This window comes from Ranitomeya variabilis, chromosome 1 (genome assembly GCF_051348905.1).
Source record: "Ranitomeya variabilis isolate aRanVar5 chromosome 1, aRanVar5.hap1, whole genome shotgun sequence".
NCBI lineage: Eukaryota > Metazoa > Chordata > Amphibia > Anura > Dendrobatidae > Ranitomeya > Ranitomeya variabilis.
The window spans coordinates 704,428,776-704,572,954 of NC_135232.1; the positions used below are offsets into that span (position 1 = coordinate 704,428,776).

At 45.0% G+C, this 144,179-nt stretch overlaps 1 protein-coding gene across 1 annotated transcript; it reads left to right on the plus strand.

Annotated features, from left to right (window-relative positions):
* The first annotated feature begins 4,841 nt into the window (after positions 1–4,841).
* On the plus strand, positions 4,842–116,127 carry MAP4K5 (mitogen-activated protein kinase kinase kinase kinase 5). The gene is made up of 31 exons (XM_077267322.1): positions 4,842–5,141; positions 42,445–42,502; positions 54,590–54,680; positions 56,131–56,195; positions 57,741–57,796; positions 59,592–59,639; positions 59,721–59,763; positions 59,844–59,916; positions 59,990–60,121; positions 60,398–60,460; positions 60,741–60,822; positions 62,610–62,726; positions 64,475–64,547; positions 65,155–65,210; positions 66,046–66,086; positions 66,278–66,320; positions 66,599–66,716; positions 68,912–69,003; positions 69,367–69,408; positions 69,694–69,778; positions 80,328–80,407; positions 80,497–80,557; positions 84,886–85,000; positions 93,832–93,890; positions 109,204–109,307; positions 109,792–109,969; positions 110,252–110,323; positions 111,346–111,438; positions 111,526–111,596; positions 112,037–112,092; positions 112,978–116,127. The coding sequence occupies exons 1-31, from the start codon at positions 5,031–5,033 to the stop codon at positions 113,063–113,065; spliced, it is 2,466 nt and encodes an 821-aa protein (XP_077123437.1). The 5' UTR covers positions 4,842–5,030; the 3' UTR covers positions 113,066–116,127.
* Positions 116,128–144,179: the final 28,052 nt, after the last annotated feature.

A 144,179-nucleotide genomic window follows, 5' to 3' on the forward strand; every position in this document is an offset into this window, starting at 1 on the left:
GTTAGGTGCCACAGGTAAGTTACAGGTGCTGTTAATTACACAATTTAGAGAAGCATCACATGATTTTTCCAACAGTGCCAATACTTTTGTCCACCCCCTTTTTTATGTTTGGTGTGGAATTATATCCAATTTGGCTTTAGGACAATTCTTGTTGTGTTTTTTCATTTAAGACAAATTAAATGAAGATAATAATACCAAAGAATTTGTGTTTGCAATCATTTTCAGGAAGAAACTGAGTATTATCTGACAGAATTGCAGGGGTGTCAATACTTTTGGCCACAACTGTAAAGTAATGTGAAGTACCTACCTCCCAGGGGGAATCAGAGACAATATTATGCACACCATAGCTCAAGGTACCTAAATAAAGCAGCATATAATAAACAGGATAAGAGCCAGGAGCCAATGTAAATACCCAATGTGCAGTCACGGCCAGCGTACCCCTTGACACGCATTTCAATATTAGATTTTCCCCAGAAGGGGTGCATATTTTAGTGGCTAAAGAAAATTCTGAACTTTGAAGAACAAACAAACAAAAGCAGTAATTTTGGCATTATTTTTTGTCTTTATGACATTTACAGTACAGGTTACATTTATATTCTCACGGATCAGACTTACAAATATGGCAATACTGGATATGCTAATTTTATACATTTCAATTTTTTGTCAACTGAAAAAAGTAAGAAGGAATGGGTGCGGTAATTGCTGGCTGCAGAACATATAAATTAATGGGTCTGAAAAAGCTTAGAAGAATATTTTTTTTCTAAATAAATAAGAAAAAAAAAAAAAGATATAACTGATAGCAAAGAATTGGACAGGAACACAAAATAGATGGAAATGGATCCAGTTAGATGAGGAAAGGAAAAACAAGAAAAAAAAAAAAAAAGTCCACGTCTCAATGTGGGTTTACTGCAGTGAAGTAAAAAGGTGTTTGAGGCAGCGGGCAGAAAGATCTGTACAGACGTGTGAATGGGGCCTTATATAGCAACGCAGCTTTTTTTTTTTTCAGTTTTAGGCCCCTTTCAGACGTTTTTTGCCGTCAGTCACAATCCGTTGGCTCAACAGATCCGTCACAGATTGTTAAAAACTGATGCGACGGATCCATTTTATCGATGGATCCGACTAGGGGGGCTGGCTAAAGGATCCTTAAAAAATAAATAAAAAAAAAAAAAAAATCGGAGCATCCTCCGTTCAAAGAAAATGGAATTCGTCGCCGGATTCCGTCATTTGACGGATCCGGCGCCCATAGTCTTCCATTCTAGCAAACGACGGATGGCGGCGGATCCGTCGCTGACCATTTTTTTGACGTACACAAAAAACGTTACTTTGTCCGTTGTCTCCGACTGCCGGACAATTTTCGACGGATGAAACGTGAGGCCATCCATCGCAATCCGTCACTAATACAAATCAATGAGAAAAAAAACAGATCCGGAGTTATCAGTCGCTGGATCCGTTTTTTTTTTCAAAATTCGACGGATTGCGACTGATAGCAAAAAACTGAAAGGGGCCTATAAGCCAAACAGCAATGCAGATATTTACCCCTACAAAAACTTGAGAATGAGGACCAGCAATCTGCACACAATGCCACCACAGGGCTCATTTCTAAAACTGGAAAACTGGTCAGCAGATGTAGAAGCTGGGACTTGTAGTTCAGCTTGCAATACACTATGACACCTCAAACTGGAGGGCTCCAGTGGAGCTCCCACCTCATCCTACATTTGGGGCAGAACTCCTCCTTATTAGTAACAACGCTGTACTACCACAGCTCGGCCACCAGATGGCGACATGACCATTACATTATAAACCGCTATAAGGAACTGAAGCAATTACCCTATTAAAATGAAAAATGCCCGCTCCGGTCAGGACCGTCTACAGCGACCGTCCCTTCACAGCCCCTCATACCTAACATTTAACGAGCAGCGCACATTATAACGAGTGGAACAACTGTGACAAACGAGTTAATTTTTCCCAGCTTTATTGTTTTTATACAAGAGAACAAAACTCGTGACAGCCAGTGGGCGGAAACCCGCATCACATGACTAGCTTAGTCATCGAAACTACGAGCCGACTGCGTAATGACGTCACCAGTCCTCGTGACTTTCCGCGCTGTTTTGCGGCCATAACATTGGTGGGCAGGGAACTTAAAAACTTCCTTGTGTGACGTCACTGTCTTAGAGCCAGTAACAATAGAAAGCTATGCCTTGAGCTTCTTCAGCGTTGATGTGTTCGTTTTCCCTGCAGCGCCTTCACTGGAGACATTGGGCATTACTCTTTGCCCTATTCATAGCAATTAAGATGTCCATGTAATGCAGGACAGGTCGGGTCCTCCAGAGCAAGAGACTGACAGAAATAATGATCCTGAGAGGGATCCCTGAAATTGATGTTCCAATGGTATGAAAACAGGAGGCCCATGAGGCGTGAATGTTTCCATCCATTAAAGGGCATTGTTATTTTAGTGAGTAGGATGAATGGCAGGGTCAGGTCACCAATGTGGGGGCGTGCAGACACTATGGCCTCATCGATTGCGCTGCTCGTCGGGCGTCATGGAGGGCATACAGTCACACACACCACATACAGTCACACACCACCACACAGTCACACACACCACATACAGTCACACACACCACATACAGTCACACACCACCACACAGTCACACACACCGCATACAGTCACACACCACCACACAGTCACACACACCACATACAGTCACACACCACCACACAGTCACACACACCACATACAGTCACACACCACACAGTCACACACACACCACATACAGTCACACACCACACAGTCACACAACCACCACATACAGTCACACACACCACATACACAGTCACACACACCACAGTCACACAACCACTACATAAAGTCACACACAGTCACACAACCACCACATACAGTCACACACCACACATAGTCACACACACCACATAGTCACACCACACATAGTCACACCACATAGTTACACACCACCAGTCACACACACCATAGTTACACACCACCACATAGTCACACACCAGTCACACAATTGCACAGTCATAAACAATTGAGCACACTCCACAGTCACACACAATCGCGTGCACACCACATAGTCACACACAATCGCGCACACACACCACATACAATCACACACAATCGTGCACACACCACATACAGTCACACACCACATAGTCACACACAATCGCGCACACCAGTCACACAATTGTGCACACATCACAGTCACACACAATCGTGCACACACACCACATACAGTCACACACACCACATAGTCACACAATCACGCACACCAGTCACACAATTGAGCACACATCACAGTCACACACAATCACACACACACCACATACAGTCACACACCAGTCACACAAAATTGTGCACACACCACATAAGTCACAATCGTGCACACACCAGTCACACACAATCGCCCACACACCCACAAGTCACACACAACAGTCACAAACCATAGTCACACACCATCGCACACACCACATACAATCACATACACAACAGTCACACACAATCGCACATACACCATAAAGTCACACACACCACAGTCACGCACACCACATACAGTAACACACACCACAGTCACACACCACAGTCACACACACCACATAGTCACATACCATATAGTCACACACACCTGTCACACACCACATACATTCATACACACCACACATAGTCACACACCACATACAGTCACACACCACATACAGTCACTCACCACATACAGATATAGGAAAAAAAGACCGGTCTCAGGAGCGCAGGATGAAGGACACAGACACCAGTTTAGGTAGAACCACAACGCGCTTCAACGGCATACGCCATCTTCTTCAGGTGTATGAATATATCCACCTGAAGTAGACGGAGTATGCCGTTGAAATGCGTTGTGGTTCTACCTAAACTGGTGTCTGTGTCCTTCATCCTGCGCTCCTGAGACCGGTCTTTTTTTCCTATATCTGCAAGCAATATCCTCCATCGGGGGTATCCGGCTGGAGCTGCGGGGACTCGGGTGCCTACCTCCCCCTTCTTGGGACTGCCGCTAGCGCTCCATGCACAAACCGCTAATCACTGTTCTATACTCACCACATACAGTCACACACCACACATAGTCACACACCAGTCACACACCATAGTCACACACCAGTTACACACAATCGCACAGTAACACAGTTGAGCACACACCAGTCACACACACCAGTCACAATTGCGCGCACACCAGTCACAGACAATCGCGCACACACCAGTCGCACACAATTGCGCACACACCACAGTCACACACACTACATATAGTAACACACACCACCAGTCACACACCAGTCACACACACTACATAGTCACACACAACATAGTCACACACCCCACATAGTCACACACCACAGTCACACACACTACATATAGTAACACACACCACCAGTCACACACCACAGTCACACACCACATAGTCACACACACTACATATAGTCACACACAACATAGTCACACACCCCAGTCACACACCCCACAGTCACACACCACATACAGTCACACACACCAGTCACACACCACATACAGTCACACACACCAGTCACACACCACATACAGTCACACACACTACATACAGTCACACACCACATACAGTCACACACACTACATATAGTCACACACAACATACAGTCACACACACTACATATAGTCACACACACCACATGCTGTCACTAGTGGTTTATCATAAAGTTGTTTGTTTTTTATATATATATTGCACTGACAAAAGTAACAAAGAGCGGAAAATCCAGAGTGCGGCGCTGGGGCCCGAGGCCTGGTGTGACTTGAGAGTGCAGCAGCAGCACGGTGCTGAGAGGAGGTGGCGGCGGCCCGGGGTGGAGGCGGGCTCTCGTCTCTCCTCCTCCGCTGTATATCGGCCGCTCAGCCTCCGTCTCTCCGCCTCATTGTCAGGACATGGCACGGTGCTTGGCCTGCCGCTGTGGCCGGCTCTACGGTGCAGCCCCGGAGCACTGAGCCCCCCGGTGAGCACCGCGTACTGTTCCGGAGCATGGAGCCCTCCCTGTGCCGGGCTAGCGCCGACATCCTCCGCAAGAACCCGCAGCAGGACTTCGAGCTCATCCAGAGGGTCGGCAGCGGCACCTACGGGGACGTGTACAAGGTAGGAGCCCGGCACCGCCATCCTTGTGAGGAGACATCCTCTGAGGCACTACAACTCCCAGCGTCGCCTGACAGTTGCTGGGAGTTACGGTTGTAAAGGCCAGGTGCAGTGCAGTAATGGGGCCCCTCACTGGTCACTATGTTGGGGCCACATCTGACCCCGGCCATCAGTATTTTCCGTCGTTCTGTGACCTGAAGATTGCAATGGTGATAAGTGATGGTGATGGGGGTGTCGCATTGTCAGTGCGAAACCCCCAACCAAATGAAGGCAAGTATCACAATTTTTCTTTTTTTTCCCCCAGCATTTAAATAATTTTGTATTTTGATTGGATTTATCAAGATTTACTTTAGTTATTTTTTTTTTTATTTTAGAGGGAGGTGATTTAAACTAGTCAATGGCATTGCTGTCGGAGATTGAGAGCAGGAATTAAATAGTTAAAATGAAGCAATTGGGAGTTCCGCTGCAGATGTCGGTGTATTTGGCCCTGCGGCTCCGCAGCAGTTTTCCATGCGGTGTACAGTACCATGTAAACCTATGGAAAACCAAATCCGCAGTGCACATGCAGAAAATTCCGTGCTGAAACACTGCGGTTTATTTTCCGCAGCATGTCAATTCTTTGTGCAGATTCCGCAGTGGTTTACCCCTGTTCCATAATTGGAATCCGCAGGCGAAATCGCAGGTAAAACGCCCTGCAGATTTCTCAGAATCTGTGCCGAAAAATCCACAGTGGAATCCGCAATGTGTGCACATACCCTAACACAGCCGGCTTCTGCCCAGTACGGTGCGGGATCGGCTCCTGAGCCGGCTTCATTCTCTAATAACATGATGAAGATGTACAATGTGGGTCATTAAGGAGTTAATTGACCTGTCTGGCATGGCACGCTAAAGATCGCACTGTGCCACTGTGAGTGGTCTCGTGCTGCCGTTACACACTGAGCTGCGATGTATAGCGCAATTTTAGCTCATGTCCTATAGAACTGAGATGTTTGCACGGTCGCCAGATTGGAGACATCGCAATAGAATTTGACCACAAACATTTGTTGCAATCGTGGTGCGACGCTTAGGGAATTGTGAAGTGATGTTATTGACGCAGTCTCGCCACAAATCCAGCCGGACTGCTCCTCCCCACAGATGATCAGTCAGGAGGTCCCCATGTGATATTCCGTGGCCTGCCTAAGTTGGTGAATTGGGTCATCTTTTATTTAGTGTGTATGGGGGTCTTAATCCACCTGAAGAGGTGCTGCTGCAAGAAACCAGTACAATCCGTGTGGATATGTTGGGGTTAACGTGTGCCTGTTTTGGGTGCCATATAACTACCATTCTCTGGCAGGACGCCCTAAGGCTTCTTGCTGCACAGACGACTCCCTAATGATTAAGAAGGTATGTCCGAAACGCGTAGGTTGTAATGTGAAGATGGCTTTGGGAACACTAAAGCGACCAATGTTACTGATCCAGGTGGAGCGCTACTTTTCCTTGGATTTATTTGGCATCCACATCTCATCAGGAACTAGTGTGGTGAGCTGGCGATTTAGCCATTACAATGCCCAGTGGTATCGTCCCAGAGGCGCTGCACACCCTATGTTAGTGTCTCTTCCAGGTGAGTTGGAATGCCCAGGCCTCAGACACATGCACATTCCCAACAACCAAAGAGTTAAAAACTTGTTTGACGTGTCTGGGAGAAATTCTGTACACCGTGCACTTACTTACTGCATAACCTGACCAGTGAAGGTAGAAGATGCCATCTCTTAACATGGGAAGTAGTGAAAGGCCTACAACTCCAATGGCGCCCCTGTATATAATATCTTGGGTAGCTAGCATGTTATTTCAAAAGCGGTGATGAGCGTCAAATACAACTTCTCTCCATGTGAACCGTATTCCCGGGGATGAGTGTCATTGGACTCCATAGGTGTCTGTAGCTTCTCCTGTCCAGCGTATAACCTCATGGTTTGTTATAAACGTTGCTGGTTTTCTTGGTGCAAATTGATATGCAGGACCTTGTAATTCGGTCATGACGGTAATCTGCGGCCGCTGGATGGGGCCCTGAGAACCGTCTGTTCTGGAATCCGCAGCTCTTTGACTAATCAAGAGACATCGGTCCTGTAAGACCACCTTCAGTATTTGGTCAGTATTTTGCATCAGTATCTGTAAGCCAAAACCAGGAGTGGAACAAATAGAGGAAAAGTATAATAGAAACATATGCACCACGTCTGCATTTATCACCCACTCCTGGTTTTGGCTTACAGATACTGATGTAAAATACTTACAGTATGAACCAGGCCCAAGAAGTGGTCTGCTGTCAGAAATGATTGAGCTTTGCAGGTCCTGGGAATCGCTTCACACCAACCATAACTGCATCATGATGTTATAATGCCGGTATGGAAAATGCGCCTGTTACGTTCGAGCCAATGTGTATGAGCGATGTCCTTCGCTTCCTCCAAGAACCTAGTACGGTAGTTTGCCTCCTGAAGCCATGTAAGGTCATTGGTTTGTGCAAGTTTAGAGTTGACTGGTTGCATTCTAGATGATCTCAACCTTTAAAGGGAATGGTCAAGGCTTTAAGAAGTTAGAAGTAGCAGCAGGAAATGTAAAAATAAAATCTAATATTACTCACCTGTTATCCTCTTCTCATTTTCCATGCTTCAATGTCCCTGTGGTGACAAGGATGGATGGCACCATAACCAATGGTTGTCTTGAACGGTGATGCTAGCATATATGGGATGATTGGCTGCAGTGGTCACGTGTGATCGGTGTGTCATTGCTGCAGGAAAATAAAGTATGCTTTGGAGGGACCACTGGAGCATTGGTGGTGAAGTAGTAGGGATTTCATGGGTACGTCTACCCACCCTTCCGATGCACATGTTCACACGTGTGCTCTGTATGGGGGACATTAAAGTAAGCCAAAAGGATAAGGCATTAAAATTCAGCCTGTTGGGGGACCCCCAAACAGGTTACGGTATATGGCTGACCGCAACCACTGCAATCACTGGGTCTGGCCGACTTTAATTTAATATGTATGGGAGACTTCAAACTCCCAAAAACCCCTTTAAGCGTACAGCAAGCTTCACTCGTAGGTTTTGTGAGTCTCCCAGCCCCCCCCCCCCCTTTTTTGCTTCTGTAGCCCCCAACCCCAGTGATGTTCAGCTGCAAATCTACAAGTCCTTGCGTGCTGAATAGTTAAAGGCTGCCTGGACTTGCTGGGAGTTGTAGTTTTGCATATGCTGTACCACAGGATAGATTCTACAATACTTCATACCATGTTCATATAAGATCCTTTGTGTAAAGGAATATTTACAACTTCACAGGATATGCCAGAAATGTCTGCAGGTCCAACTTTTGGAACGTGGACCTGTGTGAAGAATGGGATTCCCCCCGACTCTCATGGTGAGAGGGCTGCTGCTTCCAGGTAGTGGATGGAAAAGTGGCCAAACGTTTCATTGCTAAGGGAGGTACATGTTCTCCCATATCTCTGAATGGAGAGAGGTGTTCGCTTCTCCATACCTTCTCTGCTTGGAGGCTGCAGCAAGTCAGGAGACCCTCCTTCTGCACGTCTCTGCTGGGAATACCCCTTTACAGCCCTTGTGGGTCTGTCTATAAGGCCAGTTTCTTACTTGGAATTTCACTGTTCTTTTTCTGCCCTTTTTTGTATTGTAGTGGAAAAACTGCAGCATCCAGATGTTCGACACATGGAAGGGTTTTATAGACACGAGGCACCCCCTTTAATAATAATAATGGCCGTGATTCAGGTTTTCTAGTGTAAAATTGCTTGAAATGGCAACACATTTTTGTGAAACTCATAGTTGCTTAAAAATGTAGCAACTTTTGCCGATTTCACACCAGTCCCGTTCAACGCCGAAAAGTAGGTGGAGCTTGGCCTGAAAGGGTGCCAAAAAAGTGATGTAAATCATAACAAATGTTGTCCAGTCGCCAACGGGAGCTGGAATATATGGTCGAACCCCTCTTATTCCAGAGCACCCTTCATCATAACTTGCATTTCTTGGAGAATCGGGGCCTTTTGTGTTTTTCTTGCTATTTCAAAGATCTCTGATACATTGTTTCAAGCGATCAAGATGGGAAAGAGGTTGGTGCTGCTGTGCCGAGTTTAGAGGATTGCTAGCTGTGAAACACCTCTGGCTGGAAACTGAATTCTTCCATTCATTGACATCAAATCGTTCTTGAATTTGGTAAAAGTTGAAGGGTTTGTCCACTTTCAGGAAAAATTGAGACCAATGCTTTAAAATGGCAAAGAAGAGCTTCCTCTCCGCTGATCTTGACTTAAAGGGCTGCAGTGATGACGTCCGGACTGCAACAGGTGACTGCTGAAGGAAATCTCTGGGCTCAGTGGTGGAGCCGAGGTAGATGGTACAGGAGCGCTCTGATTGGCTGCAGCAGTCACATGTTGTAGAGGAGACATCACAGCAGCAGCCATGTAAATTGTGGAGAAAGTGGTGCTGAAGATTAAGGCTACTTTCACACTAGCGTCGGGAACAACCCGTCGCTGTGCGTCGGGCCGAGGTTCCCGACGCTAGCGTGGTCTCCGCCGCACAACGGGGGCAGCGGATGCATTTTTCCAGCGCATCCGCTGCCCCATTGTGAGGTGCGGGGAAGTGCGGGGAGGTGGGGGCGGAGTTCCGGCCGCACATGCGCGGTCGGAAAAAGCGGACCGTCGGGAGCAAAAAACGTTACATGTAACGTTTTTTTCTCCCGACGGTCCGCTACCACACGCCCAAGCGTCGCAAAACAGACGCGACGTTTGGCAATGCGTCGCAAATGCGTCGCTAATGTTAGTCTATGACGAAAAAACGTATCCAGCAAGAACTTTTGCTGGATGCGTATTTTCGGCAAAACGACGCATTTGCGACGTATTGCAGTTAACGCTAGTGTGAAAGTAGCCTAAGCTTCAACAGGTAATTGGTGCCTATTGTGCTTGTATGCTTTTGTTGTATTTTTTGTTTTAAAGCATTAATAGGCTTTGCTTCAATTTTCTTTAAAATGGACAATTCCTTTAAATCCGTGTTATGTAGCTGACAAAGACTCAGCTGAAGCAAAGGGTCAGTATTCTGTCTGTGTGTGCATTCACTGACTACAAACTGTGGTATTGAAAAGTCTGTGCATATATCAGAAGAGGAAAGAAGCCCACCCGTTAAGTTTTCAGTGAAAAAAGTTCACACAAAGAATGAGAAGATGTTATGTTTTTTTTTTCTCTCTGGATTTGTACTAACCCTGGTCCTTTAGCGGACATCAGGATGAGCTTTTAGGATACGCGTTTGCCATTTTGTAAAATTTGTGAAAGGGGTTATCTGCTTTAAAATGCAGAATAGGTGATAAGTTGCTGATTGGTGGGTTTGTGACCGCTGGGACTGGTACCGATTGGCTGATTGGGGGACCTGTACGCCATTCACTCCTCATTGCTGCTGAGGTCTGCAATCTGCTTTTTCCAGCAGCACCATGGAGAATGAATGGAGCAGCAGTTGGGTGTCTGACCTGCTGCGCCATCTTTTTAAAGGGTTGGAAACCGATCAACCCGATATCTATCCTGTGGAGAGGTGATAACTTGTCTTAAGCGGTCAACCCTTTAAAGAATCTGAAAAAAGGGTGAAAACTGCAGTTTGTCAGAATCCATTGTAATTCAGAAAGGAAGTTTTTTTTTGTGTGTGTTTTTTCCCCTCTTCCACACCAAATAATTTCTTAAAGAATCACAGTTCCTGCTGACTTCCTCTCCAGTGCAGCACAGCCGGTGGAGGATTCCTGCTATGTGCAATGCCGAGTACAGTGGAGGGGATGTTATAGGAAGCTGATCTGAAAGGAACACGTTTCGTACTAAATGCAAAAAAGTATTCACTTATCGAATACAGACAATATCCAGCCATTCTTAAAGGGGTTGTCCAGTGAAGGAGAGTTATTTCTAAATAGGCTCAGACTGGTGTACAAAAATGCGTAACACTCTTGTTCTGAAGTTGTGGATGAGATTTTATGATATCTCGCCCACAAGCTTGCGAGAAAATCCTGACTTATCTCCCATGAGTGTCAATGGATTGGACATATTTAAATCTAACTTTTTTTTTCACTTCTGCCATTGCCATTGGGGAGCGCTATGATACCCCTAAACATACCCAAGTGGTTCAGTCAACTTTCACCTGGTGTGCACGGCCACCTCCATTGCTAGGTCAGTCCTGCGTCTGTGCGTTTCTGCTTTGTGTCTGCTCTGCTCCATGAGAGGAAGGTTCACCGGCCAATAAACAAATACTTTCCGGCAGCGAGTACCTTCTTCTAAAATGAAAATGCAGAAAGCAGATGTGAAGAAGCCTTGGAAAAGTGCACAGCGACTGACAAGTTTCTTGGCACCTCGATCCCACTTATTATTTTTGGCGTTGTCAAACAAGTTTGGTTTGATAATTACACAGGGGAAAAGGAGCCGTGCCCAACCGCCCTCCCTTTAACCCATTCACATTTCAGATCCATCCACGAGTGCCCCTCTGCCAGGGATACCACAGCTGGCTTCTGTCAGGAGGGGTTTTTTAAATTGAAGGTGAATCCTTATTTTTCCAGGCTTTGAATATGTTGTACCACATTCCTGCAGAGAAACGAACTGGTTGGGGGTGAAATGATCTTGGGTGGAAACCTTTCCTGTAGCCGAGGTAATTTCACCCCAGAGGCAGATGCTTGTACCGACATAAGGTGCTTGGTGTTATACAGAGGGCTGAATACAGATGGTCATGTGAAGTATCGCCCAGATAGTGTTTGCACCGATCAACAGTGCGCCTGGTGTTGTCATACTTGGCAAAGTTCAATCCATTCGCCTCTCCACGGTGCATGCCTTCATCTTATTTTTTCCCCCCAACAGGATCCACGTGGCATAGCCTCAAATGGGTTGTGTCTGTGACTGCTGCAGATCCGTGTCCACTCCGTTGTGGACCAGGACCGCACACTAGTCATCTGTATAAGCCTTAAGTTGATGTTCCAATCACAGCAAGGTAACTGCTAGGTCAGTGAGACTCTGACTACTAAATCCCAGCAATTACCAGAATGGGGGCTTCTGGTGCTTGTCTGCATGGAGTGGTGGTTGTGCGTTGCTGTTTCATCCTTTCACTATGGAATGTATGGAGATATCCAGATATATCACTGTTTTCTGCAGCCCCATGCAAAATGACTAGAGTTAACATGCTTGACTGCTGCGCAACTTAAACATGGAGCAAAAGTCCCCTATTTTTGCAATCAGTGGGAGTCTTGGCAGTCTTAGATTTTTATCAGTCTAGCAGTTATCACTTATTTTGTGCACATGTGGTTGTGTTATTGCTGGAATACCTTGTCTGGGACCTAAAGTTGAATGACCTATTCATAGACCATCACTTTAAAGAAACACTCCTCCCATCAAATGTATTAGCCTCTTAATATATTAGTCATCATAGTATATAGCACTGTATAATTACAATTGCTCATTTTGTCTTTCTACCCAGTTAATTCTTCTTTTACATTAGACCTATGACATCACATGATTTAAAACAGATGAGCTGAATCCTTCTAAGCTCTATGTAGAAACAGGAGGTATGGTAAATGTTTCCTGTACGAGTCTCCAATCATTGCAAACGCCCCTTGCAGGGGGAAGGAGCGGAGCAGCTGGATCAAGAGTTGGAGAGGAATTATAAACACAGGGACAAGAGACTTCCTTTTTCTACAAAGAGCAGAGAAAAGATAACTGGATAGAAAGGCAAAATGAGTACCGTAATTGTAAGTGCACAGTGCTGTATAATATGGTGACTGTAATCTATTAAAGGGAACCTGTCACCTCCCCAGGCGTTTGTAACTAAAAGAGCCACCTTGTGCAGCACTAATGCTGCATTCTGACAAGGTGGCTCTTTTAGTTCCTGTTCCTGGTACTGCTGAAATAATCGCTTTTGAAATTTGTCCCTCATGCCTTGAAATAGTCTTGGGGGCAGGTCTTTCCCCCCTAACACAGACTCCTCACAGCCGTCACTCATGGCCTCTGCGCGCCCGGCGGCGCCTCCTTTTCCTTCATTAGCTTTCCCGGCGCCTGTGTAGATATTTTTTTTTTCGGTCATGCGCCGTTGCGCTGCCTTTCGAACTTAAAGCGCAGGCGCCGGGGACGCTAATGAAGGAAGAGGAGGCGGCGCGCAGAGGCCATGAGTGATGGCTGTGGTGCATCTGTATTAGGGGGGGAAAGACCTGCCCCCCGTGGTGATTTCAAGGTATGAGAGTCAAATTTCAAAAGCGATTATTTCAGCAGTGCTAGGAACAAGAAGTAAAAGAGCCACCTTGTCAGAATGCAGCATTAGTGCTGCACAAGGTGGTTCTTTTAGTTACAGACGCCTGGGGGGGGGGGGTGACAGGTTCCCTTTAAGAGTATAATACATTTTGATAGGAGGAGTGCTGCTTTATTGGGAGATAAATTGTAGAACTCTATAGCTGCTGCTGAGAGGTGTACAAGCTGCTGTTTTCACCCCGTCCATCTCATAAGGTACCCATATACATAAGACAAAAATGGGCCCGTGAACAATCAGTCATCAGTCGAACAAATGGGTCATTCATCTGCAGGAATATATATATATATATATATATATATATATATATATATATATATATATATATATATATATATATATACAGTTAAGTCCATATATATTTGGACAGAGACAACATTTTTCTCATTTTGGTTATAGACATTACCACAATCAATTTTAAACAAAACAATTCAGATGCAGTTGAAGTTCAGATTTTCAGCTTTCATTTGAGGGTATCCACATTAAAATTGGATGAAGGGTTTAGGAGTTTCAGATCCTTAACATGTACCACCCTGTTTTTAAAGGGACCAAAAGTAATTGGACAATTGACTCCAAGGGTATTTCATGGACAGGTGTGGGCAATCCCTTCGTTATGTCATTCTCAATTAAAGGGAATCTGTCAAAACCCCCCCCCCCAGTCGTTTCAAACTAAAAGAGCCACCTTGTGCAGCAGTAATGCTGCATTCTGACAAGGTGGCTCTTTTAGTTCTGGGTGCTGTCATTTGAGAAATAATCAGTTTTATAATTTGTCTGAAATACCTGCTCCTCAGTCAAGTGGGCCGGCGTTTCCCCCCCCCCTGCTTCAGACAGCACACAGCTGTCACTCACATCTTCTTGGCACCGGGCGCCGCCGACTCCTCACCGCTGTTTTCAAAGGTAGCCGGCGCCTGCACTCTTTTCCCCTGCCTGGTGCAGGCGCAGTGAGCGCTGCCCGTCTTTCCTCATATGCAGCCCAGCTGACTGTGCCTGCGCGGCCGCCCTTCCTGTGATTCCCAGCCCCGCAGTGACTTATGATTTATTCACATTTCCGGGCTGGGATTCACAGGCAGGGCGGCCGCGCAGTCAGCTGGGCTGCATATGAGGACAGACCCTATGACAGACCATATGAGAAAGGCCCTCAAACAAACAGCAACTGAAAACCACCGCAGTGAAGGCCTGGCAGAGCATCAAAAAGGAGGAAACACCGCGTCTGGTGATGTCCATGAGTTCAAGACTTCAGGCAGTCATTGCCAACAAAGGGTTTTCAACCAAGTACTAAAAATGAACATTTTACTTAAAATTATTGAATCTGTCCAATTACTTTTGGTCCCTTTAAACAGGGTGGCACATATTAAGGAGCTGAAACTCCTAAACCCTTCATCCAATTTTAATGTGGATACCCTCAAATGAAAGCTGAAAGTCTGAACTTCAACTGCATCTGAATTGTTTTGTTTAAAATTAATTGTGGTAATATAACCAAAATTAGAAAAATGTTGCCTCTGTCCAAATATATATGGGCTTAACTGTATATCAGGCCGCATCGTGTTGGGTTTCTTTTTCGACCAATAATGCAGCCAGTGTTTATCACCGTCGAAAAAAAGATGCAACCTGTCCAATTGTTTTGAATGATGATGATGATCGTTCTTGTTCTTTTTGCCTGAATCGCTACTGACAATCCAGGGCTGAAACTACTGATATTTGTTTGCTCTGGTTTAAACCGAGCATTTTTTTTTTTTTTTATTAGTGATGTGGCCTGTATGAAATATATTGTGACCAGACATCTAATATAGGGGTGCTATGGTGTGCACAACACTACCAAAGCCCACAGAAATAATAAAAAAAGATACAATTGTGGAAACTTAATTTATATTCTGTACAGAAGATCTGCACAGTAGTGTTTATTGGGTGCCAAAGATTTTTGCAATCTTTCTTTTTGGCAAGGCATCATTTCTTCTGCGCAGATTGTTTGTGTTCCGGTGACCTACTTGGCTGTCCACCAGTAGGTGAAGTTTTCTGGCAAGGGTTAAGTTTTCTTTGTTTTTAACAGCTTTAGCAGTATTTTTGACTTTGAAAGTTCTTATTCCTGGTCCACTAAGATTTCTCTGACAAAGGGATGAGTTCCTAAACAGAGGACTCTGATCGGAGAGCAGTTATGAAGAGGAGGACCTGTCAACAGTGTGCGTGTGGATGGGCAGCGTGTAATACTTAGATTCCCCAGTGGTGGCACTGCAGGAGAATTGAACATGTAACCAATGATTAGCAGCAGCGGAAGGCTGTAATCTCCAGGCATTGGGGACTCTGTCAGCCATTGGTGGCAGATCCCATTTAAAAAAAAAAAAAAAAAGTCAAGTCATCCTCTACTGCCAACTCATTGATTCATTATAAGGCTATGTGCACACGTTCAGGTTTTTTCAAGTTTTTTTCGCTATAAAAACTCAGAATGCATAATGTATGCGTTTTTAATATCATTTAGAATGCATTCTGCATGTTTTGTGCACATGGTGCGTTTTTTTCCGCGAAAAAAACGCATCGCGGAAAAAAAAAAGCAGCATGTTCATTAATTTTGCGGATTTCCCGCGATTTTATGCATTTGGAAAAAAACACACAAACGCGTCAAAAACGCGGTAAAATCACTGTAAAAACACTGTAAAATCGCGGTAAAAACGCATGCGGATTTCTGGCAGAAATGTCCGGTTTTTGTCAGGAAAATTTCTGCCAGAAATCCTGACGTGTGCACATTGCCTAAGGGTATGTGCACACGTCAGGATTTCTTGCAGAAAATTCCTGAAGAAAACCAGACATTTTCTGCAAGAAATCCGCATGCGTTTTTGTGCGTTTTCGCGTTTTTTCCCCAATGCATTAAATAGCGGGAAAAATGCGAAAAATCTGCAAAATTAATAAACTTTTTTTTTTTTTGCCGCGATGCCTTTTATTCGTGGAATTAATGCATCATGTGCACAAAAATTGCGGAATGCATTCTAATTGAAGTTATGCATATGCGTTTTTTATGAGTTTTTATAGCCAAAAAAACGCAACGTGTGCACACAGCATAAAGGAGAAGCAACTTTTTATCAAAATATTTGCTAAATGTTCTGTTAAAAAATACAGGGCTGTGGAGTCGGTAAGCCACAGTTGCCACTCCGACTCCTGGATTTTATCAGGTTCCGACTCCGACTCCTTCATAAATGGCCAATTCGTAACAATAAATTTACTGTTGTAAAATATTAACATCGTGCTTATTCAGTTTCTCACCATCATATAAGTAATCAGACCACTTAGAGCAAAAACTATATTAGAATACAATTAGAATATAGCAAATAACTTTCATAAACTTTTCTAAAATCTTGTAAGTAAATATGCAATAAACACTGTTATGCAGTTAATAAGAAGAAATCTATAAATATGTTCTCAAAAAAAGTATTGCCTCTGTCAGATCCTCCTTCATGGATGCCCTCAAATCTGATCTAATTATTTTGAGAGCAGAGAACAACCTCTCTACACTAACTTGGGTTGGTGGCAAAGCAGTAACCACTCGGGCAACATCTCTGACACTGTCAGGATACAGAGGAATCGCTTGTTGCACTGTTATTTTTGATGAACGGTCAAATTTCTTAATTTCTTTTAGTGCACATGAAAAATTCTGCTGAAATGTACGGGTTGTGTTCTTTGATGGGGATGATTCTTCTATGCGGGAACGCTTTGCTCAGTCCTTGTGATCCAAATATTTTTCGAAATTAAATTCTTCATCAGTTGATGAGGGTGAAGATGTGGCAGGACGGTCAAATTCTTGTTGTTCCTCCTGACTGTTCTGCAACCCTTTCATCCTTACTGCTATTTCAAACAGAGCTTCTTTTCCTTTAGTTAGCTGTTGATCGTCTAGTAAAATCTGATGCATTGGGTCTACATAAACAGCTGCCAAAATAATGTTATTTTGTAATAGTAGCTCCTCTCTCCGTTTCATTGATGTAGCAATGCCACTTGCAATTAACCCTCCTCTTTGGGACAGGCGAAACATCAGGTTCTTCCACTCCTTTAAGAAAATACCTGGAGTTAAGTCCTCTGCTTGTAATTTTTTAGTCACTGTAAATGGGTGCTCTAGCAATTTTTCCAGCTCAGTCACCTGATTCCTCTGACTTTCACTTAGTGTCAGTTGAGGGTTAGCCATGTCTACAAGAAAGGTTTTCAGTTCAACCAAGCGCTGAATCATTAAGTAAGTACTGCCCCATCTTGTGGCTTGATCAATAATTGTCCCTTTTCCAGCACGTCTCTTCAAAACTGAGTCAATTTTAGGGGTTCTGACAACAGTAGCCAATTTTCTCACCTTGCCAATCAGTGCAGCAGCATGTCCTTCTTGCAGACTGTCTCTTATAGCCAGCTGTAGCGTATGCACAACACATGTGATGAATGAAAGAACGTATTGACACAGTTTCAACAAGATCATCTAAACTATCAATGTTGCTGTTCATCTGAAGCAACTTCAGTTTGCTCCTCAGTTACAATACTGTGTTCCTCTATTTCAAACATTTCTGTGTCTGTGGACCCAGAATGTTCTTCTAGCTGCTGGTCACCATCATTACTCTCATTCATTAGCTTAATAGTACTTATCATATTTGAAGCATTGTCAGTTACGACAGAAAGAACTTGCTCTTTTTTAAGTTCATAGTCTTGCAGAACCTTTCCCACCAAGACCTGGAGAAACTCACTGGTGTGATGAGCTTTGGTGTCTTTTACTGCCAATGTCATGGTAACTATTTCATTTTTGTCACAAACAAATCGGACATTGATGGCAAAATAGTTCACTCTGTGACGTGTGTAGGCATCCATTTTAAGAAACGGCGTCCCTTGAGAGTTTTTTTAAGTTCTTCCTTTTGTTTAAAAACTTCTTTGATTACTAATTTTCTAATACTCTCTCTCTCCAGAGAAGCACCAAGCTTGCGGGCCATTTCCCCATTCAGACACATAAAAGCTGGTCGTGAAAATAATGAAATAGGCACACTATCCTTTACAACAAGCTCTATGATCTGTTTTTTAAATGTATCTACTGTCATTGTCACAGTAACTTTGTCACTGACAAAATATCTTGCAACTGATGGCTGCAAAGTTCTCTGCTCCTTTGTTTGGCTGGAAGAGCTGTGCACTGGTTCATTGGTTTGGATGCAGTTTTTCTCATCCACTGCTTTCAGTACTTCTGGATGAAAGCGCTGTAAATGTCTCTTTAGATTAGAAGCTCTGGTAGGAGCATTTTTATCTTTGCCTGAATATGCACTGATCTTAGCTTCACAGCATTTGTTTTCGTCTGGATCATTTGTCATACACTGACAGACATAATGTTTTCTATCTTGAGTGATGGTGAAATGTTCAAATACAGCTGATTTAATGTGACGCTTCTTTGACATGCTCAGGTTTTTAATTCTGCATTCACAATCCAAATGACAATTGTTTTTCCTAAAAACAATTGTACAAAATTATTGCCAGGTCGTACAACTGATATAGTGGTCAGTAATACTGTTATTCCTCATGTACTCAAAGTTAAAGGGCCACTGTCACCCACCTCCAGCCGTTAAAAGAGCCACCTTGTGCAGCAGTAATGCTGCATTCTAACAAGGTGGCTCTTTTAGTTTTTGGATCAAGTATTCCCAAAATAAAGCGTTTTGAAACTTATCCAAAATACCTGTCTTTAGCCAGGAAAGCGGGTCCTCACTCCCCAGCTTGAACCGCTACTCTGCCGTCACTCAAATCTTCAGGGGCTTTCGGCGCCGCCCCCTCTGCGCTTTTTTCGCTTCAAAACCGGCGCCTGCGCTGTGTTTAAGCTCTGGCCGTCTGACGTCCCAGCCAGGCTTGCAGACTGCGCCTGTGCGGGCATTGCGGCCACCCACCTTGGGAATCCCAGCCCCGCAGTGTGTTATGCATTATGCACAGTGCGGGGCTAGGATTCCTGGGCATGCGCACTGCATGTGTCAGCTTGTCACCCAGGTCCCCCGCCTTACAGCGTCTGTATACTGTACTGTATACTGTACTGTATACTGTATGAGGAGGCACGATCAGCTGAATACAGTATACAGACGCTGTAAGGCGGGGGACCTGGGTGACAGGCTGACACACGCAGTGCGCATGCCCAGGAATCCTAGCCCCGCACTGTGCATAATGCATAACACACTGGGGGGCTGGGATTCCCAAGGTGGGTGGCCGCAATGCCCGCACAGGCGCAGTCTGCAAGCCTGGCTGGGACGTCACACGGCCAGAGCTTAAACACAGCGCAGGTGCCGGTTTTGAAGCGAAAAAAGCGCGGAGGGGGCGGCGCCAAAAGCCCCTGAAGATTTGAGTGACTGCAGAGTAGCGGTTCAAGCTGGGGAGTGAGGACCCGCCTCCCTGGCTAAAGACAAGTATTTTGGATAAGTTTCAAAATGCTTTATTTTGGGAATACTTGAACCAAAAACTAAAAGAGCCACCTTGTTAGAATGCAGCATTACTGCTGCACAAGGTGGCTCTTTTAGTTTATAACGGCTGGAGGGGGTGACAGTGGCCCTTTAACTGATGCAAAGTTTGTTGAAAGGATAATACTTCTTACAGTCTTCCTCTTCTGAGTAGCAGCTGTGAGATGCTTGGAAGAAGCACACCTAGTAAACATCTAGTCTAGAGGAGGAGCTTTACTACTAAGAATTTGCAACACATTTTCGCTTTCAGTTTCATACATTGTAAGTAGGGGGGTTGGGGCAGCATGAGGTTAACCAAGTATAAGATTAGATAAGGGCACTGGAGAACAGTGAGGCCATGTGCACACGTTCAGTATTTTTCGCGTTTTTTTCGCGTTTTTTTCGCTATAAAAACGTGATAAAAACGCGAAAAAAACGCTTGCATATGCCTCCTATTATTTTAAGTGTATTCCGCATTTTTTGTGCAAATGTAGCCTTTTTTTCCGCGAAAAAATCGCATCGCGGAAAAAAAAGCAACATGTTCATTAAAATGCGGAATTGCAGGGGATTCCGCACACCTAGGGGTCCATTGATCTGCTTACTTCCCGCACGGGGCTGTGCACACCATGTGGGAAGTAAGCAGATTATGTGCGGTTGGTACCCAGGGTGGAGGAGAGGAGACTCTCCTCCACGCACTGGGCACCATATAAGTGGTCAAAAAATAAGAATTAAAATAAAAAACAGTCCTATACTCACCCTCGATGTCTTCCCGCCTCCACTGCACGCTGCCGTTCGGTTCCTGTAGCTGGTGTGCGGCGAAAGACCTAGCCGATGACGTCACTGTCCTGTGATTGGTCGTGAGCGGTCATGTGACCGTGACGTCACGGAAGGTCCTGCGCGCACACACCAGCTATAGGAAGACGAACGGACGCCGCTGATGAGATGTCTGGGTGAGTATAACCATTTTTTTTATTTTTTTTATTATTTTTAAACATTCTGTCTTTTACTATAGATGCTGCATAAGCTGCATCTATAGTAAAAAGTTGGTCACACTTGTCAAACAGTATGTTTGACAAGTGTGACCAACTTGTCAGTCAGTTTTCCAAGCGATGCTACAGATCGCTTGGAAAACTTTAGCATTCTGCAAGCTAATTACGCTTGCAGAATGCTAAAAAAAGCGAAAAAAACGCAAAAAAAAATATGCAGATTTCTTGCAGAAAATTTCCGGTTTTCTTCAGGAAATTTCTGCAAGAAATCCGCAACGTGTGCACATACCCTCACACACAAGAAGTAAAGGTACCTTCACACGAAACGACTTTGTAACGATATCGCTAGCGATCCGTGACGTTGCAGCGTCCTCGCTAGCGATATCGTTTAGTTTGACACGCAGCAGCGATCAGGATCCTGCTGTGATGTCGCTGGTCGCTGAATAAAGTTCAGAACTTTATTTGGTCATCCGATCGCCGTGTATCGTTGTGTTTGACAGCAAAAGCAACGATACCAGCGATATTTTACACTGGTAACCAGGGTAAACATCGGGTTACTAAGCGCAGGGCCGCGCTTAGTAACCCGATGTTTACCCTGGTTACCAGTGTAAAATGTAAAAAAAACAAACAGTACATACTTACATTCGCATCCCCCGCCGTCTGCTTCCCACACTGACTGAGCGCCGCAAAGTGAAAGTGAAAGCACAGCACAGCGGTGACGTCACCGCTGTGCTGTTAGGGCCGGGTCAGTCAGTGCAGGAAGCGGACGCCGGGGGACACGAATGTAAGTATGTACTGTTTGTTTTTTTTACATTTTACGCTGGTAACCAGGGTAAACATCGGGTTACTAAGCGCGGCCCTGCGCTTAGTAACCCGATGTTTACCCTGGTTACCCGGGGACCTCGGCATCGTTGGTCGTTGGAGAGCGGTCTGTGTGACAGCTCTCCAGCGATCAAACAGCGACGCTGCAGCGATCGGCATCGTTGTCGCTATCGCTGCAGCGTCGTTTCGTGTGAAGGTACCTTTAGAAATGTCTCTATCTCCAGCAGAACTGCTTATCACTGTTGTTTATAGTTTGATAAAACATATATTTGAGTAACATTTATAAAATTCATATGAAAGTTCAATTATGAAATATTAATACATTTTTTTTAAAGCTGGAGTCTGAGTCGGTACATTTCTACCGACTCCGACTCCAACCAAAACTGACTCCGACTCCTTAGCCCTGAAAAAATATATATCATTCAGCTATAGCAAAAAATTGTGACGTGAATATGATTTGCATTGATTATTTTATGACAATGGTGCCTGTTTTGGATGTATTAGGCAGCGAATAAACAGTCAGATCATGAAGTTAATTTGTTGGAAGCGGGAACAGTGGGCAAGTGGAAAGATCTTTGACAAGGGCCCAATTGCGACCGCTAGACAACTGAGAATCTGCAAAGCAGCTCAAGTCCTGGCGCAGCATCTGTGGTGTGTGACACCCCCCCCCAACCTCCCCCTTCCCCGTCCTGGCGCCGGCATGTCCACACTGCTCCACTACCCACCCGGTCCTTCCGCCGGTGTGTGCCCTGTCCTGTGGCAGCGTGTGATTTCTTTGGTTTGTGCCGTGCACTTGATCATTGTTTTATATCGGCTTCTTTTCTGTGCATTTGGCAAGTTGGATGACTAGCAGATTGTTAATATTTAACAAGCAAATGTGTAGTCTCATATTCCCACTTGTGCTTTAAGGCTATGTGCACACGTCAGGATTTCTGGCAGAAATTTTCCTGCCAGAAATCCGCATGCGTTTTTGACGCGTTTTTTTGTACGTTTTTTGTGCGTTTTTTTCCAAATGCATAGAATTGCGGGAAAAACGTGGAAAATCCGCAAAATTAATGAACATGCTGCTTTTTTTACCGCGATGCGTTTTTTCGCGGAAAAAAATGCACCATGTGCGCAAAACATGCAGAATGCATTCTAAATGATAGGATGCATAATGTATGCGTTTTTAATGAGTTTTTATAGCGTTTTTATCGCGAAAAAACGTGAAAAAACCTGAACGTGTGCACATAGCCTAAAACAAGTCCTTCTATGGAAGTCTGTTCCTGTACGTGTTTATCATCTATCTACTAAAATGGATTGCGTTTTTTTTTAACTAAATATTAGGTTTTACTTATCAAAACCTGTCATTGTGACTTTGTGACTAGTACCAAGCAATCAGAGCTTAGCTTTCATTTATCTCCCCTTTCTCATCAGCCATTATACAGGTATATAGCCTCACTTGCCGCTTTTAGCAGCATTCGGAACTCGGTCTGATCACTGCTATTTAACCTCCTTAAATGCTGCTGTCAATAGCCGCGGCACATTCCCGGTGGCACACCAGTTTGGCAAATTTTCCACCAAATTTTTAAACCACTAAACGAAGAAAAAGAATGGAGGATTCGTGCAGCAAGAAGCCACGGTATATCACTATTCTCTAGTATTTAGATTAGGAATGCACAATATCCTCCTGCCATAGTTGGGTCAATGCTATGTCATAGACACCATGTTTTGCTGCTGCTGGGCCTGTACTGTAACATTGTAAGGGCTGCAGCATCCCGAACTTAACTGGTGGGGGGCAAGTTATGGCTTGCTCCATAGACAACAATTGAAGCAAGTTACAAATACGGCAACACCAGAAAATCACAAAATAAAAAATATATCACTATAATTCAAATATACACCAACAGTGAATACCACCAGTGCTCTGTAAAAGAGTGTGGGAACCACACAGATCGTAAGAGAACCACAGCAATATACCCAGATCTATGGACAAAATAAAGGTACCCGACAAATAACTAACTATTTCAATAAAAGTGCCTTATTTAATTAATATTGGCAAATGGTAGTTCTATACCAAAGTGTGTGCCCGTAGTAGGAATACACATAAAAAATATATAACTTATACATAAAAAGATTAACCCCTTCATGACCTTGGGATTTTCCGTTTTTTTTGTTTTTCGCTCCCCTCCTTCCCAGAGCCATAACTTTTTTTATTTTTCCGTCAATATGGCCATGTGAGGGCTTATTTTTTGCAAAACAAGTTGTACTTTTGAACGACGTCATTGGTTTTAGCATGTCGTGTACTATAAAACGGGGAAAAAATTCCAAGTGCGGTGAAATTGCAAAAAAAGTGCAGTCCCACGCTTGTTTTTTTGTTTGGCTTTTTTGCTAGGTGTACTAAATGCTAAAACTGACCTGCCATTCTGATTCTCCAGGTCATTACGAGTTCATAGACACCTAACATGACTAGGAGTTTTTTATCTAAGTGGTGAAAAAAAATTCCAAACTTTGCTTTAAAAAAAAAAAAAAAAAAAAAAAAAAAATGGCGCCATTTTCCGATACCCGTAACGTCTCCATTTTTCATGATCTGGGGTCGGGTGAGAGCTTATTTTTTGCATGCTAAGCTGGCGTTTTTAATGATATCATTTCGGTGCAGATACGTTCTTTTGATCGCCGTTATTGCATTTTAATGCAATGTCGTGGCGACAAAAAAACGTAATTCTAAATTCGTAATTCAAATTTTTTTTCTCGCTACACTGTTTAGCGATCAGGTTAATGCTTTTTTTATTGATCGATCGGGCGATTCTGAACGCGGCGATACCAAATATGTGTAGGTTTGATTTTTTTTTTTGTTAATTGATTTATTTTGAATGGGGCAAAAGGGGGTGATTTAAACTTTTATATATTTTTTTAATTTTTTTTACTTTTACTTTTGCCATGCTTTAGTAGCCTCCATGGGAGGCTAGAAGCTGGCACAACTCGATCGCCTCTGCTACATAGCAGCGATCATCAGATCGCTGCTATGCAGCAGAAATGCAGGTGTGCTGTGAGCGCCGACCACAGGGTGGCACTCACAGCTACCGGGGATCAGTAACCATAGAGGTCTTAAGGACCTCTATGGTTACTATACAGAAGCATCGCTGACCCCCGATCATGTGATGGGGGTCAGCGATGCGCTCACTTCCGTCCGGAAGCGGCGGTTAAGTGCTACTGTCAGCGTTTGACAGCGGCATTTAACTAGTTTATAGCGGGCACATGTCGGCTGTTCAAAACAGCAGACATGTCCCGGCTTTGATGCGGGCTCACCGCCGGAGCCTGCATCAAAGTGGGGGTTCTGACCTCGGACGTACTATCCCGTCCGAGGTCAGAAAGGGGTTAAATAAATAAATATATGTGTGTGTGTATAAAATATATAGTACTACAAGCAGCAGACCAAAAAAAGGAAAAATATGAAATATATCCTCCTCATCCTAATATGGAGCACGCCCCGACGCGCGTTTCGGAATCAAGTTCCCCTGACAAATGAATTTGATTCCGAAATGTGCATCGGGGTGTGTCCGTATTAGGATCAGGTGGAACTTAAAGGTACAGGCCCCTTTTTTCCTTCATTGAATTCATATTGTTTTTTCTTGCACTATGGGCATTATACGTGTTTCATTACACTTATGCTATTGGAGTGTGCATTTCCACTTTTTTTGCATGCTGTGCACCGTATGTGATGCAATATATATTGATCTCTTTGCACCTATGCACTTTAATTCACACCATTGTGTATCTATTATTAACCATGTTATGTGTTTTGTCCTAATATATATATATATATATATATATATATATATATATATATATATATATATATATATATATATATATATATATATATATATATATATACTGTATATACGCACGTAGGCACACACACACGCACGTCCAAAGGTAGGTGGACAGTATGTGTAATCGGGTTAAGAGGGGGAAATTTATCAAACATGGTGTAAAGTGAAAGTGACAACCCAAAACATCCAAATGACCCTGATCAAAAGTTTACATACCCCATTTCTTAATCCTGTGTATTGCCCCCTCTAACATCACTGACAGCTTGAAGTCTTTTGTGGTAGTTGTGGATGAGGGTCTTAATTTTCTCAGATGGTAACTCTGCCCACTCTTCTTGGCAAAAAGCCTCCAGGTCCTGTAAATTCCTGGGCTGTCTAGCATGAACTGCTCACTTGAGATCTCCCCAGAGTGGCTCAATGATATTGAGGTCAGGAGACTGAGATCGCCACTCCAGAACCCTCACTTTGTTCTGCTGTAGCGAATGACGGGTCGACTTGGCCTTGTGTTTTGAATTATTGTCATGTTGGAACGTCCAAGTACGTCCCACCCGCAGCTTCCAGACTGATTGCCAATTTCCTCCAGTATTTGCTGATAACATGCTGAATTCATCTTTCCTTCAACTTTGACCAAGTTTCCTGTGCCTTTTGTAGCTCACATATCCACAAAACATCAGCGATCCACCTCCGTGCTTTACAGTAGGAATGGTGTTGCTTTCATCATAGGCCTTGTTGATCTCTCTCCAAATAACGTCGTTTATGGTTGTGGCCAAAAAGTTCAATTTTGGTCTCATCACTCCAAATTACCTTGTTCCAGAAGTTTTGAGGCTTGTCTCTGTGCTGTTTTGCATATTGTAGGCGAGATACTTTGTGGCATTTGTGCAGTAATGGCTTTCTTCTGACGACTTGACCATGCAGCCCATTTTTCTTCAAGTGCTTCCTTATTGTGCATCTTGAAACAGCCACACCGCTAGTTTTCAGAGAGTCCTGTATTTCAGCTAATGTTATTTGTGAGTTTTTCTTTGCATCCCGAACAATTTTCGTGGAAGTTGTGGCCAAAACTTTTGTTCGTCTACCTGACTGTGGTTTTGTTTTTACAGAGCTTCTGATTTTCCATTTGTTAATCACAGTTTGAACGCTGCTGACTGGCATTATCAATTCTTTGGATATCTTTTTGTATACCTTTCCTGTTCAACTACCTTTTCGCGTAGATCCATTGACAATTCTTTTGCTTTCCCCATGATTCACAATCCAGAAACGTCAGTGGCTGGATGAAAGATGCAAGAGTCTGTCTGGATCCCAGAAACTCACTCGGCTTTTATGCACACACACTGATTACAAGCAAACAGGTCACAGGTGAGGATGTTACCTTTTAGTAGCCATTCAAACCCATTTGTGTCAACTTCTGTGCATGTTATCAGGCCAAAATCACCAGGATGTGAACTTTAGATCAGGGTCATTTTGATGCTTTGGGTTGTCATTATGATTTATAAGAGAAAACACAGTAGTTTGACAATAAATGGCTTCATTCAACCACTAACCATGAGTGGAGAAAAAGTTTTGGTGTTATCATTCATATTCTCAGGAAAGACGCCAAGAAAGCAAAAATTCTGCTAGGGCATGTAAACTTTTGAGCATAACTGTATATATTTTTTTCATTTTTTTTTTTTTTTTTGGCGGTCTGCTTTCATTGAAGGCATTTTTATTGAAATAGTTATTTGTCTGGTACCCTTTTTTGTCCATTGATATGGGTACGGTATATTGGTTTGGTTCTCTGACCATTGAAGTAAGCCACCTCAGAGGAAAAAATAAGTAAAATTCTTGTGAGAAATGGCTAAATACTGGCTTTCAGTTCCTTGATATTTTCACCGTCTCTGCTTGCCTGTTAGTGAGTATACAAACATTTTATTTTTTTTCTTCTTTTCTCCAACCCTCTCAGATGTTCCATGATTATGTTAGTGGTGAAAGATGACTCCGGACCCATATCCGGGTGCTGACACCTGTTTCCAAAATATCACTGGAATTTCTTACGTGTCACTGAACAAACTTTAAAAAAAAAATAATAATTACACCGTATGTTGTCTTCATGCATTTGATCTTGAAGAAGGTGATTGATACGGTCTCGTGTATTAAAAGTGGCTTCGTTTTCCTTCTTGGAAATCTGCTTTGATTTTATCAACTTTGAGCAAATATTAAACCTGGGGTTTTGGTTGTCCTGTAAGGTATAATGGCTCGCTGGGGATTCTGCTGCCAGGACCCCCACCACCAATCACAATCAACATGGCTGTTTACATCCAAGACGGTGCCCCTCCTGTACAGAGGTTGTGCGCGGCACTGCAGCTCGGCTCCATTTACCGTACTTCAATAGATCTGAGCTGTACAGCCAACGGACAGGTGTGGTACCGGGAAGTAAGCAGTAATGCTTATTGTGATTGGTCTCCAGCAATCATGCATTTATCACCTTTCCCGTACAGAAGAAAAGAATGCAAACTTGGTAAAAATTCTAAATTATTTTCCCAAGGCATTGTGCTCATCGCAGGACTTGTATTCAGACATGAACAGGCTACATGACTGTTTGATGGAAAGGACTAAATTGTGTAAACAGGACCCCAAACCAGAAAAAATACCAACTCCATAATAAGAATGAACTAAGGAGAAGAAAGGAGTATATAGGTTAAAAGATACTTTATTAATAGGTATACAAAGGTAAATGAATATAGACAAGAAAAACAGAGTAAAGTGCACAAGGATGATGCCAAAAGATCACCGATGCTGAGCACCCGCCAACAATAAACAGGGAGCTAATAAAATCAATAATAGCAGTAATTGTAACAAAATAGTCCAAGAGTAGTATAAATAGATACAGATAAATAGCGCTTACCAGTATAGAAGTTGGAGGGTTAGCAGCACCGGACAGGACCCCCAAAAAAACCCCAGCGTACATTTAGCTTTTTTGTATAGATACTTTCTCAAGGGGATGTGTTGTGGTTGGTGATACAACATGAATTTGTTGTCTATTGTACCAAATAAAATATTTGACTATTTAAGGTGATCCCTGTGTATTTGGCCTGTGGCTTTTCTCTCCTTATTTTCACAACATGAATTTCCTGGTGTGAAGTCACCTATTTTAGACTGTTCGTAGCTGTCTTAAAAGAAAAAGAGACACAGAACAAATACATTTGTTGCAATCCTATTTAACACATGTTTAAAAAAAAAAAAAAAAAAAGGTCATGATTTTTTGCAAATTCTTCATTAAGTTGTGATATTTGCCACATTTGACATGTATGACATGTATAAAAAGATGACGCTTGGGCAAAAATTTTTGCATTGACTTGTGCTGTTTGACAGCTTGGTCTCTGGTTCTTCTCTTAAGCGCTAGCGGATTGCGCTAACGCAATGCTTCTCTAGGTCCGCGTTCGGCGTCCCCGCTAGCGCAGATGCCCGATCTGCACTAGCGAGGAACGGACCTCGGGCGCGCCGCGTACGCTGCAAGCAGTGTCCGAGGTCCGTCACTCAAATGACGGCACATCGCTAGCGCACGCCCAATGTGGGCGGGCGCTAGCGACGCGTTCACCATTACAGGCTATGGCGGCGTTAACGGACTATGTTAACACCGCGTTATGCCGCGGTGTAACGTAGTCCGTTAAACGTGGTCACATAACGCAATGTGACCCTAGTTATATTGGGAAGTGTGCGATCTTGCTTAGAAAAGTTTTGCTGGTGTAATTTGCGTCAAATTTATCAATCTGACGTAAATTACTTTTTTTTTTTTTTCTTCCCTATAAGTGTGGGTCATTGTGTCTGAGCCGCCCATCAGTGCCATGCCTTGGGAAGATTTCCTGACATATACCTCTGATGAAAAGCTGTACTGGCAGATAATGCCCGATGGATTCCATTTTGGGTAATAGAATGGTTTACAGCTAGGTAAACTCTTTACTGCATTGGACTTCTGTCTGCACATATAGAAGGGGAAAAACCGTATATTGATCGACGCTAAAGTCCTTTTGGTCCACGTGGTGTGCATGAACTCGTATACAGGTCCTTCTCAAAAAATTAGCATATAGTGTTAAATTTCATTATTTACCATAATGTAATGATTACAATTAAACTTTCATATATTATAGATTCATTATCCACCAACTGAAATTTGTCAGGTCTTTTATTGTTTTAATACTGATGATTTTGGCATACAACTCCTGATAACCCAAAAAACCTGTCTCAATAAATTAGCATATCAAGAAAAGGTTCTCTAAACGACCTATTACCCTAATCTTATGAATCAACTAATTAACTCTAAACACATGCAAAAGATACCTGAGGCTTTTAAAAACTCCCTGCATGGTTCATTACTCAAAACCCCCATCATGGGTAAGACTAGCGACCTGACAGATGTCAAGAAGGCCATCATTGACACCCTCAAGCAAGAGGGTAAGACCCAGAAAGAAGTTTCTCAACAAATAGGCTGTTCCCAGAGTGCTGTATCAAGGCACCTCAATGGTAAGTCTGTTGGAAGGAAACAATGTGGCAGAAAACGCTGTACAACGAGAAGAGGTGACCGGACCCTGAGGAAGATTGTGGAGAAGGACCGATTCCAGACCTTGGGGAACCTGAGGAAGCAGTGGACTGAGTCTGGTGTGGAAACATCCAGAGCCACCGTGCACAGGCGTGAAGCAGCACTGGACTGTTGCTAAGTGGTCCCAAGTACTTTTTTCTGATGAAAGCAAATTTTGCATGTCATTCGGAAATCAAGGTGCCAGAGTCTGGAGGAAGACTGGGGAGGAGGAAATGCCAAAATGCCTGAAGTCCAGTGTCAAGTACCCACAGTCAGTGATGGTGTGGGGTGCCATGTCAGCTGCTGGTGTTGGTCCACTGTGTTTCATCAAGGGCAGGGTCAATGCAGCTAGCTATCAGGAGATTTTGGAGCACTTCATGCTTCCATCGGCTGAAATGCTTTATGGAGATGAAGATTTCATTTTCCAGCACGACCTGGCACCTGCTCACAGTGCCAAAACCACTGGTAAATGGTTTACTGACCATGGTATTACTGTGCTCAATTGGCCTGCCAACTCTCCTGACCTGAACCCCATAGAGAATCTGTGGGATATTGTGAAGAGAAAGTTGAGAGACGCAAGACCCAACACTCTGGATGAGCTTAAGGCCGCTATTGAAGCATCCTGGGCCTCCATAACATCTCAGCAGTGTCACAGGCTGATTGCCTCCATGCCACGCCGCATTGAAGCAGTCATTTCTGCCAAAGGATTCCCGACCAAGTATTGAGTGCATAACTGAACATTATTATTTGATGGTTTTTTTGTTTGTTATTAAAAAACACTTTTATTTGATTGGACGGTTGAAATATGCTAATTTATTGAGACAGGTTTTTTGGGTTATCAGGAGTTGTAGGCCAAAATCATCAGTATTAAAACAATAAAAGACCTGACAAATTTCAGTTGGTGGATAATGAATCTATAATATATGAAAGTTTAATTGTAATCATTACATTATGTTAAATAATGAAATTTAACACTATATGCAAATTTTTTGAGAAGGACCTGTATATGGGCCAAGAGCTTTACCCCGTAAATATTCTAAACGTAGGGCAGTGATAGTGTGCAGAGAACCAAAAAGTGGCCTATCTAGGGGCAGAATGCATCTTACAGACTGTCATCTCATTAGGGTAAATACTGATTGGAACTATTTTGCATCTGTTCCTTTTCTCTATCTCTATAGACACTTATAGGTGCCACTGCACCCCCTACCCCCAAACAATAAAAATTTGGGCTGACTTATAATATTTTTCCTGCTGTTGTTGCCTTTGTATAAGATGATGTAGTCAACTATGCAATGTTATACTGGGAGAAAAAAAAATTCTCGTCCCAACAGTATCTAAGAGGACCTTTGCCGGATCAATGGTAGCATTTGGAGCCTTCCCAGCACATACATTATTAAAATTCCCTGCAAACCCAGTGTGAATAAGCCATAAAGGGTGTTGACTGCAACTGCTGATCACTGGCCTGTGCTGACTGGACCATGTACCGCTGCAGTTAGTGATTGTGTGCAGTTGTCATGTGGGGCATATGGGCGGCGAAGTTTGCATAAAATACAACCGGAAGATGATCAGTGAGAATACATTAAACGTGTTCGGTGCTCAGATTAAGTGACTGAATTTGCAGCTGGTTGGTTCCTTTTAGACCCCTCATCCAAACAAGAAGCAAAGCTATAATTTCCCCCCCCCCCCCCCAAGGGGGATTCTCCGCAGTCCATAAATGTCAGAGCCGGAGGAATGTCCATGCCGGTTACAGAGGGTGTATCGCAGTTGTGACATGTCCTGCCGGTTTCATGGAAATCACGCCTGGCTGGTTTTACAGAAGAGAATTTTAGTTGTTGTGATAGGGCTCTTCATACTTGTTCCCCCCCCAATAGTTTGAGCATATTTTAGTATAGCTTTCTCTCGGTATTGTGGCCCCCTGCAGAAGACAGGGAAGAAAGTGACATTTATATAATGTACCTAAGGGAGTTTTCCAAATGTATGTAAATTAGCTTCATAATGGTTAAAGGCAAAGTTCTGCAACTTTCTAACAAGGCAAGGAGTTGATACAAAATGTATCATGGATTTCTACTTGTGGTTGGAGAATATATGTCCCTTTTTTATGATAAAATACAACTTACCGTACTGATGCGCTTAACAGAGGTCCTCCTCTCAGATGCTTTATTTGCTGTTGTTGGAGGATATTATATTTCTATTTTATAAGGTATCCCGCCATACTGGGAACAAGCAGACGTGATGGGATACTTTAGGGGGGTAAAAGCTAATTTCCAGGTACCCCATCAGAAAGTTGTGTTCTGTTTTTATTGTTTTGGCAGAAAAGTTAATTACGGTAACTGACCACTGAATAGGTAATTGTTAAAACGGATTCCATCATCCTTGCCTCTTCTCTGGCTGCAAGATTACAAGATTATTGCCAGGAGGAGCTGAATGGAGCTGTCGGTCACACATACTCACTATTGCCCCATGCTACTGATCTGGGCAGCTGAGACACTTGGTCATCTTTATATTTACAGTGCCGTCAACTGAGAATGAAGCCATAGGGATCCCTCCCTTTATCCTTGATAGATTATGTACTGTGGAAGACCACTACCACTGTAACTTTGGGGGGTCGTCTTGGTAAGGTTTCCCTGTAGCCGCGTTCGGGTTGTGTTCGGCCGGCCGGTATTTCTCCTTCTGGAGTCGGTGTCTAGGCGCAGTATTGTACTGACTGAATGAAAGGGTTTTGCGACCCAGTAGTTTTGAATGGTTTACAGGGATCTGGCATGTTTTCCAGACCGTGCGCTCGCAGTAAGCTGTTCTCTATATAATTAGTCATGGATTAAGGGGAAGCCTGCTAGAAATATGCCCCACACGCTCCAGCACTAGCAGTTACACAATGATTATCTTCGGGCGCCCTGATAATTCTTTTCTCAGCATTTAGTATAGATGGGGCTTAAAAATCATCTGCTCCAAAAATTCCTTGAATCGTATTCTGATTTTACAATAACAATAGGAAAAAGTTATAAATACAAAATCTCCTATATACATGGTGCAGTTATTTAGCAACCTTCATGGCCTTGTGTGACGAGCATCCTGCTCCAGAACATGAATGATGCTTTTGGATCTTCATTTTAGTCAGATTTTAGCAGTGGGGGTCTACAAAGTTCTAGAAACCATTTCTCCTATAGTTGCAAGGTCGCCCCAGCTTCCCAGACATAATGGTCCCTGATTAAACCTGCCCTCCCTGTGGCTCTTATTGGGGCACTGTACATCAGATTCAGTGCACCGCTTGGTCTACAGTTGGGAACACAGTCAGTACATTAGACTCCTTTTTTCTTTACGATAGAGACTTGTAAAAGTCAAGTGCATATCTATTTCCAGGAGGTGTAACTGAGAATCGGCACAAAGCGGAGTTATAAGAAAAGATCCTTCATTAATAATGCACATATTTATTACAGCAGACACATCGGGAGAGAGGGCCGTTCCCCCCTCGAAGCATTATGTTGCAGCTTCCTCGTGGGTGATCTTCGGCTTTCCAAAACTTCTGAATGGCGACAGTAAGGGAGCAAGGACTGGATTGTGCTGCTTTTCTGTTGCAGAATTTGGGGGACACATCCTGTAGTAGATTCGAGCATTATTTGCTTGTTACAATGGTTTTCCATAGGGATTGGTTGATAGATTTAGACATCTGCACATGGTTAGAGTGTAGGAATCTCATGTGATAATAAAATGCAGATTCTTTGTGCATTCATCGTGCGGGCCCTGTGTGGACAATATGCATTAGTTACGAAGTGGACAGGGCCGCATTTGTCTACCACCATCCTGGCTACTCGGAGAAACACTCGGCTCCCTGTCTTGGTGACAATGAAGCAGTCGCCTCCCATAACCCTCTGATGAAGACACGGGCTGGTACTTGCATAGACAGACGGTGCATATGTTGGCTAGGTTTCTTCTTTGCATGATGCTATGTCCCTGCTTAACCCGCTTATGTCGGCCATTCCCTATTAAAACGATGGCTGCCGTTCCTAGGTTGGGTCTTTATGGTATAATTCACACGTAAAGTTTGAAAAGACACTAAGTATTTGTCTGTCCAGATCTGAGTGGTCACTGTCCTTTCAACAAACTGCTTAAATCAGTAGTACAAGCAAATCTAAGGTATGTAGTATATCGTAGCAGAGGAGTTCCACTCTTGTTCTCCCCTGCCTCTTAAATTCATCATTCACTCTGAAAAACTTTTCAAATTCACCATTGGTCAATCATCTTAAGTTTAGTTTCCTTTTGAAGTTTATCAGGATAGCACAGCAGGAGCGAAGTGAAAAAGAGAAACTAGCAGCAGAGGTCTGTGTCTCTAATGTGTTGGATTCACAGCCACACTGCTCTATACTGCTGTATAATATAGTCTGTGAACACGCAGATACTGAAATTGGAGACAGGAGAACTAGTTTGCACCCCCTAGTTAAAGGGAACCTGTCACCTGAATTTGGCGGGACCGGTTTTCAGTCATATGGGCGGGGTTTTCGGGTGTTTGATTCACCCTTTCCTTACCCGCTGGCTGCATGCTGGCCGCAATATTGGATTGAAGTTCATTCTCTGTCCTCCGTAGTACACGCCTGCGCAAGGCAATCTTGCCTTGCGCACGTGCAGTATGCTTTGCCCAACTGCGGGCGAAGCCGAAAAGCATTAGTGCGCATGCGCCGGCGCACTATGTCCCGGGCAGCACGGTGGCGCAGTGGATAGCACAGCAGCCTTGCAGCACTGAAGTCCTGGGTTCAAGCCCCACTAAGGACAACATCTGCAAAGAGTTTATGTTCTCTCCGTGTTTGCGTGGGTTTCCTCCGGGCACTCCGGTTTCCTCCCACATTCCAAAGACATACTGATAGGGAATTTAGATTGTGAGCCCCAACGGGGACAGCAACGATAATGTGTGCAACCTGTAAAGCGCTGCGGAATATGTTAGCGCTATATAAAAATAAAGATTATTATTATTATTATTCAATCCAATATTGCGGCCAGCATACAGCCAGTGGGTAAGGAAAGGGTGAATCAAACACCCGAAAACCCCGCCCATATGACCGAAAACCGGTCCCGCAGGTGACAGGTTCCCTTTAAAACACTACCAAAAATGGGTCCTGTCGAGGGGAATACTGGTGAAACATGCAGGATACAAGTCATATATTGATCAGAAATGGTATTGGTACACGCAGTACAGCTGAGGCTACTTTCACACTAGCGTTAACTGCAATACGTCGCAAATGCGTCGTTTTGCCGAAAATACGCATCCAGCAAAAGTTCTTGCTGGATACGTTTTTTCGTCATAGACTAACATTAGCGACGCATTTGCGACGCATTGCCAAACGTTGCGTCCGTTTTGCGACGCTTGGGCGTGTGGTAGCGGACCGTCGGGAGAAAAAAACGTTACATGTAACGTTTTTTGCTCCCGACGGTCCGCTTTTTCCGACCACGCATGCGCGGCCGGAACTCCGCCCCCACCTCCCCGCACTTCCCCGCACCTCACAATGGGGCAGCGGATGCGTGGGAAAAATGCATCCGCTGCCCCCGTTGTGCGGCGGAGACCACGCTAGCGTCGGGAACCTCGGCCCGACGCACAGCGACGGGTTGTTCCCGACGCTAGTGTGAAAGTAGCCTTATTCTGAAAAGTCACCTGAAACAACAAGTATGTTTTTAAATTAACTAATTTGATGAATCACTTTGCTACATGACCAGGACTCGGGGGCTTGCCTGCAGTCCGTTATGGCAGGAGTTTGCCAGGAATATTCTATTACATTGGGGAGATCTGTGCAGGGTCCGTTCCGGAACCCTAATCCATAAGCAGCTGGGATTCCACTGCAGGCCAAATACCAAAGTCTTCTGGCACACAACAGGAGGAGGCTTCTGCGACATCTCCAGCACCAGCTGAATTTTCATTGAGTGCCCCCACCCCCTATTCCCGTTCTTATGGCCACTTGCATCAGTGCTCTGAATTACTGAGTCGTCTGCGGCTGTATTGGGATTTTACTATGGACGCTCTCCTCTGTCCTCACTTCACTTTTGTACTGCAGCTTCAAAAACTCCCCCTCTAAGGCAGCTTTCACACTAGTGTCGGTACGGGGCCGTCGCGCTGTGTCGGCGCGACTTACCGACGCATACTGTGACAAAAATGCCCGACGTGGGCAGCGGAAGCAGTCTTGCGACGCTTCCGCTGCCCCATTGCAAGGTACTGGGAGGAGGGGGCGGAGTTTCGGCCGCGCATGCGCGGTTGAAAATGGCGGTCCCGGCGCACAAAAAGTTACATGTAACGTTTTTTGTGGCGGCAGTGCGCCAAAACACGACGCAACCGTCGCACGACGGTTGCGACGTATGGCACTGCGTCGCAATGCGTCGATAATGTTAGTCTACGGGGAAAAAACGCATCCTGTAGACAACTTTGCAGGATGCGTTTTTCTCCTAAATGGCGCATTGCGACGTGCTGCCAAAAACGCTAGTGTGAAAGTAGCCTTACTCGCTTTCCCAATTTGGAGTACTAGTAGCACATGGATTTTTATGGATTTCTATGAGGAAGTGTTAATGGGAACCTGTCACCTGAATTTGGCGGGACCAGTTTTGGGTCATATGGGCGGGGTTTTCGGGTGTTTGATTCACCCTTTCCTTACCCGCTGGCTGCATGCTGGCCGCAATATTGGATTGAAGTTCATTCTCTGTCCTCCAGAGTACACGCCTGCGCAAGGCAATCTTGCCTTACGCAGGCGTGTACTATGGAGGACAGAGAATGAACTTCAATCCAATATTGCAGCCAGCGGGTAAGGAAAGGGTGAATCAAACACCCGAAAACCCCGCCCATATGACCCAAAACTGGTCCCGCCAAATTCAGGTGACAGGTTCCCTTTAAGGAGCACGTTTTCCATGTTTTTTTGTGCTTTACCTCATTTTCACTTTACGCCCGATTTTAGATTTTTAGGTAAAATTGGTGAAATAAAGAAAAACAACAAGTAAAGGAGAGCTGAAGGCTAAAAATTGCATAAAATGTCCTTGAGGTTCGTTGTTTGGATACCCGCACCTGTCTTTTCGTTTAGGTTGTGATTGATACCTCTAGGAGTTCTTAATGATTGGAAACTAAAAATTTCAAGCTAGCTCCTGAAAAACCAGTGTACTGTAGTTGTATCCATCCCTAATGTTGGGCGATTCGTACAGATTGGAATCCCGGAATCTGCTTCCTAAACTATCATTTTTAACAACTTCACAGATTCTGTAATGATCCAAGCCTGCCTGTACTGCACGTCTGTAACATGTGCCGACACTGATCACGCACTTATGTTTACTCTGTCTGTGCACATTGATCCTAACCCTTTACATTACACTTTACTCGTTTTTATTTTTCAGTACTGTGCTTTTTTATGTGTATAATGGCTTCTACTTTTAGTGCATTGCACCCATTACTGAACACACAAATTCATGGCACCAGATTTAGAGATGGATGTCCAAGTACTAAGTGTTCTGTAAGCAGCGATTGAGCAGTCCCTGCCCTGGGCAGAAGTTGTGCTTTCATTATGCAGCTGGAGCATGCAATATAATAAGGCCTTTGGGAGCCAATGTCTCTTAATTGGAGATGAATATTGAATATGTGCAATCTAATATATAAAGCTGTGTGTGTGTGTGTGTGTGTGTGTGTGTGTGTGTGTGTGTGTGTGTGTGTGTGTGTCCGGGATTGGCATCTGCACCGTCGCAGCTACAGCCACAAAATTTTACACAGTCACACGTCTGGACCCCGAGAGCGTCATAGGCTATGTTGTGAGGCAAAATTTTAACCCCACGCGTTCCAATTCGCCAAACAATTTTGCCCCTATCTACATAATGGGGGGAAAAAGTGAAAGGAAAAGTGTTGGAGGCAAATTGTCAGCCAGGAGGAGATGGCATACAGGTATATACTATATACAGGGGAGATGATATACAGCTATATATTATATACAGGAGGAGATGACATACAGGTATATACTATATACAGGAGGAGATGACATGCAGCTATATATTACATACAGGAGGAGATAAGACACAGGTATATACTATATACAGGGGAGATGACATACAGGTATATACTATATACAGGGGAGATGACTTACAGGTATATCTAATTTATAAAGCTGAATGTGTGTGTGTGTATGTCTGGGATTGCCATCTGCACCGTTGCAGCTACAGCCACAAAATTTTGCACACGTCTGGACCCTGAGAGCATCATAGGCTATGTTGTGAGGTGAAAGTTTAACCCCGCGCGTTCCAATTCACCAAACAATTTTGCCCCTATCTACATAATGGGGGAAAAAGTGAAAGGAAAAGTGTTGGGAGGCAAATTGACAGCTGCCAGATGTGAACAAGGGGGACTTTAAGAGTGAGAGCGATGGCGCCAAAGAGTATATACTGTAAAGTTGCTAAGGTGGGGTCCCGACATGGGATACTCACCACACACGAGGATATGAACACACACACAAAATGCACCACACGCTACCACATGCTTGAACACATATACCACCCTCAGCACACATTTCACCACACATACACCAACCTCGCCACATAAAAGTCGAAACACAAAAGTCGCCGCTCAAAACTCGCCACGCGCAAAACTCGTCACATGCAAAACTAGGCTCACGCAAAACTCGCCACACGTGCAAAACTCACCTCATGGAAAACTCGCCACACGCAAAACTTGCACTCGCGGAAAAATTGCCACATGCACAAAAGTTGCAACACATGCAAAGGTTGCCTCACACAAAACTTGCACATACTCAAAACGCACCGCACATAAAACTCGCCACGCGCAAAACTTGCTACACTAACCTGTCACATGCAACTCGACACACAAAGTTGCTACACGCATGTCGCCACACAAAACTCATCTCACAAAAGTCGCTACATGCATGTCGCCACACGCAACTCAACACGCACAACTTGACACATGAAACTCGCCCTAAAACACACACAAGTCTGGTATTATCCTTCAAAAATAAAAATCTAATTAATAAGCAGACAAACTACAAGAGCAACAACTGTACCATATAGGAAACCCGGCAGCTGTCAGTCACATGACCAGTCTATTATATGTATGTGTGAGCTAATATATACTGCCAGGGGGGAGGGCTTCCTGTTGGCTGGGGATTTATCAGGCTGCCAATTTAGCTTACAAATACTGAGGTAAAAATACTGAGCAAATAACGTGTGAACGCGGTCTAATACAGGAGGAGATGACACACAGATATATACTATATGCAGGAGGAGATGACACACAGGTATATACTATATACAGGAGGAGATGACATACAGGTATATACTATACTAGACTGGCCCGATTCTAATGCATCGGGTATTCTAGAATATGCATGTCCCCGTAGTATATGGACAATGATGATTCCAGAATTCGCGGCAGACTGTGCCCATCGCTGATTGGTCGAGGCAACCTTTATGACATCATCGTCGCCATGGCAACCATTATGACATCTACGTCGATACTGTGCCCGTCGCTGATTGGTCGGGGCGAATTCGCGGCAGACTGTGCCCGTCGCTGATTGGTCGAGGCAACCTTTATGACATCATCGTCGCCATGCTGTGCCCAACGCCATGGCAACCATTGACATCTACGTCGATACTGTGCCCGTCGCTGATTGGTCGATTGATTTCCATTATGACATCATCGTCGCCATGCTGTGCCCGTCTCTGATTGGTCAGACGCGGGATTTCCAGGACAGACAGACAGACGGAAAAACCCTTAGACAATTATATATATAGATAGATACAGGAGGAGATGACACACTGGTATATACTATATACAGGGGAGATGACACACAAGTATATACTATATACAGGGGAGATGAGACACGTATATACTATATACAGGAGGAGATGACACACAGATATATACTATATACAGTAGAAGACACACAGGTATATACTATATACAGTAGCAGATGACACACAGGTATATACTATATACAGGAGGAGATGACGTACAGATATATGCTATATAAAAGAGGAGATGACACATAGGTATATAGAGAAGGAGATGACATACAGCAGGTATATACTATTTACAGGGGAGATGACATACAGGTGTATACTATATATAAGGGAGATTACAAACATGTATATACTGAGGGGAAAATGAGAGGTGTGATTTGAAAATGAGGGGTGTGAGGTGAAAATGAAAAGGTGTGAGTGCAAAATGAGAGGAGTGAGGGAAAATAGTGGAGTGATCGGAAAATGACAGATGTGATGTCAAAATGACAAGTGTTAGGGGGAATGAGAGGAGTGAGGGGGAAAATGAGAGGCTTGATGGAAAATAAGACAAGTGAGGTGCTATAACTAACCACAGATATTTACTATGCCCAGGCAACGCCGGGCTCTTCAGCTAGTCAGATATAAAGTTGCATTCTGATTACTGCATCCTTGGGTGCATGTAACTCCTCATGCATCTGTCACCTCTGTGATTCCCATCACACTGAGCCTGTGTTGTGTTTAGAGGAAAGGAAAACCAATAAATTGAATCTGCTGTCAAGGAAGACGAGAATCGGGTGTTGATGTTGTCCAGTGGAATGAGGGACCATGTAAAATTCACTGTACTGCTTTTAAGGGCAAATTTCATTGTTAGACATTTTACTTTCTTCCTTTTCCTCCTCCTGCCTTTGTTGTTCTGCCGGTCCATGAACCAGGAAGGGCAGGAAGAACAGCACTGTCACAGACTCCCAACTATTTGAGGTGGCTGTTGATCAGTTGCTTGTGCATATATGTACCGGGTCATAAAACAGGAACAGACCTGTCAGAAATGCAGTTGTCCCTGTGCTGTTGCTCATGTGCGGTTTGCAGTCTGGTACACGTGGGAAGTGGATCTGTTTTAGTTATTCAGTATACCAGATCACAAAGAGGGAGACATTAATCCTAAAGAATTGTTTGCACCTCACACACTACGTGTAATACAGCTGCAAGAGTTCAGAAAATGAGCGCGCGCTACCATTAATCTAGATCCCTAAAAGCGTGTTGTTCCTTAAGTGTGTATTTACACTAAAAGTTTTCACAGGTTCCTCTTGGATAAGAAATTATGTTGGCTTTCTTTCACACCTGGCCACAGGTTGTGAGTGGTATTGCAGCTCAGCCCAGTTCACTGTAATGAAGCTGAGGTGTAATACCAGGGTCAACAGATGTGGAGCGATTTCTGGAAGAAAGCAGATGGATATAAATGGAGATATATATTTAACTAATTCTGAACGTTTCCTGACTTGTTGATGAATTTTGTCTTTTGTGACATCTGTGCAGCTGCTTGTGCTGCACATAAAGATGTAGCACTGATGCTGCACAACAGGACGTGGCACTGATGCTGCACAGCAGGACGTGGCACTGATGCTGCACAGCAGGACGTGGCACTGATGCTGCACAGCAGGACGTGGCACTGATGCTGCACAGCAGGACGTGGCACTGATGCTGCACAGCAGGACGTGGCACTGATGCTGCACAGCAGGACGTGGCACTGATGCTGCACAGCAGGACGTGGCACTGATGCTGCACAGCAGGACGTGGCACTGATGCTGCACAGCAGGACGTGGCACTGATCTTCCTCTCACTGTCGCCCCTCATTATCCAACCAGCAACGGACCATTCTAATGTAGAAAACTAGGCTTGTACGATTACTGTCTGCCAATGATAAGGCAGTATTTGGGGTCTTTTTACTTCCATGTGTATATATAACACAATAACAATAATTCTCATGGCATGCAGTCTCACAGACACAATAAGGGAGAGATGCTGCAGCTGCACTCGCTCTTCTGAATGGCGGTCTCGCAGACACAATAAGGGAGAGATGCTGCAGCTGCACTCGCTCTTCTGAATGGCGGTCTCGCAGACACAATAAGGGAGAGATGCTGCAGCTGCACTCGCTCTTCTGAATGGCGGTCTCGCAGACACAATAAGGGAGAGATGCTGCAGCTGCACTCGCTCTTCTGAATGGCGGTCTCACAGACACAATAAGGGAGAGATGCTGCAGCTGCACTCGCTCTTCTGAATGGCGGTCTCACAGACACAATAAGGGAGAGATGCTGCAGCTGCACTCGCTCTTCTGAATGGCGGTCTCACAGACACAATAAGGGAGAGATGCTGCAGCTGCACTCGCTCTTCTGAATGGCGGTCTCACAGACACAATAAGGGAGAGATGCTGCAGCTGCACTCGCTCTTCTGAATGGCGGTCTCGCAGACACAATAAGGGAGAGATGCTGCAGCTGCACTCGCTCTTCTGAATGGCACTCGCATACACAATAACGGAGAGATGCTGCAGCTGCACTCGCTCTTCTGAATGGCGGTCTCACAGACACAATAAGGGAGAGATGCTGCAGCTGCAATTTTTCTGGAAGTCAGTCTCAGACGCAGTAATGGAGGGATGATGTGTTTTTGTTTTTGGACAGGCACAATAACTAACCGTTCCTTTTGTGTTTGCTTCCAGGCCAGGAATCTACAGACTGGGGAGCTGGCTGCAGTGAAGATTATTAAACTGGAGCCTGGTGAGTTCTTTCAGACAGTCTACAAGAAGAGTTGTCACAAATCCTAGATGTGTTGGATCCAAATGTCTCCTGTTCAAGGAGACAATCCTATTGCTCGAGCGAATCTCTGCAGCCGCTCATCGTAGTTACAGGATTTCCTGGTATCAGAATATTGCTGATTATCCTTAGCCATCAATGTTAGATCAGAGTCGGACTCTCAGCACCCCCCAATCCCTGTTTGAAGGGACTGTGTGCTGCAGCCTTTTCAATGTAGTAGACGATGCAGTGCTCACAGGGGCGCCACAGTTGCTTCAAATAGGTGCTGAGACTCCCACTGATCCAATATTGGTTGCCTATACTTTACAAAAAAAAAAAGTCAATGGGCTGAATTCATCAAAGCTTTCATGTCACAATTCTGGAGTAAAAACTTTGAGAAGTGTCAGAATTTAGGTGCGACTCGGTTGCGCTTATATTTTGCATCTGTTGTCATTTTTGCAGCAGAGATTTCACATACTGCACTCAAAAAGCAACAGATGTGACTATCTTTTCATTGGAGCGACTCATTGCAAAATGGACAAGTGGTGGCAGAATTGGAGGAGCTCAGGGATTTGTACAAGGTTTTTAGTTCAGTTTTTTGCTATTGACCTTTTTAAAGCTGTATCGTCCGTATGTAAGTAACTGGTGTTTTTGCCCCTACAGTCACATGAGGGAGGTTAAGTATTTGTATGACAGTGATTTCTGTTTAGTTAATTGAGTAGTAATTAATATCTGGAAACCACAGACACGACAGGTGTCGTGAATAGACATCCAAAAATCTTCCTGCATGACTATTGAGCCCTGGGTGGCTGCCTGCCAGAGTCTGTTGTAATGAAAGTCCGTGATTACAATGGGAGCTGGAGCAAGCGGCAAAGGCCAAAATGCATCGCTGTCTGATTTTTTCTGTACTACTGGATGCGGAGATCCCGTATAAGATGTTCAATGAGCCAAATACAAAGAGTCTGCACAAATACCTGGATAAATACAGGACAGATTTTGCAGCTAGACCCCATGTGGCCTTTGCTGTATGTTGTCCATGTGACTGCTCCTATTGGGAGGTGGATAGGGTTTACGCAGGATTGAAGTCTTCCTACCCAGGCGTAGACGTGAGTGGAGGTAAACGTTAAATGAATTTGTGAGGATTACAATATAGTTGCTAGATTCACTTAGACTGCCTCTCCAAATGCCATATATATATAGAATATAGTGTTGCTCTAGTAAACCCAGCCCATTTCTGTGCCACTTTTTTTTGCCAGAGATGAAGTTTCTGGGGATTAAGAGTTGGTCACCGGAGGTTAGAAAACTCTGAAGCGCGTCTTGTCTACTTACTTTTCCTTTTAAAGGAAAAAAAATGTTATGCCTTTTTTTTTTTTTTTTTCTTGTTTATTTTATACTTGCTCCTTTTTCCATATTAATATATCTATAATTAATAAAAAAAAATCTTGCAATTTTCCAATTTTCACACTAACCTTTAGGCTAAGTTAACACTGGGTGTTTTTTCAGCAATTTGTATTTATTTTTTTTTTATGCAAATTCTCACCTGTTTTACAGTACCAGCAAAGTCTATGAGTTTTCAGAAATCTTATGCAGACTGCTTGGATTTTTTGCTTTTGCATGTTTTTTTGCAAAATGGAGCACGTCGCTTCTTTCAGCGTTGTTCATCCATTGTAATGAATGAGTGGTGAAAAGAAACGCATCAAAAATGCCGGTATCAGTGTTGCTGTGTTTTTTTATTCCAAAACCTGATTCTATAAAATGGAACTTTTTTCTTTAACACTAAACTTTTATCAGCATGTACAAGAGACAAAGCTAGCTTGCAAAAAATGCAAGAAAAAACAAGGAAAACATGCTTCTTTCCTGCAAAGAGATCGGGTTATGCCGCAGAAAAAAAAATGCTAAAAAAATCACCTAGTGTGAACTTACCCTTAGGCCTACAAGCCTTCTTGTTTTGCAAATGGTATAGATCAGTTTATTGCTGCTTATTTGTTTCTATAGAAGTATTATCTGAGCATTCTCTAATCAGTGCAAAGGTCCTTGTACAAGAGGAGAAGGTGAGCTTTGACATCACCTATTCTAAATTATGGATCCTGTGTTGTCTGCTGTGTATAGAGGTGTTATCAGTCATTGTACAGGAGGAGAAGGTGAGCTGTGACATCATCTATTGTGAATGGTGGATCCTGTGCTATCTACTGTATATAGAGGAGTTATCAGTCATTGTACAGGAGGAGGTGAGCTGTGACATCACCTATTGTGAATGGTGGATCCTGTGCTATCTACTGTATATAGAGGAGTTATCAGTCATTGTACAGGAGGAGGAGGTGAGCTGTGACATCTATTGTGGATAGTGGATCCTGTGTTATCTACTGTATATAGAGGAGTTATCAGTCATTGTACAGGAGGAGGTGAGCTGTGACATCACCTATTGTGAATGGTGGATCCTGTGTTATCTACTGTATATAGAGGTGTTATCAGTCATTGTACAGGAGGAGGAGGTGAGCTGTGACATCATCTATTGTGAATGGTGGATCCTGTGTTATCTACTGTATATAGAGGAGTTATCAGTCATTGTACAGGAGGAGGAGGTGAGCTGTGACATCATCTATTGTGGATAGTGGATCCTGTGTTATCTACTGTATATAGAGGTGTTATCAGTCATTGTAATCTATGATAATATGACTCTGATTTCAGTTTTATTATTTTTTTCTTAGGCTGCCGTCACACTATCAGTATTTGGTCAGTATTTTACATCTGTATTTGTAAGCCAAACCCAGGAGTGGAACAATTAGAGGAAGAGTATAATAGAAACATATGCACCACTTCTGCATTTATCACCCACTCCTGGTTTTGGCATACAAATACTGATGTGAAATACTGACCAAATACTGCTAGTGTGATGGCAGCCTTAGACTGCTTTCACACTAGCGTCGGTACGGGGCCGTCGCGCTGCGTCGGCCCGACGCATACTGTGAAGAAAATGCCCGACGTTGGCAGCGGAAGCAGTCTTAAGACGCTTCTGCTGCCCCATTGTAATGTCCGGGGAGGAGAGGGCGGAGTTTGGCCGCGCATACACGGTCCAAAATGGCGGTCCCGACGCACAAAAAGTTACATGTAACGTTTTTTTGTGGCGGCGGTGCGCCAAAACACGACGCAACCGTCGCACGACGGTAATGTTAGTCTATGGGGAAAAAACACATCCTGCAGACAACTTTGCAGGATGCGTTTTTTCACTACAACGACGCATTGCGACGTGCAGTGCACGACGCTAGTGTGAAAGAGGCCTTAGAGTGATATGAAATTAAATAAGAAACAAACGAAACATTAACCCCTTAACGACCGCTGATACACCTTTTAACGGCGGCAGTTAAGGGTACTTAACCCCTTCCCGACATGTGACGGAATAGTACGTCACATGTCGGGACCCCCGCTTTGATGTGCGCTCCGGCGGTGAGCGCACATCAAAGTCGCGACATGTCAGCTGTTTTTTACAGCTGACATGTGCGCGCAATAGCGGCGGGTGAAATCGCGATCACCCGCCGCTATTAACTAGTTAAATGCCGCTGTCAAACGCAGACAGCGGCATTTAACTACCGTATCCGGCCGTGCGGCCGGATATGAGCGCATCGCCGACCCCCGTCACATGATCGGGGGTCGGCGATGCTCCTCCATTGTAACCATAGAGGTCCTTGAGACCTCTATGGTTACTGATCGCCGGTGGCTGTGAGCGCCACCCTGTGGTCGGCGCTCACAGCACACCTGCAATTCTCCTACATAACAGCGATCTGATGATCGCTGTTATGTAGCAGAGCCGATCAGGCTGTGCCTGCTTCTAGCCTCCCATGGAGGCTATAGAAGCATGGCAAAAGTAAAAAAAAAAAAGTTTTTAAAAATGTGAAAAAAATAAAAAAAATATAAAAGTTTAAATCACCCCCCTTTCGCCCCAATCAAAATAAATCAATAAAAAAAAAACCCAACCTACACATATTTGGTATCGCCGCGTTCAGAATCGCCCGATCTATCAATAAAAAAAAAGCATTAACCTGATCGCTAAATGGCGTAATTAGAAAAAAATTCGAAACGCCAGATTTACGTTTTTTTGGTCGCCACGACATTGCATTAAAATGCAATAACGGGCGATCAAAAGAACGTATCTACACCAAAATGCTATCATTAAAAACGCCAGCTCGGCACGCAAAAAATAAGCCCTCACCTGACCCCAGATCACGAAAAATGGAGACGCTACGAGTATCGGAAAATGGCACAATTTTGTTTTGTTTTGTTTTTTGCAAAGTTTGGAATTTTTTTTCACCACTTAGGTGAAAAATAACCTAGTCATGTTAGGTGTCTATGAACTCGTAGTGACCTGGAGAATCATAATGGCAGGTCAGTTTTAGCATTTAGTGAACCTAGCAAAATAGGCAAGCAAAAAACAAGTGTGGGATTGCACTTTTTTTGCAATTTCACTGCACTTGGAATTTTTTTCCCGTTTTCTAGTACACGACATGCTAAAACCAATGATGTCGTTCAAAAGTACAACTCGTCCCGCAAAAAATAAGCCCTCACATGGCCAAATTGACGGAAAAATAAAAAAGTTATGGCTCTGGGAAGGAGGGGAGCGAAAAACGAAAACGGAAAAACGGAAAAAGCTCCGGGGGTGAAGGGGTTAAACAACAGCGCCGTTAATTAACGGCACTGTGGAAAGTGTATAGCGCCGCCCAGAGTCGGATTTTCTCCAGAGTCTCGGCTGCCATGATTCGGGTCTGTGATTCACCGACCCCAGGGTTGCGATCGCCGTTATTAAACCAGTATCGATTCCTCACCGCTCTCTACAAGGGACCACTGTTACTCAAGTGGGTGCAGTGAAAGCAGATGTATTCCCTCATGAGTAGACAGAGGTGTGTGAAGTTTTCACATCAGTGGGTTTACCACAACAGGAAGAGTAGAACAACCCCCCCTCCAAAACAGCGAATGAAAGCTGAGATATTTTTATGTGCTAAAATTGTGGTTTAAATGGCTGTTATATGTATTCTACCTTAAGCTTTAGACGACATTCACATAAGGTTCAATATCCGGTGTCTGCTACCAGCTTTGAGTCCACAGCTCCTTGTACCTCCTGCTGGATCAGTGTCTCTATGAATCCTGTTAAATTGCACAGCTTGAGATGTCTATTTTGTTACACTGGAGTAGCATGCAGTGCAACAATGCAATACGATATACAGTCGTGGCTGAAAGTGTTGGCACCCTTGAAATAGTTCCAGAAAAAGAAGTATTTCTCCCAGAAAATCACTGCAATTACACGTTTTGTTATGCACATTCTTATTTCCTTTGCGTATACTGAAACAACCCCCCCCAACCCCAAATATGGGCCAGACAAAATTGTGGGTTAACAAATTTTTCAAGCATGTGATGCTCATTCAAACTCCCCTTTGGTGAAGAATGGGAATCGTACCTGAAACCAGATTAAGGCTATGTGCACACGTTCAGGATTTCTTGCAGAATTTCCTGAGCAAAACCGGACATTTTCTGCAAGAAATCCTCTTGCGCGTTTTTGATTCGTTTTTTTCCAGAGCTTCCCAATGCATTAAATAGTGGGAAAAACTCAAAAAATCCGCAAAATTAATGAACATGCTGCATTTTTTTTACCGTGATGCGTTTTCTTCGCGGAAAAAAACGCATCATGTGCACAAAAATTGCGGAATGATGGGATGCATAATGTATGTGTGTTTTATGCGTTTTTATAGCGAAAAATGCGGGGAAAAAACGCAACGTGTGCACACAGCCTAAAAAAAAATGGGAGAAGTTGGCTCAGTCTTTGCATTTTGTGTGTGTGTGTTTTTGTGTGCCACATTGAGCATGGAGAACAGAAAGAGGAGAAGAGAACTGTCTGAGGACTTGAGAACGAAAATTGTTTGATAGACCTGTGTTGTTTTGTAACTGTCTGCTGGGCCCTGTATTGGGTTATCCCTTTTAACTCTTGGTTATTGAGAAATGATGTCCATTATTTACCATGTTTTAAAATGTACAAAATAGAAACCTCACTATTTACATCCCTTTTGACCTGAAGCTTCTTGTAGCTGAGGATTTGCTTATTTGAAGCAGGCAAATGCGCTCCTTAATTTTCGGATCACCTATAAAAATTAATAGAGAGCCGTATCTATGCATCCAGCGGTTTGACCTGCATCGTCTTACATTTATGGCATATGTTATTAATAAGCCATAAATGTAAATGGTGGGAATACCCCTTTAAGTGTTATGTTGCTGTTGGGTTTACATTGTTTAGATACTATTGTACTATGCTCTCGGCTGCGGTCGGTGCTTTTACAGGTGATCGCACATGATAAAAGGTGTTCTGAGTCCTGACAATACCTGTGTCTTAAAACTTTCCGCCTTAATTGCCTTTTTCGGTCTCAGGTATCTTGCAGATACGGTGCCAGGCAGTGTGCACGTCCCCCAGGTGCCACGTGAGGTTTTTCCTGAGCAGTGTACTCTCTCCCTGTCACTGATGTAACCAGCTCTTGTTCTCCAGGACATGAGTGTAACCCTATACAGGGAGGATCCCTGGTAATGCGGATGTGTCATTGTGGACTGTAGGTACGTTGGTATCGCTCTGAGGTCACTGTGGTTTCATGTAACCAGCGTATATCATGGGGTGAGCTCATCCACAGCCGCCGGACTGGCAGAGCGACAGGGAATCTCTGTAGCCCAGAGGCTTCATATTCTGCATGACATCCTCATTATCCCAGCTTATTACTGTTTCCTCCAACCTGTTGTATCTCTGGACCTAACATTTCAGATGTGGAGCTTATTTGGAGTTTTATTAACCCAATCATGATGCCCGTACGGGATTTTTTTTTTTTCCTGCATTTTTATTTGCTGGACTTCACGGGATGGGATTTCGTAGTCTTCCCTGCTATTCTTTACACTCTTTTGGTCTCTGTCTGTGAATAGAGCCTTAATGATGCACTAAATATAGGGCAATATTTAAAGCCCAATTCATCATTTGTGAGGGGTTCAGGTTTAATTTTTTAAGATCCCCTTTTTATTTTTTTTTTCATTTTGGTCCAAATTTTTCAAAATGGCATTTGTTGTTCATGAATTTTGCACAAAAAAAAATATTCTTCTTCATATATGAAATGGTAAAAAAACAATGGTCACCTTGTTTGCCAAAATTGTGTGAAATTTTCAGGAGTGTATAATATCACTACAAGGGGGACTGGAGGACTTTTGCGCAAAAAGTTGGTGGATTTTTAAAAGGTTTCAATTGATGAATCGTCTGAAACAGGCCAAATCTCCAACTCCTCAATTTTCCTGACTCCGACTCCTCATCACTGCCTCACTACTGAGCATGTACATAAACTAAAAGCTCAGATCCTTAGAGCAGGGACAGAACAGACATTTATAGGACGTTTCATAACTTACCCAAATTCTTATGAAAACATTTACAGCACTGAGCAACTGAACCCAATTTATTATATATTTTAGGAGTCTGTTTGTTTCATACCGACTCCACCAAAGAGGAAACTGACTCCGACTCCACAGCCCTTGTCCGAAAACATCTCAAAACGTCAAACTATGTCCACAGGAGCTAACGTAACTAAAAAAAAATAATGTAATAACTGGGGAAGCACATATAAAATAGGCGTAAATTAAAGGAAGAATAATGTGCAAATGAAAAAACACCAAAACGTGGAAAAACAATAAGGTTCCAATGCAAAAATGAATTGCGTCGTCCGTGTACAGAGGTATACATCCTCGCTATTTTGCCATTAAATGCAGTATAAACCAACATTTTCTGCTTGCAAAGAGTGTCCTTGTACCTTAGATAACTGACAACCAAACTCCTGACTCCCCTTATACACAGCCAAGCATCTGTTTTCTATATGGAGAGTGGAGTGAGCTGCTGCCAGACTCATTTGGCAGCAACTTGACTACCTGCAGATTAAAATAATCATGTGATTAAATTAACCTCTTCACCACCTCCATTCTTATCGTTCCCAACCTCATATATTGGGGAAGAGTCGTGAGAACCCTATACTTATTTCCCACAAATGGTGGCAGTCCCATAAAAATGTCACGTGACCACTGGAGGTCACCGCACTGCAGTCAGATGATTAGTGCCGATTCTGGAGGTAGGGATGCAGTTTTTATATGTTATGATGGGACTGTGGAGCTGTTTAAGAAGGGCTTGTCCAGTAGTGGACAACCCCTCGAAAGGCGTTATCTGTGACTGACCTATTGATGTCTCATTTGTAGGATTAGTCCCCTCACCAGTATGAGACTTGGGGGTCCAACAACCAGAATCCCCAGAGATCAACTGAATCAGCGTTAAGGGCAGAACCTTTCAGCACCGTACTACGGATAGTCCATCAGTAACTCCTTTATGTCTGTACATGGCAATCAATAGTGATTTGTGGAGCTGGAGTATACATACTGGGCGCATTATCAGTAATTCCCTTATGGTATCTCTGAGCCTAATCTTGGATCTGGGTTTATGTTACTTGTGTAGGATTTTTATTGATGTCTAACCTACAAAAGAAATCAGAAAGTGGTATTGTCAATTATCTAAATCCCTGCTTTTGGATTTAGGAATCCAGGGGTCGGTTTCCCACGTCACTAAATGACTCCGCCCCTGTGACGCTTGAATCCTTAACTATAGAGCTATATAACAATATACTCCGCTCCTCCTGTTCTATCACCTGCTTCCCGCAGATACACGTTCATTTTTTCATCACAAATAGCTTTTCAAGGGCGACATTTGTAAAAGTCACAAATATTGTACGTGTACATTTAATAACAGTTTTTTGTTTTTACTAATCCTCTTGTTCGCAAACTTTTGAAGGAGACCTCTGCTTGGGGAAACTGTTGGGATTTTCACTCTTTGTGAATAGTCCCTAAAGATTCTTAGTTTTCCCGTCTGCGTTCCTCGCCCTGCTGGTTCCATCCGTCCCGCAGCCATATGTAGCCAGTGCATGTGTGTCTGTAGGCTCTCGGCCCTTCTCGCTCAGCTTAGGGTACCGTCACACAGTGCCATTTTCATCGCTACGACGGCACGATTCGTGACGTTGCAGCGTCGTATAAGTATCGCTCCAGCGTCGTAGACTGCGGTCACACGTTGCAATACACGGTGCTGGAGCGATAATTTCATGACGTATTTGCGATGTAGAAGCCGTTGGTTACTGTGCGCACATCGTATACAACCTGTGTCACACAATGCAATCATGCCGCCACAGCGGGACACTAGACGACAAAAGAAAGTTTCAAACGATCTGCTACGACGTACGATTCTCAGCGGGGATCCGGATCGCAGTAGCGTGTCAGACACAGCGATATCGTAAATGCATCGCTGGAACGTCACGAATCGTGCCGTTGTAGCGATCAAAATTGCACTGTGTGACGGTACCCTTAGACTCGCTCTGTCTTCAAAGACTTCCCTGCTGATTCATTGTTCTCCTCGCTTCCTCTAAGTGACTTCCATTCTGTGCATTTTTTTCCAGCTTTGCTTCTATTGCTTCAAAAGCCCAAAACCCGACATCTAGTTGTTGCTTCCATCTCCAGAGACGACTGTGATATCACTTGACGTGTGAGCCCTTGTTGCATTCCTTTGCATTGTTTTTTAATACCGTGTTCCCATCAGACGATGCCGCTCCCTGGCGTTGTCCTGGAATAGCAGGTGAAGCATCTCCTCCCCAGACAATCGCAGCGCTCTTGGGCGTTGGACCCGCCACTGACAATTGACAGGACTTCTGTAAACAAACCATTCCATGACACGTCGTGGCTCGTTCTCGGAGACCTGCATTGCAAATGGAATTGAGTCTTGACAGGTAGTTTTTTGATTGCGAATGCTACATGTATGCACATGCAAGGTGACAGCGCTGGCTCCAAGAAGAAGTGTAAATGTATTTTTGGCACCAGACTTGACAGCCGGATTGTATCCTGACATCCCAATATATGTATTAAGCTATAGTTAGGGGTTAACTAGGAGTGGCATTTAACTCTCTTGGGTTGTGTCGTGCATTGGAAATTAGGCAGATTTTTGGTGACGACTCTTGTTTCCCAGTATTCTGTGGAGCGTCTGGATGGCTCTGGACTGTCACCCAGCGAAGGTGGCTACTCCAGCTAATAGTCACGGTTTATGCTATGGATATTCTACTATCATTATGGATAGAGTGTGCTAGGAGCACCTCCGTAAAGCCATGGTCATTCATGCATAGGGATTTGGCATGCAGTGTGGACAATGTCAATTGTCACTGCAGGTTTTTATAGTGAATGCATTGGTGACATCGGCATCCAATCTTCATGAATCATTATGTGATATTCAAGCGTTTTCTTTTTTCTGTTACACTGGGACCTACTATAAAGGGGTGTGTGTGTGTGCGCGCACAGGTTGTAATCACAGCAGAATTTGCTGTGGATTTCATTAGGGCAAATGCTGCAGTTTTGCATTGCAATGGTGAAATCCACAATAAAAGCCACGATATAAATTGACATGCTGTGGTCCGCAGCAATGCTTAGTTTAGGATGTGCATTTTTCCATGGGCTAGGGGATAGCTTGCTGATCGCTGGGTGTCTGACCGCTGGAACATCTAGCAATTTTGAGATTGGGGCTATGCAGCACAATTTTCATTAGAATGGAGGCGCACATTGCTCATCATCTACTCCATTCTTTGTATATGGGACTGACATCTAGTGTAGCACTATACTCTGTTTTCTTTGGCAGTCCCATTGACAATTAATGGAGTCGAGGCTGAGCAAGCACCCCTCTGCCTCAGTCAAAACTGTGCTGCAGAGCCCTGATAACAGGATTTAGGTGTCCCAGCAATCAGATCCACAGTGATCAGCAAGTTATTCCCCAAAAAACAAGTTAGTCTCCATCCATTGTCTAGAATAGGGTGTAACCCTTTAACATACATCTTAAAAGTATGCCATAACTCATATAAGTAGTCAACCCCTTTTAAACGATTTATCAAGGTATATTACATCTATTATTCCAAATATTATTAAGAATAATCCAGTTAAAAGGTAGGATGCTGATGCAGATTTTGCAAAGGCAATTGTTGTAAACTGCAGCCGATATTCTGCAGCTGTATATGTAAGACAATGGTGCTTTTTATTGTACATGTGCCGTTTAATAGATCATTTCTAATAATAAGTTTATACATTACAGTAATGAGTACCGTAAGTGTAGGTCCATGTCAGCTCACAGTAGATGTATTTGCTCTTTAGGACACTCGAGGCTTGTGCAAATGCCACCTAATACCTATAAATTTAGGATATCATTAGTTATTATGGATTATGTTCAGTGCCGCTGTTGCTGTCCAGCTTTTATGGGATTTCTTTAAAAATAACACAGCCTATATTCTAAGTATGATCCATATGTAGTGAGCAGAGGAGCTGCAGGAAATAATTTGTTTCCCTCTGCAACTAAGTAAATGCAAGACTTCTATAGTTTGTGGCTGATTGCACTTCTTAGTTGTGCTAACCATGTACAGTGATCTTCAGCCCATGACTCACATTCTTCATCTGTGACACCAGCCGGGACGGGAAGCTCGTGACAAATGGTGCACAAGGTTTATCCGCACATTTCGTCTGTAGCTCTGATAGTTGGAAATTTGGCAAACCAACAGCAAGTCTTCACTGATGTCAAGATAGAATTTTTATGGCTCCCATAGCATGGTGGGTCTGTAGGAAATTAATTTTGGACTAAATATTTAACCATTGCTTTTCATTTAAAATGTTGCACTGTTTTGTTTTTACAAGCTCTGATTAGCTGCACATTGCTGGCTGCAGAATGAGTTCACTGAGAATCCAACAGTGAACTTGTTCTTCCGGAGCGTTTGTAATGCAGGTCATCATGTCCACATTGGCTGCGGGTCTCCTAACCCAAGCTCAAACGCCTATGAGGGTAGTGAGTTCTTTACTCCAGCCAGGTGTCCATATTCTTTAAAAAAAATAAGTTCTATAATATAACTGTAAAAACTGTAACATGTATGTACACCCTTAGAGACTCCACAAAAATGATTTAGTCCTGTGTACTTCATGGCGGAGTTTCAGGTTTCTCCTTTCCTCTGTCTGCAGGTGATGACTTCTCTCTAATACAACAAGAAATCTTCATGGTGAAGGAATGTAAGCACACCAACATCGTGGCCTACTTTGGCAGCTATCTCTGGTACAGTCCCGTTTCTAATACTCCTCCGATTAGAGACCGCACCATTTTAGTACTAAGTTCATCATCTTCACCTGCCCTTTGTCAAGGGCAGGTCCGAGGGACTGTTGGTATGGGAGGATTCCCATCTTGTCAAGGATATGCCATCACTTTATTATTGGGAGTCCAGCGCTCCTGGACATGTGCTACATTATCACTGGGAGTCCTGCACTCCTGGACATATGCTGCATTATCATTGGGAGTCCAGTGCTCCTGGACATGTGCTACATTATCACTGGGAGTCCAGGGCTCCCGGACATGTGCTACATTATCACTGGAAGTCCAGGGCTCCTGGACATGTGCTACATTATCATTGGGAATCCAGCGCTCCTGGACATGTACTACATTATCATTGGGAGACCAGCGCTCCTGGACATGTGCTACATTATCACTGGGAGTCCAGTGCTCCCGGACATCTGCTACATTATCACTGGGAGTTGCTACCAGACATGTGCTAGTTCCCTACATTGCGTTTTTTCTTTACTGTCTTTCCCTACACAGTGAGCAATAGAGCAGCCGCAGCTTTCTGCACAGCCGGATGGTCGTGCTGACGATTCACAGGGAAATACTGTAAAGAGAATGCAGTAATGCACAGACACTGCTGACTCCAACCTCTGGATCGGTCAGGGTCCCAAAGGTTTGACCTGATCATAAAATGATGGTGTATCCTAACAATTTACTATTACTTTATAATGTGCTTTTATAGATGAAGATTTATTCCTAACCCAGTGATCCAAATTATGGGAGCAGTCCCCTAGAGAAGGAATTCAATCCAATGTGTCGTTATTGGGACTATCCCAGCAGTTGGATTCTCATGATCCATAAATTAAGATCACATTTTACAATGGGAATAACCCTTTATCACCTATCTTCTGGATAGGTGATAAATTATGGGTTGTGGGGGTCCGACTAATGGGACAATTCCCTGAAGGTGGCTCTAAAATGCCCTGTCAGAATTGAGGAGCATCCGTGCCACCACTACTTGGAATTAATTCTCTGAGATTGCCAGAGTACAGCCCTCGGTTATCACCAGCAGTCCTATAGAGATAGAATGGAGATTTTCAGATCTCCGTTCTCTGGATCAATGGGTGTCCCAGCTGTTAAAACTTTGGGATCAATGGTGGTTTAACTTAACTTTTGGATAGGTGATCACTTTCATGTTGAATAACACTTTTAAGATTTTTTAATTTTTTCCAAAATTTCTTGATTCTCTACTATATTAAAGACTTGGAGTATAAACGTCCGTGTCCCAGGTTCCAGAAGACTGACCTCTTACATTGTGATGTTAAAGGTCGGTCTTTTGTGTACCAGGGCTCTCAAATGCTTTATACGTTTTAATTCTCAGATATGCATCGGTGACTGTCTTCTGCTGGACACTTCCAATAATCTAGTGATTTTGTTTTCTCTTTTCAAGCCGGGAGAAGCTATGGATCTGTATGGAGTACTGCGGTGGAGGGTCTCTCCAGGACATATATCATGGTAAGGGACAGTTCTATAACGCGAGAACATCGTAAATTACGTGTAATCTCTGTTGTAACCAGTGTCGGTAAAAAACTGTTTAAACAGGTTTTTTTTTACCGGCAGTGGTTACAGTGAAGTTTGGAGACTTTTCAACAAAACCATGGACCTTTTTGACATGAGTTCTTGTCTGGTTGGTGTCAACCCAATATAACTCTTGAGCAGCTGGACTGGTCAGCTAGAAATAATGTTAGTATGGGTAGGCTTGGATTGGAAGACCTGACTGCGAGGTCTCCTTACTACAGCTAACTGCCTTGTAGGTATATATGGAATGGATCTTTCGATCCAAGCACTGTCTAAATTTAGATTACCGTATTTTTTTTGGTGTCCAGTTCCCACAATTTTGTTGGAGTATGTCATGTTTGTCGGGATGACCCGACTATCCAATTTTGTCTGTGGTTTGCAAAATTATATTCACCTTCTACAGAACCAACACTATTGAGATGTGTGCAACTATACCCTTAAGGGTACCGTTACACTAAACGATTTACCAATGATCACGACCAGCGATACGACCTGGCCGTGATCGTTGGTAAGTCGTTGTGTGGTCGCTGGGGAGCTGTCACACAGACAGCTCTCCAGCGACCAACGATGCCGAAGGCCCCAGGTAACCAGGGTAAACATCGGGTTACTAAGCGCAGGGCCGCGCTTAGTAACCCGATGTTTACCCTGGTTACCATCGTAAATGTAAAAAAAAACAAACAGTACATACTCACATTCCGGTGTCACGTCCCTCGCCGTCTGCTTCCCGCACTGACTGTGAGTGCCGGCCGTAAAGTAAAAGCAGAGCGCAGCGGTGACGTCACCACTGTGCTGTGCTTTACGGCCGGGACTCAGTCAGTGCGGAAAGCAGACGGCGAGGGACGTGACACCGGAATGTGAGTATGTACTGTTTGTTTTTTTTTACATTTACGATGGTAACCAGGGTAAACATCGGGTTACTAAGCGCGGCCCTGCGCTTAGTAACCCGATGTTTACCCTGGTTACAAGAGAACACATCGCTGGATCGGTGTCACACACACCGATCCAGCGATGTCAGCGGGAGATCCAGCGACGAAATAAAGTTCCAAACGATCTGCTACGACGTACGATTCTCAGGGGGGTCCCTGATCGCTGCTGCGTGTCAGACACTGCGATATCGTATGGATATCGCTGGAACGTCACGGATCGTACCGTCGTAGCAATCAAAGTGCCAATGTGTGACAGTACCCTTAACTTTTCTGTTGGGGGAAGTCCTGATTGGAAAAGTTGGGATTACTACTGATATGGGCCTTTATTGTCTTACCTGAGATAAGGATCATCAGTAGGAGCATTTGTCTATTTACTTGCCTCCAATGACCATGCTGGTTTTGAGAGTAGAAGATGGCCTTTTTCAAAACAGTCTTTTAAGGAGCATCAGGAACCCTGTTTTAAAAGATTATTGGTGTATTTGGAAAGTTTAGATCTGTGACCATGAATATTGGTTGATCCGTGTCAACTTTTTTTTTTTTTTTTTTTTTCTTGCAGTCACTGGACCACTCTCGGAAAACCAAATTTCCTACATGTGCCGGGAAACCTTGCAGGTATTTGTCTTTTCATATAAACTTCAACAAGGGAGAAATCCTGTGAAAATTGCTTGCCATTGCAAATATTCACAGGGTATCCATTCTGCAATCAGAACTATGCTTGCCAATGAGTTAGAGCAGCCACCAACAGGGACTGATGAACACCTTCCATGGTCACCTTGAAGCGCAGGATGAAAAAGCGCCTTGCCTAATTTATAAAATAGTGGATCTCTTAAAAATGTGTAGAACATTGATTACAAGTATATACGGCTGAGTGAGATGAAAGTATAAAGCTCAGAGTGTCTGTTCACTTCCAAGGATATCATACGTGGTACAGCTTCGCTCTCGATGACAGATGATTTTTTATTCTCTTCTGTAATATAATGAGAACCATATTCAGATTTTCTGATTTTGCACTATATTTATGTGACTGTCGCCTTCAGCTTTTAATGTAGAAAAAAAGAGGATGTGGGTTTTTGGTTCTTTCCTAATACTGACTCGACTGACACGCAGCCCGTCTTATTTTAACCATTACCACAATATTCTGCATTTGCCTACATATATGAATTGAATTCAGGTTTTTCATTCAGTCATATTAGCAAAATCCAGCCCCCCCCTCCATGCCATTTGCCTTTACTATCACGTGACAGACTTACCGATGGTGCAGAGCTCCCTGATGCCAGTGCAGTACTGTAATAGGAGCCACCGGGGTAACCAATCCATTCATGATATTTCTTCCTCCTAAATCTTCCTCCATCACCTGTGAAGTGATATTATTGAGAAGTGGAAGGAACCGCAGCAACTCAGACATAAAGTGGAGACCCCGAAACGTTATAGAGCGGGGAGCCAAGTACTGAGGAGCAGAGGGCAGGAAATTCACCAATTCTCTGCTGACCCCATAACTGCAGTGTCCAGAAGTCCTCTGATGTTACATCACCAAGCACAATACCGAGCGTCAGATGGAGTGGTGTAAAGCCACCAACGCTGGAGTCTGGAGGAGACGTCTGCCCAGTGACGGATCTCGCTTCTCTATCTGTGTCTGATGGAAGAGTCTGGGTTTGGTGATTCCAGGAGGACGTTACCCCCTGACTACATTGTGCCCGCTGTACTATTTGGTGTAGGAGGATAATGCTATGGGGATGATTTTCATTGATTGCCCTCGGCCCCTCAGTTCCAATGCAAGGAAATAATAATACTTCAGCAAAAGACATATTGAACAATTGTAGCTTCCAACTTTGTGAACAGTTTAGGAAAGACCATTTTTTGTTCCTCATGACTGCATCCAGTGTACAAAGTCCATAAAGACATGGTTGGGGGAGTTTGCTGGGAAGAACATGCCAGGACCTCTGCCCCATCCATCCTTTTACGGTGACCTAGAATGTTGATTGTGAGCCCGGCATCTTCCCAACATCCGTTTCTGACCTCACAAATGCTCTTCTGTATAAAGGGGCAAAAATTCCCACAGACCACTCCAAAATCTTGTTGAACTCCTTCCCAGAAAAATAGAAGTGGTCATGGCTGCAAAAGGGGAATCTGTAGTGAAGTCTTCATCCTTAGGGATTGGTAATTATACAAATGGCTGCCTGCGACCATATGACCGTTGCGGAAGGCCAGTCGCCAGCTCAGTGTGTCCCCATAGGAAAATAATGAGGTTGTAGCATTGATGCTCTTACTTGCAGGTGAGCTAAAATCTGCTAAAAATGTTATTTTTAAAGCCTAGTACAGTGGTTGAATGTTAATGTTTTAATATCCTTATGCTTTACTGCTGCCTTTTCTCATGTCTTTTTTTTTTTTTTTTTTTGTTTCCCTCTAGGGTCTAGCATATTTACACAGTAAAGGTAAAATGCACAGAGATATCAAGGTACGGAGGACATCAATGTGATGTTACATATTCATTAGCATTAGATTCCTTTTATTAATGCCATTTATGTGTGTCTTGCAGGGTGCCAACATACTACTCACAGACAATGGGGATGTCAAGCTAGGTACCAACTTATCTCCTATGTTCTCTATGGGGCAGTCGTCTTTGTCTTCATAGTAGGTCACTCCCCTGTTTCTCTTGTAGCGGACTTCGGGGTGGCAGCAAAGATAACTGCAACTATCGCCAAGAGGAAGTCTTTTATTGGGACGCCATACTGGTAACGAGACCTTATGTTTTTCTTTTAAGATCATTTGCATGTATTCCATATGTAACTATGCACTGCTTTACAGGATGGCTCCAGAAGTGGCAGCCGTGGAGAAAAACGGAGGCTACAACCAGCTGTGTGACATCTGGGCAGTCGGCATCACCTCAATAGAACTGGCAGAGTTGCAGCCGCCGTTGTTTGATCTGCATCCAATGAGGTTTGTTGTTTCCTTTGTAATCGTTGCTCACAATTTGAAGGGATCATCCACTATGTGAGTGTAAAGATTATATTTTATATCTGCCGCTCAGCTTTTTACTTTATGGCGATGACCGTTTATAAACTCAGTTCCCTTATGAGGAGAGTCACACTTGATAGGAGGGGACCCTGTTGCCTAACGCAGGAGGTGCACGCTTGTGTACTAATCTACTTTTTTGCACATAAATCTTTTATTACACAGGATTAAATCTATGTATGCTTGTTTTATTTCACATAGAGCTTTATTCCTCATGTCAAAGAGCAACTTCCAGCCTCCAAAGCTAAAAGAGAAACTGAAATGGTAAGTAGAGCACCTAAATCCAACAGCTTTGCCCCTAAAAAGTAGTGATGTTCATAAAGTTTAGGTCACTACTAATTTAAGAGCCATATTTTGTCTTACTTTACAAACTATATTACTTCCATGGGGCTTTTCTTTTGCCATGGGGAAATAATCTAGCCAGGGATAGTTTACCCCACCCCCTTATGTGACTTGTGTGAGAATCAGATCTTTGTATTGCCTGGTCGAGCTTCTCATTTATTTTTTGCAAATTTCATTGCCTCTTGCATCTGTTCCTTTGCAGGACGCCAGTCTTTCATAACTTTGTTAAAGTTTCCCTCACCAAGAACCCAAAGAAACGACCAACTGCAGAGCGACTGCTGACTGTAAGTACAAATTCTGGGTTTTGTATAGATAAACTCAATATGCCATACAGAAAAATCTAATCCAGTCACAACTGAAGGAACTATTGGCATGGCTCTATGACAGTGCAAAGAAAGTAAACTCTGACATTCTTTATGCCTGAGCTTCAAAGACATGTGCCTCTCCTGACCCCAAAGTAGAAGAAAAGTCGTTACACAATATGTTCAAATCATTTAAATAGTCACAGGCGTTTTGCGATTTTGTTCTGTGTAGCGATAAAGTGACACTGCTGATCCATAGGCTCAAAAAGTTGCAGTATCTGTAGCAAGAAGAAGCTAGCATATGTAAAAAAAAAAAAAACCACCCTGTCTATAGGGAAGCATTTGAACAAACAGAAAAAATGGACGTAACAACTTAAATACAAAAGAAATCCATATATAAACAAATACTGCAAATGAGAGTGAAATATACGTCCTAAAGGATGAATGGCAGACCATTTTGAAGTATAAAGAACCAAAAATACCACTAGGCATGGACCTGCACAGAATGGTGATAGGACAGTAGTAAAGTAAAACACCTTTATTGAACAGTGGGTGGCAGAGGTTGGTACTGTGTGCAAAGAGTGCCCGCACAGACACAATGATAAGATTAAAAAACAATTTAAAAGACAAACTGTGTACAAAAAATAATTGATACAGAGGAAAGGGGGACCACAGGGAAAAAGATGGTCATAAAATACAAAAAATGCTTTGTTGCTTGAAATGCAAAACAATAATATTCACTTAAAGGATAAGCCTATATATAAAGAATATGCAACTGACACAACAATTCCACCAGTAGTTACTGCAGTGAAGTAATCACCCAAATTAAATATAAGAGGCTATCATGAAGGGGATATATGAGGCATATACACTGCACAAGCTATGCGTTGCACTTGAACCGGCGACCACCAGCAGACCACCATCAGGTAATGCCATTTGTTACTTACGTTTACACCCCTCCTTCTCCCTTATAGCTTGTGCAGTGTATCATGTATTAGGAAATCCTAGCAGAAAACGTCATGCTTTCTGTGAGGAAGTTAAAACTTGAGCGTCATTAGTCCTTCTAACAGTACAAGGATACCAAGCCTTAAAGTCCATCAAGTCTTGGTTTCACAAGTAGTCCTGGAATATTCTGATGGCCGTCAGTCACCTACTTAAACCCCATGCAAAATCTTTGGTGGGATGTGAAGAAGGCAGTTTCAGCACACAAACCCAAGAATACACTGGTATGGAGAACATTGCTCTCGAGGATTGGGCTAAGATTCCTCAAGAACTCCGCCAGAAGCTTGTCTGTCTATGAATCACATTTTAAGAAGGTCACAAGAGCCAGAAAGGACCTACTAAATACTAAAGACACTTATCATGAAGGTGTGAATAATTCCTGAGACAGCAGGATTCATTAAAAGTTACATTTTGTGCTAAATTCGGAGAAACCACTTGTAATATTTTGTTGATCGATTTACATTGTTTTTTTTCTTGGTTCCTTAATTGGGGGAACACAGGAACTGTGGATGTGTGCTGCTGTGGCCACAAAAACAGCAGAATGTTTGTCAATTTTGCTAACACCCCTAATTAGCAATGGAAGTGAATAATTTTGATTGCTATTATAGATTAAAGCTTATTGCATCTGGCTGAGCTTTCATTGGGGATCAGGCTCGTTATGGGTTTTGCTGTTAGACCCTCTGACTTCTGTGTTTTGTCCCTGGTATTATTACTACTAATTTATCTAATCCTCCCTGACATTAATGAGGCCTATTCTTACATTTCAGCACACTTTTGTAGCACAAGGAGGTCTCTCGAGATTACTTGCATTGGAGCTTTTGGACAAGGTCAACAATCCAGACCACCACCACCATTATATCGAGCCGGATGATGATGATCTAGAGGTAACTTGGAGCTGCCAGTCTTTATCAGGCTTTCAAGATGGTTAAGTGAAACGTGGTGTACTGAAACTCCCAATAATGTGCGCCTCGTTATCTAATATATAAAGCTGAATGTGTGTGTGTGTGTGTGTATGTGTATGTGTGTATGTCCAGGATTGGCATCTGCACCATCGCATCTACAGCCACAAAATTTTGCACAGTCGCACGTCTAGACCCTGAGAGCGTCATAGGCTATGTTGTGAGGCGAAATTTTAACCCCGTTCGTTCCGATTCACCAAACAATTTTGCCCCTATCTACATAATGGGGAAAAAGTGAAAGGAAAGTGTTGGAGGCAAATTGACAGCTGCCAGATGTGAACAAGGGGGACTTAAAGTGTGAGAGCGATGGCGCCAAAGAGTATATACCGTACAGTTGCTAATGTGGGGCCCCGACATGGGATATTCACCACACACGGAGATATGAACACACACAAAATGCGCCACACACTACCACGTGCTTGAACACATATACCACCCTCAGCACACATTTCACCACACATACACCAATCTCGCCACATAAAAGTCGAAACACAAAAGTCGACACTCAAAACCCGCCACGCGCAAAACTCTCCACATGCAAAACTCGCCACATGCAAAACTAGGCTCGCGCAAAACTCGCCACACGTGCAAAACTCACCTCATGGAAAACTCGCCACACACAAAACTTGCACACGCGGACAAATTGCCACATGCAAAAAGTTGCCTCACACAAAACTTGCACATATTCTAAACGCACCACACACACAACTTGCCATGCACAAAACTTGCTGCACACAACTTGCTACACTAACCTGTCACATGCAACTCGACACACCAAAAGTTGCTACACGCATGTCGCCACACAACTCATCTCACAAAAGTCGCTACATGCATGTCGCCACACGCAACGCAACACACACAACTGAAACATGAAACTCGCCCTAAAACACACACCAGTCTGGTATTATCCTTCAAAAATAAAAATCTGATTAATAAGCAGACAAACTACAAGAGCAACAAATGTACCATATAGGAATCCGGCAGCTGTCAGTCACATGACCAGTCTATTATATGTATATGTGAGCTAATATATACTGCCAGGGGGGAGGGTTTTTCTGTTGGCTGGGGATTTATCAGGCTGCCAATAGGAACCAATCACAACTCCGCTTCTATTTTGCTACAGTTAATTAATCTGAGCTCTGATTGGTTAATATAGGCAACAAAGGACATTCTCAGTATAACAAAGCTTGTACTATATAAAAGAGGAGATGACACACAGGTATATACTATATACAGGAGATGACATACAAGTATATACTATATACAGGAGATGACATACAGGTATATACTATATACAGGGGAGATGACATACAGGTATATACTATACACAGTGGAGATCACATACAAGTATATACTATATACAGGAGATGACATACAGGTATATACAGGGGAGATGACATATAGGTATATACTGAGGGGAAAATGAGGTGTGAGGTGAATATGAGAGGAGTGAGGTGAAAATGTGTGAGTGCAAAATGAGAGGAGTGAGGGAAAATAGTGGAGTGATAGAAAAATGACAGGTGTGAGGTCAAAATTACAAGTGTTAGGGGGAATGAGAGGAGTGAGGGGGGAATGAGGAGTGAGGTGTTTTAACTAACCACAGTTAGTTACTATGCCCAGGCAACGCCGGGCTCTTCAGCTAGTAAGTAATAAATTGCATTTTGATCTTTCAGCCCATATCTGCTGTGCGCCATACCATCAAGTCTACTAACAAAAGAGCGGAGAGGACGGTGTCTGAGCTCAACTGTGAGTTGCTAATCAAGAATACATAGATCTCTATAATGTTATAATGCAGTGGCTATTGCAAAAACTCCAACTCCTAGCATCTCCGCTTTCAATGCATGCTGGGACTTGTTTTGCAGCAGTTGCATAGGTGAAAAAGTTTTCATTGTAGGGGTCTTCGCTGCTGTGTCCCACACTGATCAGGAAAATGGGGATGCCAAGTACCCCTTTCCTCTACTTGATCTGGCTGTATTAGGAGGAGGGAACTATGTAATATGTCTCATCTGAGCAAATTAGAAAATTATAGTTTCCTCTTTAGGATAATAATTCCAGTAGTGAAAGCGCTGGCTCCTGATCATTCAGCCCCTCTTTACTCTACAGAAGTTGAACTGCTTGCAGTTACATAACCCAAGCGAAAGAAGAAGAAGAAGAACTAGATCAATACACCTTTGCATCGTAAAGCTTTCTGCGTATCTAGCAGCAGGATCAGGTCTTTTGGTGCAGGGTACTTCTTCCTAAAGTATTCGTTTTGCTTTTCTGTGTTTCATATGAGACTACGATGGACTGGGGTCTTGCTCCGAAGACTGCCGGCATGTCTGTCTATCACATTAACCACATCTCTCTGTTCTAGTTGACAAGCTGCAGTTTGAGCCCCCACTCAGGAAGGAAACTGAAGCCAATGAAGTGGTGAGTTTGTATAGAGTAATGATGTAATGCCCAAAAACCCCACTACTTTGTTTTGGTCATGTGTTTCCAAGTTGCATTGACCATGTTCTGCAGATTGTGGGGGATATGCTTTGTGTCTGCAGCCATCACCTTGGTCATTCAGCAAATCTCTGCAGCAACACCTGCTGGCGGGGCTTGGCATTGTTCTACATGTTCCCAATACCTTCCAAGACCCAGAGCCCCTTTCAGCTTGCACATGGCTGCATGCTATGCTTTTTATTTTCATCAAAACAAATGATGCCTCTATGACTGACTCCATTAAAAGTTAGTGGGATTTGTTAGACATCATTGTTATCTCTCTTGTAATAGATCAGACTTGGTCATTCTCTCAATTATAATTGAAACCACAACGGTAATGTGAAAAGTATTGTTTAGATCTGAGTTTGCTCTGGGACTAAATTGGTGCCTTGGACCCAAGGGTTGGGCACTGTTGGAAATTATTGGGACACCGATCAGGGCCAGTCTGATTCGGTATGCTTAAGGAAAGGGTTTGTTTTGTTCCCTACTTTCATTTTTGTGGGAAATGCACAATATAAAATACATGTAGAAAGCCTATTGTTAAGGTACAATATTGAATATCGGAATATAGAACATTTCTATCTCGGCATATTTATACGGAGCATTTGCCTAGGTTCTCCGATATGTTTGGGGTGCAGCTCCTTAGCCATGTTGGAAAATGACTTTTAGCAAATTCTTCTTCTGGACAGGGAGCTCTTTTATCTAAATTAATTACAGTAAGACCTAAGTGTATAATACTGCTTCTTGCATCTCCTAATCTTATGTCATTTCTTTTTAGGGCATCAACTGGAATCCTTTTGCAAATGGAGCAAACCATGAGTAAGGCTGTTACTTGCGCCTTAGCTTGAGCGATCTTATGTTATTAACCCCTCTCATGTAACACTATGCTATCAACATTTTGGGATTTTTTTTTTTATATGACTTGTCCTCATGATTCTCTCCCATGCTTGTGCTTGTTTGTTGCAATCCAGCATATTAGGAGGTCTGACCTATTTTCACTCTTATTGCAGTTCCACCATGAAACGGGCTGTTCCTCCTCCACTGCCCCCTAAGGTACAGTAATTGTGACATTTCTCCTATAAAATTGTAGAACTTGATTTAAAAAAAAAAAAAAAAAAGCTAGAATTTTAGGAATTGTAACAGAAAGAAAATCTAAATAAAAAAAAAAAGTGCTGCTACCGAGTTTTTACATTGCCCTTCTCCTCTTCAACCCTCTTTGTGCCTCCTCTGTTTGGTCATAAACCCTGTTATTTTTTTCCCCATATATTGAGATCCTATTGATTTTAACTATTAATGCCGTCCAGTATTAATCAGGTCTTTTATTCCAACAGCCAATGAGAATGAACAGCTGCCCAGATGAAAGCATGGCTGACGATGAGCGAGCCAATACGATCAAACATCAACCAGATAACCAAGCCTCCCAGTTCTACCGCAGGCAGAGCTCCCCAGGTTGTGGTCGTCACACCGCTCCCCCTCATAATAATTTCCTCACTAGCAGCGTCCGCTCCCCTGGATTGTACCGCTGTAAACTCTCTCCGTTGGGTAAATAGCACAAAGCAGAGGCAGCGAGGATGGAAACTCCACTGCGACCCTGCAAACAAGAGGGATAACACATCATTACATGGCTGGCTGACCATAAGCACAAGAATGCGTGACCACATGCTTCCATCACTCTCCTCACCCTAATTCTGCATTTTCCCAACATCACACTTCAAGTGGTGGCAGGAGCAATCATTAAACATGGACCCAACACCAGCGATATCCAGCAGGAATATTACAGCGCAATTTTCTTTTTTTTTCTTTTTTTTTTCCTAGGTAACATTTTGTCTCAATTAGTGGTTAGTTGCAGGATGAGTATATATGGTGGTAGGAAGATATTCTTCCACATTAGTCAGGATTTGCAACTGGTATGGCTGAACAGTAATACATGGTAGCTTTTGCAAGAAAATTGCCTCAGAGCTCAACAACAAATAATGTAGTAATTCCTTGAATGTCCCTAATCCGCTTATATTATCCTCAGTTATACAATAATAATGTCCCCTGAGTGTCCAATCTAATAATTAAAGGGCTTTTCCAGTTTTGGAAAACCCCTGTTACCCCAGCTGCTATTAGTTTTTAGAAAAAAAAGTGCTTTACTCTGCTTCCTCGGGTCAAGCGCTGAGTCTCCTTAGCTGCTCCTGGTGTTGGTGTCTGCAGCACTGACATTATGTCGACAGCCCTGGGGCCAGTGATTGAGCTCAATGATTCTCCCTGAGTTGATGGCAAGAGCTGCTCAGAGCCGATGAGCTCACTGATTGTCTGCAGTGCTGTCAATGTGATGTCAGGTCTTCAGACAGTAATAGACTCTGGAAACCTTTATTTATGCCATTTCTTCCAAACAAAAAAGTAATAATGCCCCCTGAGCACTCCCAAAAAGTAATATTTCCCTCTGAGTACACGCTTACCAAATACTAATGCCCCCTAAGTGCCAGGCCAACAAGTAAGTAAAAATAGAGCCCAATGCAAAAATCGGTAACTTGACCCCTATTACCATTTGCTGTTCAAAAATACTGATGCCTTATGTGGCAGAGGGTCCTTTGGGCTAACAACCCACAGCAGGGCCCAGATGTGACTGGTAACTGATCTCCCAATAGTCACCCCCTTAGTCTGGTAACAATCTGCAAAGCCATTGTTCACACAGCAGTAAGGGAATCGTGCGAATGTGTCACCACGTAGAAGTGTGCAGGCATGCCCTCCATCTCATACTATTCATTCTTACACCTCACCTTGCCTTACTCACTCCACTCTCCATTATATGAGATGGTCAAAATGTAAATATTCACCCATTTGCACATGTCAATACCGTGCATTCTAACTTGAGCCGTCTTGCAGAATGGGTTTTCTTCCATATATCTCCTTGCTGACTGCTTTGTGGCCTTTACTGCATCACAACAGTGGATCATACAGGTGTTTATGTGTATTTGGGCTGCTATTAAGCGATTTTCCTCATTAACCTGTTTTTTTCTGTTTCTGTCCATCCTCTGGTAGTCTCTTCATGTGCATGATTTACCTGCTCGTCTTCATTGTCATGTGGATGCCAGATTCTCGGCTTATAGCTGTATTAAAGGGATTGTCCAGTTTCAATAATTTTTTGTTACATGCATAGCCATACTGCAGCTTTTATGCACCTGGTGCATACTGTGGGGAGAAATGTATATATGGCCGACGTGTGTCTCTGTGTATACTCAGATCATGGGCTTTATGTTATACAGTTACTTTTACAGTGGACTTAGGCTTTGTTCACAGTAGCCCTCAGCGCGACGTGAATGCGCATGCCTATGGATTTCACTTATATGGCTACTGAGAAAGAAAAATAAAAAAGTTATGGTTCTTGGGGGGGGGAAGAGGAGGAAAAAACAAAAATGAGAAATGGCAGCAGTGACAGGGTTAATGGGAAAGATCAGGCTTCGGTTCTCCTACTAAGCAGAATACTACATTGTGTATATGATATGGACTGAAGCTCAATGATTAGAAAAATCCCGAAAGCGAGTATTGTAAAAATACTCTCCAGAGGCTAAAATTCAGAGATTTTTGAAACTGGAGAACCCCTTTAATTTGCTGGGTCAATTTCTTACTCTGATTTTAACACCCCCCTCTGTTTGCAGGGAATGGAGAAAGTCCTCTGAGACTAGGAAGTCCAACTGGAGAGAGCCCAAAAGCCCAACTCCAACAGAAGAAGGATAAAAAGGATTTCCCAGTACGTGCCGTATTTCAGGTTTCGTCCTAGCTATTTTCTTTGCAGCAATGTGATAAAGCGCAGGCCATCACTGAGTATCAGATCCAGCATTATACAGTCACTAGTAGTTGGACTTTTGTTTTTTTTTTGCATTCCCTATAACCGCTGCCCCTAGTGGTCAGGATTTTGTTTACTAAAAAAGGTTTGGGATCTTTGTGGGAAATTGGTAATTCATATTATTGCAAAAATTCAGCAATCACAAATTTGTGATTTTAAAAAGTGGGGAAAAAAGTGCACAGTGAAATCCTTTGGTCTTTTATAAGAGTCTGATGCTGATTGTTTGTTTTTATGTTTTCTGTTCTAATTTACTGTTCTCTTTTCCAGAAACCAACGATTAATGGTTTACCACCCACTCCCAAGGTGCTGGTAAGTGTGATCAGTCAGTCTGTGAAACCGAGGAATACCAGTAATGTTTGGCGAGACCAGTTTTCTCCTATGATTAACTGGTGGTGAGGGGTCATTATACTCCACTCGCTGATCACAATGGACTCGCCATAGGAGTACATGGAGTACCTGGAACTCCAGACTGAGTGCTGCATTTCAAAGTGGCTCTGTAATGTGTGGTAGAGGATATCCTCCAGTTAATTTTCCTATATTTTTTTTTTAATAATTCTGATAATGTTAATCACCACTTAAAATTTTGTCTTTTAGATGGGAGCCTGTTTCTCCAAAGTGTTTGATGGTTGTCCTTTAAAGATAAATTGTGCAACGTCCTGGATACACCCAGATACTAAAGGTACTAAGCGGCTGTCTAATCACGATTTATTTTAAAGCATTTTTAATTTAGTCGAGATCAAACTTCTATTGCTTCCACACATACTGAGTGTGAAGAGGATGCAGTTCCCTGCAGAGCTTGGTGACCTTAACCCCATAACGACCGCCGATACGCCTTTTAACGGCGGCAGTTAAGGGTATTTAAACCACAGCGCCGTTAATTAACGGCGCTGTGGAAAAAGTGAATAGGGCCTCCCCTGAGTCAGATTTTCTCTGGGGTCTCGGTTGCTGAGGGTAGCCGAGAACCCAGAGAACATGATTCGGGGGGTTTTACCGTCCCCCGGGTTGCGACCGCCGGTAATTAGCTGTTTACCGGCGGCCGCAAAAAAAAACACTAAAAAATGCGATTTCCCGTTTAATTTCTCTGTCCTCCGATGTGATCGCACATCAGAGGACAGAGAAATGGGGTCCCCGATAGCCCCCCGATACTCACCCGTCTCTCCGATGCTCCTCGTGGCTCCCGATGGGCGCCGCCATCTTTTTCCGGGGACAAAATGGCGGGCGCATGTGCAGTGCGCCCACCGGCCGGCACCCGGCAGATCTTTGGGGTCTCGGCTGCCGGGGGTAGCTGAGACCCCAAAGAACATGATCGGGGTCGGTTTTTACCGATCCCTGTTTTGCGATCGCCGGTAATTAACAGTTTACCAGCGAACGCAAAAAAAAAAAAAAGTTGCGTGTCATTCTCTGTCCTCTGATGTGATCGCACATCAGAGGACAGAGAAATAGGGGGATTCGGGGACCCCTTCATACTTACCGGTGTCCCTGGGTCCTCCTGCGTCCACTCCTGGCCGCCGACTTCTTCCTCCGGGAAGAAAATGGCGTGCGCTGTGCGCTGGCCGTGATGTGCTGGCCGGCATAGGAAGATTCTTCCTCTTGTTTTATTTTGGTCACTGTGAGATCCTATCACAGTGATCAAAACAAAAAAAAATAGTAAATAACCCCCCTTTATCACCCCCTTAGTTAGAAAAAAATGATAAAATAATTTTTTATTTATATTTTCCAATTAGGGTTAGGGTTGGGGCTAAAGGTAGGGTTAGGGTTGGGCCTAAGGTTAGGGCTAGGGTTGGGGCTAAAGGTAGGGTTGGGGCTAACGTTAGGGTTGGGGCTAAAGTTAGGGATGGAGCTACAGTTAGGGTTGGGGCTAGTTAGGGTTGGGGCTACAGTTAGGGTTGGGGCTACAGTTAGGGTTGGGGCTACAGTTAGGGTTGGGGCTAAAGTTAGGGTTGGGGCTAAAGTTAGGGTTGGGGCTAAAGTTAGGGTTGGGGCTAAAGTTAGGGTTGGGGCTAAAGTTAGGGTTGGGGCTAAAGTTAGGGTTGGGGCTAAAGTTAGGGTTAGAATTGGCATTAGGGTTAAGGTTGGCATTAGGGTTAAGGTTGGCATTAGGGTTAAGGTTGGCATTAGGGTTAAGGTTGGCATTAGGGTTAAGGTTGGCATTAGGGTTAAGGTTGGCATTAGGGTTAAGGTTGGCATTAGGGTTACGGTTGGCATTAGGGTTAGGTTTGGGGTTAAGGTTAGGTTTGAGATTAGGGTTAAGGTTGGGGTTAAGGTTAGGTTTGAGATTATGATTAGGGGTGTGTTGGGCTTAGGGATTTTATTAGGGTTAGGATTAGCGTTAGGGGTGTTTTGGCGTTAGGGTTGTGATTAGGGTAATGCCTTAGGGTTAGGGGTGTTTTGGGGTTAGGGTTTTTATTAGGGTTATGGATTGGGTTGGGATTAGCGTTAGGGGTGTGTTGGGGTTATGGGGCGTTTCCACTGTTTAGGTACATCAGGGGGTCTCCAAACGCGACAGCCAATTTCTCTATCGCCTCTCATTGGGGGGCACAGGAACCATGAGTGTATGCTGCTGCCACTAGGAGGCTGACACTCTGCACAAAAAAAGTTAGCTCCTCCTCTGCAGTGTACATCCCACCGACTGGCATTATACACTTCAGTTTAGCTTAGTGTCAGTAGGAGGTGGACACGGGTCTTTCATTAGACCCTCATCTACCTCAATGTGTGTCGTTTTTCTTTCAGGTTTTCTTCCGGAGGGATACAGGGTGAACAGTCACACCTGTAGTCCCACAATACGGACTATGAGTAAGGCGTGTACTGCCACACCCCGTATCCTCATAGATCCGACAGCAGGACCAAGATCCTGGCACACAAGCGTGCTCAAAAGTCCGGTCCTGGCTCCGTCCCCCACCCACTCGCCCACCAGAGCCTGTCGGTTGGAGGAGACGAGGACGTCCATCACCAGCTCCACGGACGTGTAATACCTTCCACGTTTTAAGGTTAGTACCGGACGGCGTGGGATGTTTAGGTGAGTATCCTTTTTCCTCCCTATTAGTCTCTTCTTGGGGGGTCTCTGCGGATTCTCTGCTGCAAGAGCGGGGAAATGTGGGCAGGGCAATGTGGGCAGGGCATGCTCTTTGACTCTTTTACACTACTTTTCCTGCAGCCGCATCTTTACTTACAGGCAGCCGCACTGCTGTTACTGCGGCCGCACTTTTTCTGGCACAGACCTCCTATTCGGCCGTGCCTTTCGGAGCTGACTCGCGGTCCTCTCCAGCGGCCACCGGCTTCTAATATAGGCTTCGGCTTCGGTCTACTTCCGGCACCGCGACTCCGCCACTTCCGGTTTGCTCATGCGGGCTTTTCTCCCGCCCGACAACCTTCTTCCCGCTTTCTCCGCCCACCAGCGCCATCTTGGTGCTCCTGGGCACTCAGCAGACTCCGCCCCCCACTTCGCTGGCGCCACACATCAGCGCTCCATCACCGTGCAGAGCGTGCAATCTGGCGTTTTTTTTTCCTGCGGTTCCTCGTGTATTGTGGCAGGAGCCCTTATCGCCTTCCTGTCTATAGACTTCCACGGAGGTCCACCTGCAAGCCGTGCGACGTCCTCCACCTGGATTCAGCTTTCGTCTGCCGTGAGTAGCTCTGCACTGCAGACTGACACTCCCCTCTGCCCCCCTGTCCCCTAACCCTCTGGCATTTTTCTTCAGGGACCTTTTTCAAAATGTCTACCTCTAAAGGGGGCCGCTCTCGTCCTCCTACTTCTTCCCCTTAGTCCTCTGCCTTAGTCAAATACTTTGCATGTTCGTCTTGTAACTGCAAACTTCCCTCAGGTCAGTCCTCTCCACTCTGTCAGGCCTGCAGCAACCCGATTGTTCCCACCGCCCAGGATCCCCCGGCTGCTTGAGAGTGATACCCCCACCCCATGCTGGGTTTCCTCTCTGTCACAATTGGTGGCGGATCTAAGACGGGTGTCTCAAACACTGGTGTCAGTGCTGGACCGATTACCCCTGCAGACTCCCGCAGTAGCCAGCGGGTCGCAGGAAGCTCCATCTGAGCCCCCCAGCCGCAAAAGGTCCAGAAAGGAACGCCGGTCTGAGTCCTCTTCTTGCTCCATCTCGCCACATGGTCCTTCTCTGCGGTCGACTTCCCTCCCCGGTCCTCCTCCCCTGAGTCAGGCGAGGCGTTCTCCGATGCGCCTTCGGAGGATGTTTCGGAGCTGGATTCGAACCAAATCGCTACCATGAGGGATATGGTTCAGAATCTCATTGGAGCGATAAATCTAACCTGTGGCATCAAGGAGTCCTCTACGGAACCCGCAGATCAGGCGGTTTCGTTTAGACGGGCTAAACCACCTTCCAAGTTTTTCGCTCCTCACCCGGAATTCGAGGAGATTATGACCAGAGAAAGAGAGAACCCGACCAGACGCTTTCAGAGAGGAAAGCGACTTGGCGTTTTATATCCCTTTTCTCTGGAGCTCACCGTTAATTGGACTGCTTCTCCTTCGGTGGATCCTTCAGTTTCCAGACTGTCCACCAACAAGGTCCTTCCACTGTCCGGCGGAGCATCTCTGAAGGATTCCAACGATAGTCATAGAATCATTCGCTAAGTCAGCCTTTGAAGCGGCCTCAGCTAGTCTTTGCCCGGCCTTTGCTTCCACTTGGGTTTCAAAATCCATATCCAAATGGGCCAAACAACTCCGTCGGGGCATTCTGGACGGGGCTCCACCCGGACAGCTGGCGGAACTTGCCAACCAGATTTCTCAAGCGGGTGAATATCTGGTCTCCGCCTCCCTGGATGCTGCGTCTTGTGCGGCTCAGGCGTCCAGCAACGCGGTTGCCATCCGCCTGACCGTTTGGCTTAAGGCCTGGCAGGCGGATTTGTCTTCTAAAAAGTCCCTTACCAGCCTGCCTTTTCAGGGGGTCTCGTCTCTTTGGTTCTAAGCTGGACCAAATCATTAAGGACGCCACCGGGGGCAAGAGTTCTCTTCTTCCCCAGGCCAAACCTTGTCGTCCTCCTCCTAGACGTCAATTTCGGCCTTTTCGCTGCTTTGCTGCGTCAAACTCCTTTTCACAGCAGCAACAGAGGCCACAGACACGTCAGGAGAAGAAGCCAGTATCCTTTAGGCCCACTCCTTCCTGACGTCCTCGCTACCCCCAGGGTAGATCCTCCAGGTCCAGGACGGGAAGATCCACATCGGCATGACTCTCGGCAAGACCCCGGCCCACCTCCCAGGCTGGGCGGCCGTCTCCTCTTCTTCAGGGACGTCTGGATCTCCTCAGTAGAGGACGCATGGGTTAGGGAAGTTGTATCCTCGGGATACAAGATAGAGTTTGTTTCACGACCCCGGGATCGTTTCTTCGAATCCCGACCCCCAAGAGACCCCGCTCTAGTTCTGGGTTTCTTCGCAGCCATTGCTTCTCTCCTCAAAGCCGGGGTAATCGTCCCCATCCCAGAAAAAAGAACGGTTCACAGGTTTCTATTCAAACCTTTTTGTGGTACCGAAAAAAGACGGCAAGGTTCGTCCCATTCTGGACCTCAAATTACTGAACAGGAGAGTTCGTCTGAAGCACTTCAGGATGGAATCCCTTCGTTCAGTAATTGCTTCCATGGAGGCTCAGGAATTTCTGTGTTTCATAGATATTCAGGACGCCTACCTCCATGTCCCGATATTCCTGGGACATCACCGATTCCTGCGCTTTGCGGTGCTCCAGGAACATTTTCAGTTCGTCGCCCTGCCGTTCGGTCTTGCAACCGCCCCAAGAGTTTTCACGAAGATCATGGCAGCGCTGATGGCCATCTTGAGGGTCAGAGGCCTGGTTCTGTTTCCATACCTCGACGACATCCTCATCAAGGCTCCGTCCTCTTCTCAGGCTCACGAAAGCCTGTCCATCGTTCTCGACACTCTAGCCCGTTTCGGGTGGCTGGTCAACCGGAAGAAGTCCTGCCTTATTCCTTAGCGCATCCTCTTTCTGGGCATGCTCTTCGACACTCATCTGACCAAAGTCTTTCTTCCCGAAGACAAGAGATCCATCCTTCGTCGGGACATACGCTTGCTCCAGGGTCCTTGGCCTCCCTCCTTCCGATCAGCCATGAAGGTTCTAGGGAGGATGGTAGCAACATTGGAAGCGATTCCCTTCGCCCAATTTCATTCGCGGCCCCTCCAGCAAGCAATTCTGTATCAGTGGGACAGGTCTGTCTTCTCCCTGGATCGTCCGATCCGACTCTCTCCCCGGGTCAAACGGTCTCTCAACTGGTGGCTGACGTCACCTCTCATCTCTCAGGGCAGGTCCTTCCTTCCGGTTCACTGGCAAGTGGTGACGACGGACGCCAGCCTGCTCGGCTGGGATGTGGTGTTTCGCCATCTGACTGCTCAGGGCCGTTGGTCGGCGCAGGAGTCAACTCTGCTGATCAATGTCCTCGAGATTCGGGCCATCTTTCTGTCCCTCTGCCACTGGGAAAGGATTCTCAGGGGCCTACCAATCCGAATCCAGACGGACAACGCCACGGCTGTGGCTTATGTCAACCATCGGGGGGGACTCGGAGCTCCTTGGCCCTTGCCGAGGTATCAAAGATCCTCCTCTGGGCAGAGGCAACGGTCCCGGTGATATCCGCGGTGCATATCCCCGGCGTGGACAATTGGGCCGCCGACTTTCTCAGCCGCGAGGGTCTCGCGGCAGGAGAATGGTCCTTGCACCATGAAGTCTTCCATCAGATTTGCCTTCGATGGGGGACTCCGGACGTGGACCTCACGGCGTCTCGAACGAACAGGAAGGTTCATCAGTTCGTCTCCAGGTCTCGCGATGCTCTTGCAGTGTGTGTCGACGCTCGGCCATTCCTTGGTCACAGTTTGCGCTGCCCTACCTGTTCCCACCCCTTCCCTTGCTTCCCAAACTGCTGAAAAAGATCAAAGCGGAAGGGGTGCCGGTCATTCTGATTGCCCCGGATTGGCCCAGGAGAGCTTGGTTCGCGGAGATCGTCAACCTTCTCGCGAACGCCCCCTGGCGCCTTCCAGACAGGCACGATCTGCTGTCTCAGGGTTCGATCTGCCACCCGAATTCTCGGTCGCTCAGTTTAACGGCGTGGCTGTTGAGACCGCAGTTCTACGAGCGTCCGGCCTTTCGGACCGGGTGATTCACACCGTGATCCAGGCTCGGAAGCCTTCATCTTCCAGGATCTACTATCGTACCTGGAAGGCTTACTTCCGTTGGTGCGAGTCCAACCGCATTTCATCTATGTCCTTTTCCCTGCCTTCCATCTTGGCCTTCCTTCAGGCAGGACTGGATTCGGGCATTGCTCTTAGTTCCCTAAAGGGCCAGGTTTCTGCGCTCTCCATCCTTTTTCAGAAGACTTTATCCTCTCGGCCTCAGGTTAAGACCTTCCTTCAAGGAGCAGCTCATGCTGTCCCTCTGTATAGGGCCCCGGTGGATTCATGGGATCTAAATCTGGTACTGGACGTTCTGAGGGTTTCCCCCTTTGAGCCTCTCAGGGAAATTCCTCTGTCGGTTCTATCGTGGAAGGTGGCCTTTCTTGTGGCCATCACTTCTATCTGCCGTGTTTCCGAGTTGGTGGCCCTCTCTTGCCGACCTCCATTCTTGGTCATTCACCAAGACAAGGTGGTCCTCAGGCTTTCGCCTTCTTTCCTTCCTAAGGTGGTTTCCACCTTCCACCTCAACGAGGACATCGTTCTACCTTCCTTTTGTCCAGCTCCGACTCATCCTCTGGAGCGATCGTTGAACAAGTTGGACCTCGTCAGGGCAGTGAGGATCTACCTGGATAGAACGTCCGCTTTCTGGAAGACAGATTCTCTTTTCGTCATTCCTGATGGCACGCGTAGAGGCCTACCGGCTTCTAAAGCGACTATTGCTCGCTGGACCAGAACGGCAATTCTGGAGGCTTACCGGGTCAAGAACAGAGTGCCCCCTTCTGGGATAAAGGCTCACTCTACCCGGCAGTCGGCGCCTCCTGGGCGATGCACCACAGAGCTTCCGCCCTACAGCTTTGCAAAGCGGCAACCTGGTCTTCCATCCACATTTTCGCCAAATTTTACAAGGTCCATACCTACGCTTCGGCGGACGCCAGCCTAGGCAGAAGGATCTTGCAGGTGGCAGTGGTGAGTCCTCTGACCTGATGGAAGTCTGTTTTTCCCACCCCAGGGACTGCTTTGGGACGTCCCATGGTTCCTGTGTCCCCCAATGAGAGGCGATAGAGAAAACAGGATTTTTGGTTGCTTACCGTAAAATCTGTTTCTCGGAGCCTCCATTGGGGGACACAGCTCCCTCCCATGTTTGTTTTCGCTGTTCTGTGTTCTATGACTGTTCTCATGTTTACAGTTCTCATGTTTACAGTTCTCATGTTTACAGTTCTCATGTTTACAGTTCTCATGTTTACAGTTCTCATGTTTACAGTTCTCATGTTTACAGTTCTCATGTTTACAGTTCTCATGTTTGTGGTTGTTTCAACCTTACTGTTTTTCTCCTACTGCTTTCTCACTAACTGAAGAGTATAATGCCAGTCGGTGGGGTGTACACTGCAGAGGAGGAGCTAACTTTTTTGTGCCTAGTGTCAGCCTCCTAGTGGCAGCAGCATACACCCATGGTTCCTGTGTCCCCCAATGGAGGCTCCGAGAAACAGATTTTACGGTAAGCAACCAAAAATTCTGTTTTTGCAATCAAAAAGTCAATTGGTGCTCCCTCCCTTCTGAGCTCTGCCCAAACAGTGGTTTACCCCCACATATGGGGTATCGGCGTACTTGGGACTGATTGGACAACAACTTTTGGGGTCCAGTTTCTCCTGTTACCCTTGCGAAAATTAAAAAAAATTGGGGGCTAAAAAATCATTTTTGTGTGGGAAAAAAATGATTTTTTTATTTTCATGGCTCTGCGTCAAACTTCTGTAAAGCACTTGGGCGTTCAAAATGCTCGCCACATATCTAAATAAGTTCCTTGGGGGGGTCTAGTTTCCAAAATAGGGTCACTTGTGGGGGGTTTCTACTGTTTAAGTACATCAGGGGCTCTGAAAATGCAACTTGACACCCGCAGACCATTCCATCAAGTCTTCCGAGCCCTGATGTGTGCCCAAACAGTGGTCCCCCCACATATGGGGTATCAGCGTACTCAGAACAAATTGGACAACAAATTTTGGGGTCCAGTTTCTCCTGTTACCCTTGGGAAATAAAAAAATTGGGGGATAAAAAAATCATTTTTGTGGAAAAAAAATATATATATTTTCACGACTCTGCATTCTAAACTTCTGTGAAGCACTTGGGCGTTCAAAGTGCTCACCACACAGCTTGATAAGTTCCTTGGGGGGTCTAGTTTCCAAAATGGCATCACTTGTGGGGGGTTTCTACTGTTTAGGTATATCAGGGGCTCTGCAAACGCAATGTGACACCCACAGACCATTCCATCAAAGTCTGCATTCCAAATCGGCGCGCCTTCCCTTCCGAGCTCTGCCATGTGCCCAAACAGTGGTCCACCCCCACATATGAGGTATCAGCGTACTCAGGATAAATTGCACAATACATTTTGGGGTCCAATTTTTCCTGTTACCCTTGAGAAAATAACAAATTGCGAGCTAAAAAATCATTTTTGAGGGAAAAAAAGGATTTTTTTATTTTCACGGCTCTGCATTATAAAGTTCTGTTAAGCACTTGGGGGTTCAAAGTGCTCACCACACATCTAGATAAGTTCCTTAATGGGTTTAGTTTCCAAAATGGGGTCACTTGTGGGGAGTTTCCACAGTTGAGGCACATCAGGGGTCCTCCAAACGCGACATGGCATCCGATCTCAATTTCAGCCAATTCTGCATTGAAAAAGTCAAACGGGGCTCCTTCTTTTCCAAGCCCTGCCGTGCGCCCAAACAGTGGTTTACCCCCGCATATGGGGTATCTGCGTATTCAGGAGAAATTGCACAACAAATTTTGTGGTTCATTTTCTCTTTTTACCCTTGTGAAAATAAAAAAAATTGGTTCTGAAGTAAAATGTTTGCAAAAAAAAGTTAAATGTTCATTTTTTCCTTCCACATTGTTTCAGTTGCTGTGAAGCACGTCAAGGGTTAATAAACTTCTTGAATGTGGTTTTGAGCACCTTGAGGAGTTTAGTTTTTAGAATGGTGTCAAGTTTGGGTATTTTTTGTCATGTACACCCCTCAAAGTGACTTTAAATGTGAGATGGTCCCTACAAAAAATGGTTTTGTAAATTTTGTTGTAAAAATAAGAAATCGCTGGTCAACTTTTAACCCTTATAACTTCCTAACAAAAAAAAAAAAAAATTGTTTTCAAAATTGTGCTGATGTAAAGTAGATATGTGGGAAATGATATTTATTAACTATTTTGTGTTACATATCTCTCTGATTTAAGGGCATAAAAATTCAAAGTTTGAAAATTGCAAAATGTTAAAAATTTTCGCCATATTTCCGTTTTTTTCATTAATAATCGCAAGTAATATTGAAGAAATGTTACCACTAAGATGAAGTACAATATGTCACGAAAAAACATTCTCCGAATCAGCGGCATCCGTTAAAGCGTTCCAGAGTTATAACTTCATAAAGTGACAGTGGTCAGAATTGTAAAAATTGGCTCGGTCATTAAGTACCAAATTGGCTCTGTCACTAAGGGGTTAAAACTCTGTGCTGTGATAAATAATGCCGATTCCCCCTAAGGCTAGGACTACATGGCGACTTTGGCTGTTACAAATGGGATGGGGGAAGATTGCTGCTATACCGCAGCATTGTGAATGGGGTTGCAATGCGACCTGCAAGGTACTGTGACCATAAAGTCACAAAAAAAAAAAAATCTAACTGGTTTCAAGTGACTCGCATGTCGTGGCACCATGCTGGATGCAATGTGACTCCATTGACTTGCACTACGTTGCAATGTAGCAGCAGCATACAGCGATCTCCGGCCATGCCATCTATGTCACCGCCAAAGTCGACTTGCAGCTCCAGCCTCATTCTTAAAAAGTTGGATGACCCAGAGGTCAGAACCACACTCCTCTTAATGGCATATTCTAGCTGTATGCAATCCCGTAATGGGAGCAGGTCGGCACAGGAGCCGTATTCACGAAACTATGCTACATTTGCCGGTTTAATTCATACACAGCACATCCATAGACAGGTAAGCATTCCTTACATTTGTGATCTCCCAAGTTTTTTTGCATGAAGAATATGAGGCATAACATATTGCCATGTAGTGCAAAGTAAGGTTGGGTCCAATAACTGAAGTCCTTTCCTCCCATCAGACCAGTACCTGATCTTTGGCACTGAGGATGGGATCTATACTCTGAATCTGAATGAATTACATGAAGCCACGATGGAACAGGTACGATAAGGAATGTATTGTGAGCATCGGGGTGGGCCGCTGATATCAGACATTTTGATGAATATTTCATCCATGTGTTTATTTTTTAGCTATTCCCCCGGAAGTGCACATGGCTGTATGTTATCAATAACACCCTTATGTCACTATCAGGTATGTCCTACGCTGATTTGTGAGGTCTAGTCTTGTATTATTACATTGCTCAGTTTCTGACCAAGGATTTGATCTGCCCCAGTGTCTGTTTTCACAGCATGAACACTGTCTTCAGAGCCAAGGCTCGCGTGCACTGCCTTCGGAGCTGGGGCGCGCAGCTCCCGTTCTTTGGTGGCAAATCTGCCTTACAGTCTTTATATGAGCGCTACAACTAAAGGGCACAGTTTAGAAAAGACTGCTAGTGTCATTCACACATACAGATGTAGCAGAGCTGAATTTGTGGTTCACAAAATCACTTTGCACAAAGTAAAATCTTTCTTCTGTTAAAGATGATGTCCTGGCTTAGGATACCGATGACAAATCTCCAGGATAAGTTTTCAATATCAAATTGGTAGGAATCCGACAACCAGAACCTACGCTGTTTTCGCCAGGGCTAACAATAGCTAATCAATGGAGATGCGGGGTGTCAGACCCCAACCAATATGATATTGATGACTTATCCTGAGGGTAAGCCTGGCCAACCTCTTCAACGCTAGATTCACATTTTACACCTTTCATTGCAAGAAAAAAAACCTACAAAATATGGACTTTTTTTTCCCCCTTACTACACTGTTTTTAATTGGAGTCATATTGAACCATGAAGCCGTACATTTCAATGTGTCTATAAAGTATGTGTTTTTAATTATAGGTTGTCTGTCCTCCAGAAAATCTGAAACTTCTTTGCTCGCTGTGCTGTTTCCCTGGCTCTGCTCTTGGTGTCTTGTACTGCTGCAACGCTGATGTCCTGTAGATAGGGTGGCAGCAAATCTGTGAGCTCAGCGGCTGTGTCTGTGTAGAGGGAACATACTGTTCAGGAGCCTGATCTCATACATTGAGTGTCATGCTATCAATGTGACGTCAGTGCTGCAGCCGATACCGGACCGGATATTGGCGCCAGAGACATAGCGCTGGACCCGGGGAGGTCTGTAAAGCATGGTTGATTTTATATCAAACTGCAGCCGAAGACCATGAGTTTCTGAAAGGGGACAAGCCCTTAAATTTGGTGAGGGGAAAAAGGATGCTTTAAAAAAAAAAAAAAACAGAACAGACACAGAATGACATAATGTGCATACACGTTTATTATATACAGTCAATGCATATGTTATGTTTGGAGACATACAAATGTGACCCTAGCCTAGCTCCGCAGGCTTACTGTCACGTACCTGCTTCTCAGCACGTGACTGGGCATTGCGCCTGCAAGGGTTAATCTGTCTCCTCTCACTCAGTCCAGCATTCAGCCTCTGTCCTATAATGCATAAATCACACGCCGACACTGACCACGCACCCCACTTCATACACGCTGCCTCCACTCACCGAACACACGGGCGATGAGTCCTGGAAGTGCTACTACTATATTCCAATCACCAGGGTCACACACTCGAAGGCTATTGATTCTGTTAGAGCATACAATGTTCAGACTTATTAAAGTTTTAAGCTTTAATAGAAAAGATACAGTGCTTACAATAAAATATATAAAAATATGGAAATAAAAAGTGACATACAGATATGCAAAGCAGTTATAAAAATAAAGGGAGAAAACGTTCAGAAATATCTGAACTTTGCAGTCCGGCATTCTGCTCCCTGAGGGGGGATGAATATGGAATGGCTCACATCAGCTTGGCTGCCTCTCAATCTGTGAACAGCTTTCCATGTGTAAAGGCCTAATTTATAGTCAACCTGGAGAACAAATTTCTAGACCAGCCTCTCAGGTTAATATTCTAATCATTGGGTTTGTGGCTGGATCCTGGCTATTTTACTAATGAATACATTATTTTTCTTTGAACCTATTTGTGTGACCTTTCTCATAGTAAATAGTGTTATGATGCAATTGGCATGTCTGTTCAAAAGAGTCAGAAGGTGTGAAATGTTTCCACATGTGTGTTCTCAGGAGATCCCCCCTTGGGGTGAGACTAGGATGACTGTCGTTTTCTCAGGATAACATAGGTCATGACTTTTGTGAAGAGCTGCAGCCTAGAACAGATGCAACGTTACTGCTGGTTATACATCCATACATATACATATTCACTACACTTACCTGCAGCCCCGTGGAAAATCTTAGCGCCAAGAAGTTATTCAACATAACGCACTGTAGTGTTATGATGCGATATGTCCATTATCCCACTAATGCCTTAGTCTCTTCATTGCCTGAAATGGCGGATACAAGGTAGCAACAGACTCAAACCGAGATAATACGCTTATTGGTCCTTTCAATTGTCCTGCTGCAGTTAGAATAATTAGTAAAACTTCCCACAATTATCGGAGCAGCCGATGTTGAGATTGATGAAACCTGTTAAGTTGGTCTTAAATGCATCTGATGAGGTGGAAACCAGGGTTATATCGTCACTGCGGGGGGATGGGGGAGGCTTGTTATATTCCAGGGACAAAGGACACATTAGATGTCAGATGGCAGAGCTCCAGTGCGCTCATGCTAATGCGAGATGTGACATTTATACATTGCGCTGAAGACAGGAGAAGCTAATAAATGGCTTGAGAACATTGAGCTTTGGCTTCGCTCCTTCACGAAGTTTGTTCCTCTTTACTTGCCAACATGAAGCTGGCAATGAGCAACATTTATTGTCCTGTATTGGCTCCGGACGCCCTGCAGCTGCCACTGTACATATAATAAAACTCCTGCCCCAAAGAATGTAGGACTAACTCTAATATTACACCGTAGAAAAGCTTATAAAAGGGGACTGATAACTCTGGAGTCCCTATTAAATTCATATATGAACCCCTTAAGAACAGGTAGGTTTTTTGTCTTTTTATTTAGTACTTTCATGTTTTGGTTTTTTTTTCCCTCTTCCAAGTGCCATAACATTTTTTTTTTTTTAACTTAGTCATCCACGTAGCCACGTAAGGCTTTTTTTTTTTTTTTTTTATGGAGATGTTATAGTTGTGAATGACACAATTCACTCCACATTCTTCTTGGTATAATTTTTTTTATATGACAAAAAAACCTAACTTTAAAAAGGGTATGTGGACTTTTTATATCCACTGTTTATACATGTACATACATTATGCACATACATTACACAGTATTTCAAAGCTGACACGTTCCCTTTTTAAAGGGGTTATCCAGTGCTACTGACTCCCATGTCAGGAGGTGAGAGGCCACATATTGTGTATGCTTCTTAATCTAACCCTGCTGGGCATGATTCATGTGTACATGGCTGACAGATGTCATGTCTAGTGATGAGCGAGTATACTCTTGACTGGAGATTTCCCGAGCACGCTCGGGGGTCCTCCGAGTATTTTTTAGTGCTCGGAGATTTAGTTTTTATTGCCGCAGCTGAATGATTTACATCTGTTAGCCAGCTTGATTACATGTGGGGATTCCCTAGCAACCAGCAAACCCCACATGTACTTATGCTGGCTAACAGATGGAAATCATTCAGCTGCGGCGATAAAAACTAAATCTCCAAGCACTAAACAATACTTGGAGGACACCCGAGCATGCTTGGGAAATCTCGAGTAACGAGTATATTCGCTCATCACTAGTCATGTGGGCTGCACTTTTCACCTGGTATTATGAAAGTGAGAGGCACTAAATAACCCCACAACGTGTCTAGGTGTGCAGGTGCAATACCTGGCCATCCCGTAGCGCTATGGAAGTATATTCCATTACCCTAGTATCCTACAGTAATCTACAGAATAGTGTAGTATGTTGTCCCTTCTAAAGCTGACCCTTATTTTAGCTATAATGGTCACCGTATTTAGCTACAGCAGCTACTAAGAAAACTTGCTAGCAGAGAGCAACTCAGACATGCAACATGTATGTAATGTATCATATACGACATTGACATCTGTTCAGTAACTATGATCAGTTGTGATAGTTGTATGACCGTCTGCTTTATTGACTCTGCATTGGGATATGTCATTAAAACATCCCTTTTTTTTTCTTCTATGATCCTGTGGACCCATTGGGGAATCTGCAGAAGGTAAGTGTGTGTTGATGAGATTTTAAAGTACATGCTATTCAGGATTATAGTCACCATCCCATCGGGAACAGTGACTGCCATTGCTAGTTGTGACCTGACAGCTGTTAATACTCTAGGAAGTCAGAATAATTTTGAACAGGTTCTTTGTAAGAGAAATTGATGTTTTTGAGAAATGCTCCTTGCACATATTGCACACACTTCTCCATCCTCACCTAAATATGGATCTGTCATAAATGGCAGTATTTATTGTTGGACTTTCCTAGAATTGGGAAATGTATAGGAGGTAGATGTCACTGCCCCTTTAGGCTGGCATTACTGTGGAGATATGATGACTTTTGTTTTTGCGTTTAGGTAAAACTTTGCAGCTTTATTCACATAATCTGATTGGTCTATTTGAGCAAGCCAAAAAGCCCGGACTGGCTGCACATATCCAAACGCATCGCTTTCCGGATAGGATTTTACCAAGGTGAAAATTAATTTGAATAAAAAACTAACTTTCATCTTTTACCTTCTTAATTTTTCTCTTTTTTTTTTTCTTATATTTTGTGCTTTCTCTGTACGCCTTTATTTTCTTGCTCTCCTTTTCCTTTTTTTTTAGCCTCCTTTTCCTTTCTTTCTTTTCTTTTTTCTTTTCTTTCCTTTTACTTTTTTAACTCTTCTTTTCTTTTTTCCATGCTTTCGCTCTAACCCTTTTCTTTTTTACTTTGTGCTCTCTCCTTAACTTTTTTTATTCTGAGTTCTCTCACTTTATTCTTCTTTTCATCCCCCCCCCCCACTCTTTTCTTTTATTCCTCCCCGCTTCGCTTGCATTCCTTGTTTTCTTTATCGCTTCATTGGGGGACACAGGTAACCATGGGTATATGCTGCTGTCGCTAGGAGGCTGACACTAGGCAAAAAAGGAAAATCAGCTCCTCCTCCACAGTATACACCCACCGACAGGCACAAAGTACCTCGGTTTAAGCTTAGTGTCTGTAGGAGGCAGACCTGGATCTGTTACCAGATCCGCATTTTACTTTTCAGGTTCTCTGTGTGTGTTTTATTAATTTTTTCCTTTTGTCTTTCAGGTTCCTTTTTTTCTTAGGGTAACAGGATGTAATTTCTCACCCTGTTTTCCCGTACCTATGCGACCGAGAGCAATGTGGTGTCACTCATATTGCCCACTCTCGGGCCTGCCAGTCGGGACCTACGGTAATCTCCTGTAACCTTTTACGGGTGCTTCAGGGTGATTCCAGGTGGCTGGTCCTTTGCCTTTTCCCAACCCCACTCATCTCCTTGGAGAGGGCTGGGAGGAAGACTGTGTGGTCACCAGCGGTGATCCCCCCCCCCCCTCTTCTTGTAAGGGGTCGACGCCGTCTTCTGCACCATCCGGAGACGGTGCGGGAAGGAGGATCCCTGATTCCAGTGACCCTCACCCACCCTGAGGGCTCCTGACGTGATCTCATCGCTGCAGAGGGTCCGGGACTGACCGCAGGTATCTCTCCCTCCGCAGTGGCAAGCGCCATCCCGGGATACACTGTCCCTTAATTACAAGGGGACAGGGCGGCGTTAGTTGTAGGGAATAGCAGGTAGCCGCAGCCAAGTTTCCCATGGCCAAGCTCAGCACTTGCGGACATTCTCCCTCCCTTTGCTGGCCGCACCCCTTCCCTGTTTTCCTTTAGCCAGTCACTGGCGCGCTTTTAAATCGTGCACTCTTTTTATACAATAGGAGGCATCTTCCTCCTCTCCTCTTGAGCTGGCCATACCCCTCGAAGCTTGCGTTTTTTTTGGCACCCTTTTTCCTCTCCTATCATTGAGCTTCTCCTTTTACGGCTGTTCACGCCCCTGGTGTGTCAGCCAATCAGAGGGGGACCTTTGTTTTCACCAGCCGACAGATTGTCCTTGCTGTTAACCCCCCCCAGCGTGTCAGCCAATAGGACGCTAGCTTTCTCTTTTGCTGGCCCGCAGATTGCAGTGGTGTGGGGACAAGCGAGGCTGCATCAGCCTCTTCACACCGCTATATCCTGCGTGCATGGCAGACCTGCTGGCGCTCTGCACAAAGGGGGACACAGCTTCCTCAGTTCTTTCTGCTGCTCGTCGCTGGCATTCGGTAGGCTCTGTTCTTTTTGTCTTGGCTCTTCCACAGCAATATCCCCAAGCAACCTTAGAGAGGCTTCTTCTTGCCTCTCTAAGCCAATTGTAATTCACTACGCCTTTGCCCTCTGCAAAAGGAAGTGGTCTTCAGGCCAGCTCCCCCATTTCTGCCTGTCCTGCAGCCCTCCACCAAGTCTGCCCCACAGGAGCCTTTTAACGCCTAGGATGAGCATTCCCCTCCCTCCGGAGTGGGCTGCTGCCATGTCACAGTTGGTCTCCGACCTGTCAAAAGTTTCACAGTCCCTGGTCCAGGTCCTGGAGCGACTTCTACATTTGTCTACTGCCACCAGTGCTCCAAACGCCTCTCGCAGTGATTTGCACGCACCTGACCGCGATCTTCACATAGACAAATCGGGTACAAAGCAAAGGAAGCAGGCTCTTTCCAGTTCTTCCTCTAGTTCTCCGGGTCCCTCTGCATCCTCCTGGATGCATTCCTCACCCCATGCCCCCTCCTCAGAGGTCGATTTTGGGTCACGTGTGGATTCCCAGTCTGAGTCGGAGTCCGATACGGACCAGACCTCAAAGATGCAGGACATGGTCAATAGCCTTATCTTGCCAATTAACCAAACTCTGGACCTAAAGGAGGATGAGCACTCTGTTTCCTTCAAACGGCTAAAATGTTTTTCCCAGTATTTCCCTAATTTGAAATGATTGTCTAAACACTTGGGAACACCCTGAAAAGCACTTCCCAGGAACGAAGCAGCTAGATATTGTCTATCCCTTTAGCCCAGGCCTCGTTGGTAACTGGGCAGAATCCCCTAGTTTGGATCCGCCGATTTCTTGTCTGTTTTCCAAGACAGTCTTGTCTCTACCAGACGATGCATCTCTTAAGGTTTCTACAGATTCACAGATTGAATCCTTGGCTAAGTCAGCCTTTGAAGCTGCTGTCACCTCTCTGTCCCATCTTTGCCTCCAGCTTGGTGGCAAAGTCTATGTCTGCCTGGGCAAGAATGATTTGTCAGGGTTTTCTAGCAGCAGCTCCTCCGGATGAGATGGCATATTTGGCAGATCAGATTGCCCATGTCGGCGGATATCTTTTGACCGCTTCCTTTGATGCGGCCGGTTGTTCCGCTAGGGCTACCAGCAACATCTTTGCTATACACCGCATTCTCTGGTTGAAAGCGTGGAACGCAGACCTGCCGTCAAAGTCCCTCACTGACCTTGCCTTCCAAGGCTCTAGACTCTTTGGTTCCAAACTGGATCAAATAATTTCCCATGCTACCTTCGGGAAAAAAGCACCTCGCTTCCCCAGTCCAAGTCTAAACGTCTTTTTAATAAGAAAAGGTCACTTTAACTTCGTTCCTTTTGGCCCTTTTCAGCTTCAGGGACTTCCACCCAGCAGGACCGCTCTTCCGCCCAAGGGGAATGGTAGAATAGAAGCAGTCCTTCTAAACGGCCCCTCACTGGCGACCCAAGGGTCGCTCTTCCAACTCTCCAGGTTCCTGCACCGACAGGTTCTCCTCAATGTGACAGGTCACACCCACTCGGGAATTGCTCCATGGTGGGAGGTCGGGTTCTTCTCTTCCGGGAAGTATGGTTGTCGTTGGTTGACGATGCCTTAATCCAAGAGATAGTCATGTCTGGTTACAAAATTGACTTTTCTTTCCCCTCAGGAAGACGTTTCTTTCTATCTTGCCCCCCAAAACATCCGTCTCAGGCCCGTGTCTTCTTTTCAAAGGAGAGATTTTCATCCCTCTGCCAGGGGATCCGCACTCTAAAGTGACCAGTTCCTCTCCCCCTGCGGTCCTGCATGAGAGTTATGGGGAAGATGATTGCCGCCAGGGAAGCCGTGCCTTTTGCCCAGTTGCATACCTGTCCTCTTCAGCTGGCCCTTTTGTCGGCTTGGGACTAGAGGACCGTGTCCCTGGACCGGCCCGTGCTTCTGCCTCTCAAGGTGAGGCAGTCCTTGACCTGGCAGACGCTATCAGCATTAGTCCTACGAGGGAAGTCCTTCCTTCCTCTCCGGTGGGAGGTCTTCACCACCGATGCCAGCAGTCTTTCTTCATAACACAGCGCAGGGTCGCTGGAACGCCGAAGAAGTCACTCTCTCCATCAATCTCCTGGAGATCAGGACAATTTTCTCTGCCCTTTGCCACTGGCAGACCCTCCTCGCAGGCCAGCCGGTCCGCATACAGTCGGACAATGCCACGGCCGTGGCTTACATAAACCATCAAGGCGGGACTCTCAGCAAACAGGTTATGGTAGAGCTAACAAAGATTCTGCGATGGGCGGAACGTCACGTTCCCGTCATATCAGCCGTGCACATTCCGGGGGTAGAAAATTGGGCAGCTGATTTTTTATTTTTTATTTTTTGAGTTGAGGGTCTCGCATCGGGCGAGTGGCCTCTCAGCCCTTCCGTTTTCAACCAGATATGCCAGAAATATCGAGAGTCATGAAAAAGATAAAGGCAGAAGGGATTCCCGTAATCCTGATGGCTCCTGAATGGCCAAGACGGGCCTGGTACGCGGAGCTGGTGAACATGCTCATGGATGCTCCCTGGAGGCTTCCAGACGTCCAGATTTGGAGTCGGAGTCGGTAGAAATGTACCGACTCCGACTCCAGCTTTAAAATTTTTTTATTAATATTTCATAATTGAACTTTCATATGAATTTTATAAATGTTACTCAAATATATATGTTCTATCAAACCATGAACAACAATGATAAGCAGTTCTGCTGGAGATAGAGACATTTCTTACTTCTTGTGTGTCACTGTTCTCCACTGCCCTTATCTAATCTTATACTTGGTTAACCTCATGCTGCCCCAACCCCCCTACTTACAATGTATGAAACTGAAAGTGAAAATGTGTTGCAAATTCTTAGTAGTAAAGCTCCTCCTCTAGACTAGATGTTTACTAGGTGTGCATCTTCCAAGCATCTCACAGCTGCTACTCAGAAGAGGAAGACTGTAAGAAGTATTATCCTTTCAACAAACTTTGCATCAGTTAACTGTGAGTACATGAGGAATAACCGTATTACTGACCACTATATCAGTTGTACGACCTGGCAATAATTTTTTACAATTGTTTTTAGGAAAAACAATTGTCATTTGGATTGTGAATGCAGAATTAAAAACCTGAGCATGTCAAAGAAGCGTCACATTAAATCAGCTGTATTTGAACATTTCACCATCACTCAAGATAGAAAACATTATGTCTGTCAGTGTATGACAAATGATCCAGACAAAAACAAATGCTGTGAAGCCAAGATCAGTGCATATTCAGGCAAAGATAAAAATGCTCCTACCAGAGCTTCTAATCTAAAGAGACATTTACAGCGCTTTCATCCAGAAGTACTGAAAGCAGTGGATGAGAGAGACTGCATCCAAACCAATGAACCAGTGCCCAGCTCTTCCAGCCAAACAAAGGAGCAGAGAACTTTGCATCCATCAGTTGCAAGATATTTTGTCAGTGACAAAGTTACTGTGACAATGACCGTAGATACATTTAAAAAACAGATCATAGAGCTTGTTGTAAAGGATAGTGTGCCTATTTCATTATTTTCACGACCAGCTTTTATGTGTCTGAATGGGGAAATGGCCCGCAAGCTTGGTGTTTCTCTGGAGAGAGAGTATTAGAAAATTAGTAATCGAAGAAGCTTTTAAACAAAAGGAAGAACTTAAAAAAACTCTCAAGGGACACTTTCTGTTTCTTAAAATGGATGCCTGCACACGTCACAGAGTGAACTATTTTGCGATCAATGTCCGATTTGTTTGTGACAAAAATGAAATAGTTACCAAGACATTGGCAGTAAAAGACACCAAAGCTCATCACACCAGTGAGTTTCTCCTGGTCTTGGTGGAAAAGGTTCTGCAAGACTATGAACTTAAAAAAGAGCAAGTTCTTTCTGTCGTAACTGACAATGCTTCAAATATGATAAGTACTATTAAGCTAATGAATGAGAGTAATGATGGTGACCAGCAGCTAGAAGAACATTCTGGGTCCACAGACACAGAAATGTTTGAAATAGAGGAACACAGTATTGTAACTGAGGAGCAAACTGAAGTTGCTTCAGATGAACAGCAACATTGATAGTTTAGATGATCTTGTTGAATCTGTGTCAATACGTTCTTTCATTCATCACATGCGCTGTGTTGTGCATACGCTACAGCTGGCTATAAGAGACAGTCTGCAAGAAGGACATGCTGCTGCACTGATTGGCAAGGTGAGAAAATTGGCTACTGTTGCCAGAACCCCTAAAGTTGACTCAATTTTGAAGAGACGTGCTGGAAAAGGGGCAATTATTGATCAAGCCACACGATGGGGCAGTACTTACTTAGTAATTCAGCGCTTGGTTGAACTGAAAACCTTTCTTGTAGACATGGCTAACCCTCAACTGACGCTAAATGAAAGTCAGTGGAATCAGGTGACTGAGCTGGAAAAATTGCTAGAGCACCCATTTACAGTGACTAAAAAAATTACAAGCAAAGGACTTAACTCCAGGTATTTTCTTAAAGGAGTGGAAGAACCTGATGTTTCGCCTGTCCCAAAGAGGAGGGTTAATTGTAAGTGGCATTGCTACATCAATGAAACGGAGTGAGGAGCTACTATTACAAAATAACATTCTTTTGGCAGCTGTTTATGTAGACCCAATGCATCGGATTCTTCTAGATGATCAACAGCTAACTAAAGGAAAAGAAGCTCTGTTTGAAATAGCAGTAAGGATGAAAGGGTTGCAGAACAGTCAGGAGGAACAAGAAGAATTTGGTCGTCCTGCCACATCTTCACCCTCATCAACTGATGAAGAATTTAATTTCGAAACATATTTGGATCACAAGGACCGTGCAAAGCGTTCCCGCATAGAAGAAGAGTCATCCCCATCAAAGAACACAACCCGTATATTTCAGCAGAATTTTTCATGTGCACTAAAAGAAATTAAGAAATTTGACCGTTCATCAAAAATAACAGTGCAACAAGCGATTCCTCTGTATTCTGACATTGTCAGAGATGTTGCCCGAGTGGTTACTGCTTTGCCACCAACCCAAGTTAGTGTAGAGAGGTTGTTCTCTGCTCTCAAAATAATTAGATCAGATTTGAGGGCATCCATGAAGGAGGATCTGACAGAGGCAATACTTTTTCTGAGGACAAATTTATAGATTTCTTCTTATTAACTGCATAACAGTGTTTACTGCATATTTACTTACAGGAGTTTAGAAAAGTTTATACAAGTTATTTGCTATATTCTAATTGTATTCTAATAAATATAGTTTTTGCTCTAAGTGGTCTGATTACTTATATGATGGTGAGAAACTGAATAGGCACGATGTTAATATTTTACAACAGTAAATTTATTGTTACGAATTGGCCATTTATGAAGGAGTCGGAGCCGGAGTCGGAACCTGATAAAATCCAGGAGTCTGAGTTGGAGTCGCAACTGTGGCTTACCGACTCCACAGCCCTGGTTTAACGGCATGGCCGTTGAGGCTGTAGTCCTGATGGAGGCTGGTTTTTCCCATCAGGTCATTCAGACCATGATTAGGGTGAGAAAACCAGCATCCTCGCATATCTACCACAGATACTGGAAGGTCTTCTTCCAGTGGAGTGAGGACAACAATTTGGTCTCTATGTCCTTTTCTCATCCTTTCATCCTTGGTTTTCTACAAGCGAGTCTTGACTATGTCTTGTCTATCACTCAGTACTCTTAAGGGGCAAGTTTCCGCTCTGTCAATTTTTTCCAATGAAATCTGTCTTCTCGTTCCCAAGGAAAGACTTTTCTTCATGGAGTCGATCACCTGGCACCTTCTTTTCGTCCTCTGATAGATCCTTGGGATCTTAACCTTGTCCTTGGTGCACTCCAGCGCGCTCTTTTTGAGCCCATTCAAGACATTCCATTTTCTCTCCTGTCATGGAAAGTTGCTTTCTTAGCTGACATTAAATCAATCAGGAGAGTTTCTGACTTAGCGTTTTTATCCTGCCTTTCCCTGTTCCTGATTCTACATCAGGACAAGGTAGTTCTCAGACCTGTTCTTCCTTCTTGCCTAAGGTGGTTTCTTCATTTCACATTAATGAAGACATTGTCCTTCCTTCTCTATGTCCCTCTCTGGTCCATCCCCTCGAAGTCTCTCCACAAGTTAGATCTGGTAAGAGAAATCAGATTCTACCTTTCAAGGACTGTTTCCTTTCGCCACTGATGCCTTATTTATCATCTCTGAAGGTCGTCGTAAAGGGCTCCTTGCTTCTAAGTCCAGTATTGCCATTGGATTCGTCGGCAATATTGGAGGTAAACCGAGTGCAGGACAAACAGCCTCCTCCGGGGGTGAAGGCTCACTCCACTTGGGCCGTGGGGGCTTCCTGGGCAGTTTGTCACCAGGCCTCAGCTTTACAGATTTGTAAGGCTGCGACCTGGTCATCCTTGCACACCTTCGCGAGGTTTTACAGGGTTCATACCCATGCCTCATCTGGTGCAGGCCTGGGAAGGAAGGTGCTGCAGGCGGCGGTTACGCATCGGCTGACCTAAGTCTGTTTTCTTTGCCTTTTTTTTATCTGGTTCTCACCTTAGGGACTACTTTCGGACTTCCAGTGGTTACCTGTGTCCCTCAATGAAGCAATAAAGAAAGAGGGATTTTTGGTACTCGCCATAAAATCTTTCTTGGAGCCTTCATTGGGGGACACAGCACCCTCCCTAACTGTTGGCTCTATTGGGCCTATGTGCCTTTGTTGGGTGGGTACATATATTGAGTTTTGGTTGCTTCTCCTACTGCTTTAACACCAAATGAGGTACATTGTGCCTGTTGGTGGATGTATACTGCTGAGGAGGAGCTAACTTTTTTTGGCTAGTGTTGGCCTCCTAGCGACAGCAGCGTACACCCATGGTTACCTTTGTCCCCCAATGAAGGCTCCAAGAAAGAGATTTTACTGTGAGTACCATAAATCCCTCTTTTCCCTACCTTGCGTTTCTTTTTTCCTTCTTTTTTCTCTTGTTTCTTTTTAGCTCTGAACTTTTTATTTTTATCTGTCACGTTGCTTTCCTTGAGATTATCGCTTTTTTTTTTTTGCCTTGCTCGATCACCTTTTTACTTTTCCTTTGCTCACCTTTCTTTTTCTGCTTTCCTTTTATGTATTTTTTTTTCCCCTTTCCTGTTGTCATACAATCTACTATATAGTAAAGTGAAGAAGTAATTCTGGAGGACTGGCGAAAAATGGCCTAAAATTGTAATTTCTCTCTTCAGGAAGTTTGCCCTCACTACAAAGATCCCAGATACAAAGGGTTGCCACAAGTGCTGTATTGGTGAGTATATCGTATAAGGATAGGAGAGATTGATCTCTTACTTATCAAACTTTTATGACAGAAATTAAAGGGCAAGAAAACCCTTTGGCACTGGTCACTCTTCATTTAAAGGGGTATTCCCATCTCCAAGATTCTATCAGAAGTAGTAGTAGGAGTAGTTCTTTTTCCTCATGTGAAGGCATTGCAAGACATTAGGTAGGTGTTCATTGTTATGACCACTAGCTAACTGTCACTATATCAGTGATGAGCGAGCATACTCGTTGCTCTGGTGGTCTGCGAGTATTTGTGAGTGCTCGGACATTTAGTTTTTGTTAACGCAGCTGCATGATTTGTGGCTGCTAGGCAGCTTGAATACATGTGGGGATTCCCTACCAACCAGGCAACCCCCCACATGTACTCAGGCTGGCTAGCAGCCATAAATCTTGCAGCTGCATCGACAAAAACTAAATGTCCCAGCACTCACAAATACTCGGAGACCACCCGAGCAACAAGTATGCTTGCTCATCAATAGTTATGACCACTGATATAGTGACAGTTAGCTAGTTGCTAGTGGTCATAACCATGAATACCTAAGGTCTTGCAATGCCTTCACACGAGGAAAAAGACATAGTGAATCAGAAAAACTATACGACATTTCTAATCGAAGGTATTTGCTAATATTACTATTACACCGACTACATAGCGTGGTAGGATCTTGGAGATGGGAATGTCCCTTTAATGCCCAGTAAGTGGCATTGAGCTGCTAAGCAATTTATTCTAAATGTCAGGTCTGGTTAATTAAACTGGAATAATAATGTCTCCTGTGAAGTTTGCACAGTGCACCTATCTGGGAAAATGGCAATATGTTTGCACCTGTCTTCAAATTATAGCATTTAATATATTACTTTTAAATCCTGCTAAAATGTGTTTTGTTGTTTTTGCTTAAGTAATATTGTTAACTTAAGGCTTATTTGTTTGCTTTGTGCACTCCTTTTACTATTTATGGGTCAAAGTATCTAGTAAACACTAAAAGCACCTAAGATGCTGGCTGCAAAAATTGAGATCGGTTTGGCTGCCACGGAAGACCAGACTGGATGCTAGACCAGGGTAGCTCACATCCTTTTGGTCAAATGTAGTGCAAAAAGAGAAGCATTACACGGTACTGGTCACTACAACGTACTGGTCACTACAACGTACTGGTCACTACAACGTACTGGTCACTACAACATACTGGTCACTACAGCGTACTGGTCACTACAGCTTTAGTTTGCAATTTTCACTCTGCAATATTCAATGCTGCTTGTTTCTAGAAAATACCCATGTAGTCAAAATTGTCACTACACCTGTAGATAAATTCCCAAAGGGGTATAATTTGCAAAATGGGGTCACTTGAGGGTGAATTCTGCTCTTCTAGCAATTAGGGGCTCTGTTGTATGGAGTCATCAAACTGTTCTTGTAAATTCTGCACTCTAGGAGGCAAATGGCACTCCGTTCCTCCCGAGTCTCTCCGTATGACGTATTTCAGTAGAAATTATGGTGCCATTTTTACCTACCTGTGTGAAAATATAAAATCTGGGGCTAAAACAAAATTATGGTGGTAAAAATGTAGTTTTTTTTTCTTCACTGTCCACCCATGGTGTCAATACGATCACTGCACCCCTAGATTAATTCATTGAGAGGTGTAGTTTGTGAATTTGGGTCACTTATGGGGGTTTCTTCTGTTCTGGCACCTCAAGGTCTCTCCCAGTGTGTCATGGCACCTGCAAACCTAAACAGTAAAATCTGGCACTCCTTGCCTTCTGAGCTTTGCACTGTGCCTGAAAAATATTCCCCGATTACATGTAAGGTATTGACGCACTCAAGACAAAATAAACATCAGTTTGTTGTTAAAAAAAAAAAAATCATGTTAGCCCTTAGAAAAATGAAAAACTTCGGGCTAAAACATTTTAGTGGAAGAAATGTAATTATTCTATCTTCACTGCTCAATGGTATAAAATTCTGTGAGGCACATGTGGTGTCAATATGATCACTGCACCCCTAGATGAATTCACTGGGGAGTGTAGTTTGTAAAATGAGTTCACATATAGGAGGTTTCTGTTGTTCTGGCACTTCAGGGGCTCTACCAATGTGACATGGCACTCTCAAACCATTCCAGCAAAATCTGAACTACAATATGGCACCTCTTCCCTTCTGAGCTTTGCACTGTGCCTCAAAAGTAGTATTCCCCTACATATGGGGTATCGGCGTACTTAAGAGAAATTGCACAACAAACTGAATGATGCAGTTTCTCCTGTTACCATTATGAAAATGCAAAATTTTGGGCAAAAACAGGGATTTTTGTGTACTCACCATAAAATACTTTTCTCCGAGCCACTCAATGGCACAAACCATGGGTTGTATGCTGCTTGCCATTAAGAGGCTGACACTAAGTTAACGCAAAAAGAGTTGGCTCCTCCTCTGCAGTGTACACCCTCCTGCTGGCTCCCAGAGAACCAGTTCGGTGCAAAAGCAGTAGAAACAAATAGTAACGACATAGAAGAGCACAATATGTCAACTTAAAAAAACAGGCAGAAGCCATTAGGCTAGCAGGGTGGGTGCTGTGTCCACCAATGAGTGGCTCGAAGCAAAGGATTTTACGGTGAGTACACAAAAATCCCTGTTTCTCCTTCGCCTCATTGTGGGACACAGACCATGGGATGTCCCAAAGCAGTCCCTGGGTGGGAAAAACAGACAGGATTAGGCTTCATGCAACAATTGCCTAAATGTGCGCCATCGCTGCCTGCAGAATTCTTCTGCCCAGACTCGCATCCACTGAAGCCTGAGTGAATATTATAGTGCTTGGCGAAGGTATGTAAACTGGACCAAGTCGCAGCTTTACAGACCTGCTCCGCCGTCGCCTGATGCCGAATAGCCCAAGGAGCCCCCACCGCTCGAGTGGAGTGTGCTCTGATCTCTGGTGGGATGGGCTGACTTGGTATGACTCCTGAATGGTGGAATTAATCCACCTGGCTATTGTGGCCTTAGAAGCGGCAAGACTCTTCCTGCGACCTTCCGGGAGAACGAACAGGGCATCTGTTCTTCGGAATGATGCCATCCTTGAGACGTACCTTCGCAGAGCTCTGATTAGGTCTAGAGTGTGGAGAGCTCTTTCAAGTCTGTTTATAGGAGCCGGACAAAAGGAAGGAAGAACAATGTACTCGTTAAGATGGAAGGACGAAACGACCTTTGGCAAAAAGGACGGCGACGCCCTGAGGACAACCTTGAACCTGATGGAAGTTAAGAAAAAGTGCCCGGCAGGATAAGGCAGCTAATTCCGAAACCCGTCTGATCGATGTGATCGCCACAAGGAAGGCTACCTTCCAGGAAAGAAAGACCAGCGAAATGTCCTGAAGCGGTTCAAAGGGCGATTCCTGAAGGACACTTAGCACCAAGTTGAGGTCCCAAGGCTCTAAAGGCATGCGATAGGGATAAGCGACATGTGACACCCCCTGAAGAAAAGTCTTAACCTGGAGTCTTGACGCAATGCGTCTCTGAAATAAGACCGATAGAGCAGAGATTTGGCCCTTGAGAGAGCTGAGTGCCAGCCTGGAGTCCAGACCGACCTGTAGAAACTCTAAAATGGTGGGGACTGAGAAGACGAGAGGAGAAAGACAACGATCCCTGCACCAAGCAAAAAATGTCTTCCAAGTGCGATGGTAAATGCATACCGATGAGGGTTTACGGGCACTAACCATGGTGGAAATGACCTGTTGAGAAAACCGTGCCTGGGTTAAGATTTAGGATTCAACGGCCACGCCGTTAAACATAGGGCCCTTGAGTTCTGGTGGTAGATGGGGCCCTGGGAGAGCAGATCTGGCTTATCCGGGAGTCTCCAGGGTATGTCGGCGACGAGGCGTACCAACAATGCGAACCACGCGCAGGATCACTGGTACTCCTTCCGCCTTAATTTTCCTGATTACTCTAGGGAGTAACGGGAGAGGAGGAAAAATGTACGGAAAGAGGAATTGGCGCCATGAAAGAACCAGGGCGTCGACACCGATGGCTCTTGGATCCCGAGACCACGCTAACAACTGGGGAACCTTGGCATTCAGTCTGAACGCCATGAGTTCCACGTCTGGGATACCCCAGCGAAGAAAAATCTGGGAGAAGACTTCCGGATGGAGCTCCCACTCACCTGAAGTGAGACCCTGACGGCTGAGGAAATCCGCCTTCCATTTTTCCACTCCTGGAATGTGTACCGCTGAGATCACCGAGTGGTTGTTCTCTGTCCATTGAGCAATGTGAATTACCTCGGACATGGCCGTCCTGCTGCGGGCACCCCCCTGATGATTGATGTATGCCACAGCCGTGGCATTGTCTGATTGGATATGGATGGGGTGACCCGCCAGAAGATGATGGAAGTGCAGCAGGGCTAGATGAATAGCTCGGATCTCCAGAACATTGATCGGTAGCTTTGATTTCCAAGTTGACCAGCGGCCCTGAGAAGTGTGGTGGCAGAAGACTGCTCCCCAGCCCGACTGGCATCGGTAGTCACTACTGGCCATTGAATGGGTAGAAAGGACTTCCCCCAGTTGAGGGAAGAGTTCAATGTCCACCACCTGAGGGTCTGTTTGACCTTTAGGTATAAGCGGCACCTTTGGTCGAGGGAGAAAGGGTTTCTGTCCCAAGCTGCCAGAAGGGCATGTTGAAGGGGGCGAAGGTGCAGTTGCTAAAAGGGGACAGCTTCCATTACGGCCACCATCTCACCCTCATTGCAAACCGAATGGAGTGAGGGGTAGACTGACGAAGCGCTTTGGCTCCTTGTTGAAGGGCTAAGACTTTGTCTGGAGGGAGAATTACCAACCCCCGAGACGAGTCCAAGGACATTCCTAGAAAGGAGATCTGCTGGGCTGGGACCGGAGAGCATTTGCTTAAGTTTTAGCCAAGCAAGTAATGCGAACGAACTCCGTGCAGTCGTGGAAGGACGGACCTTTGATCAACAGGTCGTCCAGATAGGGCAGAACGATCACGCCCCGAGAGTGCAGGATGGACTTGACTGCCGCCATGACCTTTGTGAACACTCTGGGGGAAGTAGCAAGGCCGGAGGGCAGGGCCGTGAATTGGAAGTGCTGTTCGCGAATGGCGTAGTGCAGGAATCTCTGGTGAGGGGGAAAGATTGGAATGTGTAAGTAAGCGTCTCGGATGTCTATTGAGGCCAAAAATTCCCCTTCTAGAGAAGAGGTAACTGAACGCAGAGATTCCATACGGAAATGACAGACCTTGACAAACTTGTTTAGACGTTTGAGGTCTAGTATGGGCCTCGCCTTTCCATCCTTCTTTGGGACGACGAAAAGGTTGAATAGAAACCCTGAAACTTTTCGCTTTCTGGGACAGGGACAATGACTCCATCGTGACGCATTGCGTCTATGGCTCAGGAGAACGCGCTTGCCCTTGCCTCTGAAGAGGGAGGACGGCAGACAAAGGAATGTGAAGGGGGCGCTTAAATAAAAAATAAAAAATCGCCTTTTTTTTTTTTTTTTTTTTTTTTTTAAATCCGGACGACACCAGATCTCTGACCCACCCGTCGGAGATGACGGAAAGCCAGACCTGACGAAAGAGAAGTAGGCGGCCGCCTACCCTGCCGGTGTCGACCAGATAGCACTGATAGTCAGCATGAGGAAAATCTCTGGGACCTAGGTCCCTTAGGCCTCGACTGTTTGGGTGAAGACTTCCACTGCTGGTTAGGCCTGTAGGAGACCTGAGTTCCTCCATCTCTTCGTAGAGAACGTCCTGATCCGGACAAAGTAGTGGTAGTGGCCCAGCTTGGAGTTGAGCGAAAGGAACAGAAACGGATTTGTTGCTGTCTCTGAAAGGGATGCCGAAGTCTCTGTTGGGGAAGGAATTTACCCTTTCCTCCCGTAGTATCAGAAATGATCTGATCCAGCTTTTCTCCGGAGAAGCGACCGGTTTGATAAGGAAGGGAGGTGAGAGACTTTTTTGATGCAGAGTCTGCCTTCCACTCTCTGAGCCATAAAGATCTTCTGATAGAGATGGCATTGGCTGCTGACTGAGCCGCACAACCGGCCACATCCAAGGATGCATGTACCAGGTAATCACCTGCCCGGGAAATTTAGTTGGCAAGGTGCTCCGCCTCTGGAGGAAAGTTACTGTTCCGAAGTGAATTAGTTTAAGAAAACCATAGCCTTTGCTACCCATGCTGCAGCATAGGACGGATAGAGGGCCGAGCCTGGGGCCTCAAAAGCAGAGTGGGTCAAGCCTTCTATCTGACTGTCCGTGGGATTTCTGATGGATGAGCCGACCAGCATGGACAGGAGAGTTTTGGATGCTAGGCGGGATACTGAGGGGGTCTACCACCAGAGATTCTGCCCAATCCTTTTTCAGATCAGCTGAAAAAGGATACTTGGCTTCAAGAGGCCTTTGTCCTGTGAAGCGTTTATCCAGGCGTTCTCTATGCTGATTAACTATGTCACTAAATTCCGGATGAATAGCAAATGCCTTGGTGAGAGCGTTTAGTTCTCTTAAAAGACAAGGTCTGATCCGGAGCAGAGCCGGGATCTTCGTCAACCTTTAAAGCCTGGTTGACTGCCTCAATAAGCGAATCCACTGTCTTCTGAAAGTCTGGTGAATCCGGATCTAAAGAGCCATCAGATTCGCAGTCAGATTCGCTTTCGCTACTGATCTCTGGAGAGAGAGCGAGAAACGGAGCTGTGAGGCGACAAGACACGAGTCTCCTCAGGAGACGTGCTATGGATCAGTTTTCTAGGTGCCTGATGGATTCTAGAGTGATTTTGGCCCCTGCTGACCGACTACTGCCGGCTTGGGGAGGATCCGTCTACATCGGTCCTGCAAATGCTCCGGTCCCCCGAAGGATCACCGAGGGATTCAATCACTTTGGCCAGCGAAGCCATGGATTGAGACAGTGACGAAGCCCAATCAGGGGGACTAGGTACACTGGGCTCGGTGGCGGCTTGGGGCTCCTGAGCGCGGTTGGGGGTCACAGGCATTGCAGAGCGGCAAACTCTGAGCCTTAGGAAACGCAGATTGGCCGGAGGAGCATGAAGTAAAGAATATGGCCATAGTCTTGTTATACTTTTTGTATGCCTTAGGCTGGGACGTGATGTACCCTTCTATGTGGCCCTATAATATTAGAGGCTGCAGAGAAAGGATACTGCTGAGAAAAGGGGGTGACAGCAGGTAGGAAGATGTATAATGCAGCGCTCCCTTACCCAGGTCTGTGTCCCCACTCCTCCTGCGTTGCGCCAACTGCGTGGCCCCTGCGCTGAGCATACTTGCTGCCGGTCCTGATGGCAGATAGTGTGTGAGAGGCGGTCTGGGGGGAGAAAGATGGCCCCCGAGATCTCAGAGGCGCTCGTGCGGTGTGAGAAGCGCCGGGACTGGTGGGTGGGGCCTCCTCATCGCATGGGCGAAGATATTGCGGCCTAGTACAGGGCCGAAGCCGGGGACTAAATTTGGGGCGCCGCACGGTGCGATGCAGGAAGGGGCCAAATGGGCGCCCCCTCAGTCAAAATGGGTCCCCCTTAACCAGCGCCGCCCCAGACCGCTTGAAGGAGCCCTCCAGCCCCGACAGTTACCCAGAATAAAGAGTTTTGGGTTTGAATAGCAGACCCATCCATGTGCCTCCTATGGACACGAAGCAAGAACTGGTTCTCTGGGAGCCAGCAGGAGGGTGTATACTGCAGAGGAGGAGCTAACTTTTTTTGTGGTAACTTAGTGTCAGCCTCCTAGTGGCAAGCAGCATACAACCCATGGTCTGTGTCCCCCAATGAGGCGAAGGTGAAATATCATTCTTGTGAGGAACATGTGATTTTATTATTTTCACGGCTCAACGTTATAAACTTCTGTGAAGCACCTGGGGGTTCAAGGTGCTCACCATACATCTAAATACATTCCTTGAGGGGTCTAGTTTCCAAAATGGGGTCACTTGTGTTTTTTTTTCCGCTGTTTAGGCACATCAGGGGCTCTCTCTAAATGGGACATGACGTCCGCTAATGATTTTACATTCATACATGCATACTTTCATACATACATACAGTCAGTCATTCACTCATTCATTCATACATACATACATACAGGAAATTTTACATTCAAAAAGTCTGACGCTCCTTCCCTTCCGAGTCCTGCCATGCACCCAAACAGTAGTTTTCTCCTTCATATGGGGTATCGCCATACTCAGGAAAAATTACACAACAAATTTTGAGATCCATTTTTTCTTGTTAGCTTTGTCAAAATAAAAAAAATTGTATCTGAAGTAATTTTTTTGTGGAAAAAAAAGTTTAATGGTCATATATTTTTTTTTTTTTTCCACATTCCAAAAATTCCTTTTCTTTAATGTGGTTTTTAGAATTGTGTCACTTTTGGGTATCTTCTTTCATATAGACCCCTCAAAGTGACTTCAAATGTGATGTGGTCCCTAAAAACAAAAAAAAACAAAACCGGCTTTGTTGGAAAAATTAAGAATCGCTGGTCAACTTCTTACCCTTATAACTTCCTTAAAAAAAAAATGGTTCCAAAATTGAGCTGATGTAAAGTAGACATATGGAAAATGTTACTTTTTAACTATTTTGTGACATGTCTCTGTGATTTTTTGGGCATGAAAATTCAAAGATGGAAAATTGCTAAATTTCCAAATTTACCTTTTTTTTCACAAATAAACACAAGTCATATCAAAGAAATTTCACCACTATTGGGAAGTACAACATGTCATGAAAAAACAAACTCAAAATCACTGGGATCCATTGAAGCGTTCCAGAGTTATTGCCTCATAAGTTGACAGTTGTCAGAATTGTAAATATTGGCCTGGTCATTTACCTGCAAACCACTTTCGGGGGAAAGGAGTTAATGTACAGTATGTACCGCATCTTAATCCAGCACATGCTTTGTTAAAACTGGAATACAAAATGATGATTCACGGCTAAGGTATAATTTAGAAAGTTGCAGAAATGTTCATGATAATAATAATAAAAAAAATAACCTTACTCTGTCGCTTCATTGGGGGACACAGGACCATGGGTGTTATGCTGCTGTCCACTAGGAGGCGACACTATGCATAATCTGAAAAAGATTAACTGTGGCTCCTCCTGTGCAGTATACACCCCTGGACGGCATCAGCCTTCTCCTTTTTGCTTAGTGTCGCAAAGGAGGCACACCTAAAGATTTTTACTCCGTTTTACTCCGTTTCCCGACGGGATTACAGATGAAGAAAAGAGGGTCTCCTGTGAGACCCCCGGCATGGCTCCTTCCTCGGCCCCCTATTATGGGGTGCCCAGTTGAAGTTGAGATGGCTATTCCCCATGCTGCTCCTTCCCCAACCTCTCGGGTGTTGGTTCGAAGTCGAGACCCCCCTCCTTCCCCAATTCCTTTTGGTTTCTGGGTTGAGGTCGAGGCGAGGATAAAGGCCCCTGAAGGTGTGTGACAAAAGCACCCTCCCTATCCCCCTCTGGGGGTATTAGGTTGAGACACCTCAGGTAAGGCCTGTACAGGCAGCATCCTACAGCTCCCAGCAATGGGCCAGCACACTGCGCCTGCATCCAGGGACCCCAGCCCAGCTGCGGGCTCCTGTTGGGGCCGGGGGGAGTGCAGGCAGGCATGGCACATACAGACACAGGGTTCCCTGCGTCCCTGTCTCTGCGGCAGCACCAGCTCTATACTGCCTCAGGGGGACCCCAGCCGGGCTCCCCCTTCCGCTTATAGCCCCACCGCCATCCTGCCTTCAAATCCGGAGGGGTCCGGTTCAGATCCGACCCCCTCCCGGACTTTCGCGCCGGCCTGGAGCCCTTCTGGGCCTCAGGCATCTAATTTAGGCCCCGGCTTCGGCCTAGCTGAAGCAGCAGCCTCCTCTCCGCCCCCCGGCCCGCCCCCCGGATGACAAATATGACACTCTACAGTGTCATACAAGGGGCGGATCGAGACAGAAAGGGCGGGTTTTTTATAGCCTTGCCGCCTTTTTCCAGCTCTCCGCCCCCTACTCCTCCTCTCTCCTCTGTCTCTGCAGCCATTTTCGGCTGCAGATTAACCCTGCATCTCCCGGTCTGCAGGACCAGGCAGCCAGTCTCCGGGGGGCACAGGACTGTGGATTTTCGGCGCTGGACCTAGGGGTACACTGGTGGGGTAAGATCACAGCTGGGTTATCTTTACTCAGCTGTGAATCCATATTACCTATAAGGCTCCCCTGTAGGTTCTCTACCCCTGTAAGGTCCATCTGCTGGCAGCACTTCTGCACTCTGTGCACTATGCCGGGCTCAAGGTCTAAGAGAACCAGGCAGAACTGCTATTATGCATTCTGCACAGCCTGCGGGACCGCTCTCCCCAGTAGCAGCACGTACCCGCATTGTCAGAACTGTATACAAACTACTGTGTCACAGCCTCAAGAAGCCCCTGCCAATGCCTCGGTGTCTAATGCCACACCGGAATGGGCTACTCAGATATCGCAATCTATGACGCAGTCTATAGATAACCTAACTTCCACATTGCTTCAGGCTCTGCAGGGTCATGCCCCGGCTATGACCGTTACCCAACAACGGGAGAGCTTGACTCAGGAACAAGATGCCCCTGGCACATCCACGTCTAGGTCAGGACGCAAGCGGATCCATAGATCAAGTCCATCTGCGTCATCCCATAGCACACGGTCATCCCCCTCTAGGGAGAGACACCGTTGCTCCAGGTCATCTAGACCGTCCCATTCCAGGGACAGACAATGCAGATCTCCGCAATCCCCAACCAGAGAAGGCCTCCTCCCCAGCTCACCCAGCAGGGGACGCCTCAGTGATACACAGAATTCGGAAGGCATCTGCGACTCTGACTCAGACAGAGAAACTGAGGGGTCCCTGATCCCAATCCCTCCTAGCAATACAGCGCTAGTTGAGGACATAATATCGTCCATCCATCGGGTGCTGGACATTTCTGATCCGCCACCAGAGGCCCCAGAACATCAGATTTCCTTTGAAGGACCTCTGAAGCCGCCTAAGGTTTTTTCTAACCACCCAGAGTTTAAGGCGATCCTTAAAAAACAGCTCTCACAGCCTGAGAAAAAATTCGCTAATCGCAAATATCTGGAGGCGAGGTACCCCTTCCCACAGAAGGACACCAAGGAATGGACAGATCCACCTGAAGTGGATCCTCCAGGCTAGCAGCACAGACCCTCCTTTCACTGCCAGATAGCTCAACCCTAAGGGACGCAGCAGACCGGCAGGCTCGTTCAATTTTCGAGGCTGCAGGGGCATCCCTGGCTCCCGCGTTCGCCTCAGTTTGGGCTGCCAAGGCCATCCTGGCCTGGGCAAACAATTTACAAGCCTTCCAAGCATCCGCTCCTGAACTGTCGGACCAAGCGGTTCAAATTGCTGTTGTAGCAGATTACATGCTCCATGCAGCTCTGGATTCAGCAAGGGGAGTCGCGGGGATAGCATCAAACGCCATCACGATTCGGCGTATCCTCTGGCTGCGGGAATGGAAAGCGGACGCAGCCTCAAAGAAGTCCCTCACGCACCTCCCCTACCTCAGTGGGAGACTTTTCGGTGAACAGTTGGACACTATGATATCCAACGCCACAGGGGGTAAGAGTACTTCTCTTCCCCAACTGAAACCTAAACGCACTTACAAGAAGCGTAACCAAACTCGATTCCGATCCTTTCGGAATTCCTCCGGCTGGTCCGTCTCGCGTCCAGTACAAAATCGTAACCGTTCCCCACGCAGGGACAACTCACGATCGACGCAAAGGTCGGACAAGACCTAGCAGTCAAAAGCAGGCCAGTCTAAGCCCAGAGGAGGAAAATCTCAGACCTTCTCCTCCTCATGACTCACGGACTCCGGAAGACACCACACCAGTAGGCGGCCGACTTTTGCTCTTTCATCAAGTCTGGCTGCCTATTACAGAAGACAGGTGGGTCACGGAACTAGTGTCTTCCGGATACAAAATAGACTTCACCTCCAACCCACCGGACCGGTTCTTCCTCTCTGTCCCCCCAAAACCGCCAGCCAAGGCTCGAGCCTACCACCAAGCGGTCTCCTCGCTTTGTCAATCAGGAGTCATAGTACCGGTACCCACGACCGACCGTTTCCGAGGGTTCTACTCCAATCTGTTCGTAGTTCCCAAGAAAGGAGGCAGTGTACGGCCCATACTAGACCTAAAACAGCTCAACAAATATGTACGGGTCCGTCATTTCCGCATGGAGTCCCTTCGGTCCATCATTGCGTCCATGGAGAAGGGAGAATATCTCGCCTCCATAGACATACAAGACGCATACCTGCATATACCCATTGCACCTGCCCATCAGAGGTTTCTCAGGTTCGCAATAGGCCAGGACCACTACCAATTCGTGGCTCTCCCCTTTGGACTCGCCACGGCTCCCAGAGTGTTCACCAAGGTCATGGCAGCCACCATGGACGTCCTGCACTCCAGAGGCATAGTAGTCGTTCCATACCTGGACGATCTACTCATCAAGGCTCCCACCTTCAAGGACTGCGAGCTCAGCGTCTCAATCACAACCGATACTCTCAGTCGCATGGGCTGGTTAATCAGCCTACAAAAGTCATCACCAACCCCGAGTCAGTCCCTGACCTTCCTGGGAATGTTATTCAACACCTCCAGGGGTCTAGTGCTCCTTCCCAAGGACAAGGCACTGGCTCTCCGACTAGCAGTTCGCACCCTCCTCCGCAAACCCCCTCGATCTCTCCGGTTTGCCATGAGAGTTCTCGGCAAGATGGCAGCGGCAATAGAAGCTGTCCCATTTGCCCAGTTTCACCTCAGACCTCTCCAACTAGCCATTCTCAAGTCCTGGGACCGGAATCCCTTTTCTCTCGACAGGGAGTTCCAGCTAACGTCGTCAACCAGGAGGTCCCTGCACTGGTGGCTCAAGCCAACCTCGCTAGCAAAGGGGAAATCCTTTCTCTCAGGTCAATGGAAGGTCCTGACCACCGACGCGAGCCTGACGGGTTGGGGTGCGGTGCACCTACACCACAGGGCACAGGGCAAATGGTCCCCAGCGGAAGCGACCATGCCCATCAACATCCTGGAAATTCGTGCCATCCTACTGGCATTGAGGGCCTTCCATCACTTACTGGCAGCCTCTCACATCAGGATACAGTCGGACAATGCCACGGCTGTGGCATATGTGAATCATCAAGGGGGGACCCGCAGTACCCAGGCGATGCGGGAAGTGTCACATATCCTCCGCTGGGCGGAGGACACAGGGTCGGTTCTTTCGGCGGTCCACATTCCGGGTGTGGACAACTGGGAAGCAGACTTCCTCAGCCGACAAGGAATAGACTCGGGAGAGTGGTCTCTCCATCCCGAAATTTTTCAACAGATCTGTCTCCGCTGGGGGACCCCGGATGTGGACCTAATGGCATCCCATTTCAATGCCAAGGTCTCCAACTTCATTGCCAGAACACACGATCCGCGGTCGCTCGGAGCAGACCCTCTGGTTCAGGACTGGACCCAGTTCCAGCTTCTGCACATTTTTCCACCTCTCCCCCTGATATCCAGAGTGGTGAGGAAGATCAAACAAGAGGGAGTTCCAACCATCCTCATTGCACCAGACTGGCCCAGACGCACATGGTACGCCGACATCGTACAACTCACAGCAGACGCCCCTTGGCGTCTCCCCGACCGCCACGATCTTCTATCACAAGGGCCGTTCTACCACCAGAACTCAGGGGCTCTCAATTTGACGGCGTGGCCCTTGAGACCTGGGTTCTAACCCAGGCAGGGCTCTCGGCAGATGTCATTGGAACCATGATCAGAGCACGGAAACCAGCCTCTGCCAAGATTTATTACCGTACCTGGAAAGCTTTCTTTACCTGGTGCGAATCTCGTGGCCAGATCCCACTCCCTTATTCCATACCCAAAGTACTTGGTTTTCTCCAATCGGGTCTGGAGGCCAGGCTGTCCTTGGGCTCGCTTAAGAGCCAGGTGTCAGCCCTCTCAGTGCTTTTCCAAAGGCGCATTGCTACCAAGCCGCAAGTAAGGACTTTCCTTCAGGGGGTTTCCCGATTGGTTCCCCCCTACAGACGACCACTAGAAACGTGGGACCTCAACCTGGTCCTGACAGCATTGCAGGAACCACCCTTCGAACCTCTTAAGGAGGTCCCGCTCCGCCTTCTTTCCCAGAAGGTGGTTTTCCTGGTGGCAATCACCTCGCTACGCAGGGTGTCTGAACTGACAGCACTTTCCTGCAGACGGCCTTTCCTGGCATTTCACCAGGACAAGGTAGTTCTTCGTACGGTCCCATCCTTCCTCCCGAAGGTTGTGTCCGACTTCCACCTCAATGAGGAAATTTCACTACCATCCCTTTGTCCGGTTCCGGTTCATAGAGTGGAGAAGGCTCTGCATACGCTTGACCTTGTCAGGGCTTTGCGTATATACGTGTCTAGGACTGCGTCCTTCCGGAGGTCTGATTCCCTTTTCCTCCTTCCGGAAGGCGGCCACAAGGGTATGCCAGCTTCCAAAGCTACTCTTGCCAGGTGGATCAAATCCACCATACAAGAGGCGTATCGCCTTAAGAATTCTCCTCTTCCAGCCGGCATTACGGCACACTCTACACGGGCGGTAGGGGCCTCCTGGGCCATTCGGCACCAGGCTTCGGCACAACAAGTGTGTAAGGCGGCCACTTGGACTAGCTTACACACGTTTACTAAACACTACAGGGTTCATACCCAGTCCTCAGCGGACGCGAGCCTGGGTAGACGTGTCCTGCAGGCGGCGGTGCCCTAAGTGTACGGGCCTGTCTGCACAATATTCGTCCATTGCTTCCCACCCAGGGACTGCTTTAGGACGTCCCATGGTCCTGTGTCCCCCAATGAGGCGACAGAGTAAAGGAGATTTTTGTGTACTCACCGTAAAATCTCTTTCTCAGCCTCTAATTGGGGGACACAGCTCCCACCCTGTTGCCCTTTCCGGGCTGTTGTAACTGTTGAGTTCTCATATTGTTTCTTGAGCTCGTACATAGTTGCCTTCTTACAGGCATAATTATGTTATTCATGTTACGTTCCTCCTACTGCTTTTGCACAAAACTGGAGAAGGCTGATGCCGTCCAGGGGTGTATACTGCACAGGAGGAGCCACAGTTAATCTTTTTCAGATTATGCATAGTGTCGCCTCCTAGTGGACAGCAGCATAACACCCATGGTCCTGTGTCCCCCAATTAGAGGCTAAGAGAAAGAGATTTTACGGTGAGTACACAAAAATCTCCTTTTATTCACCTAAAACGAAAAAAAAAAGCCAGAAACTATTACTGTTGCCTCTATGGTCAGCGTAAAATGGTGATAAAATAGCTGATACTGGTTATATAATGACTTTTTTTTCTTTTCTTTACATATAGTGAGAAACCCATATACAGGACACAAGTATCTGTGTGGGGCGCTGCCATCTGGCATAGTGCTGTTGCAGTGGTATGAACCCATGCAGAAGTTCATGTTGATACGGGTTGGTATCCAAATGTATAAGTTCATTCCCTGCTGTCGTGGAAGTGTATAAATCACCATTCTGTTGCTATTTATATGCTGTATATCTCCTTAAAGTACCTTTACACCTAAGTATCAGATGTTGGTTCTATCGTGTGCTGCATCCATATCACATTAGGTGGTCAGATTGTCAAGGCAATTATCTGATGTCCTTGGTCATACCTGCGGGAGAAAATTAGAATATGGAGTACCTTCTCTCTCTCAGTAGCTTGGAGAATCCATGTAATTAAACTGATAGACCTCTCTAAATTCCTATGTGTTCTGGAACATTCAGCCTTCATAATTATCTGACGTTCAACATGTATCGTGCATGGGGTCTTACTTTATATAATGGGACAATTTCCTCACTGGTGTGCAGTTGCATCTCTCCAAACCAGAAATCAGATCGCTCAGGCCGGTTGAAGTAGTCTTCTAATTCTGTATGCCTTCACCTTTTTGTTTTTCAGCACTTCGACTTCCCCCTTCCGAATCCTTTGAGGGTCTTTGAAATGTTGGTAATACCAGAGCAGGAGTATCCTATGGTGTGTGTCGCTGTCAGCAAAGGCATGGAACCTAATCAGGTCGTACAGTTTGAGACCATCAATCTGAGCTCCGCTTCTTCTTGGTTTACAAAGATTGGCACAGGTAACGCATAACACATCCATTATGTGAACTTGTAATCTGCATGTCCATGAGTGACATCTGTGGCTTCTGGGTGTCATAGGCTGTCAGTAGCCCAAAGAACCATTGATGTCAACAGGCCGAGGAGTTACAGAGGAGTCTCCAATTAGATCAGTGGAGGGCCTAATTGATTTCAGTTGGAATATATATCTATTCTTTCTTTCATATTCCTCCTCCATTATAAAAAGTCTGATCTGTTTGAAGCTTTGATGGCTTTTTTGACGTTTAACATTTTCTTTCTCCCAGCGGAAGGTCACCAAATTGACGCTATACACGTGACACAGCTCGAGAGGGACACTGTGCTGGTCTGCCTTGATCGTAAGTGTTCAAATTACTAAACTTGGATATGCTGGAGGCTTTTTTCCATCTGACAAAGTAATGGCAAATGAGTTTAAGAATAAAGGTGGACGCAGCGCTCCTGGTCACCCAGCTGGGCAGGAAACTGCTGCTGGTCCCATGCACTTGAAAGAAGCTGTGCTGCAGCCCCCTGCACATCCGGGTTGTAGATATGCAGGGGAGACCAAACTGAGCTGATTCTGCTTTAGCCTACAATCACTCATTGCACATTTGATTGGATTTTACAGTACCAGCAAAGTACTGATCTCCTCCGCATTCAGGTTTTTTAAAAAAATTATTAGAATTTTTTTATTTATTTTTTTGCTTCTTTTTTTAATCCACAGCATGTCAACTTCTGTTGCAGAAAATCACCTTTTTGATGTGGATTGTATCTTATTTATTTAAATGGGACCTTAAATGCAAAGGTTGAACCGCTGGTCCTGGCATGTTTTGCTGAGTTTTTTGGTGTGTTTCCACAACAAAAAATCTGCACATATAAACCTAAATGCCGAAAATGTGCGCAAAAATATTTTAGATGCAGCAACACGGCGGGTTTTAGTTTAGAATTCTCTGCATAAAATTTGCACCATATACATAACACATGAGCATCTGACTACGTTCACATGAACATGAGTTCAAGAAAATGACAAACAAGATTGCGTCTGTGTGCAGCATTGTGTGATTATCCACATTATGCTATGTGCCAATCTTATCACAAGACTTGTGCATGCTACAATTTTTCATCTCCCCCGCTACACCTATTCCCATCTAATGTCCTTGTGAAAAATGGCTCGTGAGCGAACTCATTCACTTGGAAGGGTCCGTGTGCTGTTCATTGTGCACGCAGACAGCACACTTTCTGAGAATATGTTCTTCTGAATGTAGCCTTATTCTTGGAATGCATGTCATCCCTGTATAAGATAGGAAAGTCCCTTTCATGATTATACAGGTATTACCACATTGTAAACATGTTAAATGACTGCGGTTGTTTTTTTCTACATCAGATTATGTAAAAATAGTCAACCTTCAGGGAAAACTTAAATCCAGTAAGAAGCTGGCCTCTGAACTGAGCTTCGACTTTCAGATCGTGTCTGTAGGTGAGTGTTCGACGTGGACTGATGAACACATTGGTGGGACAGTGACACAACTTTCTGCTAACTTTTGCACATTCTTCTTTCTTGCAGTCTGCTTGCAGGACAGTGTTTTGGCTTTCTGGAAACATGGTATGCAGGGAAAAAACTTCAAGTCCAACGAGGTGAGGGCATTTTATTTATCTGTAGCATAAATCACGATGTGTTTTGTTTTGTATTTTTGTTGTTTTTTTGTTTTATTCCTGCTGGTTGCATAGCACAGACATATGCAGAATTGTGCAGGTTCTGGCCATTCACCTTAGTTTCCACGTGATTTATTGGTGGTTATCTGAAATGGAGAAATCGAAGCTAGACTTAAAGTGATAATAAAAGTTATTTTTCAGTTCTTACAGGTCTGGTTGGGGGCAGATATACAGCATTATAGAATGCTGCATATAAGCCCTGAAAGGTGATGGCCGTATTTTATATTGGCCAAAACTGCTGACAGGTTCCCTTTAAGTGGAATCTTGTTAAAAGAAATGTAACACTTAGTACTGTGTTTCATCTTTCTTTTTGGTTTTTTATTAATAATATTTTTTTGATTTATTATATCATTTCTTTTAAGGTAACACAAGAGATATCTGATGAGTCCAGAGTTTTTCGCCTGCTAGGATCAGACAGGTAATTTTGCACATGTGTATATTCATATTATTCATTCTATATACTTACTCACTCCAGCTATTTTGAATCCAGGTTATTATTTAATGTGCCAAAAGAAAAGACCAAACCTATAAGAATAATTGCCATACAAATGTGAAAAATACTATTTATTAAAACTTTAATGCAGAACACAACCGACAAAAATGATTAAAAATTTTTTTATTATTTTATTTTATTTTTTTTTAAAAAAAGAGAAACTACATGCTACACACAGAAATTAAACTGCCTTAGCATAATAAGTGGCCAAAATTTACTCCCAACCTCCTGTAAAGAAAGGTTCCTGGCCAACACAAAAAAGTGGCCCACAGCAGAAAGTACAATTGTGTAGTGTAATAAAGCACATAGACCAAAACCAGGAAAAATATAAAAAGTATGTCAGTGCAAAGAATAAATACCATGTAATACCACAGAGACCTTAGAGAGCTGATGGTCTGTATGTCCCATGTGTATCGCCACAGCACATTTGACTGCTTCTTCTGAGGAAGGGACATACAAGCCCCATACCTCACATATGAAATCAAATGGTATTTCTTACCTACACACTTGTTGATATTATTCCTGTTTTTGTATGTATGAACCCTGTTACACTCCATAAATGCACTTTATGCTATGAGGCGCTTACATTTTTTTTTCATTATCCGCAGACCTGTGTTTACAGGAGGCAGGGGTAAATCTGACCACTCCTCAGTGCGAGCCACTTTCATTTCTGTGTGTAGCAAAATGTTGTTTATTTTTGTTATTTTTAAGTGTTTCTAACCAGTTGTGTTGATTCTTTGAGTTTTGCATATGCAAGTTTCGCTATATGCAAGTTATTAATGTGCGATTTTGTTCTTATTCCTTTTACAGGGTCGTCGTCTTGGAAAGTAGGCCGACCTCAAATCCTACAGCTCACAGCAACCTGTACATCCTGGCTGGGCATGAGAACAGCTACTAGGCACTGGGCATGGCATGATACAAATGACATAGGAATTTCAATTCCATCATAAACTTCTCCAACTTGGGACTCAGACAAGTTGTTATGCAACTTGTATTTTTTGATCATATCTGTATATGTATTATATCTGTATTTGGTAGAATTCTTGATTTTTAACTTTTTTTTGTGCTGCTGAAAACAGCTAGATCTCCTTTCACCACTATGTGGTGTTGGTTTTTATTTGGTTGCTTAATAAAAAGCTGTGACTTGCAGCCCCTTTATGATCAAGTGGAAGGGGGCAGCGGGAGATGTCAGATTACCTTCTCCTTCAGAAAAGATAAAGGGGTGCCTTGATGTGTTCTTTCATTGCCTGAAGAAATGCTAATATCAGGTTGGATTTTTCTATTAAGCAAAATCTGTAGCTTTCACTGCATTTGTCATTTTTTACGTGAGTAGATCTTTGCATTGGCATCTCTGAATACGGGGATCAGCCCCCAATTTCTACATGGCACTCCTAAACATAGAAGAGATGTCACCAGATTCTACAAACTATGGATCAAGATCTTCTGTACAGTCCAATACGGTTTGTCGTACAGGCAGTACAGTGATGGGAATTTAGGTTAAGTTCACACATTGCTTATTTGGTGCAGATTTTTACACAGCCTATCTACAGCAAAATCCAATCTTTAGCAGCAGGTTTGCCTCAAATTTCATAGTTTTTATAGCAAAGGGTGAAATCCGCACAAAAAATTGACATGCTGCAGGTTTTAAAAAAACTTCTCTGCAGGTCAAATTCTGCTCTCAATTTGTGAATTTTCCACAAGCAAATCCTCAAATACATAATGCGTGGTGCAATTCTTAGGGTAGGTTCTTGTGGATTTTATGCCCAGATTTTCTGTAAATCAAATCCACCGCATTTTACAGTATCATCAAAATGGATGATCTTAAAGTTACTCTTCAACAGCTTTTTTGTGCGGAATCTGTACAGAAAATAACTTTTGATGCTGTTTTATTTTTGTTATTTTAATCCACGGCATATCCATTTTTGTTGCATATATGCAGCCTTTCAGTGCAGATTTTACACGTTCATTTCAATAGGATCCTATGTCTGCAGGTCAAACCTCCAAGATGGAGGTTTTTGTTACATTTTGGTGCAGTTTCACTGCAAGCAACACACATAAAAATGCATGATGAATAAGTGCAGAAAATATGCTTGGATTTTAGATGCAGAAACACTGCAGATCTCAGTTTACAAATATGTGCTTAAAATTCTCACCAAATCAACAACGTGCGAACACGGACTTAGTATTTGTAAGCAGTAACTGGTGAGCTAAATCACTCCGTCATTTGTTACACACCCTTTATAAGCTAGTTTTATCCCCAAGTATAGTGAATGCAATTTTTTTAAGTAAGAAATCCATGCAATATTTACAGCAATATTAACAAAGCTTTCAGGAAGTTGAATATTTGTGGGTCTAACCCCTTGGATTTCGGAGTGGTACAGCAGCCCCTTTACAATGGCATTGTCGCTTATCTTCTACTTGCTGCTGCATAACCAGGTGTTATCTCACTCTTACATATGGCGCTGCACCTGCATAAAACATAAAGGAGGTGCAGTCCTCTCCACCATGGTCTTCACCATCTTTCACTCCCAAAATATTTTAACCTTTGTTTTTATTGCAAAATAATCATTTTTTCCCCTTCTATTATATTGTCTGGATAGAGCGTTTTCTGTTTAATATTTTACTTTAGAGTGATGGTGCCAATGGTTGCAGCCATTCATACTTGCCACGGTTGCATATCTCACTTTGTAAAAGTGTTCTGCTAGATGTAGCTTTCAGGCTGTTGAAGAAATGACAACTCCCAGCATTGTGCAAGTCGTAGTTTCCAAACTGCTGCAACCCTGTCTTGGTCAGAGCTACAGGCTGCAGACAATTGTCATAAAGCAACTTCTTGCTGTTACAAACGTACTTCTCCATAATCGTTTACTGTGACACTTCTTTTTCTTCTGTCCCTTGGCTAGCTGTAGCCCTCTGGCACTATAAAGCACTACAGTCTCATGTATAGATGAATGCACTGGTGCTAATCTGGTGACAACTTTTTACTTTCCAACTGAGGGTTGCAATCTGACTGGTGAGGATGATGAAAATCCACTATATGTGTGAAAGTGATATCCTGGCGCATTTGATATATCCTCGCTGTTTGCCGAGTTCTTGACACTACAGGTCATGTCTTACTTATAGATTTAGAGCCAAATCTTCTGCCTTCTGTAAATTAGACCACTTTATTCTTATTTATTAATCATCCGTGCTTGAGTGGGTAACATATCTGCTTATCCGTGGGATACGTTCGCAGCAGATTGTATTTTTTAACTGTGTTGTATTGGGGAACTTTTCTTGTGTATTCTGGTTTTAGTGCTTGTGCCTTATTATACCAAGCGGGAATCCGTTATGTACGAAGTGGACCTGTAAAGTGTGGGATGTGTTACTAGACCTGGATGACGCAATTATGAATGCTGGATAATACCCACTTATGATATAGCGGTTCTGGTGTATGAGAATAATCGTGTATTCTCAGCTAAGGTCATTTTATAAAGTGTAGGTTACATTACAGTTAATGAGGGAGTTGAGGATCCTGGTAAGTATTGTTTAATGTGCTGAATGTACTGGCCTTTCTAATCTACGCATCCTCCTATTTTAGGAATAATCTTAGTATTAATACTAGAGGCCGAAGTGTTCCTTGTTTTCATTTCCGGCAATGTGGTTTGTGTGCCTTTTTATTGACACCAAGGAAGCGTCTTGGAGATTTCCCCAGCGTTGCATTATCTGCACATACAACCATTGCACAAAGCGCTTTTACCAAAGGAGCCCGGAGTATGTTTTGTATGTTTTTTTCTTACCCCCAGTGATTTTTAACTTTATAGGGAATTTGGATTTTTTCCCGGTTTGAAAGCAAGAAATTACCAAAGGCTTCCTTTCCTCATCTGTAATATCTCCAATGTTCTCTTTTATTTCCAAGGAATATTCAATGTGTATTGAGAATTTCATGAATGAGAAAACTGAAATAAACAATTCTAATATTTTGTCCGTTGTTCCATTTTGTGTTTTTTTATTTAATAAAGTTGGATCCTCACTTAGGTTTACTGATGTCTGAAGGCGATTTTGCTGATGATTGGTTCAATTGTCTTGAGTTAATTTTTGTTTTTATGCTATTTTAATGGTAATTTTTTATGGGGGGGTTGTATATATTTTCAAATAAAAAAAAAAAAACAAAAAAACAAAAACTTGCAACAGACTGAGCCCCTGCGTGTATAGAAATATTTACTGTACATTCTCTAATCTGGGCAAAGATTATTATAAAGGGAGGGGGAGGAGGTGAGCTGTGACATCACCATTAGTGATTGCTGGATACTGTTATCTATTGTATATAGCTGTTACCTGACATTGTAATCTTGTCTGTTTGGTTGAAGCTGAAAAGTCTTTGGTACAGAATAGTCAGTGACTTCTATTAGGGTATGTGCACATGTTGCGGATTTCTTGCAGAAATTTCCTGAAGAAAACCGGAAATTTTCTGCAAGAAATCCGCATTTTTTTTTTTTGCGTTTTTTTTCCGTTTTTTTCGCGTTTTTTTAGCATTCTGCAAGCGTAATTAGCTTGCAGAATGCTAAAGTTTTCCAAGCGATCAGTAGCATCGCTTGGAAAACTGACAGGTTGGTCACACTTGTCAAACATAGCGTTTGACAAGTGTGACCAACTTTTTACTATAGATGCAGCTTATGCAGCATCTATAGTAAAAGATAGAATGTTTAAAAATAATTAAAAAAAATAAAAAAATGCTTATACTCACCCAGACATCTCCTCACCGGCGTCCGTTCCTCTTCCTATAGCTGGTCTGTGCGCACAGGACCTTCCGTGACGTCACGGTAACGTGAGCGGTCACATGACCGCTCACGACCAATCACAGGACAGTGACGTCATCGGCAGGTCTTTCACCGCACACCAGCTACAGGAACCGAAGCGACAGCGTGCAGTGGAGGCGGGAAGACATCAAGGGTGAGTATAGGACTATTTTTTATTTTAATTCTTATTTTTTGACCACTTATATGGTGCCCAGTGCGTGGAGGAGAGTCTCCTCTCCTCCACCCTGGGTACCAACCGCACATAATCTGCTTACTTCCCGCATCGTGGGCACAGCCCCGTGCGGGAAGTAAGCAGATCAATGGACCCCTAGGTGTGCGGAATCCCCTGCAATTCCGCATTTTAATGAACATGTTGCTTTTTTTTCCGCGATGCGATTTTTTTGCACAAAAAATGCGGAATACACTTAAAATAATAGGAGGCATATGTAAGCGTTTTTTTCGCGTTTTTATCACGTTTTTATAGCGAAAAACGCGAAAAAAACGCGAAAAATACTGAACGTGTGCACATGGCCTGAAGCCTTGTTTTGTTTTTTTTCTATATAGCCAGGTGATTTGGAAAATTGAAAAAAAAAAACCATTTCATATAAAAACTAGACCTAATCGAATTTATTCTCATGACCTTGGGTCAGCGGCCATGTAGGTAGTCTGTGGCTTGTGGACAGGAGCCATGTGAACCGCCTCCTACTTTCAAGAATCCCCAGCACCTTTTCTGACTTGTAGGCAAGGAGCAAACCTAATCAGTGCGGTATGACGTATGTATGATTAGGTTCTGGTAGGTAGGCGATGGTTCGCAGGGCTACTACAGATAAATGACAGATCAAGGACATGTGAATGGATTTGTTATCTCAATTTAAAACCAGCTTTAAACAATAGATTATATTCTGTTTACACATTCCCTTTAACAAACATCCCTATGGATCAAATGATGTGCATTTGATGCAAGTGTATAGATGCTGACCACTTTTTAACGGAAGCCATGCATATCTAAAAACAGTTTAAGGACAAAGGATATGATGAAGAAAAATTGGAAAAGTCCTTAAAAGAAGATGTATCTATCCCTAGGACCCATCTGCTACGGTAACAACAAAAAAACAAATGCACCCCCACTATAATTGAGCAGATCCTCCATTTATAACCCAATTCCACATAAAATGGAAATATTAAAAGCATTATTAAAAAATACTGGCCCATCCTAAAACAGGATAAAATAGGGGACTACCAACCCCCATAACCAACATTTCTGTATAGGAAAACCCAAAGTTTGGGGAGCCTGTTAGCCCAACAGCTAAGCAACGGACCTCTTTGAAAAGTCAAACACACACCACACAGAGTTTCAGCATAAAGCCAGTGGGTTTCACGCCATGTGGATACTGTTTATGCTGCATCAAAACCCCTCCGGGAAGAAATAAACGATGCACATTTACCAACACAGGTGGATCTGAATGTTTTCAGATCAGAGATATACCGTAATCTCATGCCACACACCAGGGCTAATATGTCATGCAATGTCCATGTGATTAAATATATGTGGGCTGCACAAAAAAGAAACCTAGGGAAGAGAATAAAAGAACATTCTACTAACATCTCTAAAGGCTACCAGGGACATCGTTTATCTCGCCACTATAGCCAGCACCACAACAAAGCATGTACAGATACCTGTTTTTGCAGGATACAAAAAGTACCACAAAATTGGAGGGACAATGATTGTCATGCATATGTCCAGAGCTTAATCCAATTGGATTTTTACAGCGGGACTAAACTACAAAATTGAACTATATGCCTTTCGAATCAAAGCTTGAGCATGTCAGGCCGAACTGGAGGACACTCCCACAACATAACATTCCCTCCTCAAACCCAAAGACTTAACAACACTACAGGCAGCAAGGATTCAGTACCTCCAGTGACTATCTGATGGTGCACTTCTATTGCCCCGCTTTATCAGGACCTACGGCTAAACATTTTTTTTGTTTTACCCAGCAGCTACTTTAACCCCTTAATCCCATATAACGTACTATCCCGTCGAGGTGGGGTGGGCCTTAATTCCCACCGAAGGGATAGTAGGTCATATGCGATCAGCCGCGCTCACGGGGGGAGCGCGGCCGAGTGTCAGCTGACTATCGCAGCTGACATCCGGCACTATGTGCCAGGAGTGGTCACGGACCGCTCCCGGCACATTAACCCCCGGCACACTGCGATCAAACATGATCGCAGTGTTTCGGCGGTATAGGGAAGCATCGCGCAAGGAGGGGGCTCCCTGCGGGCTTCCCTGAGACCCCCGGAGCAACGCGATGTGATCACGTTGCTCCGAGCGTCTCTTACCTCCTATCCCTGCAGGCCCCGGATCCAAAATGGCCGCGGGGCTGCATCCGGGTCCTGCAGGGATTACTTCCTGGTCCAGGGCAGGCGCTGGTAAGCCTGCAGCGCTGTCAGTCAGATCGCTGATCTGACAGTGCAGTGCAAACTGTCAGATCAGCGATCTGTGATGTCCCCCCCTGGGACAAAGTTAAAAAGTAAAAAAAAAAAAAAAAAATCCTAAATAAAGAAAAAAAATAAATGTATTTATGGGAATGTTTATCTAAATTAAAAAAAACACAATAAAAGTACACATATTTAGTATCGCCGCGTCCATAACGACCCAACCTATAAAACTGTCGCACTAGTTAACCCCTTCAGTGAACACCGTAAGAAAAAAAAAACGAGCCAAAAAAACGCTTTATTATCATACCGCTGAACAAAAAGTGGAATAACACGCGATCAAAAAGATGGATATAAATAACCATGGTATCGCTGAAAACGTCATCTTGTCCCGCAAAAAACAAGCCGCCATACAGCATCATAAGCAAAAAAATAAAAAAGTTATAGTCCTCAGAATAAAGCGATGCCAAAATAATTATTTTTTCTATAAAATAGCTTTTATCATATAAAAGCGCCAAAACATAAAAAAATGATATGAATGAGATATCGCTGTAATCGTACTGACCCGACGAATAAAACTGCTTTATCAATTTTACCAAATGTGGAACGGTATAAATGCCTCCCCCAAAAGAAATTCATGAATAGCTGGTGTTTGGTCATTCTGCCTCACAAAAATCGGAATAAAAAGCGATAAAAAAATGTCATGTGCCCGAAAATGTTACCAATAAAAACGTCAACTCGTCCTGCAAAAGACAAGACCTCACATGACTCTGTGGACCAAAATATGGAAAAATTGTAGGTCTCAAAATGTGGAGACGCAAAAACTTTTTTGCTATAAAAAGCGTCTTTTAGCGTGTGACAGCTGCCAATCATAAAAATCCGATATAAAAAAACGCTATAAAAGTAAATCAAACCCCCCTTCATCACCCCGTTAGTTAGGGAAAAATAATAAAATTAAAAAAATGTATTTATTTCCATTTTCCCGTTAGGGTTAGAGCTAGGGTTAGGGTTGGAGCTAAAGTTAGGGTTGGGGCTAAAGTTAGGGTTTGGATTACGTTTACGGTTGGGATTAGGGTTAGGGGTGTGTCAGGGTTAGGGGTGTGGTTAGGGTTACCGTTGGGATTAGGGTTAGGGGTGTGTTTGGATTAGGGTTTCAGGTAGAATTGGGGAGTTTCCACTGTTCATGCACATCAGGGGCTCTCCAAACGCGACATGGCGTCCGATCTCAATTCCAGCCAATTCTGCGTTGAAAAAGTAAAACAGTGCTCCTTCCCTTCTGAGCTCTCCCGTGCGCCCAAACAGGGGTTTACCCCAACATATGGGGTATCAGCTTACTCGGGCTAAATATCATTTCTTTATCGCCTCTCATTGGGGGACACAGGAACCATGGGTGTATGCTGCTGCCACTAGGAGGCTGACACTATGCAAATAAAAAAGATAGCTCATCCTCTGCAGTGTACACCCCACCGACTGGCATTATACTCTTCAGTTTAGCTTAGTGTCAGTAGGAGGTGGACACGGGTCTTTTTTAGACCCTTATCTACCTCAATGTGCGTCGTTCCTTTTCAGGTTTTCCGGAGGGATACAGGGTGAACAGTCACACCTGTAGTCCCATAATATGGACTATGAGTACGGCGTGTACTGCCACCCCGTATCCTCATAGATCCCTCTCCAGGACCAAGATCCTAGCACACAAGCGTGCTCAGAAGTCCGGTCCTGGCTCCGTCCCCCACCCACTCGCCCACCAGAGCCTGTCGGTCGGAGGAGACGAGGACGTCCGTCATCGGCTCCACGGACGTCTAATATCTTCCACGCTTTTTCAAGGTTAGTACGACTGCGTGGGATGTTAGGTGAGTATTTGTGCTACCTGTGGGAGCCCCTGCGGCCGCACCTTTTCTGCGCAAGGGTCCCACCGCACACTTTAAAAAAAAAAATGGGGATTATCTTTGCGCGACGCTTCTGATGACCTTCCGCGCTCCTTCCCACGGCGGCTGCGTTTCTTAGGCAGTCACACTGCTTACCTGCGACCGTTTTTTCCGGTCCCCTTCAGGCAGCCGTGCCAGGTTTTCTCCGGCGGCCGCACCTTTGGAGGTGACTCGCGGCCGCGACCCTCCAGCGGCCACCGGCTTCTAATATGGGCCCCGGCTTTCCCTGGGGCCTACTTCCGGCACCGGTACCGGCGTTTTCCTTATTACATGCGGTGGCTGCCGCACCTATTAGCCGGGCGGCGCTGCGCGAGCTAAGAGCGCCGCACCGCTGTTCACTTCGGCGGTCACCGGCTTCTAATTTAGGCCCCGGCTTCTCCCGGGGCCTACTTCCGGTGCCGCGCTCCGCCCACTTCCTTTTGCCTCGGGCGGGCTTTCTCCCGCCCGACAAACTGCCCTGCATTCCCCACCCACCGGCGCCATCTCGGCTGGCTCCGCCCCTTCCTCCACGCCGCTGCTGGACACTCAGGTCACGAGTTTTGTGTCTCGTGCCACGCACTCCGCAAAGCGCTCTTCTGAGGACACCGCAGGAAATCTGCACCGGAGATCCACAGCATCTTCCTCCAGGGTGGGTTTTTTTCATCTGCCGTGAGTAGCTCTGCTCTGCAGACTGACACCCCCCTCTGCTCCACTGTCCCCTAACCTGCTGGCATTTCTTCAGGGAGCTCTCCATAATGTCTAACTCTAAAGGGGGCCGCTCTCGTCCTCCTACTTCCTCCTCTAAGTCTTCTGTCTTAGTCAAATACTTTGCTTGTTCGTCCTGTAACAGCAAACTTCCCTCAGGTCAGTCCTCTCCGCTCTGTCAGGCCTGCAGCAACCCGATTGTTCCCACCGCCCAGGATCCCCCGGCCACTCCGCCCGAGAGTGATATCCCCATCCCAGGCTGGGCCTCCTCTCTGTCTCAATCCGTGGCCGATTTAACACGGGTGTCTCAAACCCTGGTGTCCGTACTGGATCGGTTACCCCTGCAGACTCCAGCAGTGGCCAGCGGGTCCCAGGAACCGCCGCCCAAGCCCTCTTTGATAAGCCACAAAAGGTCCAGGCAGGAATGTCGGTCTGAGTCCTCTTCGCATTCTATCTCGCCACACGGCCCTCCCCTGCGGTCGGTGTCCCCCCGATCCTCCTCCCCTGAGTCAGGCGAGGCTCTCTCTGATGCGCCCTCGGAGGATTTTTCGGAGCTGGATTCTAACCAAATCGCCACCATGAGGGATATGGTCCAGAATCTCATTGGGACAATAAACCAGACCTGTAGCATCAAGGATCCCTCTACGGAACCCGCAGATCAGGCGGTTTCGTTTAGACGGGCCAAACCACCTTCCAAGTTTTTTTGCTCCTCATCCTGAATTCGTGGAAATCTTGGCCAGAGAGAGCGAGAACCCGACCAGACGTTTTCAGAGGGGAAAACGCCTGGGTGTGTTATACCCTTTTCCTCCAGAACTTACCGCCAATTGGACGGTCTCTCCCTCGGTGGATCCCCCTGTTTCCAGGCTGTCCACCAACACGGTGCTTCCTCTGTCCGGCGGAGCATCTCTGAAGGACTCTAACGATAGAGTTGTAGAATCCTTCGCGAAGTCAGCCTTTGAAGCAGCTGCGGCGGCGCTATGCCCAGCTTTTGCTTCCACTTGGGTCTCAAAATCTATTTCCAAATGGGCCAAGGATCTCCGTCGAGGTATCCTGGACGGGGCGCCTCCCGCGCAACTAGCGGAGCTTGCCAACCAGATTTCCCACGCTGGTGAATACCTGGTCTCCGCCTCCTTGGATACCGCATCTTGTGCGGCTCAGGCTTCCAGCAATGCTGTTGCCATCCGCCGGACCGTTTGGCTCAAGGCCTGGCAGGCGGACTTATCTTCCAAAAAGTCCCTTACCAGTCTGCCCTTCCAGGGCTCTCATCTCTTTGGTCCCCAGCTGGACCAAATCATTAAGGACGCCACTGGGGGTACAAGTTCTCTTCTCCCCCAGGCTAAGCCTCGCCGCCCTCCTCCTAGACGGCAGTTTCGATCCTTTCGGCCTTTTCGACGCTTCGCGGCGTCAAACTCCTTTGCCCAGCAGCAACAGAGGCCTCAGGCACGTCAAGAGAAGAAGGCGGTGTCCTTTATGCCCACTCCGTCCTGGCGTCCTCGCTACTCCCAGGGTAGATCTTCCAGGCCCAGGACTGGAAGATCCACCTCTGGACCTCAAATTGCTGAACAGGAGAGTTCATCTGAGACGCCTCAGGATGGAATCTCTTCGTTCAGTAATTGCTTCCATGGAGGCCCAGGAATTTCTGTGCTCAATCGACATCCAGGACGCCTACCTCCATGTCCCGATATTTCCCGGACATCACCGTTTCCTGCGCTTTGCAGTGCTCCGGGAACATTTTCAGTTCGTCGCCCTGCCGTTCGGCCTCGCAACCGCTCCAAGGGTGTTCACAAAGATCATGGCGGCACTGATGGCCATCTTGAGAGTCAGAGGCCTGGTCCTTTTTCCTTATCTCGACGACATCCTCATCAAGGCTCCGTCCTTTGCTCAGGCTCACGAAAGCCTGCCTATTGTTATTGACACCTTAGTCCGTTTCGGGTGGCTGGTCAACCGGAAGAAGTCCTGCCTTATCCCTTCTCAGCGCATCATCTTTCTGGGCATGCTCTTCGACATTCGTCAGACCAGAGTCTTCCTTCCCAAAGACAAGAAATCCACCCTTTGTCGGGACATACGCTTGCTCCAGGGTCCTCGGCCTCCCTCCCTCCGTTCGGCCATGAGGGCTCTTGGGAGGATGGTAGCAACATTGGAAGCGATTCCCTTCGCCCAATTTCACTCGCGACCCCTCCAGCAAGCCATTCTGTCTCAATGGGACAGGTCTGTCTTCTCCCTGGATCGGCCAATCCGTCTCTCTTCTCGGGTCAAACGGTCTCTCAACTGGTGGCTGACGTCACCTCTTGTTTCCCAGGGCAGGTCCTTCCTTCCAGTTCACTGGCAGGTGGTGACGACGGACGCCAGCCTGCTCGGCTGGGGTGCGGTGTTTCGTCACCTGACGGTCCAGGGCCGTTGGTCATCGCAGGAGTCGTCTCTGCCAATCAATGTCCTCGAAATTCGGGCCATTTTTCTGTCCCTCCGCCACTGGGAAACTATTCTCAGGGGCCTGCCAGTCCGGGTCCAGACGGACAACGCCACGGCCGTGGCATATGTCAACCATCAGGGGGGGACCCGGAGCTCCTTGGCCCTTGCCGAGGTATCCAAGATCCTCCTTTGGGCAGAGGCTACAGTTCCGGTGATATCCGCAGTGCATATCCCCGGCGTGGACAACTGGGCCGCCGACTTCCTCAGCCGCGAGGGCCTCGCGGCAGGGGAATGGTCCTTGCATCCGGAGGTCTTCCATCAGATTTGTCTTCGATGGGGGACTCCGGACGTGGACCTCACGGCGTCTCGAATGAACAGGAAGGTCCCGCAGTTCGTCTCCAGGTCTCGCGATCCTCTCGCAGTGGGCGTCGACGCTCTGGCCATCCCTTGGTCACAGTTCGGGCTGCCTTACCTGTTCCCACCCCTTCCACTTCTTCCCAAGCTGTTGAAGAAGATCAAAGCGGAAGGGGTGCCGGTCATCCTGATCGCTCCGGATTGGCCCAGGAGAGCTTGGTTCGCAGAGCTCGTCAACCTTCTCGCGGACGCTCCCTGGCGCCTTCCAGACAGGCCCAATCTGCTGTCTCAGGGTCCTACCTGCCACCCGAATTCTCGGTCGCTCAGTTTAACGGCGTGGCTGTTGAGACCGCGGTTCTAAGAGCGTCTGGCCTTTCAGACCGGGTGATTCACACCATGATTCAGGCTCGGAAGCCCTCGTCTTCCAGGATCTACTACCGTACCTGGAAGGCTTCCGTTGGTGCAAGTCCAATCGCGTTCCATCTATGTCCTTTTCCCTGCCTTCTCTTTTGGCCTTCCTTCAGGCAGGACTGGATTCGGGCCTGGCTCTTAGCTCCCTGAAGGGCCAGGTTTCTGCGCTTTCCATCCTCTTTCAGAAGACTTTATCCTCTCGGCCACAGGTTAAGACCTTCCTTCAAGGAGTGGCCCACACTGTCCCGCCGTACAGGGCTCCTGTGGATGCATGGGATTTGAACCTGGTACTGGACGTTCTGAGGGTTTCTCCCTTTGAGCCCCTTCGGGAGATTCCTCTATCAGTTCTATCTTGGAAGGTGTCCTTTCTTGTGGCCATCACGTCTATTCGCCGCGTTTCCGAGTTGGCGGCTCTGTCTTGCCAACCTCCGTTTTTGGTCATTCACCAGGATAAGGTGGTCTTCCGGCCTCCACCTTCCTTTCTTCCTAAGGTGGTTTCAACCTTCCACCTCAACGAGGACATCATTTTACCTTCCTTTTGTCCAGCTCCGACTCATCCTCTGGAGCGATCTTTGAACAAGCTGGACCTTGTCAGGGCAGTGAGGATCTACCTGGATAGAACCTCCACTTTTCGAAAGACTGACTCCTTTTTCGTCATTCCTGATGGCACGCGCAGAGGCCAACCGGCTTCTAAGGCGACTATTGCTCGCTGGATCAGAATGGCAATTTTGGAGGCTTACCGGGTCAAGAACAGAGTGCCCCCTCCTGGGATTAAGGCTCACTCTACCCGGGCAGTCGGCGCCTGCTGGGCGGTGCGCCACAGGGCTTCCGCCCTACAGCTTTGCAAAGCGGCTACTTGGTCTTCCATTCACACGTTCGCCAAATTTTATAAGGTCCATACCTACGCTTCGGCGGACGCCAGCCTAGGCAGAAGGATCTTGCAGGCGGCAGTGGTGAGTCCTCTGACCTGATGGAATCTGTTTTTCCCGCCCTAGGGACTGCTTTGGGACGTCCCATGGTTCCTGTGTCCCCCAATGAGAGGCGATAAAGAAAACAGGATTTTTGGTTGCTTACCGTAAAATCTGTTTCTTGGAGCCTTCATTGGGGGACACAGCTCCCTCCCAAGTTTTCTGTTATCTGTTATATGACTGTTCTCACGTTACAGTTCTCAAGTTTGTGGTTATGGTTTTTCAACCTTGTTCTTTATCTCCTACTGCTTTCTCACTAACTGAAGAGTATAATGCCAGTCGGTGGGGTGTACACTGCAGAGGAGGAGCTATCTTTTTTATTTGCATAGTGTCAGCCTCCTAGTGGCAGCAGCATACACCCATGGTTCCTGTGTCCCCCAATGAAGGCTCCAAGAAACAGATTTTACGGTAAGCAACCAAAAATCCTGTTTTTTGTGGGAAAAAAAAGATTTTTTATTTTCACAGCTCTGCGTTATAAACTGTAGTGAAACACTTGCGGGTTCAAAGTTCTCACAACACATCTAGATAAGTTCCCTTCCGAGCTCTGCCATGCGCCCAAACAGTGGTTCCCCCCACATATGGGGTATCAGCGTACTCAGGACAAATTGGACAACAACTTTTGGGGTCCAATTTATACTGTTACCCTTGTGAAAATACAAAACTGGGGGCTAAAAAATCATTTTTGTGAAAAAAAAAATAAAAAATTAATTTTCACGGCTCTGCGTTATAAACTGTAGTGAAACACTTGGGGGTTCAAAGTTCTCACAACACATCTAGATAAGTTCCTTGGGAGGTCTAGTTTCTAATATGGGGTCACTTGTGGGGGGTTTCTACTGTTTGGGTACATCAGGGGCTCTGCAAATGCAACGTGACGCCTGCAGACCAATCCATCTAAGTCTGCATTCCAAATGGCGCTCCTTCCCTTCCGAGCTCTGCCATGCGCCCAAACAGTGGTTCCCCCCACATATGGGGTATCCGCGTACTCAGGACAAATTGGACAACAACTTTTGGGGTCCAATTTATCCTGTTACCCTTGTGAAAATACAAAACTGGAGGCTAAAAAATCATTTTTGTGAAAAAAAAATAAAAAATTAATTTTCACGGCTCTGCGTTATAAACTGTAGTGAAACACTTGGGGGTTCAAAGCTCTCAACACATTTAGATAAGTTCCTTAAGGGGTCTACTTTCCAAAATGGTGTCACTTGGGGGGTTTCAATGTTTAGGCACTTCAGGGGCTCTCCAAACGCAACATGGCGTCCCATCTCAATTCCTGTCAATTTTGCATTGAAAAGTCAAATGGCGCTCCTTTCCTTCCGAGCTCTGCCATGCGCCCAAACAGTGGTTTACCCCCACATATGGGGTATCAGTCTACTCAGGACAAATTGTACAACAACTTTTGGGGTCCATTTTCTCCTGTTACCCTTGGTAAAATAAAACAAATTGGAGCTGAAATAAATTTTGTGTGAAAAAAAGTTAAATGTTCATTTTTATTTAAACATTCCAAAAATTCCTGTGAAACACCTGAAGGGTTAATAAACTTCTTGAATGTGGTTTTGAGCACCTTGAGGGGTGCAGTTTTTAGAATGGTGTCACACTTGGGTATTTTCTATCATATAGACCCCTCAAAATGACTTCAATTGAGATGTGGTCCCTAAAAAAAAAATATGGTGTTGTAAAAATGAGAAATTGCTGGTCAACTTTTAACCCTTATAACTCCCTAACAAAAAAAAAATTTGGTTCCAAAATTGTGCTGATGTAAAGTAGACATGTGGGAAATGTTACTTATTAAGTATTTTGCGTGACATATCTCTGTGATTTAAGGGCATAAAAATTAAAAGTTGAAAAATTGCAAAATTTTCGCCAAATTTCAATTTTTTTCACAAATAAATGCAAGTAATATCGAATAAATTTTACCACTATCATGAAGTACAATATGTCACGAGAAAACAGTGTCAGAATCGCCAAGATCCGTTGAAGTGTTCCAGAGTTATAACCTCATAAAGGGACAGTGGTCAGAATTGTAAAAATTGGCCCGGTCATTAACGTGCAAACCACCCTCGGGGCTTAAGGGGTTAACAATCTATATGGACGTGATCATTTTACCAGTGTACCTTATTTAGCATTTGTTTGACGTGAATTGCTTTTGAAAGCACTATGTTTTGTATATACAATCCATTTACTATTAAATAAATTGCATCTTCCTTTATTTTGTGCAGAATGTTAAAATCGCAATTACCAGACCCCTTTCTAAGGATTTATTATTAGAATAAACAATTGTTTTCTGCTTGTATATGTGGTATTACATATATTGACCTTCTACACAGTGGTATTTGCAAGTGTGGTAGAGTTGCACATTTATTTAAAAACCTGCTTTAAGCAATAGATTATATTCTGTTGACACATTCCCTTTAACCCCTTCATGACGGAGCTTTTTTTGATTTTGCGTTTTCGTTTTTTGCTCCCCTTCTTTCCAGAGCCATAACTTATTTATTTTTCCCTCAATATGGCCATGTGACGGGCTTATTTTTGTGGGACGAGTTGTACTTTTGAAAGATACCATTAGTTTTACCATGTCATATAACAGAAATTGGGAAAAAATTCGAAGTGCAGTGAAATTGCAAAAAAAGTGCAATCCCACACTTGTTTTTTGTTTGGCTTTTTGGCTAGATTCACTAAATGCAAAAACTGCCCTGCCAATATGATTCTCCAGGTCATTACGAGTTTCTAGACACCAAAATTGTCTAGTTTCTTTTTTATCAAAGTGGTGAACAAAAATTCCAAAGTTTGCTAAAAAAAAAAATAAAAAAAATTGTACCCTTCTCCAATAACTGTAGCGTCTCCATTTTTTGTGATATCGGGTTGGGTGAGGGCTTATTTTTTACTTGCTGAGCTGACGTTTTTAATTATACCATTTTGGAGCAGATACGATCTTTTGATCACCCGTTATTGCATTTTAATGCAATGTCGCGGCGACCAAAAATACATAATTCTGGCGTTTTTTATTTTTTTTCTTCCTACGCCGTGTAGCGATCAGGTTAATCCTTTTTTTTATTGATCGGGCGATTCTGAACACGGCGATACCAAATATGTCTGTTTGATTTTATTTTTATTGTTTTATGTTGAATTGGGTGAAAGGGGGATGATTTGAACGTTTGTGGGTTTTTTTCACATTTTTAAATATCTTTTTTTTTTTTTTAAACTTTTGGCATGCTACAGTAGCCTCCTTGGGAAGCTAGAAGCTGCCACAACTTTAACGGCTCTACTACCTAGAGGCGATGCTCAGATCGCCTGTGTGTAGTAGAATTACAGAATTGCTATGAGCGCCGACCACAAAGTGGCGCTCATAGCAATCCGGCATCAACAACCATAGAGGTCTCAAGGAGACCTCTGGTTGTCATGCCGATGCATCGATGACCCCTGATCACGTGACACGGGTCACCGGTGAATGCACAAACAGCTCATGTACGAGGGACAATCTACACTGTAGTATCAGCAAAGGGTTTATTAGCATGCCTATACAAATAATTGCACTCTGCAAGTCTAACCATATAATGTCTGTTCAAAAAGGTGCATAGTGCAAGGGCTGAACTATTGGGTCCTCCAGGCAGTAGTATATATATGAAGCAAAATACACTGCTCAAAAAAAAATTAAGGGAACTCTAAAATCCCACATCCTAGATATCACTGAATGAAATATTCCAGTAGTAAATCTTTATTCATTACATAGTGGAATGTATTGAGAACAATAAAACCCTAAAAATTATCAACGTAAATCACAATTAATATGCCAGATCTGGAGTTGGAAAGATGCTCAAAATCAGAGTGGAAAATGAAGTTACAGTCTGATCCAACTTCAGTGGAAATGCCTCAAGACAAGGAAATGATGCTCAGTAGTGTGTGTGTGTGTGTGTGTGTGTGTGTGTGTGTGTGTGTGTGTGTGTGTGTGTGTGTGTGGCCTCCACATGCCTGTATGACCTCCCTACAACACCTGGGCATGCGCCTGATGAGGTGGCGGCGGATGGTCTCCTGAGGGATCTCCTCTAAGACCTGGCCTAAAGCATCCGCCAACTCCTAGACAGTCTGTGGTGCAACGTGACATTGGTGGATGGTGCGAGACATGATGTCCCAGATGTGTTCAATCGGATTCAGGCCTGGGGAACAGGCGGGCCAGTCCATAGCTTCAATGCCTTCATCTTGCAGGAACTGCTGACACACTCCACATAGTGTGCGTGCGCAGATGGAGATCGCGGCGGCCATTTTCCTGAAGCCCCGGGCAGCAGAGCGCTCCATCTGCGCACGCGCGGCCACAGGAAAGATGGCCGCGCCCACCGGTAAACGGCGAATAGCGAAGACTGCGCTGTTTTGAATCTCCTGGGCAGTGGATCTTCGCTTTGGACATGCGCACACCACTACGCCACCAACGTAATGATGAGCAGGTTTCTAGGGGAGAAACAGCGCTGTCACCACGCCCATAGGACCAGACCAGCATGAGTGACAGCAGAAAACGGCGACTTTACAAAGGTATTTCGGCAGCTTAGGTAGGTTATAAAGGCACACAAAGACACTAATGTAACGCCCAGCTCTGCCCCTATTTAACGGTATTTTTAGCTCATCTTCAAAAAACGGGGTGACAGGTTCCCTTTAATATTGAATTACAGCCTATTGGTTCGGCCCTCGATAACAGTCACTGTCTCTCATGTGGCCCCTCAGGAAAATTAATTGCCCGCCCCTGTGATATGCCATTTGCATCCTGGTTCAAGTTTCATATTTTTCTCTTGCGGGAGTGTCTCTCCCAGTAATATAGGCTGGATGTGATTTCTGTGTGTGTATCTGGGGTGTTGCTCTCTTCATTAGCTCATGTATTAGCATTTTTCTGCCTTTACTTACTCATCATCAGCTTTCCTCCTTCTCTACAGCTGTTTTTCTCTGCATCTGTAGATACTTTAATCCTTCTCCTGTTTTTAAGATGTTGAACATCCATGTCTGTTCACTGCTGAATATCTCACTGAGAAAAGATAGAGCACAGCAACCCAGTCAGAACTGAATGGAAACTTTAACGGATTGAAAACATTTTTTTGCAAGAGTGCTTTTCTATATTAAGACACTGCTCAGACGCCGCTGTGCCTGCATCCTACATTGCGCCACCAATGACTCTTGGACAAAACACCAGGACAAGAATTTCCTGGGAAACCAATGCACACATTGAACAGCCAGCTCAAGCTAAACGGGACATTTCTTTGCATAAGCAGTGATTTTACCCAATCGGTGATCCACCATTGAAATAAAGGAAAAAGGCGACTATGTGATAAAGACCATGTTCTGGCCAAAACGTCAGCTGTTGCTATACACCTCACCGTTTAAATAATAAAACATTCGCCTAAAGCAAAAAACTTTCCATATTATGTGTGCAGTGACTCTATAATTGAACTTGTTTTTTTTAAAAAGGGGTTCTCCACATCAATCACAAACTGTTAGAATGGTTCTTTGACCATAAGCTGACCAGAAAGCATGTCAGCAAGGGTCCCCTCTTGAAAGCAGTTTAGGAAGAGTTGTATGACTTCTACTGTTTTTTCCCTCATCAGCCAGCAGGAGGCATACTTTGCATGCAGTCACAACTGTATACATACTTGATATAGTACCAGTTTGCAATGGTTATAACTGGTATGGAGCAGATGATGACCAGCATTGTGCACATACTGAGTGTTGCAAGTAAACTATTTGGAGATCATTTTATAGAGAGGAACGATTTCTATTGTATAACTTTTTTTTCTACTAAAAAATAGATAGCTTTGCACGATCTAAGCCAATTACAAGGCAGTGCATGCTCCTTGTCTATACATCTAAAACAGGTCCCACTGACTTTTATAGATTCAATGAAAACCATGCAAAAACTATAGATCATATTGTCGTATTTTTTTTATGTTGGGGGTGTGGACTTTAGAGATGTGTTCACACCTAGAAATGTAATAAAGTCAGACTAGGTAATTTAGTTTAGGAATTTTTTTGACACAATAGAGAAGGTTAATACTGTGTTCATTGCCCGCAATTACAATGTAACTTGGTTACTTGTACAAGCAAAATACTATCTCCTGAGGCATTGACTAACCTCTTAATTATCTTTGGGATAATTAATAGAAAGGGTTACACAAGCTGACTTGTTTGTTTTTTAAATACCTTCCATTGCTGAGACATGCTCAGAAAAAAATGTAATGCTGTTTTGTCAAAGTAGCATACTCGCATGTATTTAAATTCTTAGAATGGTTTTCTGGCAAAGGAAATGTATTATCTTTGCATGGATTGGTAATAACTTCTAGGTCAGCAGTTTGGGACCCCACCAAAGTATGTGGGGAGTGGCATAATGTACGGTAACTGGAACCCTTGAATCTTCATTCCAAGTACTCTAAAGGCACAGCCTTACATTGATTTGGAGGTAGAACCAGTGGTACGGTCATTTCTCAAGTGTCCCAGGATCCGTTTTCCAAATTGAAAATGCCAGGCCGTGTGTTGCTTGTGCTATTTTGAGCAATCTGTGTGGCCTAACCATGCTATTGTGGCCTGCAATATCTTCTATCTTGTCTCCCATATAGCACATCTGGGACTTCATTGGTTAGCAATTGTAAAGGGAGCTGTCAGCCTGAACTTGCAAGGAACTTCCACCATGATTACTTGTTTCTAGTGATGAGCGAGCGTGCTCGCCACTGCTCGTTACTCGCCCGAGTATCACTATGCTCGATGTACTCGGCGAGCATCAAGCATTTCCGGGATTATTCGTCGGTAACTGGTGTCTCCACCTAGCGTTTTTGGCAGATTTTAGAGACCCAATCACGCTGCAGGGATTGTCTGCCCGGCCATGAAACGCCGCAGCCATCTTTGTTGTGGTCGTGCAGTGATTGGCTTGGCCATACAGCATCATCCCAAGTATAAGAGACCTGGCGCCGCCCTGCTCGCCGCATTCTGTTCCTGATTCAGTGAGAGTAGGGAGAGCTGCTGCCGAGATAGGGTCAGAATTGTGGTTTTTAGAGGTAGTGTAGGTCTGCATCTCTTAAATCCACAACTCCTGAGAAACCAAAAGTCCTTTTTAGGGCTAATTTGTGGGACCCGATATTGCAGCACTAGGTAGGCAGGGCACAGCATATCCACATCAGTGCAGGGCCTGCAGGCATTGTATGTGCTTCCATTGCTCCCACTTCATCCTTCCCAAAGCTCCATAACTGCCTGCTGCTGCAGCTTCTTTACTATATACCTAGTTGGATTTTTTTTCCCAAAAAATTCACCCCCCCAAAAAAAAAAAAAAAAAAAAATACAGTCTGTTCTGTCAGTCTGAGGCCTGTTTAAAAATCATAGTTTGTCAGGAAAACGTAGCATAGTTGTGTGCTAGCCTTGTGCCACTTTTTTTTGCTTTTGGTGTTTTAAATTCACAAAAAAAAGCCTCATCTATGTGCATGCTCCAAGTTTGGCATTTTAGGCCGTTTTGCCACTGTTTTTGCTGTCTGTTACTCTAATTATATACAGCCCTATTTGGCATTTAAAAAAAAAACAGGCCACATATTTGCCAGTGTGGTATTTCCGTGACAGCCCTCATATATCTGCGTGCTCCAAGTATGGGCATTGTAGGCCGGTTGACCACTTTGTTTGCTGCCTGTTACTGTAATTATATACAGCACTATTTAGCATAAAAAAATATAAAAATGTCACATATTTGCCAGTGTGGTATTTCCGTGACAGCCCTCATATATCTGCGTGTTCCAAGTTTGGGCATTGTAGGCCGGTGGACCACTTTTTTTGGTGTTGCTCTTCTTATATATAGCACTATTTTGCATAAATTAACTTAGCAAAAAAGCCCCCAAAAATTGAATACAGTCTGTTATGTCAGGCTGAGGCCTGCCTGGTGTTTGGGTTTGAAATATCATAGATTTGCAGGCATACTGATCAGATATTATTTCGCTATTAATAAATATATTTGTATTGCGCATTTGAAATAGTGCAGTAGTCCATTTAAAATGGGCAAGGCAAGGGACGGGGAAGTGAACGTGATGATGATGGTGCATGCAGAGGACGAGGCCAAGGTGAAAGTGGGCAACAACAAAGACCCTCAACTTCTCACTCGACCTTCCTGTCACAGTTTCTAGGGGACCGCAGTACACCACTATTGAAGCCAGAGCAGTCTGAAACGGTTGTTGGTTGGATAGCGGATAATGCTTCAAGCCACTTAGCCACCACCACTACCATCACCATGTCTTCCACACGGTCAAATCTGAGTAGTCATGAGTGTGGCCCAGATATTCCTCACCCTGACCCTCCATCCTCCCACCATGCCGAGTGCCCTGAGACAACTGATCCCACACTTGGACACTCTGAATAGCTGTTCAGTTTTCCATTTCAAGATTCAGAACTCTCGGCCGGTCAACTTGAAGTGGGGACAGAAGAAATCACATGTAGAGATGCCCAAAGCTTTGACCAGCCCCGGCCATACGAAGGCGATGGTGGAAAAGTGTCAGAAGAGGTGGACAATGATGAGACACAATTGCCAGAAAGTCAGGAGGAGGAGCAGGTTGCGGATGGGGAATACGAGGTGTTAGATGACTATGTGACTGACCCAACCTGGCAGGAGGACATGCAGAGCGAGGGCAGCAGCACACATGGGGAAGGAGGCATATCACCCCAACAGGCAGGATGAAGCAGTGTGGTGGCCACAGACAGAATGCGTGCATCTGTTCCCCGTAACACCAACATGAGGGAAGTTGCCATTCCAACTGTTAGATCTTCCAGAGTCTAGTTATTTTTTAAAGACTCTTCCGATAACCCCAAACAGGCCATTTGCAGCACCTGCCATGCCCGCATCAGCAGCGGTAGCAAAACAACCAGCCTGACCACCACCAGCATGATCAGGCACATGGCAGCCCCCAGTACACCGTGCATGTGAAGATGCCTCTAGCCCTGCACCTGTTGTGGCTCACAGTCAAGCAGCACCATCATCAAGCCCGTCCACGTACTTGTCCCAGCACAGCCTTCAGTTGTCTATAACCCAGTCTTTGAAATGCAAGCGGAAATACCCAGCCAACACCCCACAGGCCACAGTCCTAAATTCTAATATTTCTCTTCTGCTTGCGCTAGAAATGCTGCATTTTAGGCTCTTTGAGACGGAAGCTTTCTGAAACCTGATGGCGGCGGCCGTCCCAAGGTACTCGGTCCCCAGTCGCCATTATTTCTCCTGGTGTGCCATACCGGCATTACACCAGCATGTGTCCCTAAACATTACCCGTGCCCTCAACAATTCTGTTACAGGGAAAGTCCACCTAACCACGGACATATGGACAAGTGCTTGTGGGCAGGGACAGTACATCTCACTGACGGCACACTGAGTTAACATAGTGGAAGTCGGGACCCAGTCGGACCTTGGGATGGAACACATCCTCCCCACCCCGAGGATTGCTGGCCCTACGTCAATCATGGTTGCCCACAGTCTACAGCTCCTGCACCTCCTCCTCTTCATCCTTCATCTCTGAAATCAACACATCAGTCAGAAGCTGGAAGCACTGCAGCACTGCCTCAGCCAAGCGGAAACAGGCTGTGCTGAAGCTAATCTGCATAGGTGACAAACCGCACAATGCAGAAGAGTTGTGGACAGCGCTGAAAGAGCAGTCAGATGTTTGGATGACACCGCTGAACCTACAGCCTGGCATGGTCGTGTGTGACAATGACTGTAACCTGGTGGCGGCTCTGATGCAAGGTGAGCTCACACACGTACCTTCCTTGGCCCATGTGCTTAACCTCATGGTTCAAAGTTTTCTGAAAAGTTACCTGGAGCTGCCAGATCTGCTAGTGAAAGTACGCCGTCTGTCTGACCATTTTAGAAAGTCAGCTACAGCTTCAGCTGCCCTTGCCGTGCTTCAGCAGCGTTTGCAGCTTTCAGCTCACCGGCTGGTGTGTGATGTCCCCACACGCTGGAACTCTACGCTGCATATATTGGAAAGGATTTGTAAGCAAAAGAGGGCAGTTGTTGACTACCAACAACAACAAGCCCGTCGATATTCAGTTCAGACTCCACACATAAGACCTCAGGAGTGGACATGGATGTCCGACATATGTACCATCCTCCAAAACTTTGAGGACTGCACCAAGATGGTGAGCGGCGATGACGCCATAATAAGCATCGATATCCCACTTCTCAGCATTCTGAAAATATCTCTACTCACAATTAAAGAGGATGCATTGCAGGCAGAGCACGAGAACATGGAGCAAGGAACCAGACAGGCGGATTACACTCAGCCCAGCCTCATGTCTTCTCAACCTGGATTGATAGTCAATGAGGAGGAGGAATAAAGGGGAGCTACTTTCCTGCGCTATAGATGGTACTACAAACACAGCTGTCATACCAACTGTTCAGCGGGGATGGCCTGAGGACAGGGAGGAGGAGGATGAGGAGGAGGAGGACAGCATGGTCAGTTGTCCTGTTGGTGAGGACACAAAAGTCTTGCCTGTTAGCAGTCTGACACGCATGGCTGACTTTATTTTGCGCTGCGTTTTACGTGACCCTCGCATTATAAAAATTTTGGGTGACACTCATTACAGGTTGGTGACACTTCTAGACCCACGCATAAAGGAGAACTTTCAATCTCTTCTACCAGAGGCAGAGAGGTGTGCTAAAATGTTCCAGAGGGCCCTTGTAGCGGAATTACTTAGAAAATTCCCATGTGAGAACGCTGGCAGCAGACGTTAGAGTTTGTTGTACAACCAAGGAGTCCAAGCGAGAGAGACAGAAGTACAGTCCAGCTCAGGCAGGGTAACAATGGCAAAATTCTGGGACAGTTTTCTCAGACCCTCCCATCGTGATGGTACAGAGGCAAGGGTGTTATGACCCCAATGGCAGAGGGTCTCAGAAATAAATACCAAGTCTGCAAACACAAAAAACCAGCTCATAGGGCAGTGGTAACTGGGCTGACCGTATAGCTAATCCTAGCACCACAAATAGCAGCAGCCGGGGAACGTGCCTACGTTGGTTCTAGACGTCTCGCGCCAGCCGGAGAACTAACTAACCCTAGAAGGGAAAAGATAGACCTTTCTTGCCTCCAGAGAAAAGAGCAGATATCAGCAGGAAGAGTAAATCCCCATTAGTTAAAACATAACCTTTACTAAATAGTATTAAAATTTGAAACAAACCATAACAAACAAATAAGTGCTCACGCCGAAAACTGTGCTCAAGATAAAAAACTGGCTTGATCTCACCAATTATGGACAAGGGATCTCCAGAACGGTGAATTTCTCCAGAGAAATTTCTCCCCCCCTCCAGAGAAAAGACCCCAAAAGTTGGATACAAGCCCCCAACAAATAATAACGGTGAGGTAAGAAGAAAAGACAAACGTAAGAATGAACTAGGTATTTAGCAAAGAGAGGCCCACTGACTAATAGCAGAATATAGTAAGATGACTTATACGGTCAGCAAAAACCCTATCAAAAATATCCACGCTGGATATTCAAGAACCCCCGAACCGTCTAACGGCCCGGGGGGAGAATACCAGCCCCCTAGAGCTTCCAGCAAAATCAGGAATCACATTTAGTACAAGCTGGACAAAAAATAAGAGCAATACAAATAACCAAAAAACAAGGAAGCAGGACTTAGCTTAATTTTGCAAGAACCAGGACCAGCAGACAGGAGCAAACAGAAAGGACTGATTACAACGATGCCAGGCACCAGACTAAGAATTCAGGAAGTTCATATAGCAACACCCCTGGACTAACGATCCAGGTGGGTGCCAAACTAGGGAAAGACAATCTCAGAGTCATACCACTAGTGACCACAAGAGGGAGACAAAAAAGTCTAATTCACAACACAAGGGGTGCTGTCTCAAGAAGTGCAATGTTTGGGAAGATGGTGAGGGAGTACCTTGCAGATCGTACAAACATCCTCCGTGATTCCTTTGTGCCTTTTAATTATTGGGTATCCAAGCTGGACACGTGGCATGAACTGGCTCTCTACCCCTTGGAGGTCCTGGCCTGCCCTGCTGCTAGCATTCTGTCAGAGCGGCTTTTTAGTGCCACTGGTTGAATCATAACAGATAAGCGCACCCGCCTGTCAACTAAAAATGCTAACAGGCTGTCTCTTATAAAAATGAACAAGGGCTGGATTGGGAAAGACTTCTGTACACCACCAAGTGAAAACAGCGAAACATAACCTCAAACACATTCTCTCTTTTGGGGAGGTGTATTCTCATGCACCTCTTCACAACCACACATGGGTATACGCTTCCAGATTTGGTCTGTTTGTTGTTAACCTCCTCCTTATCCTCATCCTCATCATCCAAAAGCACTAGATGACCAGGGTGAACGTGCACTGTTCTATTATAAGCCGGTGCATTTTGGCGAAGGGGGCTGTGATGGCACTATTTTATTTAGTAAAAAAAGGACCCCGCATTGGGGAATTGGGCATGATATTACATTGGGCCTACTGTACTTCTTAGCTCTGTCTCCTGCAATGTGTCCTTTATCTGCCACTAGTTCACCAGGGTGAATGTGCTCTGTACGGTGAATTTTGGGCAAGGGGGCTGTGATGGCACTATTTTATTTAGTTAAAAAAGGACCCCACATTGGGGAATGGGGCATGACATTACATTGGGCCTACTGTACTTCTTAGCTCTGTCTCCTGCAATGTGTCCTTTATCTGCCACTAGTTCACCAGGGTGAATGTGCTCTGTACGGTGAATTTTGAGCAAGGGGGCTGTGATGACACTATTTTATTTAGTAAAGAAAGGACCCCACATTGCGGAATTGTTTGTCAGCTCATACCGTATATTACAAGTCTCAGGGACCCACACCCCTACATTGGGCCTACTTCTTAACTCTGTTTCCTGGAATGTCTCTTCCTTATCTCCAACGACATGACCTGGGTGAACGTGTTCTGTACTTTTGTAGGCCCCAGAATTTTGAGCAAGGGGGGCTGTGATGACAATAGTATATTTTTTTAAAAAAGTACCCCCATTGCTGAAACCACATCCTTGTTGGCAAACACTTCATAACATTTGTGTATCTTAACCCCTTCATGACCCAGCCTATTTTGACCTTAATGACCTGGCCGTTTTTTGCAATTCTGACCAGTGTCCCTTTATGAGGTAATAACTCAGGAACGCTTCAACGGATCCTAGCAGTTCTGAGTTTATTTTTTCGTGACATATTGGGCTTCATGGTAGTGGTAAATTTAGGTCGATAATTTCTGAGTTTATTTGTGAAAAAAATGGAAATTTGGCGAAAATTTAGAAAATTTCGCAATTTTCACATTTAGAATTTTTATTCTGTTAAACCAGAGAGTTATGTGACACAAAATAGTTAATAAATAACATTTTGCACATGTCTACTTTACATCAGCACAATTTTGTAAAAAAAATTTTTTTTTGCTAGGAAGTTACAAGGGTTAAAATTTGACCAGTGATTTCTCATTTTTACAACAAAATTTACAAAACCATTTTTTTAAGGGACCACCTCACATTTGAAGTCAGTTTGAGGGTTCTATATGGCTGAAAATACCCAAAAGTGACACCATTCTAAAAACTGCAACCCTCAAGGTGCTCAAAACCACATTCAAGAAGTTTATTAACCCTTCAGGTGTTTCACAGCAGCAGAAGCAACATGGAAGGAAAAAATGAACATTTAACTTTCTAGTCACAAAAATGATCTTTTAGCAACAATTTTTTTATTTTCCCAAGGGTAAAAGGAGAAACTGGACCACGAACGTTGTTGTCCAATTTGTCCTGAGTATGCTGATACCTCATATGTGGGGGTAAACCACTGTTTGGGCGCACGGCAGGGCTCGGAAGGGAAGGAGTGCCATTTGACTTTTTGAATGAAAAATTGGCTCCAATCTTTAGCGGACACCATGTCGCGTTTGGAGAGCCCCCGTGTACCTAAACATTGGAGGTCCCCTATTGTGATCTGGTGGCCTAAGAGCAGCATGAGACGTACTCTGAAGAAGGTGGTACCTGTACTGACCGCAGACCCTGAACTTAACACCGCAACTAGACGTAGCCGTGGAATGTACCTAGCGCTCCCTAGACATCTCGACACAGCCGGAGGACTAATTACCCCTAGAGATAGAAAAGGGAAAACTATCTTGCCTCAGAGAAAATCCCCAAAGGATAGACAGCCCCCCACAAATATTGACTGTGAGAGGAGAGGGAAAAAACATACACAGACAGAAATGAGAATTTAGCAAAGGAGGCCACTTCTAGCTAAATAGAAAGGATAGGACAGAGTACTATGCGGTCAGTATTAAAACACTAGAAAATATCCACCACAGAAAATACAAAATCTCCACAGCTAACTAAAGATATGGAGGGTATATCTGCATCTCCAGAGATACCCGCTTGGCTAAACTAATCCTTATACAGACCAAGCTGGACAAGACAAAAAACATGGAAAAGAACTGAACAATAAGGCCACAGCATGTGGACAGCAAAAATCAAGGCCAGAACTTATCTTTGTTGAAATGAACTGCAAAGCAGAAGAGACCAGGCAGGGATGTGAATCCTCCAGGAACAATGGACAACTGGCACTGACTAAAGGGTGAAGCAAGACTAAATAGCCCAGTCAAAATTGCAAAAAGTGAACACACCTGATAAATGCTGCGATTCAGAGACAGCAGCGCTACCACTTACAACCACCGGAGGGAGCCCAAGAGCAGAATTCACAACAGTACCCCCCCTTGAGGAGGGGTCACCGAACCCTCACCAGAGCCCCCAGGCCGATCCGGACGAGCCAAATGAAAGGGACGAACCAAATCATCAGCATGAACATCGGAGGCAACAACCCAAGAATTATCCTCCTGGCCATAACCCTTCCATTTGACAAGATACTGAAGCTTCCGCCTCGAAAAACGAGAATCCAAAATCTTCTCAACCACATACTCCAACTCCCCATCAATCAACACCGGGGCAGGAGGATCAACAGAGGGAACAACGGGCACCACATATTTCCGCAACAAAGATCTATGAAAAACATTATGGATGGAAAAAGAGGCTGGAAGGGCCAAACGAAAAGACACTGGATTGATAATCTCAGAAATCCTATAAGGGCCAATAAACCGAGGCTTAAACTTAGGGGAAGAAACCTTCATAGGGACATGACGGGAAGACAACCAGACCAAATCCCCAACCCAAAGCCGGGAACCAACACACCGAGGATGGTTAGCAAAACGCTGAGCCCCCTCCTGAGACAACACCAAATTGTCAACAACATGAGCCCAAATTTGCTGCAACCTGTCAACCACAGAGTCCACCCCAGGACAATCAGAAGGCTCAACCTGCCCCGAAGAAAAACGAGGATGAAAACCAGAGTTACAAAAAAAGGGTGAAACCAAGGTAGCAGAACTAGCCCGATTATTAAGGGCAAACTCGGCCAATGGCAAGAAAGCCACCCAATCATCCTGATCAGCAGACACAAAGCATCTCAAATAAGTTTCCAAAGTCTGATTAGTTCGCTCGGTTTGGCCATTTGTCTGAGGATGAAATGCGGAAGAAAAAGACAAATCAATGCCCAGCCTAGCACAAAAGGCCCGCCAAAACCTAGAAACAAACTGGAAACCTCTATCGGACACAATATTCTCCGGAATGCCATGCAAACGAACCACATGCTGAAAAAACAACGGAACCAAATCAGAAGAGGAAGGCAACTTAGGCAAAGGTACCAAATGAACCATCTTAGAAAACCGGTCACAAACCACCCAGATAACTGACATCCTCTGGGAAACCGGAAGATCCGAAATAAAATCCATAGAAATATGCGTCCAAGGCCTCTCAGGGACCGGCAAAGGCAAAAGCAACCCACTAGCGCGGGAACAGCAAGGCTTGGCCCGCGCACAAGTCCCACAGGACTGCACAAAAGAACGCACATCCCGTGACAAAGAAGGCCACCAAAAGGACCTACCAACCAAATCTCTGGTACCAAAAATCCCAGGATGACCAGCTAACACAGAACAATGAACCTCCGAAATCACTTTACTAGTCCATCTGTCAGGAACAAACAATTTCCCCACTGGACAGCGGTCAGGTTTATCAGCCTGAAATTCCTGAAGAACCCGTCATAAATCAGGGGAGATGGCAGGAAGAATCACCCCTTCCTTCAGAATACCGACCGGCTCAAGGACCCCAGGAGAATCAGGCAAAAAGCTCCTAGAGAGGGCATCAGCCTTAACATTCTTAGTACGAGACCACAAAATCAAAACAGGAGAAAAACAGGGACCATCGGGAGTGTCTAGGATTCAGCCGTTTGGCAGACTCGAGATAAATCAGATTCATATGATCAGTCAAGACCACAATACGGTGCTTGGCCCCCTCAAGCCAATGTCGCCACTCCTCAAATGCCCACTTCATAGCCATCAACTCACGATTGCCGACATCATAATTGCGTTCCGCAGGCGAAAACTTTCGAGAAAAGAAGGCACACGGTTTCATCAAGGAACCATCAGAATTCCTCTGAGACAAAACGGCCCCTGTCCCAATCTCAGAAGCGTCAACCTCAACCTGAAAAGGAAGAGAAACATCCGGCTGACGCAACACAGGGGCAGAAGTAAATCGGCATTTAAGCTCCTGAAAGGCAGAAACAGCGGCAGAGGACCAATTCATCACATCAGCGCCTTTCTTCGTCAAATCGGTCAGGGGTTTAACCACACTGGAGAAGTTGGCAATGAAACGGCGATAAAAATTAGCAAAGCCCAAAAATTTCTGAAGGCTCTTCACGGATGTGGGCTGGATCCAATCATGAATGGCCTGAACCTTAACCGGATCCATTTCTATAGATGAGGGAGAAAAAATGAAGCCCAAAAAAGAAATCTTCTGTACTCCAAATAGGCACTTAGACCCCTTCACAAACAAGGCATTATCACGAAGGATCTGAAATACCATCCTGACTTGTTTCACATGAGTCTCCCAATCATCTGAAAAAAATCAAAATATCATCCAAATATACAATCATGAATTTATCAAGATAATTCCGAAATATATCATGCATGAAGGACAGAAACACAGATGGAGCATTAGAGAGTCCGAATGGCATCACAAGGTATTCAAATTGGCCTTCGGGCATATTAAACGCAGTTTTCCATTCGTCACCCTGCTTAATACGAACAAGATTATATGCCCCTCGAAGGTCAATCTTAGTAAACCAACTAGCCCCCTTAATCCTAGCAAACAGATCAGAAAGCAAAGGCAAAGGGTATTGGAATTTGACCGTGATCTTATTCAAGAGGCGATAATCAATACAGGGTCTCAAGGAGCCATCTTTTTTGGCAACAAAAAAAAAACCTGCTCCCAGTGGTGAAGAAGATGGCCGAATATGCCCCTTCTCCAAGGACTCCTTAACATAGCTCCGCATGGCGGTATGTTCTGGCACAGACAGGTTGAAAAGTCGGCCCTTAGGGAACTTACAGCCTAGAATCAAGTCAATAGCACAATCACAGTCCCTATGCGGTGGAAGGGAACTGGACTTGGGCTCATTGAATACATCCTGGAAATCTGACAAAAACTGAGGAATTTCAGAAGAGGGGGAGGAGGCAATTGATTTCAAAGGAACGTCACCATGAACCCCCTGACAACCCCAACTAGTCACAGACATAGATTTCCAATCTAATACCGGATTATGCACCTGTAACCATGGGAAACCCAGCACAACAGCATCATGCAAATTATGCAACACCAGAAAACGACAATCTTCCTGATGGGCTGGCGCCATACACATGGTCAGCTGTGTCCAAAACTGAGGTTTATTTTTAGCCAACGGTGTAGCATCAATGCCCCTCAAAGGAATAGGACTCTGCAAAGGCTGCAAGGGGAAACCACAACGTCTGGCAAATTCTAAGTCCATTAAGTTTAGAGCGGCGCCTGAATCCACAAATGCCATGACAGAAAATGACGATAACGAGCAGATCAGGGTCACAGATAACAGAAATTTAGGTTGTACAGTACTGATGGTAACAGAACTAGCGATTCTCTTGATACGCTTAGGGCAATCAGAAATAACATGAGCAGAATCGCCGCAGTAAAAACACAACCTATTCTGACGTCTGA

What these genes read in the sequence shown, in the direction of transcription:
- MAP4K5 (XM_077267322.1), top strand. Translation starts at nt 5,031, where the DNA reads ATGGAGCCCTCCCTGTGCCGGGCTAGCGCCGACATCCTCCGCAAGAAC. An exon ending in GACGGTGTCTGAGCTCAACT is followed by an intron (nt 64,548 to 65,154) that starts GTGAGTTGCTAA and finishes TCTCTGTTCTAG; the next exon opens with TTGACAAGCTGCAGTTTGAG. An exon ending in CGCCTGCTAGGATCAGACAG is followed by an intron (nt 112,093 to 112,977) that starts GTAATTTTGCAC and finishes TTCCTTTTACAG; the next exon opens with GGTCGTCGTCTTGGAAAGTA.